The sequence below is a fragment of the Macrotis lagotis genome, chromosome 8 (assembly GCF_037893015.1).
Source record: "Macrotis lagotis isolate mMagLag1 chromosome 8, bilby.v1.9.chrom.fasta, whole genome shotgun sequence".
Lineage (NCBI taxonomy): Eukaryota > Metazoa > Chordata > Mammalia > Peramelemorphia > Peramelidae > Macrotis > Macrotis lagotis.
Genome location: NC_133665.1, coordinates 194,976,858 through 195,121,036, shown reverse-complemented (window position 1 = coordinate 195,121,036; position 144,179 = coordinate 194,976,858). Strand labels below are relative to the sequence as shown.

The window sequence follows — 144,179 nt, the reverse complement described above, 5'->3', positions numbered from 1 at the left end:
CAAGCAGCTTTCCTCACCCTCCTCCAAGTCAGACAATTTGCTTTACTGAATTGGCAGCTCTGGGTGCACTGATGGCTCTAAAAATAGCCTGGGATTTGCAATTAGCATATTTTCAATTAAGGAGCTTCTTGTCGATTATAAAATAAGAAACAAGCACATGCACGACTAATTGTTCTGTGGTGATGAAGGGCATGAAGCAAACAGACAGCAGCAGCGCTAGGATAGCACTTCGGAAGCATCTCCAGTGCCCAAGCACCAGGACCGATGGGATGCTATTACTTTATGGCTACAGGATGACTAAGTAGAGGCAGAAGGCAAAGGTCTGAGTCCCAGAGGCAAAGAACAGAGCACAAAGGAGAAAGAAAAAGACAGAAGACAATAGTTGTAGAAAGTCGGTTTGCAAAATGTTTTACAGACATAATTTCATTTAATTTTAGTGATTTCCCTTTAAGGTCTATGCTTTTACTTTCTTCATTTTACAGCTGAGGAAACTGAGGTTCACATACATTAGGTGACTTGTCCAGGGTCACACAAAACTTGCCATGGTCAGAGTTAGAATTGGAACTCGGGTGTCTCTGATCCTAAGTTCATTTTCTATGGCTCCAACCAAGGAGCACAGCTCTCTTAGGTCAGTGAATTGAATCAGAATAAATCTGAGTTCAAACCTGGTTTGAGACACTGTCTAGCCATGTGACCGCAGGTAAATTCTTTAGCTTCCAGCTACCTCAGTTTTCTGAGGTAATGATTATTAATCTGCTGCCTTTTGGCAAATTTAAAATGTGAATTTTAAGGCATTTTGGGTCATGAAGTGCTGGGCTACCTGTGTACCCTCACTCCTATGCCTAGTAGAATGTCAAGTTCAAGGTCAATCAGCCAAGGAGCAGGATAGAGGTCTCCAGGACTTCTCAGTCACGTGGTGACTAAGAAAAATGAATTCCTTTTTCTGCCCAGTACTTCATTCCTTCTTGCCTAAGGAAATGGCCAATAAATATTTCTAAGTTCCTTGTGCTGGGTGAAGTGTTGGGGAAACAAGGAAAGGCCAGAGCCACAAGGAATCGTCCCCCTCAGAAAAGGACCTGCTCACAGGGATGAGGCAAATGAATTGCCCAAGTGCTTACCTAGCAGAGTTCTTGTCTCTAACATTAGCCAGTTAGCTATTCTCCTGGGGACAGGTTATGGTACTAAGCACAATGATCTTCCAAACAGAATTGAATGGAACCCAGCTCCCAGTGCATCTGGTCATGTTCTCTAGATCTTCTTTGGGCTGAGATTCTTTCTCTCTCCCTAAATCTGATAGATAAGTTATCCCATGCTCTCTTAATTTGCTTGTGGCATTGCCCTTTAGATAGAAATCAGATCCCTTTTTGACTTTATCTTGCTATATGGTGTGAAATGTCATTCTATATACTTAGTTTCTGTCATACCATTTTCAGTTTCCCCAGCTGTTCTTGTCAAAGACTGTTCCAAATATGTTAGATTATTATGGTCATTTATATAATGTAATCCGTGCCTAATGTATTGCAACACTTTATTTCTTAACCAGTACTAGATTGTTCTGATAATTCTCACTTCATAATAGTTTAAGCTCTGGTATCATTAGAGCACCTTCTTTCACATTCCCTGACATCCTGGAGCTTAAGCTTTTAGCTTTAGAAAATGATTTTTTGATACTTTTAATTGGTGTAGCTTTGAATAAATAGTTTAATTTAGGTGAAGATATCATTTTTATTATTTATATTTGGCTCAGTCTACTCATGAGAAATTGATGTTTTTCCAACTGTCTAAATCTGACTTTATTTGTATAAAAAGTATTTTATGATTATGTAAATAGGGTTCCTAGGTTTGTCTTGGCAGGTGGCTCCCAAGTATTTTATCTTATCTACAGTTAGTTTAAATACTATTTCTCTTTCTATCTCTTGCTGCTGAACTTTGTTGGTAAAATCTTGTTTTCTTCGCTCTACTCACATCACTCTGCCTCAATTCATGTACATCTTTTAATGCTTCTCTTTATCACATGTATCATTTCCTACAACAAGGTCATATTCCCATGACATGGAGTCACAATTTGTCTACCTTTTTCCCAATCAAGGGTCATCTAGATAATTCTTAGTTATCATAAGAAAAAAAATGCAGCTAGAAATATTTTGGAATATGTAGGGACTTTTTTGCTATTGATAGCTTCCTTGGTTCATAAACTCAATAATGGAGTTTCTGGCTCAAAGGGTATCACTTATTTGAACTTATTTGAATAATTCCAAATTGCTTTTTTAAATGGTTTATCATTTCACAGTTCTACCAGTAATGTAGTAGTGTGCCTATTCTTTCACACACCCTCCTAAACTGTTGTCATTTTTTGACATTTTACCAATTGGCAGGGTGTGAAATGAAACCTCAAGTTTACTTTAATTTGCATTTTTATTAGGTGGGATTATGAGCATTCTTTTCATATGGTTATGAATACTTTTCTGTATTTTTGAAAACTATTCCTATCCTTTGATAACATATCTTATGGGGATATATATGTATATGTATATGTATATGTATATGTATATGTATATGTATATGTATATGTATATGTATATGTATATGTATATATATATATATATGGCATCTAGCTTATAAACATCTAGTTTATAAAACTCAGGTATGAAATCTTGTCAAAAAATTGGATACAAAGATTTTTCGCAGCCACTTCCCTTCATATTCTAGATGCAGTAATGCTGTCTATATAGAGTGTGCATGTTTTAATAGCAATTCAAGTTCCAAGAATGATTTCTCCCTTTTTTTGAAGTGGAAAACATGCCTAAAGAAGGAAAATTGGTTCCGGATAATTTATGGCTGCTTGTCAGAGGGGAGCAGCAAGCTTGCTACTGAAATAAGTCCAAGGGAGGGAGTAGGCCAGAGCAGACACGTGGAAGATGGCTTCACTGAACACTGGACAATAAGAGTAGAGAGGGGGGAAATCTTCAGCACTGCGCCAAGCATGCTAGTCTTAGAAGCAAGTTATTATTATGCCTTCAAAAAGAATTTTGCTGAGCCAAGAGCGCCTTCCAATAGAGCCTCCCAATGATTTGGTTTCTGTGTCCAGGGGAGTCTCCCACTGTAGTCACAGAATGAAGAAGGGGACCCAGGGCAGTCATTGGCAGGGGAAGAAGCCATCAAGGCTGCTGGCCAGTTAGGGCTAGGTTCCCTAGTATTGGCACAGGGCTCTACACACTGTAACACAACTGCCATGAATGAATGAACGATATGTTGACCAAAGAGAAATGGTCTGAATTTTGCTTCTGTAGAATAAGAGATATTTCTGCTTTGACTTCTCTCTAATTGGTTCTGGAGCTAGGCAGGGATATCCAGAGACCTATATTTTTAGCCAAAATGTACAACCTTTGCTGTCTTTTCTCTCCTTCCTCCTAGCACATTAATCTTGTGGAAAAAAAATCACTTTATCATCTAAACCAGGACTGATCCCTGAAGACCAGTCTCTTGATTAACTTGCTCCCTCCATTCATGCACTTTTGTAAGGAAATACTTAGCATTCCTGGCCATACTGTGGAAGAAGAGATGCTAGGAAATGTACCCAAACAGAGTTCAGCTTGGAATTGGTTATCATGGATTACATAATTGGAGTGGAAATCAATGGACATTTTTTTAATGAGAGAGTGCAAAGGAGAGTGCCAGGAAGAACAGATGGGTGGATAGGAATCATCAGAGACCTACTGTGGCCAGTCTCCCAGAACCATGGAGGAGCGATAGACCAGAGACCCCAGAATGATACAGTTTTCAGAACCAGCCCACAACCACCACAGATTGACCTTGGGACAATTGATTTCAGGGCCTTGAGGTCAGCTTTGGCCCTGTGTTTCCATGATCATCCTCTTTCTAGGTATGACTTCAAAAACTTCAGTGTGGGGGAGGGCTTCCTCTGCTTGAAATGGGTTTGTGCAAGAGCTGGGAGGTCATGTGTCCTGTGTTTTATACAGAGGGCTCTGAATTCTGGGTTCCCTTCCTTCTGGAATGTTCTGAGATTCTGTGAAGGAAGTCATAAGGTCTGGATTGTGCAGCAGGTCTCATGACCCTCACTGGTAGGCTAATGTGATCCACAGGCTGGGAAGAGACCTTCAGATCTGCTTGGCAAATCCCATATGTTCATTTTGCAGATGATAGACCTTCCCCATGTAGGGAAAGGACCCATCTCAATCAAAAAGCCAGTTGGCAGTAGAACCAAGTTGTCACCCACAATGGAGTGCCTTCCCCCACCAAAATTTCCTTCCAATTATTTGGTATTTAATTTCTGTATATATGCTGCCAACCCCCCCAGCCCACTCCCCAAATCTCTACTCTTCCAGGTCAAAGACAGCTTGCTTTTTACTTTGTGTTCTAGCTCCTGGTTCAGTGTTAATTAATTATTAGCATAATAAACATAATAACATTGCATATAATAAGATAATGTCTATAATTAGCATATTTAATGCTTGTTTAAGGAAGCAATGGCTCATTGAATGAATGAATGAATGAGTGAGTGAATGAGTGAATGAATGATTGCACACTCTACTTTCTGGGTTTGAGGAACAGGTTCCCTAGTGCAGAAATATTAATGCTTAAACCAGATCTTGGTTGTCCCAATCTCCCTTGAAGTCAACAACCTCACCATCTGTCAGAGGCTTCAGGAAAGCTGAGAGCCCTGTCTCTAACAGATCTCCTCCCTGCCAGAGCAATAGCTAGGGCAGGAGCACCAGGTCTATATTTCAGGCCCTAACATTTTGGGGGGACAGTAGCAGACAGACATGGCTGAGCTTAGCCTCAAGCTAGCAGAGAATGATGGCTGGGCTTCTCCTTCTGGGTAGCCATGATGGAAAGGGGCCCCACAGAGGAGCTTCATCTTGACCCTCCTGAGATTTGGTGGGGTGGGGGGGAAGAAAGAGGGGTTTCTGTTTCCTTTCCCAAAATACATTAGTTTTTAAAAGTGGGTTCTCTGGGCTTATGCATGGAGCTGGCCACAGAAGGACAAGGGCAAAGTATGTGGGTGCAGGAAAGATAACCAGAGGCCTCTGCATCCTAACTGGACTTGCCCAGTCAACATCTTGGTTAGCCAAGGTCTCTTGAAGGATCTGAGTGAGGAATAAGAACCAGAGATATGAGCAGGTGACTTCTTGCTCTGTGGCCAGCACATGAGAGCCCTGGAAGCTGGCTCCCTGAACTCAGATTTTCCTGGCCTGGCTTAGTTCTGACTCCACCTTATTTCCAGGACATCCTTTAAGTAGAAGCCCTTCACATCGATCATGCAAAATGGTATGCACAACTCGGCTATGTCTTACTTTTTTGTCGGAATTTTTATTCTTTCTTATTTTTCTCTTTAAAAAATGTCATTTGCTGTATGAGATAATTCTCTGGGAGGAGAAGACTGAGGGAAATGTCAATGATAAAAAGAGTTGATATCAATAAACTAAGGCCTGGCTCAAATCTCACCCCTGGCTCCTGCCTACCTGGGTGACCCTGGGGAGTCAGGAAAGGTTTCTTCTCTGGTACCTCTTTCACTAAAATTATGAGTCCAGTCCATAAAAGAGGTACCAAGTGTCAGGTGCCAGGTGCTGAAATACCATTAGACCCAGTCCCTGCCTTCAAGGAGCTTACACTCTTTGGGCTCTGTTTGGCTCCATGTCATCTCGCACTTTGGCAATGAAACAGGGGGATGGGAATCATGTGCCTGAGACCTTCAGATCTGGAGAGAAACTCTGATGTACGATGCCCTTGGACCTAGAAGACCAGGACTCACAAATGAAAGAGACCTAAGGAGCTGGTGAACCCATAAGCTTCATTTGACAGAAGAGGAAACAGAGCCCCAGGGAGGTGATGTGAGGTGGCCACCATTATGAAGGTCCAAGGTAAAATTCAAAGCCTCTGCCTACCTCCAGCTGAGGCCCACTCAATGCCTGTGTCATCTGGGCTCCCTGAAGGCAGCTTCCCGTTCTTTTGTTCAGCATTTCTAATCTCCTCCACTTGGTGATGAATCTGGATCATTAGGAAGAATTTAATAGAAAATTTTTAATGGACATGAGGAGCTCAGCTGCAGGGCAATCAATAAGCTTTACCACCAAATGAGTTCCCAAACAGAGGTTTTGAATGATATGTATCTAAAAATTAATTTCAAAATAATTCCATTTCCCTGGTTTTTATGGCACACCCCACAAAGACCCAGCACTCTGTCAACCCCCTCAGTGGTGAGGATTCAAATTGCTCCTCATGGTCTTAGTTCTGCCTTAGCATTGTTGGGATGGATGGCATTTTTCTTTGTTTCCTCTGTTGTCAGGGGCAAGGATGATGAGAAAGCCCTCAGGAGGGGCTCCATCAGGACAAACCAAATATAGACTCTGGGAGCCCAAACAATCCATATTTTTGTGCAAATGCCTACAGGGAGTTCAACCCAAAGGGAAGACTTTTGTGGGCTTGGCTGGCACCAGTCTGACTCCACTTCTTGCAGGTGGATGAGAGAGTCTGGCACCAGCCAGACCAGGAGGCCAGAAGGCAAAGGAGCTTCTGAAAATAACTCTTCCAGTGCTCTGAGTAACAGCAAGCTGGCTGGGGAGAGCAGAAGATCCCAAAAGTTACTTTCCATAGGGTGGCTGATTTCTTAGCTCCGACTCAGCTACAGATCCAGAGCTTTATCTGCTACAGCATCTCCTTTGGCAGGTGATCCTAAGCCATAGTATTTAGAGAGAGGTCAGAGACGAGGCTTGATTGATGGGGGGGGGTATACCAACTGCCAACCCTCTTGTATGGCTGTGCCATCAGCACCAAAGACAGGATTACCAGGCTATCTCTGTTTTACAAATATGCAGTATATTTCATTTCTTTTTTTTCTGGTCTTTCAACATTTTGATTTAAAGTGATAAATTCCAAATTCTATTTCTCTTCCCTCCCCGCCTCCCTGAGATGGTAGACAATGAGATACAGGCTATGCATGTGCAAAACTTTTCCATGTTAGTCATTTTGTACAAGAAGATTCAACTAAAAGAAAAATGAAAGAAGTAAAGTAAAAAACAGCATATTTCAGGCCATATTCAATCAATATGAATTTTCTCTAGAGGCAGTTAGTCTGCTTCATCATTAGTCCTTTGGGATTGTCTTAGATCACTGTATTGCTGAGAAGAGCTGTCATTCACAGTTCTTTAGAGTACAATAGGGCTGTTACTATGTCCGATGTTCTCCTGGTTCTGTTCACTTCACTTAGCATCAGTTCATGTAAGTCTTTCCAGGTTTTTCTAAAATCACCCTGCTTGTCATTTCTTGCAGCACAGTATTATTCCATGACAATCATGTCACAGCTTATTCAGTCATGCCCCAATAGATGGGCATCCCTTTGATTTCCAATTCTTAGTCACCACAAAAGAGCTGCTAGAAATCTTTTGGTACAAATCAGTCCTTTTCTTCTCTTTTGGATGTTTTTGGAATATGGACTTAGCAGTGATATTGCTGGATCAAAGGGTAGGAGCAGCAGTTTTATAGCCCTCTAGGCAGAGTTCCAGATTGCTCTCCAGAATGGCCTCCTTAATTGTTCGATGATGCTCTCTTTTATTGAGTTGAAGTCAGCCTCATTGCAGTTTAGGATTTCATTTTGTCCCCCTCTATTGGTCTTAGTTCTGCCTTAGCATCAAGTAGAATCAGTCAGAACCCACTTCTGCCCCAAAATCCTTTAAATATTTGAAGATGGTGACCATGTCCCCTCCTCTCAAGTCTCTCTTTTCTAAGCTTAACTTCCCCCAAAACACTAGAAGAAGAGAAGACAAGATCTCTACAGCAGGAAGTGGGAGGGGGGATTTCAGAGACCAGGCAGCCAGTATCTTGGGGACATTTCTGGTACCTGAAGTCCATGTCATTAGGAATGACTCTGGAAGACATCTTTGTAGTCAGTCTTCAGACCCTGAGGAAAGAGAAGGGCCCCTGCAGAAAGTTAAGAGCAGACCATAATGAATTATTTTGAAAGAAACATTGTCAGGCTGGCTCTCTGTAGTTAACGGGATTATGGCAGATGGAAATTAAAATCATTTATCTGTGTAAAGATCGTTGGGGATTAAGGGGAAAGGCTGTAGAGTTAGAAATAACACTTGCATTTGGGGATGAATTGAAATGAGATCAGAAATGATCAATCTTAGATGGGGAAAGTCATATCATTCTGTCAGGTTGGATGATGCCCAGACTTGGCTGGAGATGGGATCCTCTAACACCCCTGGGACCTCCCTGAACACAAAGTCCTCTATTTCTCAGTTCTCAACTCTAGCAGATTCCCCACATTCCTCTTTCTCATCTCTCCTCAAGCTCTGATCAGCCCCCCACAGGCCAACCCCTAAGAGATGACCTCACTTCCCATGATTCAGTACATGGAGATAACTGTGACCTCTGGGCTGCCCTTCTGACTTCTGTAACCCAGAGTTTTTCCAGTCCCCTATACCTTCTCATCTTCATTCTAGTCTTCAGAAATAATGGACCCCTCCCCTTTGTCCAAAACCCTGCTCCTACGAGTCCTGCTTCTGCTCCCACTCCCCTTCTGGATCTCAGCTTGTCCTGTCAATTAAGACTCTCTTATTTTAACTCTCCTTTCCTCCTGGATCCTTCCCTTCTGACTACAAACAAGTTACTCCCTCAAATCATTCTTTCTTTAGCCCTGCGTGGCCATGGAGTAATGGTCCTTTCTCTCCTTTCTTCACTGCTAAATTTCAAGAAAGAGTTCCCCACACCATAGTCTCCACTGTCTTAGCACTTGTTCACATCTCATCTCATTCTAATCTGGTACGCTAACAACTGGTGGCACAATGGATAGAGAGCCAGGACTAGAGTCAGGAAGATATGAAGGCAAATGTGACCTCAGAAACTTACTAGCAGCTCTGTGACTCTAAGCAAGTCATTTTACTTGTTTGCCTCATGTTCCTTATCTGTAAAATGAACTAGCAATGGCAGTGACTTACCTCCTAAGGTTGTTCGGAGGATCAGATGAGGAAGTCCTTGACACCATGCCTAGATGATCATAAGCACTATATAACTGTTAGCCCTGATCATCATGATGATGATAGTGATGTTGATGATGATTTGCTGCCAATCCAAAGGACTGTTCTCAATTCTTTTCATTTATCTATCTTCAGGATTGGCCTGCTCTTTCCTTGGTATTCTCTTTTTCTTTGCCTTCTCTGTCCAGTTGATCTTTCTTGGTGTCCTCAGCTGGTCCATCCTCCTCCTTCTGACCTCCAAGCAATAAAGGAGACAGGGATCTGTCCTTGACCAATTTCTCTTCAGGTTCTGAGTTCATCTTCTCTAGATATCCTTTGTTTCATGGCTACCATATTCACACCTATGATGCCAATTCTCACCCATATATACATGGTTCTTAAATTCTTATCTACAGATGCTGCCTTTCCTTTGACATCTCTACTTCCCTGTTGGACAGCTCTGCTAATCGCTAATCTAACAAACAAAATGGAACTAGTCATTTTTTTTCCTCCAAAACCTATGATGGTATCCTCATCTCTCAGTCAGCCATCTGAAAGTCTTGCACTCATCCTTGAACCTGCTGTGTTCCTCATCCCTTCATTCCCCATCTGATTATGGGCCAAGCATCTTTCAGGTTTCCCATTCCTGCCTTGTATCTGTTTTCTTTTCCCCACTCACTGTTACTGCCTCAGTGGAGAACCTCACTAACTCTTTTTTTTTAGGTCTTTGCAAGGCAATGGGGTTAAGTGACTTGCCCAAGGCCACACAGCTAGGTAATTATTAAGTGTCTGAGACCGGATTTGAACCCAAGTACTCCTGACTCCAGGGCCGGTGCTTTATCCACTGCGCCACCTAACCGCGCCTCCTCACTAACTCTTGACCAAACTATGGGGATGGGTTCCTAATTGACCTCTCAGCTTCCATCCTTCACATGACCACTGAAAGATGCAAAGAACTAATGATAACACTTCCTTGTTCAGAAACTATACAGGCCTCTCCATTTCCTGCAGGATAAACCCAAACTACCATTAGTAATTCAGGAAATGGGCATCCAAGGTCTTTCCCAAGTCAGCTTTGACCTCCCTTTCAAACCCAGTTTGACTACAGGCTGAGCTTCCTGGCTTCTCCCACCTCCATGCTTACGGTTCTTCCCTCTGTCTGATGACTCCCTCCTATTTCAGGAGCCACTTTCTCTACCAGCCTTTCCCCTGACCCTCCCAGATAAAAGAGATCTTTCCTTAGATCTTTTTCTTCATTTTCCTGATAGATTATAAGTTCCTTGGGAAGTGGCACATTATGTTTAAAAAATAATCATTCACATTTACATTTGGAGGTTTATAAAATGTTTCTCCCAACAAACCTTGGGTCAAGTTATTCTCATTTCACCGAAGGGGAAACTTCTCTCTCTCCTTCCTGGGTGAGCAGTGGATAAGAAGGAGGTGCCTTTGTGGCCTGCTGCTTTTCTTCCCTGGGTAAATGGACCAGTGGAAAGCATTTTAGGTCATCTTTTTTGTGGATAGGTATTCAAACATCTTGGATTTAGTACATAGCCTTGTGCCTAAGGAATCCAGACTCATTCAGATGTAATTTATGGCTACCCTCCTTTCATGATTATATGCACCATAGTTGTGGTTGGAGGACTGTTAAGAATTCTCTTACTACCTAACAAAGATTTATGTGTGTTTGGGTTTGTTTGAGCTTTGATGAGGCAGAAATTTTCCCAATATCCCTTGTGCTCAATAAAATTTGCATTTCTATTATTTCTTCTTTAATCTTTCTCTTCCTTCCTTTCTTTTCTTTCTTTTATAAACATTGTTTTTTCCCATAGACTTTGGGACATAAAATGTCTTATTATCTATTGCCCCAAAAGATCACCAGGTGGGGAAAGCACTGACCTTCCTAGTTAAGCTGGTGATCTCATCATCTAGGCCATTCATTTGTTCATATCTTTAAGCAATATGTCTGAGCATCCAGGTCCAGATTAGTTTTCTGAAGCTCTTAGTGGAATGTTAGTATCTTGAAACTAAGAAAATGTTAATGGGAATAGAAAGGAAAGGAGGAACATTCTAATACATCTTCAAAGATCCATGATTACAGTGGTGTGGGTATTTCCACCACTGGATGTCTATCTATCCACACAGCTAGAGTGTCGAGCTATTCGTTTATAGAGATAGATAACAGAGAGAAGTAGATGGATGATAAATAGATCAATAGATGAGGTAGATAGTTGATAAAGAGAGGTAGCCAGAAGATGGCTGAGGAGATTGATGAAATGTAGATGGATAACCAGCTAGCTAGCAGAATCATAAATTTTATATTTAGGAGGAAACTCAGAGTTAATAAAGAGAGATCTCATTCAAGAGGAAATTCCTCAAAGTCTCTAGAGTAGCAAGCTAGAGACTGACCATTCCCTTTTCCTTCAGCCTCCTGAATTTGGATTGGCTTCTTGAATCTTATCCCTTGAAGTTGGAAGTCAATTCAACACTGCACCATCCCAAAGAATCCCTCCTGCTTGAAAGTCACCAAAGGGGGACTGTTCGTCTCCTCCAGTATCTTACTGGAGCTTCACAGCAATGGGATTTGGGATAGGGGTTACCCATTCTCTGGACCATTGGCAGCAGATATTCACTAGGTCTTAGACCACACCTGGCTTTCTTTCTCCTCATCTTCCATACTTACTTAGAGAGACTAAGTTCCTCCTCCAAAGGTTCTGACTACTCCAAAGTTGCCACCATTCTTCCTTCCTTGCCAACTAACTCAGTGAGCTCCATTAGGGCAGGCTCCCTACTGACCCTCCACAAGACAAGCTTAGGTTGGGGAGCTCTGAATGCAGAGCAAAGCATACTTTTTCACTTCATTTTTCTTGTCTTTTTTGCAACATAATAATAATATGAAAATATGTTTTCTACAATTTCTCAGTCTAATGGTTTTCCTATGACTTCCTTCTCATTGGTGAGGGAGGAACTAGAAGGAAGGGGAGAATTTGGAAATCAAAAATTTAAGAATGAATATTAAAAATGTTAAAATAACTGGAAAATATCTAACAAGAGAAATAACAAAACAACTTTTTTTTAAAAGAAAAGGACAGACTCGGGCTGTCTGAGCTCCTCTACCTGCTTGAATGAGAAAGAAGTCCAAGTTCCCTCCCCGCTTCCCTGGTCCACCATCAGTTGACTTTGCCTCTTCCCACCTTGACCTCATTACCTTCCTCTGCTTTCAATTTCCATCCATTCAATAGAGGACCTAGTAAGTGGATACCCTCTTTCTACTGATTGATAGCAGCCCTTCCACAGTCCAGGACACAGTCTTCCAAATTTGCTGTGCTATTACATGATCCATTCTTCAGCAAATTTTCTATAGGGCCTACTATGTGCCAGGCATCTTTCTTTCTATGGAGCCTACTATGCACCAGTCATTTCTCTATCTCTAGGGCCTACTCTGCACCAGGCTCTCTCTGTATAGGGACTACTATATGCTGGCATCTCTTTATAGGACCTACTATGCACAAGGCATTTCTTTCTATGGGGCCATCTCTATAGGGTCTATAGGGTCTACTGTGTACCAGGCATCTCTCTCTATAGGGCCTATTATGTATCAGACACAATGAACAGGGGTCTGAAGATGAGCTTCCCTGACCTCCAGAAGCTCACATTCTAATGGGGGTACACGTGAAGATTCCCCCCGTCAGTGCCAGATAACCTTAGAGGGAAGGGCTTGGCAAACTTAAGGGCCCAGGAAAGGGGACTCTGAACTACCTTCCAAGAAGCAGTGAGGAAGGAATGCCTTCCCAACAGTGGGTACAAAGGTGTGGAGATGGGAGTTGGGGCATCTTCTGTCAGGAACAAGCTCTAAACAAGGAACAACAAAGTCCAGGGAGGGGAGCAAGATGGGATCCTGGAAATCTTGGAAGGGACAAGGGCATGATTCCTGGCTACCAGAGGAGCCTGGAAGGAAACTGGAAGGAAGGAGAAGCTGGTGCCTGGGGGAGGGGGATGGGCAGTGCCAGGTCCCTGAGAGCAAGCAGCTCTGGAGTAGATCCCAATCAGACCTTCCTTGCTGGCATTCTGTCTCTTTCTTTACCAAAATGATTTTCCAGAAAGCGGGTGGCTCCAGTGCTGCCGGTGAAGGCGGCCTCTGGCTCCGACCAGCTGGGCTGGCCCCGGAGAGGTTCTTTCTGGTCCAGACCTCCCACTGCACTAAGTGGAGGCAGCCTGGCTCTCTCTGGACTCTTGCTATTCCTGGCATCATTATTGATTTCTGGGTATCCAAAATGCAGCTCATTTTCCAACCCACTGACTCCCTGGGAAGGCTGCTCTGTAAAAAGATCCAGTTCTGCCCTGCTAATCACCAGGAATATGTCTTCTCAGCAGGCCAGGGTGGCATAATGTCACTGGGAGATGCCAAGGATTGGAGACCTCTTTACTTCCCACCTATGGAGATGGGAGACAGGGGCCCACTTGGCCACATCTGCTCACCATCTTGGAGTCTCTGGACCTCACTGACAAACAGTTCCATCCCTGAGGGCTCTTGGTCTTCCCCTCCCTGTAGCACTGCTGGCCATGGTCCCTTTCAAAATCAGCAAAGTTGCTTTCCCCCAGCCCCTCCCTAGGAAAGGGCTGCCTCATCCCAGTCTCCCCCTACTCCTGGTCTATCCATCAGAAAGGGAAGCTGGGAGGAGCAATGGGTCGGTGCACTTGGCTGCTTTGGCAGCAGAACAACAAAATCCCAGGTTTAAAACTGCAGAGGATCTTCATCAAGTCATTTTACAGATAAAGAAACCAAGGAACAGAGAGGACAAGGGAACTGCCCAGGATCACACAAGTATCTGAAAAAGGGTGTGTCTGGTCTTGCTCCCTCACCTTGAGCCAGCAGTCCTTCTGGTGCCAACAGCACCTTCGGTAATGCAGATTGCAACCCAGGACCTCTGGTCTGCTCATTGAGTCTCAGGGGACCAGGCAGGCAAGCAGGAAGCATTTATTACTTGCCCTCTGGGTGCTTCCCATTCTACTGAACTCTGGGGGTCCAAAAAGGGCCAAAGACAGCCCTACTCTCAAGGAGTTTCCAGTCTAATGGGAGAGACATCATGTAAAGGCATCTCCACAAAGAAGGGAGGTGCTGGGTGAATAGGTGATCAGGAACAGAGGGAAGGCCCTGGACTGAAGAGGGACCAGGGAAGCTTCCTAGAGAAGGGCAATTGGGGGGGTGGGCTAAAGGAAGTCAGGAGTCAGGAGGTGGAGCAGAGAAGGGAGGGCTTCCAGGCAGAGGTGAAGGCCAGAGGAAATCCTCCGCCAAGAGATGGAGGACCTTGTTCATGGGGCAGCCAGGAGGCCAGGGCCACTAGGGTCACTGGAGCAAAAGGGATGTGTAGGAAGCAAGGTGGAAAGTCTGGAGGACGAGGGACCAGTTGGGAAGGTCTTTGAGTACCAAACTGAGCCTTCTGCATTTGCTTCTGGAGGTGACAGGGAACTATCTGGAGCGGGGGGGTGGGTCGTGGAGAAGGAGAGCAATGATTGGACTTATTATTTAGGAACAAGTGGCTAAGTGGAGAATGAACTGGAGTGAGGAAGCAGCAGACCCCCCCCCCAACAGTTATAGCATCAGGAGGGTGGTAGCATAAGGGAAAGAAAAATGTATTTGAGGGAGGCTACAAAGATAAAAATGACCAGGCACCATCTTGGATATAGGGAGGGGGAGATGGAACATGAGAGTATGAGAAGCCTAGAACCACTCCTAGAGTGTGAGTCTGGAGTCCTGGAGAATGGTGGTACCCTAGCCAATAATCATCAGGGTAAGAGATGGTGGAGGGCAGTTGGGGAAAGATGAGAAGTTTAGTTTGGGAAATATTGAGCTTAAGATGTCTAGTTTGGGGCCCCAAAGAGCTAGAGAATGATCAGCACAGAGATGGTTAGGAGACCCATGGGAGTTGATGAGCTCACCCAGGAAAACAGTGTAACAGGAGAAGAGAAGGGGCCTTATGGTTAAAGGACAAGATCTGGAGAAGGTTCCAGCAAAGGAGAAGAGGAGGAACCAGCAAAGGAAGAGAACCAGAACAGAGGAGGGACTGAATGCCGAAATGGTAGAGACTGTGGAGATCTGGAGTGTGGAGCTGGAGTATGAGAGTGGATGAGTGCATGGGCCATTGTTGATAAGAGATCTCAGGGCTACCTGGTGGATGGCCTTGCCTGTGCCCCCAAGCCCCATCCCTTTCAGGTAGACCACAAAGGAAGAACTCCTTCAGTGAGATCTGAGACTTCCTTCTGCCCACAGATCCCCAGTTCCCTCACCAGGACCACCATCTCTACAGCCCTCATGGCAAACCTCTTTTTAAAATGCAGACGCCCCTGAGGAAAGGGGCAGATGTGGCCTAGGGCGTGAAGCCCCAACTGCCTTGGACATGGAAGAAGACAGGGAGGGAATGAAGGAACAAAGGAAGGAAATGAGGGTGAGAGGGAAGGAAGGAAAAGAGGACAATGGGAAGAAAGGAAGAGGAAGGGGAGGTAGAGCCAGAGGCTGTTACCCCACTGTGTAAATACAATGAAAAGGCCATTTGGGCTGAGTTTGGTCATGAACTTGGTTTTAGAAACATTATTTATTATTACAGGTCAGTTATGATAGCATTAAGGTTAGCCAACATTTCTCTAAGATTTGCTGTGGACCAACCCCTGTGACAGATGCAGACTTTCCAGGTAGTATCTCATTAGATCATTACTTAGGAATCCATGGTTTGACAGAAATGATGTAGAAAAGCATATAAGAGAATATGGAGAAAGGCATATTTTATTTTCTGCATTCAAAATCAGGGTTCTGAAAAGGAAGAGGTCTATGCACCAAAAGGGTTAACCCCCTCCCCATTATAAACAAGGAATCCAAAGCAGTGGAAGCTGTCCTTGTTCTCACTCGGTCGGAATCACAAGGTCATGGAAGGGATGCTGGGTACCGGTCATTCCATCTCGTTCCCAAAAAAGACTGGTCTCTGCCATCATGGCCCCCAGCCAATGCTCCAACGCCCACCAAGGAACTGTGCCAGCTCCTGAAGACAGCCCACTCCACACTGGAACAGCACTCCTGAGGAGGCAGTTTCCTACATTGGGCCTTTTGGGAAGTCCCCCCCAGTTCCTGGGCTGATGGGACAGGCCCAGCTCTTTGATGACTCAGCATCCAAGGGTTTGTCCATCTTAAAGTGCTTCCCCAAACCGCAGCAGGACTGAGCCAGCTCCTCTGGGCCGGCTTGCAGCCCATTCAACAGAGTCCCCCCAAATCAGTAGGGTTCCCAAGGCCTCCCTTCAGGTGGGAGAAATGCTCTGAAAATGGAAGGAATGCCTTGCCTGCAGGCACATGAACCCACACCTAGAGTCAGCTCTGGAGAAAGAGGCCCCCCCCTTTCCTCTGCTTAGGAGACAGACTCCCCAAAACTCTGAACCCTGCCCAGGCTTCAACAGGCTGAGGAGGGGGAGGCTGGTTCAGAAGGGACCCTCCCACCTGCCCTGCACACACACTCACACACACTCATACACACACACACACACACACACACTCTCACTCAGGGACAGATGGATGGAACCGGCTCCTGCTGCATCTGTCACCCAGGAGCCTCTCTGCTTAGAGGGCCCCCAGCTCTGCCAGGGAAATTAGCCCCCCACCCTTGGCATGGCCAGGGCCCAGGGCCCTGCTGACGGCCTCAGAGAGCACAGCCAAGTTCTGTTTCTTCAAGGAAGACAGGGGCCAGCCTCCCTCCTCCTCCTCCCCCCAGCCAAGAGCTCTCTCTGGTCTTGATTCTGACCAGGACTGAACTCCCTCCAGCCCCAAAGCCATCAGTCCTAAGGCTGCCCCAGATGGCATCGGCAAGCTAGCAGAGCCTGGCTTTGTGGGAGAGCTGAGGCTGAAAGGGCCAGGCCTGAACTCGAGGGAGGGGGGAGAGGGGGTCATAGAGTGAACCTTTGATGCTGATAATAGAAGCAGATTTTTTCCCACAGGTGGGAGGGAGTCACCACCCAAGGGACAGGGAGGGCCAAAGGGGGCCACCATTCACCCAGCCACAAGCAGGCCCTGGCATCACCCTGGGCTCAGGATGCAAAGACTGGGGACCCAGAGTTCTGCCCTCCTGAAGCTCCCAGGCTCCTACCCTGGGCCTCAGAATCCAGCAGGACTCAGGAAGTGAATGAGCCAGCCACCAAACAAATCTCTTTGTGAGGCCAACCCTGAGAAACTGAGGGTTTTCTGGGAATAGTGCCCCTCCCCCCATGGAGGACAGAGGAATCAAACAGGTGAAGGGGGAAGAGGAGAGGAGAGGAAGGGCATCACAGGGAGAGGAAGCAGCCTGAGCAAAGACTTGGAGGCAAGAGATCCTGGGGAGGTGAGGGGATTGTGTTTGACAGGTCACCACCTAAAAGGGAAAAAACATCAGTTGGGCCTTGAAAGAGAAGAAACTGTCTGGCACAAGAGTTTGAATCCAATAAAGAGGAGGCAGGGAGGCCTTGGAGGTGGCTGTGCTGGGGGAAGCATTGCTCTACCCAGGTGAGATGTATTTCTCTATTTGGCATGAAGCTAAGGGAGAGCCACCTGTGCCTGGCCCTGGTGCCTCTGGCCCTGGCACCTCCAGCCCTGGCTCCCATCTCTGATCTGCCAAAAGGAAGGGATTTCCTCCCAGGAACTCTTGGGTCCAGGGAGCTTGGGTCCAAAACAAAGCTACAAAAGTCAGGAGGCTACATGTCCCTCAGATGGAGAGCAGGACAGACAAGTCCAGGTCTACCACCTGAATGCACTATTATCCCGGAATCTTCCTCAGCCTGAGTCTGAGTATCTGGCATAACCTGGATACTCTGAAAGACAGATAAGCTGAATTGGAGCCCTTGGCAAAGGAGCCAGGGGATGTAGTGAAGTGATCAGAGGGCCTGGGGAGCCTGTTTGACCTCTATCACTGACCTCTTCCCCTGTAATCTCAATAAGGCTTAGTACCTTCCAAGGTGGTGTTGATGATGAAGACTCTGCCAGGAGCAGATATCCACCCCTGCCTAGTCCATGGGAGCAAGGGCCCTCCCCCAGCTGCTTCATCCCTCACTCAGGACTCACACTATCTCAGGAGATGATTAATGTGGAAAGCTTCACAAACCTTAAAATGCTCCATAAAACTGTTAGTATCTGGGTAAGCTGACCACAGTGTGGGTGAACGATGGATGTCTATAACTCAGGGGATGACAGTCTATTATTGGAAGAAGCAACAATCAGTCAACCGAGGGTGTTTGTTTTCAATGAGCACCAATGGCATCCCAAGGTGATGTCATGACTTCTGGGGGAATCAGATTTAAGGGAGGTCAGCTTACACAAAGTCATTGGCCTCATGCTCTCTCAGTGAGGATGTTTGGCAATGGCTCAGGATTTGGCAGATGGCCTTGGAAGCTTCAATGTCTGAGCAAGCTCTATCTGCTCCCCAGACCTGCTTCAGATGCCTTCATGGACTTTGGAACAAATTTTTCTTTTCTATTCATTCCACTGTGGGAAATTTTCACCTGCTTGGGGCATACATCCCCTAACTTACTGATACTTGGAGGCCTGGTGGGTCTCCACCTGGTTTAGTCCATCCACCAGGTGCTTCTCAGGGTGTGGTCACCAGGCAGGCTCCAGCTTCTTGGAGACACCAGTGAGAGCTGGGGGCCAGGTGGGCACCCAAGGTGGATGAGCAGGCCTAAGAAGGGTACAGCCCCCATCACATCAGAGAACTTCTTCCTCCTGAACACCCCTTACACTTCATTCAACCAATAATAAAGAGGCAGTTAACAACTGAAGTACAAAGACAGTGCCTGCCCACTAGGAGGGAGTCAGTGTACAAAGGAACCCTCAACAGGATGAACTGGAGAGGATGACCAGAGTGAAGACTCCAGAATTGAGGAGACTGGCCAAGGTTTCCTATAGGAGATGGAACTTTAGCTGGGACATGGGGAAAGCCAAGAGGTAGTGAAGAAGAGGGAAGAGATTCCAGGTAAGGGGGGGGGGGGGGGACGACAAGACCCTGCAAAGGGAGATGGAGGGTCTTGTCCAAGGTCTGTCAGCAGATGCACCAAGTACTTCTCCGGAAAGGTGGGGTCCACCTTCTTCTGCCTGCCATGTAAAGACCTTCCAACCGATTGTGGCACTCCCTGCTGCTGGTTGTCCAGGGCTGGTCATTCCCTGTTTGTGACTGGGAGGGCTCTCTGGCTCCAGGAGAACACAAAGGCTTGCTCATTTGGGACTTGTCCACCCCTGCAAATGGCAAGTCATGGCAGCCCAGGGTTGCTGCCATCCCCAATCGGAACCGCCACCACCTGAGTGCTCCAAGCCAGACAGAGGCTCCTGTGTACCTCATGGAGCTTCTGACCGGTCATCTGCTGGGTTTGTCCAAATTTGGGTCTGTCCCCAAAAAGCATCCATTTAAAAATGTTTCTGAGCCTCCAGAGGAGCCGTGAAGAACTTAGACCCAAACAGTGTCTCACCCGCCTCATCTTGAGACAAAAAAAAATCAGTAAGAACAGTCTTAGAAGGCAGGTGGCGCTTGGTATCAAGTAGTACTGTGAAGCAATAAAGTTGCCCCTTTTCGACTGACTCACCTTTTAAAATGTTCCTTCTCTTTGTGTGGCCATTAATATAGGCAACAGTAATTCTCAGAAATGAGTTAGTATAAGAATTTGGGACTGTTTCCTTTAAAAAAAGAAAAGAAAAGAAAAGAAAACCATGTCAGCACAAACAGAAAAATAACCTTTTTCCACATCGGGGATGCAGGATTGCCGGATCAAAGAGGAGAGGAAACAGCAGATGATGTGAGAACATGTCCTAATGAAGGTCCTAAGACTCTCACCTTTGACTGAGGATTTGACTGAGCCAGACAATCTCTCCTCAGAATAAAGTGGGCTTTGGACCCTGTGTGAGGGCATAATCACTAACATGTTTATAAACGAGTCACTGCTCCAAGGACGCCATTGGATGGGGCTCCATGATAGGGATGATCAACTGAGGGGTGGAGGGGGAAGAATTCCATTCAGTAAGGATTTCTAAAATCTCTGGAAGTTCAGAAGGTCAAAGAATCTACATTGCTCTGGTTTGGGATTTGGAGATTTCCCATAAACTTTTTGCAAAAATAGAAAATAATCATCTTAACAAACTCTTAAGACACAAATATACCTGAACCTAATGCAGAGGGAAAAGGACTATAGACCAATACTCCCAGTGAATACATAAAATATTCAATAAAATATTAGCAAAGATACTATGAAAACATATTGAAACAGTTAGGCATTCTGCTTTTGGGGAAGAACCACAAAGAAGCACTATGGCTAAAGCTCATTGAACTTCCCTTAGCCATCCATTCCTCAGGATGTTTGATTGCAGATTAGAGACTTGGCATCTGATGAAGGGACACACTCAGCGCCCCCTTCAACCCATAGTGAGTCCTGACTCCAGTGGAAAGTACAGGTTCTCTCACTCTCCTGTCAGCCTGGGGAGCTTCCTTCCTTCTCTTCCAGTTCCAGTAGGGGCAGCTTGCCTGGCCTAGACCCATGCCCTCCCTCACCTGTGGTCTATAGTGGCTCACGGGGAAGCTCTATTTTCCCTGTTGTTGTTAAAAAAAGAAGAAAAAAGTCAGCATTGCCATGACCCCTGAGGCATCAACCTTCTCTGGCCATGGGTTTAGTATCTGCCAGCCTATCAGTGAGCTGAAGTCCACTGGCACTCACTGTGGTAGTTCAAGATATACCAAAGGAAATAGGATTCCTGGGCTGCCCTTCCCATCTCTTTGGGAGATTTCTGAAAGTCCACAAAGTGATCTAAGCCCAGAAATAGGATGACGGAATGCCTCACGATGGGCTCCTCAAGAAGTTATGAGACCATGACATGAAGTGTGATATGGCCGGGAAAGGGGAAGCCTTGGAGATTGCTTCCCAGGAGCTAGGCTGAAGGTGTAATCACTTTGCACTTGATTAGTGGCTCAGGTGAGGGGAGAATAAGGCAAATAAGCAAAGACTGGAAGTGAGCCATAATGACCCCCTTTCACCACAAACTACCTTCCAAAGCAGTGAAATGTCTCTGCTCCTGAAGCCTCATCTTTCATGTGGTTGGGAGATGTGCACACCAGGTGAGCATCCTCAGAGGCTGAGACCATGAGTCTGGCATCAGGCACCAGCCCTCTGGGCTTTACACAATGACCTGTGGGGGAAAAGTTCCAGCCAGGCCCTTTGTTAGGAGGAGCCTGTGAAGGAAGAAGTTAAAGTCTGACCTGCTGCTCACTTTGGACAAGCCACTTTGGTGTCTGCAGAAGCAGCAAAGGTAGCATTATATGGGCACCAGGAGAATGAGCTTACTAAATCAGGTTATCTCTGTGAGGAGAGGGGATGCTATGTGAATCAGCTTGTGTGTGTGTGTGTGTGTGTGTGTGAGAGAGAGAGAGAGAGAGAGAGAGAGAGAGAGAGAGAGAGAGAGAATATGAGCTTTGGCCAAAATTAGGCAAATGTCCCAATTGCTAAAGCAAAGAAGACATGATGGAGTGTGAAAAATATAGGTCAGAGAGTTTGACCTCAATTCCTGCCAAAATTCGAGAATTAACAAAAGAATGGGCTGTGAGAACTTAGAAAAGGAATTGATGACTGAATCTTGAAGAAGGCAGAATCCTTGAAGGATATTAAGTTCAGCCGATACCTACCCCAAATGACCTCTATGACAACCCCAACAAGTGGACTTCCGATTTCAACTTAAATGCCACAAAGAAGCCCCCATACTTCGAGATACCTCTGACATCGTCTTTGAATGAATTTGACCCCCTTGTCCTTCCTCCCCCATTATACGTACTCTGACCCTTTAGGGCCAAACAGAGCAAGCCACACCTTGGCCCCATGTGGTGGCCTTAAAATATTTGAAGACAGACATCATATCTCCTCTTCTTGAGACTCAGCACCCCAGTGGCTCCAACTAATCCTCTACTTCTCTTGGCCCAGTGTTCACCCATTGCTATCTTAATTCAAGCTGGTCTCTACCCTCCCTAATGTCACATGATGCCCAGAAGGTGATGTAATATTCCAAATGTGCCTTATTAGAATGGAGTAGACCCAAACTGCTCCTCCCAGATGCCTGCAGAGAATCTCTCTTCAACACGAGTTAACCATTCTCCATGATGATGGTTACCCTTTTGGTGAGCTGCATCCCCATTTTGTGACAGCCATGACCCTGGAGTCATGACTACAACTCCTTGAAATGATGCCAAACTGTATCAGGCTCACATTGGAGGAAGTTGAGACAGTCTTCTCACCTTGAGGACAAGATGGACAGGGGACACTAAAGAGGAAATGCCCAGCAAGCACTTCAGTATACTTCTGGTTTGAGAACCACTGGAAATCCTAGGATTTGTTGTTAGAAACAAAAGCATTCCCTCTCAGTCTTGAGACTGATTTGTGGTTACTGAGATCTTTAACCTTAATCATACCTAGAAGACGTTTGTGTGTGTGTGTGTGTGTGTGTGTGAGAGAGAGAGAGAGAGAGAGAGAGAGAGAGAAATAGAGACAAAGATATGGAAAGGAGGAGGGAGAGGGGGAAAAAGAGAATCTATAAGACCCTGACTTCCAGGAAGGAGATGGAACTTTAAGAGCTAATAGATAGGAGCAGTTAGGTGGCACAAAGGATAGAGCACTGGCCCTGAAGTCAGAAGGACCTGAGTTCAAATCCAGCCTCAGACACTGAATAATTACCTTGCTGTGTGACCTTGACCAAGTCACTTAACCCATTACCATAAATAAAGAAAAAAAATTTTTAAAGAGCTAATAGTTCCAAATCTGCCCAAACCTCAGTGAACTGAACAAGGATGGGCCAGTGGCACAGGAACAATAGGCAAAAGAAAAAGAAAGTGAAAGGATAAAGTGAAAGGAGGACCAAGCAGTGAAAGAGGAGAGGTCAAATCAGAAAACTTGAATTAGAGCCTCCAGTTGTGCTCACTTCTTCACAGACTGAGGGACAATCCCTAAATAGACTGATCTTTCTCCAATTTCCATTCCCTCTGCCTGTCTAGTAATGGGCGCTATAATTGTATACGTTCATTTCTTTTGCCTAAATGTATTCTACTAGCAATTATAATAAATCCATTCTATTCTAATAATAATACTCCTGTATCCCCAGCATTGACTTTAGATTGAGTGAAAAAGACACCTCAATGGTTTACATGTCTTGGAAAGTCCTTAGATGAATTGGGATTATGTGGCATCGGAGATATGTTTGTATTAGTTGAGAAAATTTGGTCACATCTTCTGTATTTTCCATAAAACAGTGAGCCGACTTAGAATAAAGAGGTTCAAGTTTTCTCCTGGGCAAGCCTTCCAGTCAAACTAACAGAGAGATATTGCTTAGGAAAAAGCACCTTCTGCTTGATCTCAGTCTCTCTCTCTCTCTCTCTCTCTCTCTCTCTCTCTCTCTCCCTCTCCCCTCTTACCATAAAGGGAGCTAATAAACTTAGTAGGACCAAAAGAAGAGGTATGCTGGCATCAACTCAAACTAGCCCATAAAAACAACCAAATGTGCAGTGTGAGCAGGGTTACTTTGGTCTCGGTTTGATCTAATATAAAAAAGGGACTTGATTTATTATTGCCTTAATTTCTGAACCTAAGAAAATCAAGGGAAGATGCTAATATTGCAGATGAACTTCAAAGTGGGTCATGAGTTTCTGAGAGACGGTTGTTAAACGTTGCCCACTGCACTACACTCCTAAACCAGAGGATCTGGACTTTTCATCAGTGATCTAGAAATATCACTGGGAAAACACTGACTTGTGGTAACATCTGGTAAACTGTATCCAGAGTTGACAATAAACTGAATGCAAGGAGTAAAGAAAGATTTTAGGCTCTAGAAGAAATATGAGGGTTCCAGGGTCCACTTGGCATCTCCGAATTATCATTCCAGCCACAGGGTTCCCTAGCAGAACAGATTTGCTGATTGTCTCAGCCATCCAGCTCAATGTCTCCCTTCACAGGTGTGAATCATTTGGGAGCTGGGATGGATAAAGCAGCCCGCTACTCAAGAAGTACGACTCTATTACGAGTTCTCAGTGTGGAGATCTATTGCCCCAGTGGCCTGCAGCTTGGGGTGGCCAAGGCCAAAGTTCCAGGCTCAAACCTTGCTCAGAGGCAAGCCAACCTTTGCCATATCTCTGACTAGATTATGATAGTGCTCAGATTAGTGGCTCCTCACTGGACATAATTTGGTCACAGGAAGCTCAGAGGAAATCTGTCCCTCAATTTAGAAGAGGGATTAAAATGCAACCAAAGTACTGGCACTCAGCCTTATCCTCTTCCCCATTCTATGAAAACCAGCCCAGTTTTAGCCAAGAACAGACTAGCCCCAAGCCTTCCTGGTGACACAGATCTGGAATCCCTCTAAACACCAAGATTCATCTAGGTGGGGCAGCATGTGGGAAATAGAGACTGGCTTCCAAGTTTCAACAAGATGCAGAAATCAGAGCAGTCCCCTACTTCCAGCCCCTCTGAAGCCTTCCTTTTTCTAAAATCCCGTTTCTTTATAGAACACACTGCCCCCACTTCCCTCCTCATCCAATAACATGGGATGATTCTCTCTGGTGAGCAGCCTATTCCAAAGTTCATACAGGTTGCCAAGTCTAAACCACCTGCCGGCACTTTTACCAGGCATCCTTGGTCAATTGAATTGCTCATTCTCCCTCTTTCTCCATCCCTCTTCCCATTACCCTCATTCCTCAACCTCAGTCCAATCCCAGAGGTGGTCACCAGCATAACTTTAAGATATATTCAGCATTCAGTTGGCTTTGACTGGACCTGGCAACCAGCAAACTTGGGAGGGGTTCAAATTTTTATCTTTACCAAGACAGATCTGCCCATAGGCAGGTTTCACCTAGGAATGAGATGCCTGCCCCCCCCCCCCCAGGCAAAGACTAGGCAGCCCCTCAGAAACCTGGTGAGCAACAAAAGGCTTAGGCCTGGACTTAGACCTAATTAGCAAGTTCAGCTTTAAGCAATTAGACTGGATTCCCAGTGACTTCACAACCCTCATGGAATAAAAGAACAATGAAATAAAGCACATTTTAGGAATAAAAATCATCTCATTAAAAGGGCACTGATAATTGAATGGAGCCGAACTTGTTCTCCCTTTTTTTCAAATGTTGGTATAGATGTTGGTTTTGCCCTCCCTCCATAGCAGTGACTGTTGTCCAGTTCCCTTCCAGGTGGGAGTAGAGGCAGGTGCCATCTGCCAGTGGGGTTCAGGTCTACTCTCCTGCAGTGGGACACGTTCAGAATAGCCCTCTCTGTTGTCTGTGTTTAACAAGGGTAACTTGTCTAGGGAAAGCTCTGGAGGTCTGTGGATTGCAAGCAGCCAAGAAAGGGAATTCTCTCCTAAGCAGCTTTGAGAGGCCCCACCTCCAAAAGTGGGCAGGGGATTCAGGCGTCCAAAGGAGGGGGCCCAATTAAAGGATCAGCGTCTGAAGGAAAGACAAAGGGGATTTGAGACCTGGGTTTCAAGGGAAGAGATGGGGCTCCTTCTGTTTGGCCCAAAGTAGCAGGAGATGAGTGGCATCATCCTACTTTAAGGAAAGACAATCCTCAGAAACCTTCGACAAGTCCCAAACATGGGTTCTTATTACCCCCACAGCAAGCTTCTGGCTGACTGGCTTTCTGATAGTCTAGGAATACTCACATGATTTCTGAAGACAGTCTAAGCATCTCTTGGGCCATGTCAAAGCTGGGCAGTTTGACAGTCAGGTGGTAGTGAGGTGGGACAATTGGAACACAGGAATTCAAAGTCACCTACCTGGCAGAGGGCAGCAGGATCCAGGGCAGGGCCCAGAAAACAGCCAGAAGAGGAATTGGAAACAAACACACAATGACGGTTGAGGAAATCCAGGAGCAGCCATTTGGCAAAAGGTCTAAGAGATGAGAAGAGCACCCAGTCCCCAGCCTAGGGTGGAGGGGACTTCCTCCTTGGATGCTGGCCTTCTGCCCTGGATGAGAGCACATCCTCCCTGGAGCCATCACCAATCCAGGCCCCAGTGACCAACACAAACTTGTCTCCAGGCAGCTGTCCTACCTGGGACTCTTCTCAGCATCACTGCCACCCGTCCCCATGATGTATGCTCCTTCTCCTCTCCTTTCACAAGAGGCATTTGGGGGCTCCACAGAACACTGATCCTGGAGTCAGCAAGACCTGAGTTCAAATTCTACCTCAGGTACAACCAAACTGTGTGACTGTGAGCAAGTCACTTCACCTCAGTTTCCTTATCTGCACAATAGTAGCAATGATAGTATCTACTTCCCTGAGGCATCATGAAGATCAAGTGAGATGATATTTATAAAGTGCTCAGCATAGCACTGAGCACGTGGGAAGCACTAGATAAATATTAGCTCTTAATATTATTCTTATTATTACCCTTGCCCAGGCTCTCAATGCCTCTCACCTGTACTGTTGTGCCAGCCTCCTAAATGGCCTCTCGGTTCCCATCCAATCCATCGTGCAGGCAGCTACCAAGGTTCAGGTCAGGGAGGGTTACTCCCCCATGCAAACACCTGCAGTGGCTCCCTGATACCCCTTAGCCTGGGCTTCCAGCCCTCCCCAAAGGCCTCTGCATTTCCTCCCTCTCCATATGCTCTCTGCCAGCCCTACCAGCCATGGTCACTTCCCTGAGGGGAATTCGGCCCAGTCCTCCCCACCCCCCACCCCCACCTCCTACCTAGAGTCCCTAAGCTTCTCTCAGAGCCCAGCTCAGACACTGCCACCTCCTCCAGGAGGTCTCTTCTCATCCCTTCTAAAAATCACTTTGTATATTCAGTATTCTTGCTTATCTGTGTCACATGGTGCTCACCTCCCCCCACACACACACACACACATATACAAACATACACAGAGCCTCTAGAGGCCAGGGACCATCACTTGTGGTCTTCTTTCCCCCAGCACCAAGGATCATGCCTACCACTGGTTCTTAGTAAAAGCTGATTAAATTGAATGAGTGGCACAGCTGAGGACTCTGCCATCAGCTTCTTGTTGCCCTTGGGTGCCGGATGAGATCATCTCTAGGAGTTCTTTTATCACTCTCTCCACAAAGCTCCCAGGAGCCACAAGGAGGGGTGATGGGGACTTTTGCTGCTTTTCTCCTGATTGATGGTGAACCAAAGTCTAATATTGAAAGCACCAAGAGTTGTTAATATTTGGGACTGTGCTAAATAAAGGAAAAACCTGCTCAATTCCTCATACCTGTAATCTCCTCCTGGCTGCCATGGCACTCCCCTCACAGGGCCACCCTCCAAGAGTGACAGCCCTCTGGGGGCTTCATCCAGTTGATAGATCTCCTTTGCCAAAGAACTCCTCAATCAGACCAAGCAGTGGCCTCTGAGCCCCCATCGAGGCTCCCCAGCAAGTTTCCAGGCAGGAATCACAGGACCATGCACATAAGCCTTTCAAAATATGTCTGGTCAAAATAAAGTGCCGTAAATATGGTACAAAGACCAAAGACTCCCAGGGGTAGGAAGACCTTGATACTCTTCTGCAGCAAAGGTCTCATCCCAGTTGGCTGTAATGATCACTCCCAGGAAATATTGCTGTAATATAGTATGACCTATTGAAAACAAGTAAGCTTCCAGCACTCAAGAGATGCCAATACGTCCAGGGCAGTAAGATGCCCTGCAGCAACCATTGGTCTCCAGTTCTGAATATTGGAAGCTCATTTTTGCTAGGATTTGCTAAGTGGCCTCTTTACCCTTAAAGGCACATGGAGTTTGCCCAAAGTCTCGAAGGAGGCTGAGTATTTTTAAGAAGTAAGACTTTCTGATCCTAAAGTAGTGACAAAAAATTTCACCTCCACGTGAAAAATGAAAAACCCATACATCAAATTCAGCAATGACAAAAAGAATTTAGAGGCTCTGGCCATCCAGAGGGCCCACACTAAAAATATGGAAAGTACATTTTCCAATAAGCCAATGATGCCACAGTGTAGAATTGAGATAAAGAAGGGGAGAAAATATTTCTTGGCCACAGATAAAATGTGTCGTCAGTCTTTCCAAATAAAATCACAACTGTCTATTACACTTGGATAGGGGATTTGCTTGAAATTGGATTTTTGTCCAAAAAGGAGGGGGCATGACTGATAGAGCTTGAAATCCAAACTCAGGGTTATAGAGAGGCACCAACCAAATAGCAAACATTTATTAGGCAATTTCTATGGGTCCAGTCCTAGGGATACAGAGACCAAAATGAACAGAAAAGAGGTGGGTCCTGCCCTCAAGCTTGCAATCCATCCATGGAAGAGCCACACTGCTATTGTGTAGGTAAGATACACAATAGAGAGCAATTAGATTGAAGAGGGAGAAGGCACTAGTGACTGCCAGGAGGGGTGGGGGGAGGCCAGGGATGGGGGTCTACCCTGTCCTCTTGAAGTTAGATGACACATGCTGAGCTTTGAAGGAAAGATGGAATCCTAAGAAGACCTGACTCCAAATATAGCCCTGCACACTTGCTAGCTGTTTGACCCTGGGCTAGTCACTTGACCTCTGTTTACTTCGGTTCCCTCGGTAAAATAAGAATAATAGGTAGCACCTACCTCTTTTGTTTATTGTGCCCTCTTGTCAGCATCTCCTCCCAATAATACTTATAAGCACCTTGGTAGTATTTTATTCTGAATTCTCTCTCCCATTTCTAAAACCATGCTCAGAGGTATATAGTGGGTGCCCACCCTATGTGGGCCCTGTTGCATGTGACTGTTGAATGAAGTTTCATTCCACTCCAGTCACGGTGGATGCCTCTCTCTGGATACTTGGGTCTCCGTTCTCACTCAGGTAGCAAACTCATCAGACAATGCTGAGATCCAGGTCAGATTCTTTCCCAAGATTCTTTGGAGAATTCCAGACAGCCCCAACTAGGTCTGTGGTTTCCTCCAGGACTGTTCCCATGCTCTTTAGACTTTTCCTGAAGGAAGGCTCCCTAGTCATGTAGGCTGTTCATGATGTGTCTCCAGCTCTTGTCATTACACTGTGTGTAAAAATACCCATGCCTATGAATGATGCACTGCTCTTTAAATGGCTCCAACTTCACAAAGGCCTGCCCTTTCCTCTGCCACCCTGGATCTATTTAAGTAGTCCAACTCTTCTGTCCCCAGCTCTGATTTCTAGTCTGCGAATGGAACTGTGTGGTCAGGTTGGTTGTTAGTAAAGATGAAAGAATCATTGTATATAATGAGCAACACAGAAGAAAGAGTCAAGATCTGGGTTCAAATTCTTCCAAATCTATTAGTAGTCAAATGACCTTGGTCAAGTCACATCACCTTGATGAGCCTCAATTTTCTCATCTGTAAAATGAGAATAAGAATCTCTGTGGTTCTCTCTCTGAGTTCACAGAACAAAGCCCTTTGCCATCCTTGGAACACCAAATATACACCTGCTGCTGATGGTTCTCCTTCTTAAATTCTTTTCATTTCCTACTGCATTCCATTGACCATGCCCTTCTGAGTTTCGCCCTTTCCACTTTGTTGAGAGGCTGGTCTCAGGGTCTTTTCCTCTTTTCTATGGCTTTCTCTACTGGGTTCATTCTCACTTCTAAATCGTAGCACCACCAGAGCAGCTGTATCTGTCTCCTAGTGACTTAGACAAGCCACTAGTCAGACCTAGATTATGGCCCATTCCAGTATCTAAGACAGTCATTAATTGGCATTCATAGTCACTTGATCAGTGAATACCAACCTTGAGAGAGAGGGAGGGAGACAACTGCAAGTATTATCATCCTGATGTGACCAATGAAGAAGCTGAGGCTCAGAGAGACCCTGATCTACCCACAATGGGACAGACAGACAGACATCACCAGAGAGGCCAAGTGTCCGGGTCTTCCTGATTCCAACTCTAGCCTGCCTTCCAAAGGGGTAGATGATGTAGTGTGGGTAAGGATTGAAGGCATCCAGGGCTGTGCCCACAGCAACCCTACTTTGTTTCATATATTGTCAAGGAGGGAAGAATTCACACTGCTGCACCACTTCTCTGATCCAGGCCTGAGGCATCGTGGTAGTCAGATCTCTGGGCCTGGAGAGAGAGCCCAAAGCCTGGGTGGGGCCCCCAGAGCAAGAAAGGCTTAAAGATGGTGGCAGAGACGAGCTCATCTATGGATTGATGAGCTGCCCAGTCATGGTAGGGGAAGCTCTGCACCACTGATGCCATGTTATTGGGAGAAAATAAGGAACAGCAACTGCCCCAAATTCTGCCTTAGCTCCCTGGAGAGTCCCTCACAGCAAGCAATGATGCTCACCTCCAGTTCCACATTGCATTTTCTCCCTGGATTCAATCATCAACGATATATTTCCAGCACCTCTTGGGGGTAGCTGGTTGATACTTAGAGATACAAGTATTTTGCTTGCTGGCAAAGTGCATTATCTCAAACATGGATGAAGCCAGATGAAAGCTAGCCCAGAAGAAAGCTAGCACTGGGGGCTCTGGTGATACCATGGGCCCTAGAACCCTAAGAGGGAACCATGAATTTGTATCTCAGGCAGTAGGGCCTCTACTGCTATAGAGGCTCAGGAACCCAAAGATAGAGCTATGAGTCTACTTGTCATCCAGGAACTTCCATATGTACAGTGTCTCAGGTCTAATAACTGGGAAGGAAGGTTGTGGGAATGAGCTGAAGGATGTAGAGGGAGAAACGACAGGATCTGGCAGCTGGCAGGATGGATGCACTAAGAGAGTGGAGCTGAAGAATCTTTCCTGGAACCTTGGCCACATTTTCAATGTTTAAGAGATATTTTCTTGCATGATTTCTTGCCATCCTTTTCCCCCAGATTTGAGGAATCTAGTCATTCTTCATTTTTCCTCTCCTGATTTTTCCCTCCAGAAGAAACAATGTCTGCATTTCACCAAGATCATTTTCACTTGTTGGATTTCTAGAAGCTCTCTCCCTTTTTCCTGCAACTGCTGCCATCCTTCCCTGAAGTAAAACCACTTCAATAGGGGGTGGCTAGGTGGCACAATGGATAGAGCACTGGCCCTGGAGTCAAGAGGACCTGAATTCAAATCCAGTCTCAGACACTTCATAATTACCTAGCTGTGTGGCCTTGGGCAAGCCACTTAACCCCTTTGGCCTTGCAAAAACCTAAAAAACAAATCACTTCACCATCCATTGTATGCTGTACCACCTTTATATTCTCCACAGATAGTTCTGACCTGCAGAGTTGCAGTGCCATCTTATCCTAAGGCTTCTTGAGCTCATTTTCCTGCTTTCTATCAGCTTTTTCCTTTTGCTCATTTTATTTTCTCATTATCCCTCCAGCACCATTTCATCCATTCGTTTGTACTTGGTGACAACTCTGGCCTGGTCCCTTATGCGGCTTTCTATTTTTGTTCCACCCTGTTTTTCCCCTAGCATTTTGCCTTTACTTTCTTCCATAATAGTTCACTATAATTTTGGGGTCCTCCTTCTTTTGGTCATTGTTTGCAGGATGTTTTACCCCTTTTGTTAAACAATTCTAGTAGTACTCTTCTTTTCATCCTTTCTCTTATTGTTCTTGAAGGGAGTCTTGGGGCAGGGGTGCTCCCCTTGGAGCCTCTCCTTCTGGCTCCTTTCTGAAAGTTGGTTGGTCTTCCGAGTCATAAGTACATAGGTAAAGACATGATGTCTCATCGCCATGTTCAGTCTTCAAGTATTTGAAAAGTCAGGTATCCAACTGTGTGGGAAAGAGATGAGACCTGATCTATGTGGTCCCAGAGGGCAGGACTCAGAACAAAGGCTGCATGTGGGCCAGTTCTATGCAGGGCAAAACATCTCAATAATGAGAACTGTCCAGAGTCATAATGGGCTGCCTCAATAGATAGCAAGGTAGACTAAGGCATAGAGCACCAGTCCTATAGTCAGGAAAATCTGAGTTCAAATCCAGCCTCCATACTAGCTGTGTAACTCTGGTCAAGCCAGTTCACCTCTGTCTACCCTAGTTTCCTCATCTGCAAAATGGAGACAAGACTAGCCCCCACCTCCCCAAGTTGTTGGGAGAATCAAATGAAATAATAATTCTAAAGCATTTTTTTAAAGCCAACCTACTGTCCTAAAGAGGTAGTGGGCTTGTCTGCAGCAGAGCAAGCTTTTAGGGGAGTAAGGGTTGGATCCCATGGGGCCTCCAAGGATCATCCAATCCTAAGCTTCAGTGACTTTGCTGCTGCCTCTTGTCTCTGAGTTCTGTGCTTCCAGGCAATGGGTGCCTATGAGAGGAAGTTCCAGGAGGTCATGGCCAAGCCTACAAGCTGCTCTTTGTTCTGTGCCTGGTGGCAGCAGAGACAAACATAGGCAGATTTTATTGGAAGGGAGGAAAAGATGAAAGGATTGGAAAATCAGAACATATGAATAAATCCTCCTGTTCTTACCACATTTATCTCATACACATCCAATCCTTTTCCTCTGATAACATCTTCAATTTTATGACCATTCATTTGTAAAAATAAATACAGAGCAAAAGATATTTATAACATATCCCTTATCAAATATCATCTGAACACAACTTGTGCAAATAAAAATCTACACTGATATGTACAGAGATGGACAACTGAGGGGAGAGGGGGATGTCTGGGTACAGCCCGGGTACGTCTTCTCCTATTTTGGAAGATCTGTTTTTAAAATGAATGCTGCTTGAAGAATGCATTGGCCTACTCACAAACAAATCCAGGGCTTCTGAGTAAAGGGAGAACACCGGTCATGAGTAACTGCTCAACCACCTTTTTATAGTAAACCATCTATTATTTATTCTAATAATGTAATTCTTTCTGCTTTTGCCAATATCCTGAAAGTTGAGCCCAACATGTTTTAAAAATCCTTTCCCCTCCATCCCTTCGGGGCAGAGTTATATCAATCATCAGAATAGATTGCTGTGGTGGCAGATGTGGTCCTTACATCGATTTGTTTCTCTTCAGATTCATCTTTAACTGCTCTTAAGACGAACCAGTCAGGTCTGGGTCTCCACGTTTAATAGATTCTCTAGTGTTGCCTTGTATCCCATATGGAGACTTGGTACTGATGACAGTATGGCAAGGTATCCAAAATTTTTTGAAGGGTTAGACTCAAAGATTAGTCATTGTGTGAACCTGGAAGTAAATGTCCAGTGTCACAGTATTACACACCCGAGTTGGGAGTTAAAAAAGGTCTTAATAGGGTCCAATCTTGTGCTGAATGAACTAGGCCAATGAAAGTTGAAAAGAGGAAAATATAGGCCCAATAGAAGGAGAATGTTGTCCACTGGGGAAACAAATTGTGACATGGGATTGTGATGGGATACTGTTGTGCCATATATGAAATGATGAGCAAGATGGTAAACCTTGAAAGACATATATGACCTCTTGTAAAATTAAGTGAGTAGAACCAGAAGAATATCATATATAGTAAAAACAATATTGGGAATCAATTGGGAAATATTGGGAAACCAACTGGGAAAGAATTTACTCTGAACAATACAATGATCCAAGACAATTCCAAAGGATTTATAATAAAAAAAAGTTATCCATCTCCAGGTCCAGATGGGACGTCATGAATTCTGAGAGAAGAGTGAACTATCCTTTTTTCTATTTTTTTTTATTTTTCTTGTTTTCAAGTGAGTATATGTGAGTGTTTTTCCCTTTGCCGCATGGCTAAAATGTGACTTCATGTGTATAAGCCATATCATATCGCCTGCCTTCTCACGGGGTAGGAGAGGGTTAAGAGGAAGGGAGAGAATTTAGATCTCAAATTTTAAAAAAAAAAATGAATGTTGAGGTGGCTAGGTGGCGTAGTGGATAAAGCACCGGCCCTGGAGTCAGGAGTACCTGGGTTCAAATCCGGTCTCAGACACTTAATAATTACCTAGCTGTGTGGTCTTGGGCAAGCCACTTAACCCCATTTGCCTTGCAAAAAAAAAAAAAAAAACCTAAAAAATGAATGTTAAAACTTTACATGTAATTAGGGAAACATATAATGAAATGAATAAAAATACATGTTTTTAAAATAAAAGGAAAATCTTCCTGATAGAATTCTCCTAAGATAAAATGGACTAGCCCCTTGGGCCACAATGATTTCCTGATTCCTGGGTGGTTTTTGACAGAAGACGAATGACCCTTCATCAGGTAGAGGCAAGCTGGACTCAATGCTACTGGTAATTTCCAGTTGTATGACACAGTATGTGAACTTCCCATTTTATGGAGGACATACTGCAGGCAGCATGTAGTCAAAAATTCTACAACCCCCAAAATGTTTAGGGTTTGAGATTCCTGTTTATTCATGTGTTTTCTAATAAGAGTTTCTTTTGACACCATCTTTTCCCCATCAAGGCTAAAAACCTAGTACTAGTCATTCTTGTCTAGCCTTGTCATCAAAGAACCTTCAAGCCTGGAGACCTTCAGCATCAAAGTCAAATCATCAGGAATAAAATAGAATCTATTAGTGAACCTGCTGATGTCATTATGTGATTAAACCTATTTTAAAAGATGCATTAGCTGAGGTTTTTTGTAACCTGCACAAAGCATTCATTGAGGTACCTGTCTTATTTTAGCATTGTTATTGGGTACAATTTTTTTCATAGGATCTTCAAGTTAGAAAAGTAAAGGATTTCAGGGGTCAACTAGTTCAACTCCATCATTGACAGATAGGGCAACTGAGGCCCAGAGAGTAGACAGAAGAGTTAAAGTTTGAATCTAGCCCCTTTAACTGCAAATCTGGCCCTAGCATCAATACTCCATGCTGCCTTTCCAACAAAGGAATCAAAGATTAGTCCCCATGCCTTTTTATTCTCTGATTCCTGTTTGTGCCTTCCCATAAGGCGTAGGTATAATTAGATTTGTGTTTTAGGCGGATGATTTTAGCAGGGATCTATAAGAAAGGAAGGGGAAAACTCGAGAGCAGGAAGTCAAATAGGATGGAGCAAGATAAAGGTAAAAAAGACCTTAATCTTGGGACAATAAATTGGGTCAAGAGAAGAAACACAAGTTTGCCTCTGAGGGGGGATCCTGGATGACTTGGAAGGAGGGTGGAGGTCGCAACAGAAAGGGGAAGTTTAGGTGAGGGGAAAGTTGAAGGCAAAAGACTGAGCTCTATTTTGGACATGTTGAGTTTAGTTTCCTGTGGGACATCCAGGTGGAAATGCCAACAAGTAGTTGGTGATGTGGGACAGGAACAGGAGAAAGATTAGGATGAGATACAGAAAACTAGGAATCTTCCACAAAGAGACATTTAGTGAACCCATGAGAGCTGTCAGTACCACCAAGAAAGAAGATAGAAAGAAAGAAGAAAAGAGGGTCAGTCAGTCGCTCCCAAAGCACTGACTGAGAACTTGTGTACAAAGTGAGTGAGTGTACAAAGAGAGGCATTCACATGCCAAGGGGAAAGGCAATATGTAAATACCCATTCATTCGAAGTAGGTGAAGATGATCTGAGAGAGGAAGGCACTAGCAGTTGGGAGGAGAAGAAGAAAGGCAGGGACCAGGAATCATTTCCTGTAGAAGGGGAGTTTTGGCCTGAGACTTAAAAGAAGTCAGTGAAGGTAAGAGGGAAAGGTAAGGGAGGAGGATGTGCCTGGCATAGATCAGCCAGGGCAAAGACACAGAGACAGGACCCAGTCACTTGTAAGGGGAAGAATATGAATGGTGACCTAGCAAGGAAAACAGAAGGAGAAATCATCCCAAGGAAGAGATTTGTATTATCTGTCCAAGAAACATTTAAGGAAGAAATAAATATACTCTCTCTAAGACATCTCATCCTGGCTGTCCCAGAGACATCTAAACTCAACATGTCCAAAACTGAACTAATAATCTTTACTGCCCAAGTCTTCCCCTCCTCTTAATTAATCTGTTTCCTGTCAAAGTTACCACCATCCTCCTAGGCACTTGGGCTCATAACCTGTGTTATCCTAGGTTGGATGGATATATTGATAGAGATAAACAGATAGACAGATGCAGATACACATACACACACATACACACATCTACATTTTTTGTGTGTGATTGTAACTCTACAGAGAGACAACAGAATTATACTTCATCAACCAGTCTTCGAAAGCCATGACTGACTCTCCTGCAGATGAGATCTCTAAAGTCATTCTAAATTGTCTTCCTTCTATTGTCCTCTTGGTTCTTCCCATTTTCCTCTGTCTCAACTCCTACTCTGTAACTATCACTGTGCTAAGTATGGGATAATGCAGATACTTAAAAGAAGGGCAGTTCCTGCTTTCAAGGACAGAAAGAGAGCTGAAGAGAGTGAGGGGTGGTGGGAGCAGGAAACATGGTGGAGAAGCCAAAGAAAATCAAAATGCATGCAGTCAGGTGGGAGTGAAAAATGAAGAGATTTCTAAATCCATTGTATATTTTTCTTAATAATCAAAAATATTCATCGCAATGTGATCTACATCTTGCTGTCAGTTGTGGAATGGAAAAGATGCAACTGCAGCATGACTTGTGAAAGCCCTTACAGGGTCCTCATCAAGGATGCCCTCAATGCATGTATACAATTTTCTCGTAAAAATTTTATGTGGATGGGAAAGGAGACCTGCCCCCTGTGCCAAGAATTCCTCCATGACTAGCTTCTCTGAGTGAATGCAGACCAGGCATTCCCTTTTAAAATGCTAATAATCCTGAGATGATTAACACATTGCACTCTAATCTGCCATGGAGACCTCAGAGAGAATCCGTTTATTGGAGATTCACTCAGACAAACTTGACCTAATTCCAAAATGTTGCTTAGTGAGGTCTCTTGTAAGGGCAAACAAGAAAAACTGGGTCATTGGAGAATGGGACTCATGTCTTTGTGGAAGAAAAAAATATTTGTCCTCTGGATTCTCTAGTACAAAGATATTTCAGGCTGCTGACTGGCCAAAGACCCTGTGACCTCCCTTTGTACATCTCACTTTGAAAAAGTGCATGGTCTTCTTTTCTGCCATACTGACACTAAGTCCTCACTGTATCTGTCCTATAAAGATAAAAACTACCAACCCAGCAAATGCTCAAAGAAGATGGAGGGTGCCAGAAGAAAGAGTTCTTTTCCAAAAATATCAAGTGATAAATTAATTCTAGATGTGGTGTTCTCCCTAAACAGTGTAGGACTCACAAGGAGAAGCTCCTTGGTTTTTACTTCCTGAACTTGTAAGAAAGTCCCAAAGTTAATTTTCTGTGAACTTTAGGTGCAGCTCAGAATGGTGTCCTTGCATGCTTCATCTTCTACCTCGCCTTCCACACTCCTTGTTATGGGCTGGTCCCTCCACCTTTGCTTTCCAAGGTATCAGATACTCCTTGATCTTCCTTGATTGTACCATATCCCTGCATCCCCCAGTCCTCCAGAGGACCAAGAATTAAGTGCTTCTTAAAACTGGAGAACAAGAGTTTTATGGAAAATAAAAGAGTAAAAAGAATCAGAAGATGCAGAGGAGAAACCAGTGCAGTTTTAGTGAAGCTTGAGGAAAGATGGTGGTGATATGAAGAGAACTAAATAAGGATGATGGAAGACTTGGTCCTAAGTAAGGGACATGAAGCCCTTTCCAAAAGAGATGAAGGGAGAAGCAATAGCTTCTTAAGCAAGGAAAGATGATATGAATGCAAAGGTAATGATGGTCAGAAAAGAAATCCTCCAATCATGGTCAGTCAAAGAGGAAAATTGTAGTTGTGGTTGTTGATTTCCAACCAAAGAATGCTGAGACAGGTGTTTGGATGTTGAGAACCACATCAGAAAGGCCAATATTATTACTGGGGCATGTGACCTAGAGGAATAAGAGAGTCTTCTGAGATTTAAAATGAATAGAAGACTTCTTCCAATTTTTTTGATTTATGTAGGTAGAAATAATAGTGCTGGAAGGTATCAAGAAAGCATGAGTGGGGGCAGCTAGGTGGTGCAGTGGATAGAGCACTGGCCCTGGAGTCAGTAGGACCTGAGTTAAATCCAGCCTTAGACACTGAATAATTACCTAGTTGTGTGCCCTTGAGCAAGTCACTTAAACCCATTACCTTAAATAAATTTAAAAAAATTTTAAGCAAGCATGAGTAAAGATTAGGATCTCTTGGAACAAAAAAGTAAAAAACTTTGAAAAACAAATGATAATTTTATCACTGCTCCAAATCAAAGGACAGAAAATCAGAAGAGTTTGGAAAAAGGAACTTTTTAGTTAGGACGATGGTGCTGGACAATAGGTCCTGGATTGCTGGAGCATAGCTTATAATGTATTTCTGATAGGATCTTGCCCAGGGATGGAGCATACCTAAGAAGATACTATTGAGAATTACTTTGGATTGGAATCAAAATGGTGGAATAGAAGGAGAAAGTATACTGAGCCCATACTCATACATCTGCAATTCCTCCAAACAAATCTGGAAAACAACACTATAAATCCTAATGGAAAAATCTAAGATGTCCTGATGAGTCATTTATCTCTCCCAGGTTGGCATGGAAAAAGAGCAAAATCTGTGAACACTAGAAATGGGATTTAGCTGGAGCATCAATTGGAAAGCATTCCAGCACAGGGAGAGGCTATTCCCCAGAGCAAGCAGAGGCTCCAGGCCCTTACTAGGGCATTTCCAAACCTATGCCAGGACATCTCTAGGAACAGGTGCCAAATACTATTCAGTACTGGGTAACAGATCTGAGGTAGAAAATTAGGAGAATTGCACTGAAGGTTGGTGTTCCTGAGGAGAAAGGCACTGGGTGATGTATCCAGAAATAAGAGAGTTCCAAAGCAAACTGCATCAGTGTTACTGAAACCTGCAGAGAAAATAACCAGAGGAAGAATTCCAGACCAAAGGGGAATCTACAATTATGTCACTCTCAATCAGCACAGCTTTTAGTTGACTTATAAAGGCTGAACCCCACAGCGGTTTCCTAATGCTCAGATTCAAATCCAGGTCAGAAGTTGCACAGCTGAGTCCAGGAAATCAGTGATCAGCCGTTGCTCTGGAACAAATTAGTTTGGGCACACTGGAATTTTCAGGTCTTCAGACTTAGTTATCCCTGAGATTCAAGGAAATAAATGCATTTAGAAAGCAGAGCGCAAACCTAGAATGTAGAAAGGAGTAATACTAACAATAGAGAAGTACAATTATTTTGTCATCTGTTTTTCTCCTCTCTCTGTCTCTCTCTCTCTCTCTCTCTCTCTCTCTCTCTCTCTCTCTCTCAACCTCACTGTCTCTTCAGTCCTCAAGACTGAAACTCTAGCAGCAAAGCAAATGGAAAAGTAAAAGCAGGGTTTCACCCAACTTCTCACAAATTCCCCCTAATCAACTTGAAAATAATATCTCAAAATCAATGTTGAAGAACAAAATCAACAAAAAAAAAATGGACTGAAACAATATTTCAGTCCACGATGACTTAGGTTGTCAGACAAAAATCTGTCTCCCTAAGGTAAGAAGGGAGCACAGTTCAGTGCATGCCACTCCAAGAAAGACAACAGTGAAGTCTTGAGCTCCTTCTCAAGCCAATAGCCAAGGTCCAAAGTCCAAAACACACCATCAAGGACCCAAGCCTCAGTACCAAGCAACCAACAGAGGACCATGCACTGGAAAAACCAAAAGCAGGTTTTGGGGGCAACTGAATCTCTGGCAGTGACTTTCTCAGTCCACTGATAACTGATCAGAAGGAAAATGAAAGAGGTCTTTTACTGGCCCTGAGTGCAGGCCTCAGAAGCATTGCTCCTATGAGATTCCAAATCTTAGTTCCAGGTCAAGAAGAAGTACAAGTATACTAGAGCTCCAGGTCAGAGGAGAGTGGGGACACTGGTCTCAGTTTCGAGATACAAAATATATTTGTGATTGTTCACAAACCAAAGTATAGGCCAGGAGAGTAATGACTACAGCTTGATCCCTTCAAAACTTACTCTAAAAAAGAACAGAACAAAAAAGCCTGAAATTTGGATTATCTTAAGAGAACACAACTTTAACATGAAGTTACAAGTCAAAAAAGAAAGGAACTGGAAAAATAAGCAAGCAACAACACAAATAATCTGACCATAAAAAACAGTGGTGAAAGGAAAAGTCAACACACAAACTCAGAAGGGGGCACTGTCAAAATGACTACAGGCAAAATTTCAAAGAAAAATAACAATTGGTTTCAAGTCCAAAAAAAATTCATTGAAGAGTTCAAAAAAGGATTTTTTTTAAATCACATAAGTGAGGTAGAGGAAAAATTGAAAGAAAATGAGTGATGAAGGAAAATAAAAAAAGAGTCAATAGTTTGGTAAAGGAAGCACAAAACATACTGAAGAAAATATCACTTTAAAAAAACAGAAAAAGCTAAATGGAAAAAGAGACACAAAAAAAAATCTTTAAAAAACAGAAGTGGCAGGGCAGCTAGGTGGTGCCATGGATAGAGCACTGGCCCTGGAGTCAGGGCACCTGAGTTCAAATCTGACCTCAGACACTTAATAATTACCTAGTTGTGTGACCTTGAGCAAGTCACTTAACCCCTTTGCCTTGCCAAAAAAAAAATAGAAGTGGCTAAATGCAAAAGGATATAGAAAAAGTCACTGAAGAAAAGTAAACTCCTTAAAAAAGTAGAATTAGAAAAATGGAAAAGGAGATACAAAAACTCACTGAAGAAAATAATTCCTTAAAAATTAGAATTGGACAAGAGAAAATTAATGACTCCCATAAGACAACAAGAAACAATAAAACAAAATTAAGAGGGGGAAAAAATGTAAAATATCTCATTGGAAAAACAACTGACCTGGAAAATAGATCAAGTAGAGATAATTTTTAAATTATTGGACTACTTGAAAACCATGACCAAAAAAAAGAGCTTCATCTTTCAAGAAGTTATGAAGAAAAACTGTCTAGAACCAGAGGATATCATAGAAATTGATAGACTCCACTGATCACCTGCTGAAAGATATGCCAAAATTAAAACTCTCAGGAATATTATAGTCAAATCTCAAAGTTCCCAGGTCAAGATAAAAATATTGCAAGCAACCAGAAAAGAAACAATTCAAATAACATGGAACCATATCAGGATAACACAAAATTTAGCAGTATCCACATTAAAGGATCAGAGAGCTTGAAATGATACTCTAAATGGCAAAGGAAATAGAATAACAATCGTGAATCACCTACCCAGCAAAACTGCATATAATTTTTCAGGGGAAAACACATACTTAATGAAATTAAGAATTTTTCACCAGCATTCCCTATGAAAAGGCCAGAACTGAATAGAAAATTTGACTTTCAATTACAAACCTCAAGAAAAGTATCAACAGATAAACACAAAAGAGAAAACATAAGGGTTTCAATCATGTTAAACTGCATACATCCCTATGTGGGAAGATGATACATGTAACTCCTAAGAACTTTCTCATTATAGGGAAGTTAGAAGGAGTATTAGATAGACAGAGGTCAGGTGTCAATTGACCATGATGGGATGATATACAAAAGCAAGAATCAAAACAAAATTAAGGGATGTGAAAGAAGGATGCACTGAAAGAAGAAGGAAAGAAGAAGTAGAATGGGGCAAATTGTCTCACATAAAAGTGATGCAAAGGAGCGTTAACAATGGAGGGAAATATGGGGGACAAGTAAGTATGCTTGACTCCTATTCTCATCGGAATTAACTGAAAGAAGGAATAACATGCACCCCCAGTTGGACATAGGATGCTATATTACCCCACAGGGAACTAAGAGACTAGGGAAAGAAGAGAAAGTAAAGAGATAGAAGGGAGGCAAAGAACAAATCATGAAAACAATCAATAATTTCATTAAAGAGAAGAGCAACAATGATCCAACATGCCAAGATTTATGGCATGCAATCAAACTAGTTCTTATACAGGGAAAGTATATCTCTAAACAATTACAGCAATTAATAGGAAAAAAGAGCAGATAAATGAACTGGGCATACAACTAAAAAAACCCAGAAAAAGAAAATATTTAAAAATACCAATTAAACACCAAAGTAAAAATCTTGAAAAGAAAAGAAAATATTAATAAAATTTAAAATAAGAAAATATTAAATTAAGAAACAAAACTAGGAACTAGTTTAAATGATCTATTCCAATAAATTAGAGAAATTATTGGTTAATTGGTTTTTAAAAGAAAGAAAACCAAATTACTAATACCAAAAGTGAAAAGCATGAATTCATGACCAATGAAGATGAAATTAAAGTAATTATTAAAAGTTATTTTGCCTAATGATATGCCAAAAATCTGACAATATAAGTGAAATGGATCATATTTGCAAATAAATGTTACTCAGATTAATAGAACAAACCATCAATGAGTTCCCAAAGATCCAGAGGGATTCACAAGTGAATTCTATCAAACATTTAAAGAACAACTAATTTCAATACTATATAAATTATTTGGGAAAATAGGCAAAGAAAGAGTCCTATCAAATTATTCTTTCAATACAAATATATGTTGATAAATAAGGAAGAAAAATATCTAAATTATAGGTATTTCTCTAATGAATATTTATGGAAAATTTTTTTAAAAAACTAGCAAGGAGAATACAGCAAAATATCACAAAGATTTATACCAGAAATGCAGAGTTCATTGAATATTAAGAAAAGCATCCACATAATTGGCAATATCAATCACAAATTCCAAAAAAGCATATGATTATATGAATAGATGCATAAATTTTTTTTACAAAATACAAAATTCATGGCTATTAAAAACTCTATAAAGCATGGTTTTCTTTAGAATGATAAATAATAATTATCTAAAACCATCATCAAGTATTATGTATAATGGGGATAAGCTAGGTTTCCCAATATGATCAGAGTGATGCAAGGATGCCCATTATCATTGCTATTATTCAATTTTTTACTAAAATTATATATATATATATATATACCAGTTATAGCATATATATATATATATATATATATATATATAGAATGTGCTATAGCATATAGTTATAGCAATAGAAGCAGAAAAAGAAATTAAAGGAATTAGACTAGACGATGAGGAAACAAAACTACCACTTCTTGCAGGCATAATAGATTAGAATGACACTTGAAGAATCTCAGAGAATCAACTAAAAAACTACTTGAAATAATTAACTCCTCTAGCAAAATCATCAGCACTTCTATACATGGCCAACAAAGCAGAGCAACAAGAGATAGAAAGTAAAATTCCATTTAAAATACCATAAATATTATAAAATAATTAGGAGTAGGCCTGCCAAGATGCAGCCAGGAAATATATGAATACAATTACAAAACACTTGTTCATACAACTAAAGTCAGGTCTAAATAATTGGAAAAGTATCAATTGCTCGTGAGTAGGCTAAGCCAAAATCATGAAAATGACCATTCTACTTAAATTAATTTGCTTCTTCAATACCATATCAATCAAGCTACCAAAGATTATTTGATAGACCTAGGAAACAATAACAACAAAATTCATCTGGAAGGAAAAACAAGGCCAGAGTATCAAAGGAATTAATTAAAATTTTGCAAAGGAAGGTGACCTAGCAATACCAGATCTCAAACTATATTATAAAGTATTAATCATCATTTGGTCCTAGTCCTAGTGACTAAGAAACAGAGTGAAGGATCAGTGGAATAGATTAGAATCTAAAATAGTAGTTAATGACCACAGTAATCTAGTGTTTGGCAAACCTAAAGATCCCAGGATCTGGGATAAGAACTCATTATTTGACAAAAACTGCTGGGAAAACTGCAAAACAATATGGCAATTACTATGTGTAGGCTAATATCTTACATACCAAGTTAAGGTCAAAGGATGATGCTATAAGGAAACCAGAAGAACAAGGTATAGTTTGCTGTTATATTTGGGGAGAAGGTAACAATTCACGAGCAAACAAGTGATAGGGAGCTTTAAAAAATGTAAAATAGATAATTTTATTATATTAAATTAAAAATGGTTTGCAGAAACAAAAGCAAGATTAAAGGGAAAGCAGAAATCAGGGAAACCATCTTAAAGCAAGTGTCTCTGATCAAGGCCTCATTTCTCAAACAGATAGAAAACTGAGTCAAGTTTATAAGAATACAAGTCATTTCCCAATTGAAACAAAGAGTTTTCAGAAGAAGAAATCAAGGCTTTCTATAATCATATAGAAATGCTATAACTCACTTTTAAATAGAGAAGTGCAAATTAAAATAACTTTGAGGTACCACCTCACACCTATCAGATTGGCTAATATGACAAAAAAAAAAAGGAAAATTATAAATGTGGGAGAGTATGTAGGAAAAATGAAACATTAGTGCATTTTTGGTGGAGTTGTGAACTGATTCAACCATTCTGAAGAGCAATTTGGAGCTGTCCAAAGGGTGATAAAACTGCATGTCCTTCGATCCAGCAATACCACTAATAGTTCTGCATCCCAAAGAGATTATAAAAAGGGGAAAGTATCCACCTCCACAAAACTATTTATGGCAGTCTTTGTTGTGGTGGCAAAATATCAAAAACTGAGGGAATACCTAACAATTGAGGAATGACTGAACAAGCTGTGGTATACAGAATGTAATGGAACACAATTGTAGAGTAAGAAATGGTAAATAGGTAAATTTCAGAAATACCTGAAAAGATTTGCACAAACTGAAGCAAAGTGAAAATGAGTAAAACCAAGAAAACGTTGTATAGAATTTCAGCAATATTGTGTGATGATCAACTGTGAGTGACTTAGCTATTCTCAGTAATACAAAGACTCAAGATAATTCCCAAGGACTCATAAGGGAAAATGTTATACAAATTCAGAGAAAGAGCTGATGGAATCTGAATCTAGATTAAAGCTTACTATTTTTTTACTTTGTGTTTCTTGGGTTGGTTTTTTGTTTGTTGGTTTTACTGTGTTTTCTTTTACAATGTGATCGATGTGGAAAATTGCATTTGAATTGTCTTGGGAAGATTCTGAAGATCACCTGGCAAGATAAGGTACTGGACACTAAGATCTTTTCTCAAGTTGAACCGCCAAGCATTCAAACTCTGCTGCAGAGAGTATCCTTCTGAAGGGCTGACCACATTGTTCAAATACAAAATATACATTTGCTTAAAATACTATCCTATAGAGAACTGACCCAAGATAATAGTCACATGGAGGTCAGAAGAAACACCATTTCAGAGGTTCTCTCTAGAGAACTTTAGAATCAATTGTGAAACATGAAGGATACTGGCAGAGGACCCAGCAAGGAGAATTCACATCAAAAAAGACACTGCACTCGTTGGGTAATGAGAAGAAGCTCAAAGGAAACATGCACAAATTTAGAGACATTTGCACTCTAAATCCACCTCTAGACTATTTATGCTTGCCCTGTGGTAGAACCTTGGGGTTTATGTTGGCCTGGCCAATCACAGTCAGACACTCTCCATCATAGGGACATAATATTGGTCCTCTTCGAGAATGAAGGACTCCAACATGATGGTATATCTATCACCTTTATCAGTCACCTGCTTTCTCCATGTGGAGGAGGTGAGAGAGTGAGAGAGAGAATTTGCAATTCAAAATTCTTTTTTTAAAAACGTTAAAAATTGTTTTGAAAAATAAAAGAGATATATTTTTTCAGCAAAAAATAAATAACTAAAGAGATTCAATACTTCTGAGAGAAGGCAAGGGAAGGTTTTTAGAAGAGGCCAGTGCATATACATAGAGAACTCATCCACTAACTCAGAATTGTAAAAGGCATGTCCAGAAGGTGGAAGCAAAGGAAATTGAGAGAAAAGCAATAGAAAAGCATAGCACAGTCCTTGAAAAACAATTTCAGGAGGTTAAAGCTTGCATTGAGTTGAGGCTGACAAAAGCAACAAAGAGTGGAAATTCATAAACTATTATGAAAAAAAAAAAAGATGAACCAGAAAGGAATGGGACCACAGCTCAATATAGCAGGAAGGAAGACTAACAAAGGAAGAAAGGTAGAGCTGGTTCAACTTCTATTTTATTTCTGGTTTTTTGATCAAAGAAAGGGACTTTTAAAAAGGACAGAGTAGAACAAGCACGGTTAACAAGGAATTAATATGCCAGATAAGAAAGTAGATAAAATGCATTTAACACTTTAATGAATCCCAGTTCCAAAATTTAGATGGACTACTGCTTAGGGCACCACAAAGTCTAAGCAAACTAACTCCTGAGCTGCCTAAATTATTTCTGAAAGATCACAGAGATTAGAAAGTTTCTTCAAGGTTAGAGAAGGGAAAATGACCTATTATTAAAATGATCAGAGGTGAGATTGCAGTTTGACCAAATGCCCACACCATTCAAAAGATGGCCCTTTCTGGTCTAACAGTCATTGCTCCCTTATACAAACAGTATAGTACAGTCAAACTGTCCCTACTGTTTACTGTCCTATATTGTTGTACATATACATTCTTTCCCCCTTTTTGAGTTCTTTAGGATACAGACTTAGCAGTGGTATTGCTGGGTCAAAAGGGTAGACACCGTTTTATAGCTCTTTGGGCATAGTTCTGATTTGGATCGGTTGGATCAGTCCACAACTTCACCAACAGTGCATTAGTGTCCCAGTTTTCCCACATACATTCCACCATTTGTCATTTTCTTTTTCTCCATATTAGCCAATCTGATGGGTGTGAGGTGGTACCCCAAAGTTGTTTTAATTTGCCTTTCTCTAATCCATAGTTATTTAGAGCATTTTTAATATTACTATAGATAGTTTTGATTTCTTTGTCTGAAAATTCCATGTTTCTATAAGTTGACCATTTATCATTTGAGGAGTGATGTATTCTTATAAATTTGACCTAGTTCTCTATATATTTGAGAAGGCTTTATTAGAGATACTTGATGTAAAAATTTTCCCCAATTTTCTGCTTCCCTTCTAATTTGGTTGCATTACTTCTGTTTCCACAAACACTTTTTAATTTAAAGAAATAGAAATTATTCATTTTACATCTTGTAATTCTCCCTTGCCCATAGACCTGACCAAGTAAACTATTCCATACTATGCTAATTTTCTTATGGTATAGCCTCCAAAGGACCTTCTTAAAATATAGAGCTGATCATATCAATCTACTGCCCAAAAATATTCAACAACTTTCTATTGTCTCTAGTTTAAATAGAAATTCCTTTAAAAAGCACCACCTACATCACTCTCCTATCCCAGAAATTCCAGTGGCTCTCAAACTTCTATGCTTTGCATTTGGATTCTTTCCCCTCTGGGTTCTGGCCTCAATCTTTCCAGGATCATAACACTAAATTACTCCCTTCACTTGTTCTCCCTTATAGCCATTCTCACCTACACACATTTATGCATACATGATGCCCTCTGTGACCCTGAAGCTAAAAAGGGACCAAGCCAGAATGTAAAGAAACCAAGCTTTGCCCACCAATGATACTAGGAGATACATGGATAGCATAACTCTGATGAGCCCAAGCAACCCCACATACAGTTCCCTTCCAAGAAAGCCTCAATCATAGGCAAATGCTATAAATCTGAAACACCATATGTCTCCAGAAGATCCAAACTCCCCAGCTAGGGGAGTCCTATGAACTGTATGGACTCAGTAATATTGTCCATTTTCTTTGGGGATAAAATTAAAATTATCTTATATTTAGTTGGTATTGTTAGCCTGAGAGTTTGTGATAACGAGAACCTGTTCATGGCATTTTGGGTAGAGACCTAGACATGATCCAAATTCTGCGGTTTCCAGGGGGAGACAAAGTGGGAACCTGAGTAAAAAAGTATTTATGGAAAACCCCTGAGATTCAACTCAGTTCAGTATATGAAGAGCTTGTGGTTCTGGATTGGATTTCCTCTGCAGAACTGGACCAAGATCCCTCGGGATTCTGGGGGCATAGGGAAGAAGTTGTTAGAACTCTTAGCAAAACCAGGGTGTTTCCCTTTGAGAGGGGAACAAAGACTGGAAATGCAAATTAAAAAGAAAAGTCACTGCCCTTGTTAAGTTGGCCTGGCTGCTTCTGATTATATCTCCTTGTTAATAATAGCAGTAACAATAATAGCCCAGATCCAAATGAAAATTCCTTGATATGACACGTACCCACCATCTCAGAGAGGGTGAGCAACTTCCATGCTGGCTTTACTATAGAAGGACAGATGCACTCAGCGAGCGCTAATTGAGCTATTCATTGGTTCTACCATTTTGGAAAATAAGCTGGAATTTTAAAAGTTATGAAAATGTTAATACCCTTTGACCCACTAATTCCACTACTAGTATGAGGCCCTAAGGAATTTATAGACGGGGGAAAAAAGACCTATCTGTACAAAAATAATTCTAGCAGCACTATTTATAATAACAAAAAAGTGGAAACAAACTGTTTCCAATGATTAGGGAATAACTGAACAATTTCTGGGATGTGGGTGTAATGGAATGTTCTTGCACCATAAGAAATAACTATTATGAAGAATTCAAAGAAATGTGGGAAGATTTACATTGAAGTGAAGAAAGCACAAGTGAAGGAAGGATCTCTGCCAAAATGACGACTCTGTAAATAATCCCAGCAGCAGCAGCAGCCCCCAAATCAAGGAGCCCCATATTTGATGCTCCCTTGACCCCAGATGATTATGGTTAACTTGCACATTTTTGTCTCCTCTCTTTTGCTCCATTTTGCAACAGTCCACAAGTTCTCTTTACTTTGGGGTTAGTTTGTTTATCTCGGGTTTTTCCTTTTTTGGGTGTTGTTTTTGTCCTATTTACCCACTGGAATGAGACCCGGTGTAGCCCTGTGAATAACGGATTTGTTCAATGAGGCTCTGGAGCCAGCAATGTTTGGGATTGAACCCTGCCATTTCTACACCCTTGCTGTCTGATGTGGGCCGAGTCCTTCACCTCTCTCAGGATGCCTTCGCATTCTCCAGGGTCACAAGTGGCAAGTATGGCCTCTTTTACATAGGTTGCTCTTCATCTCTTTCTTACCTGCCTTAATCACTGAATGAGCATTGCCTCAGTCAAACTGAGACCTGTTAAATACCCTGGACTAAAAAAGCCAAAGTCTCCCTCTATATCCAGGCCCGTCTCTGGCCACTGGACCCAGATGGCTCTAGAGGAGAGAGTGAGGCTGGTGACTTTGCACAGGTTACCCCTCCCCACTTAAATCCAGTTATCTTGCAGGTCATGTCATCACCTCCCTGGTGTTATGATCCTCTTAAAAAGGAAGGACAAACAAGAGGCAGAGTCAGGGCTGATCCGGCCTGGTGGAGAGGGCTTCCTCATGAGGAGTTTCCAGAACAGGTGCAGACTAAAAATAACCCCCACACCTATGTGATTACTGATGATGATGGCAGCAGTCAGCCTTCATCCAAAGCTTTAAGGTTTGCAAAGCACTGTCCTCACAACCACCTGGGAGACAGGCTGCTGTGAGGAGCAAGTGAGAGCATATTTGTAAAGCACTTTACAAATCCTACAATGCTATAGAAATACCTATGGCTGCAGCTATTATGAGCCAGACCTGCATGGATATACCAAAAGGTGATTCTCTCCCTCCTCCCACTCTTTCTGCTATCTTCAAAGGGCAAGGGCAATTCTCTGAGATGTCCCAAGGGTCAAGAATTCTCTTACCCCCAGAAAGACATGATCCCAGAATCAGGAAGTCAGCCACATGGTAGTCCTGGGAAAGAATATTTCAGGGATAATGACTTAGAACGACCCTAGAATGAGCAGAGATCTAATTTGTCTCTGAAGAGAGGCTGTAATTCCTTGAGTTGAACTGGCCACCAGTGAAAAGGCTTCCTGAAGAGCCTCCTCCCAAGAGCAGCCCAACCCACCTGGGAACCAAGTGTTCTCCAAAGTCCCCTTCTTGACATGCTTTGCCCAGGTGCCCCCTAGAATCCATCAGTACCATCCCTTTAGCTACAGAGGTTCATTTCAGAGACCAAGAAGCCAAAATGCCCATGAGGCAAGTGCCTTTGGCTGGGCTCCAAGGACCTCTTGGGTGACAAAGAGAAGTGGACAAAACATAGTGGAGTTCACAATTGATCTAAATCATCACAACAAAGTGTGTGACTTCTTTTCTGTGATTCCAGGTAGAGAAAGGGAGCCTCTGATCCACTCCTGGCCCCAGAAAAATTGTGGGAGAATAAAGAAATAAGCAAAAGTGAGGTCTCATGGGAAGTGCTCTGGGGAGGCTGGAGACCCTAATGGGCATCTCAGTCAACCAGCTCTGGATGATAAATCAGTGGAACACCCTTAGGAAATTCACTGAACCAAAAGGTTCAACCAATGCCTTAGAGTGCTATGAAGGTGCTCCTGTGTTCCCATATCCCATGCCAATAGAGTACACCAGGTTCTATCTTTCTGTAATGTTTACTGATAAGATTCTATAAACTCTGAGGATCTGTGGTCCATTTCCTACTCTCAAATGATTCATTTCTCCAAACAAGGAAACATCTCCCCCCTCAAGGTCCTCAGAAGAAGGGTAAATAGTCATTTTCATGCTATCTATCCCATTAGGTTGGTAGCTCCTTGAGAGCAAGTTGTGTCTTTTGTCTTTCTTGATCTCCTTCATACTTAGCACAATGTCTGACAAGAGTAGATACTTAAGAAATACTCCCATTCCAAAGCTCTTATTTCTCTCCTGGCTCCTCCACCATTCCCCATATCAGGACTTCATCCTCTTTTCATATTCCTTCAGTGACTTTTCTTCTCCCATTCAATTTTCAGGGCAGGGACTTGCTTTTTTTTTTCATGTGTATATATCCCCAATGCTTAGCACTCATCAGGTCCATATTAGGCATTTAACAAATATCTTTTTGATGATTGAGTATTTGTTAATATTAAATGACAATGATCTGTACCCATTTAGTCAATTAATGTCAGTGAACTTTAGGAAAGAAGGGTTTATTGAGAATTGGCAGAGAATTTCTCTTTTAGATGTAAGTCAGATGAAATGACTATTCAGGTGTTTTCCATTTCTGATGTGTGATTCTACAGCAAATTGTTGTCTAGAGAATACCACCATCCAGAGGGGATAAAAGCATAAGAACGTTAAGATGAAGAACATTGATAAACCCACTTGGGGACCTGTGGGATGGGTTGACCAAAGAGGAAGGGCTCAGTCCTCAATTTTTCTGGAATGTTTCCAAATCAAAGAAGCCAGAGACACTGAGCAGAGCTGAGCAGCAAGCAACACACACTGTTGGCAGCAGCTCCTTTCCCAGTCTAAGGCTACCTGTGGATAGTAGATATAAGCAAGAAAAGGCAAAATCTGCTTGTCCCATGTGCGAGGATGGTTCAGATACAGCAGCTGCAGAGCCAAGATAGTCTTGGAAGATTGGAAGCTGAGAAAGAAAGCCAAGGAAGATGCTACTAAGCAGAGCATGCCACTCTAGATACTGATATTCTTGGGGCCCTGTCTTGGCATGTCTCTATATGTAAAGATAGATATAGAGAAATATATATATATATATATATGTATATATATATACATATATATATATATATGTGTGTGTGTGTATATATATATATATATATATATATGTAATTATGTATATCTCCCTGGGTAAGTCTTATGTGACTAATCCATGTCCCAGTTGAGACAGCCAGGTCCTGGACAGCATCGTAGGAGCCCTTGGCCCTTCTTCCAGAATTCCCTATCTAAAGTCATAGACCTTGACAGTTGGAGATCGCCTAAACCTAATCAAAAGGGTTTGGAATTATTAGACATAGATAAATGGTAACGATGTGCCAGGTGTTTTGTGCTAACCTTTACATCAGCCTTCAACAGGATTTGGAGACATGTTCAGCCTTCAGAGTCGCATCACAGGCTATGCTCTTCCCTTCATCTGCTAGCCTAGACATGCCATCCATAAAAGGAAAGGAGGTTAGTCTGTATGACCTAATCTTGAGAATGCCATGCTGGTTCTTTATAATGATTACTTCCTCTCTGGATGTTCATCACCAGGTGGTGAATGATCCATAGTAGAATTTGCCCAGGACAAGGTAAGTGGATATTGAACAGGACAGAAGCCCATTTGTCAATATGTGTAAATAAAGGAATTTCGTTGGCCCCATAAAAACTTCTTCCTCCCTTCTCATTTTTATCCCTGGCAAAATAAAGAGTCTCAGTATTGGAAAGGTCTTCAGAGATTATAGAGGTCTATGTCTACTGACTAATAATGCCATTTACTTTCATAAAAGATGATGTTACAGCCTTTCCTAAAGACTTCCAATTAGGGAAAACCCACGGCCTAGCTTTTTTGTATAATCCAAACCATTTTGGTCCTCAGATCAAGCAAATGGAAATGACACCCAAGATTGTGGTTAGGATCAGCATTCAAATAAAATTTGGTGGGACTTCAAATCAACTATGGTGGAGGAGAAACCAATGAAGATCTGTGTTGGTAGTAGAAGGGGGTTTATATTCCTGTCCTCTTGGGAACATCCAGAGAAACTTGAATGTAAAACCTCATGGAGAAGACCCAAGGACTTCCACAGGCCTGTGCCAAGAAGAAACGGACTGAAAATGTGCCAGGGAAGAACTCACTTGTTTTGTGGACACAGGAGGGACAAAGTATATTTGCCCACAAGGAGACTAGAATAATTTCCTAACTTAACTGATCATTCTGGCTAGTTAGTTTCTTCATTGTTGAGGGAAAAAATAAAAGATAAGTCAAGGCAATAAGCATTTATTAGGCCCCTGCTGTGTGTCAGACACTGTGCTAAATGCTGGGGATTCAAAGAAAGACAGAGCTCACAGCATAGTGGAGTTCACAATTGAATTGTATGTGAAAACAGAAATTTTGTCATTTTAAAATACTATAATCTTGAAAAATTATTATCTAGGATTATTTAACTTTTGGTGTGTTGAAGTAAAGCTTCATTCTCCTTGAAGGAATGTGTGGGAAATCAAAGGATTGGTGGACAAAGGCTTTTTAAAATAGATGAACAATAAGCATTAGCTGGATAGGTTTTAGAGAGAAATGTTATGTTCTTTAGCTCTCTCTATGAGTTGAACATCCTCAAAGGTGTCATTTGTGGTAGAAATAATGTCTTTGAGCCTCCTTGTTCCCATTACATGTTATCAACAAAGAGGCCTTTGATGTGCAAATAGATCATTTGCAAGAAGATTGTGGAAAGAAAGCAAGCATACTGCTTGGAAGTTGTAACCTATGCAGTGGACAAAAAGACAAGTAACTGTACATTTATTAAAATGTAATGATAATGGTTTATAATTAGGTGGATACACCAAGAAGCAAATTGAAAGCCCTTTGTTCATTTATTGATCCAGTCACATTTAGCAAATACATGGAGCTGTATCTTTTCTCATGTGTTTTCAGGGTTTTGACCACTTCTTAGATTCTTTTTCTTAAATCTTATTTATTTAAGGCAATGGGGTAAGTGACTTGCCCAAGGTTAGATAGCTAGGCTATTATTAAGTAACTGAGAACAGATTTGAACTCAGGTCCTCCTGGCTCCAGGGCTGGTGCTCTATCTACGGTGCCACCTAGCTGCCCCCATTTCTTAAATTCTTAAAAATTGCTTTTCCACTGATTCTCCTTCTGGAAGAGATGAAGACACACAGCTGAGTCCAAGTAGGCAGACAGACAGACAGACAAAGACTCCACAATAGTTTTGATGCATTTGGAATTGCAGTGATATGGGTCAACTCAGAGCCAGGGGAGAGTTAGAGACTGGTGCTCCAGGGAAGTTCCCAGATCATCTGCCTAAGTGTTGGTAAGGGCAGTCATGTCTCACTTGGCTGCATTTCTCTGGATTCTATCAGGCCCTCATGACTACTTGTACACACACACACACACACACACACACACACACACACACACACACTCTCTTCAGTTTTGTGTGTATGGGTGTGGTTCCTCGCATTAGATTCTGACCTCCTTGAGGGTAAAGAAAGGTTTTTGACTTTTTTTTTATCTCCAGGACTTAACACAGTTTCTGGTACATAGTAGGTGCTTAATACATGTTGATGTTGGCTGAACTTTTTCAGGAAATTGTTAGATTAAGGTCCATTTTTGGCCATTCCTTACTGTTTGATCACAGGGGTTCTTTTGAATATCTCAAACGCTTAATCTTGCAAACCTTCTTTCCACACCTAGTTTTTAATTTAATGCCAATTTTGGTCTTTGTTCCAAGAAGTTGGTTGACAGTCTATGGAGAGCCAGCTGAGGTAGAAAGAACGGCTCTGTAGTCAGCCAGTCATTCCCCATTTGGTGAGATCGAACCATTAGAGGGGATGTATTGTAATGTTTCTGATAAGTATTTTCAAAGCAAAATATCCTAGAAGAATCAGCACAGCTTATATTCTACTGCAGAAGATTAAAAAAAAAAAAGAAATTCCATAAGAAACTTGATGACTCTCCAAATTAAATCAATTTATGCCAAAGCTTGGCATAAATACCCTGGTACTCAGGGCAAAGACGAGCAGAGATACAGTAGGGAGAAGCAGATGGGCAAGCAAAGTTGGACAATATGGAGGACAGCAGGCCGGTCGGGGACGGCTGGGGTATACCTATGCTGGAGGTACAGAACATGGTGAGCACCATGGTGAGCACCCACGGATATCACCGAAATCACAAAATGTCTTTTATTCTGATTGATAGACAATGGCTCTTCACTGATAAGGGAGCCATTGGGGAATCATTTGTCTGTGTGAAGGCCAACCAGGAAGGATAATCCCAGGAAATAACAGTGACTAGTCATAAATTTTCTGATCCTGAAGGAAGAAAGAGACAAGAATTTCGATCAAAGAGGATGAAAGAACCATGGATTTTTTTTTTTTAACACAACTGAGGAATGGCTGGGCCAATAGCATTGTATGAACATGATGGAATTTGGTCATGCTGGGAGAAATCAAGAAAGAGGCAATTTCAGAGAATCTTAGGTAGGGATGAAAGAGTAAAATGAGCAGAGCCAGAAGCACAATTTCCACATTGCAGAAAACTGTAAATAAAAGGAACTTGGGAAAACTTCAAAACTCTGATCAAAACAACCACTAAGCAAATCTTCACGTAACCTATATTCACCCCTTGTTGGATAGCAGTTGCAGAAGCAGATACAGTTTTTATTTTTAGGTTTTTGCAAGACAAATGGAGTTAAGTGACTAGCCCAAGGCCACACAGCTAGGTCATTATTAAGTGTCTGAGATCGGATTTGAACCCAGGTACTCCTGACTCCAGGGCCGGTGCTCTAGCCACTGTGCCACCTAGCTGCCCCGAACGATACAGTTGTGACATGACCACTTTGTGAATTCATTTTCCTTGACTGTGCTTATTTGTTGTGTGGGTTTCCCCCCCTTGTTCTTTCTCTTGGTTAGTGGGGGAGGGAGGAAGAAGAGGGAAGCAATGAAGGATGAATGAAGGGGAAGTTTGCAATAATGATGTCCCCCAAAAGGTCATCATAGCACTTTTTAACAAAAGGAAGTTTGTGAGGGGCGGGAGGGGGGAACGGGACACAAAATGCTCAGTATGGAAAGTAAGTTATAGGAGCAACTAGGTGGTACAGTGGATAGAGCACTGGCCCTGGAGTCAGGAGGATCTGAGTTCAAATTCTGCTTCAGACACTTAATCATTGTCTGCTGTGTGACCTTGGGCAAGTCATTTAACCCCATTGCCTTAAACAAATAAAATTTTTAAAAACAAAGTGATAGGAAATGGATATTCATGGTTTCCTAGAGAATCCTCTATCAGAGTTCCTCTGTGTGTAGAAATGCTCCTTTCTGTTGGTAAAGTTCAGAATTAAAAACATATAAGAAGGGGTGGCCAGGTGGTGTAGTGGATAAAGCACCAGCCCTGGAGGCAGGAGTACCGGGGTTCAAATCCGGTCTCAGACACATAATAATGACCTATTTGTGTGACCTTGGGCAAGCCACTTAACCCCATTTGCCTTGCAAAAACCTAAAAAAAAATATAAGAAACCTGCCTCTTTATTCACTGCAAAATGATGTTGACACAACATCTGCAACTATTTTCATAGGGATACATTCATCATATAAGAGAACACAACCAAGTATTTTGTGAAATGATTTCCTTGTTGCCTTTGAGGGTGCTGTGAAGTCAGGCTGGTAAACTTTATTGCCTACCTCTTCAAGAGAAATTTGTGAGCCCTCCATCTATTTAGCTCCGAATTTCTTTTGTCTTCTGGCTTGTGGTGTATAAAAAGTTTGAGAGATGTAATTTCTGGGTTATTAATCATTTTATTAATTATACTAGTAGATTATTAATAAGGAGAGTTAGTGACACACTTGAATGCTTATATGCCCTTGGAAGAGTAAGTGTTCCTGAGTGAGGCAATCAATTTTGATGGGTCAACAATGAATGAAAGGGTGACTATTACAGGGAGAGATGAATCCATTATAATGAGGGGCTGAGGGGACTTGACTTTGATCACCCTTGCTCCCAGACCACCCCCAGCTTCCAGAAATCTAGACAAAGGATCTACAGGGGGCCCCACCCAAGCCTGAATAGAACACAATGGGCTTCTCCACTTGGGGGGGGGGGGAGTCTGAACAAGATTGAGGAGAAAGTTAATCCAATCTCATTATCAGTAATGTCCTTCAGATGCTGACTTGATAGAAAATGAGTAAATAATGAAGAGACTGGAAGGGAAAAACCTTGAATCTCCCCAATATTTAATAATCATTTCTCTCAGGTTTTGCTTCTCATGAGATATTCTGAGGAATATATGGGTGTGTTTGGGTTCCACAAGAATGAGAAAGGAGATTGTTTGTTGATATTACAAAGACTGGAGTCTGCCTGTATTGGTGCCTATAGGTAGATATGTGAGTATAAGACAAAAGACAGCCTCTGCCTGAGCAAAACCTGAGATTAGATCAGATCTGCTCCCATCTAGTTCTGAGTTAACCTAGAGTTTGTCCTTCTCCTTTGCGTATGCTCAAGATTACTGTCCCCTACCCTGTGTGAGGAATGTAATAATTAGGTTGTAACCCCAGCCAATGATTGGCATGAAGGGGACGGAGCAAGCCTTTCAAAGTGCATATAATATCTAACATTTCCCAGGATTCAGGGTCCCTCTCTCCTTGAGAGTGGTGGTTCTTTCATTAAACTATCTTAATAAAAGCCATTTTAATCACTCTGGACTAAGTATTTACAAGCCATTAATAACAGATATTGACATTGATATGATTTAGTTTTAATATGATGTCCATCTCTTTGATACATAGACATTTTATTTTATATCTATATATACTGTTGTTTAATCATTTTCAGTCATGCCATTTCCTTCTCTAGCTCATTTTATAGATGGAGATGATGAGTCTTCCTGAGCAGTTTTAGAACTCTATTTACTATAGCACCCAGTTACTCTACATATACCAATAAAAATCTGTAGATATGTATAGTACTGTCTGCATTTATATCATATCCATCATCCATTTATTCATGTGTGGAAACATGTGTGTTATACCCATATGCACGTCTGCACACACCTATGGAGAGAGAAAGGACCTCTAATGAAGTTAATAGTCATCGATTATTTTTCAAAACTCTGTAGCACACTTTGACTCCCTTCTTCCTTCCTTCACCATCACAATCACTGTGAAGGTAGAAAAAAACTAGTGTAAGCCTGGGGGTCAATTTTTTTTAAATTTCTCAGTTGTCATGATCATGTAATGCCTCAGCCACCAACATGATCCTTTTATGGCCCTATGAAATATAAAATATCATCATGGTTTTATCAAAAAGAATGATCCTAAAAAAATTGCATGGCCATCTTCCTTACTGATCCACCCTAAATATTATGGGACTTTTCCATCTGTTTTCTGCTAAAGTTTTCTCCCTATTTCCTCTCTCTCTCTCTCTCTCTCTCTCTCTCTCTCTCTCTCTCTCCCTCTCTGACAAAATGATATTTGTTAGGCACTTTGAAAACCTTATGGCATTAAGTAAATTTTAGTTAAACTCATTATTAAATTATTTGAGTTGGCTTAAGTTCATGATTCTTTTCCCAAATGCTCGATTTTCCTTCCTGAGTTTCTTTTTTAGCCCTTTCAGAGGACTGTCCCTTAAGTGAATAGGACCCTTAGTGCCATCCATCAGAGGGGTATGTCCCCTATTTCCTAGAACTAGTATCATGTCTGTTTGCTTGTGAATGATAAGGCAAGGCCTGAATGACAAGACTCTTCAGCTTTGCAGAATAGCCTAATTTGACAATAAAGGGCTTCTACTTTTGGTTAATGACTTTTATTGAAAGAAATACCCCTTATAAAACTCCAGGGTGTTCCTGGGAAATGGCTTTTATTGAATGAGAGTAGCCTAGAAACCCCTTTTGGTTGCCCAGCCCCATGTGGGGGAGAGCAATGAGGATCTAAAGGAAATTAACCTTTGCTTTTGACCCCTGTTTTTTTTTCATAATTAAGAGTTATTTTTCCTGCAATATTTTATAACCATGAATATCCCAATTTCTATTCTTCAGAAGAACAGATAGATTATTAAAACATGAAGAGGTGATAAGTCTACTGCAGGCTCATTTTGCAGGAAATGCCCTCAGACTCGTATCATAAATGACCTCTAATCAAGACTAATCTCCTTCTGAAAGGAAGTCATTGTCACTGATTACTGTGGCAGGCCCTGGCTTTGTGGAGTCCTTTCAGAATTATTTATTAAGACAATTGTGAGTAGGAGGAAAGAAGTTAAAGCTTTGGCATGACTGTGAAGATGCGAAAAAATGCTGGGGAGACTTTAAGGAATTTTCCAGTATTAGCTTGGAACAAAGTTAACTGATGTAAACAACCAGGTACTGGCTAAAGGGTTAACATGTGGCCATAAGGTGGGATTATAAGAAGGAAAAAAGGAAAGAGAAGTGAACAGTATTTATAAAGAATCCACTCTGTGCTTAGGCACAGAGATATGATCTTCCTTAATCTGTGTAGCAGCCATGGGAGGGAAGGATTATTATTATAATTCCCAGTTTATATATGAGGAAACTGAGACACATGCTGGTGAAATGGCTTCCCCAGGGTCCCATCACTAGGAAATATTTGAAGTTGGATTTGAACTCAGATCTTTCTGTCTCCAGGCTGAATGTCCTATCCACTGTACCACTAGCTACCATCAAGTGGTCTGAAAGATGCTCAGGTTGTGTGACCCTGTGACATGCCCTTACAGTTCAGAGAGTGTCTGAGAGCTAGGCAAGCATGAGCAGTGTATCAATAGAGGTGGGGTAGAGAGAACAGAGAAGAGGATCTGGGCAGAACTTTAGGTTAGGTAAACACATCCATAGGGGATTCACAAAAAGAGACCAGGAAGAATTGTATGGACAGGTTGGAGGAAAAAACAGAAGACAGAAGTGCTCTGAAAACACAGAGAAAAGAGTGAGATCAATGGTGCTGGAGATGTTGAGGGGGGGGCACTGGATTTGGCAATTAAGAGTTTGAGATAAAACAGTTTCAGGTGAATGAAGGATGGGTAAGGTTGGAAGTCAGATTACAAGGAGTAAGGTTTAGAGTGGTAATGGAGACAGTCAGTTTGCAGATAGTTTCTTCTAAGGACATGATTGGGAAAGGGAAGGAGCTAGAGATTGCTAGCTTAAGGAGACAGAAGCAAGAGAGCATTTGCAGTAGACTCCCTGAACACCAATCCTTGATCCAGGTGAGGATCTTCTCAGATGCTGAAAGAATTGGCAGTTGGGATTCCTGAACCCCTCTCAATGATGTTTAATGGCCCCCTGTGGGCAAGGAATGGGGTATGTCCCAGGGATATGCTCGTGCATGTTCACACACATCACACATGCCCCATAAACATGTGTCTGAATGTATGTATATATTAATTTAGAGTCATTTCCAAAGAGTAAGTGAAAGAGTTATTACCCTAGTAGCTGTGATGAGGGAAAGACACAATTGGGCTAGTTTCAGAGGAGGCATTTGAGCTGAGTTTTGAAGAGTGCTAACAATTCTCTGAGGCTAAGATCAGAAGGGAGAGTATTCAGATTTCAATAATTGGAAAAATTTTAATTGATCCTAGTAAGGCAGGATCTATATATTGAAAACAATTTTACTTAAACTATTTTATATACTCAATGCTATCTCAGCTAAATTACTAAAAAAGTATTTTAACTGAATTAGAAAAAATAATAAAATTCATTTGAAAAGCAAAATATCAAGAAAATCAAAAGAATTAATGAAAAGATGTAAAGGAAGGATATATAGCAGTACAAGATCTTAAAATTTAGGATAAGACAGTGATAATCTGGTACTAGCTAAGAAATAGAAAGGCAGGTCAATAGAACAGAGTAGATATGCAATTTACAGCCCCAAATAAAGAGAGTAACCTTGCATTTGACAAGTGTAAAGAATTAAGATTTTTGAATAAAAATTCATTATTTGGTTAAAAAAATTGTTGGGAAAACTGGAAACAGTATGGCAAAAACTGAGCAAACTCTTACATCATATACCAAGATAAGGTCAAAATGGATACATGACCTAGTTATAGAGAGATTACAAGAAAATTTGAAGAACACAGAATGTATTGCTTATCAAACTTATGGATATTGAACAATTTATGAATAAAGATGAGAGAGAGCAGAGGGAGGTATAAGATGAATAACTTCCATTGCATTATATTAAAAAGGGGGTTGTTCAAATACAACAAATGTCACCAAGGTGAGAAAGAAAGCAGAAAATTGGGTGAGGAGTGGCGGGGGGGCTGGAATTTATAGTCAATTTCCCAGATAAAGATCTCATATTTCTAATTTATATAAAGTCATTTTCCAATTGATGAATAGTCTAAGGATATGAACAAGCCATTTTGAGATAAAGAAATTAAAACAATTTATGGCATATTATGGTAATCTATCATTATTGATCAAAAATACAGACTAGAACAACCTTGAAAAATCATTCTACACCTATCAGACTGACTAAAATAATTGAAGGAGAAAGTGACAAATGTTGAAGGGGATGTAGAAAAATTGGAACACAAATTCATTGTGGGTGGAATTATGAACTGATGCAACCATTTTGGAGAACCATCTGGAATTGTGCCCAGAATTATTAAACAATCTCACTATTCAGTCTGTAACCCAAAAAAAGATTTTTTTTTAAAAAAAGGAAAGGACATAAATGTGTACAAAAATGTTTCCAGCAGCTCTTTGTGCTGGCAAAGAATTGAAAATTGTGGGGATACCATCTACTGGGGAATGACTAGACAAGCTATGGTATATGATTGTGCTGGGAGGAAATGATGAGCTCAATGATCTTAGAAAAACATGATAGACATGCAAAGTAATGAAGACCAAAATGCACAGAAGCAAGAGAACACTGAAGAGTAACAGCAATAGTGTTTTAAGAACAACTTTGAGCAAATTAGTCATTTTGACTATGATAAATACCCAAATCAATTATAGAGAACATATGAAGGAAGATGCTATCTGCACCCAGAAAAAGAACTGCTAAATTGAAGTATGTATAGGATGGTTTGACACATATATGTTTGTGTCTAATGGTAGCCATGTCTAGGGTGAGGCAGGGGGAAGAAGAAATGTACAAGATAACTTTATATAGCAATTTGTATTTAAGAGGCCTCTAGTTTCATGTGCAATCAAATTTTGTATTGTTTTATTATAGTGATGCTTTAGTCCATAAATTACAAATATTTTTTAAAGTCTTCTTTTGTTATCATCTACAAGCAATGCCATGCTAATGTGTCACCATCCATCTTCATGTTCTGACTTGAAGCACAAGCTCTTTTTTGGGAAATCCCCATTTGAATGGAACCACAGATTGCTGCTGGGACACTCCCCAAATTCAGAGACATGGGCATCCTGAGACACTCAGGCAATCTGGCCCAACATCAGAAAGGGAGCTCCCAGGATCTTAGTTCTTCCAACTTGCCTGCCCACTGCCTTAGCCTAGAAATTCAGGGCACTTGGATGACTCAGTCAGATGCCCTGCTGAGTGAGGTTGGCAGGCCCCTGCCACCCAGGGCTCCTGTTCCAGTTCTAGATTAGTTGTGTACAGGTCATTTTGTAGGAACTGGTAGGGGCAGAGAACTCTGATACCATAAAGAGAATTGTCCTAATGGTGTTCAGCCCCTTAGAGACCTAGCCTGAAAAGGCACAGGAAGAAAAAAAATCCTTCCATCCTGAAACTTGTTTTAAACTTTCATCTTTTCTGGTACTTTTTAATTGCCCTCAATTTACCTATTGATGCTGTTAGTACTCAATTATCTGAGAACTCATAGAAACAAAACATTAGGGTGATGGACCTGGAGTCAGGAAAAGTCAGATCTAAATCTCATTTCCAAGAGCTTATGACCTATGTGATCATGTACAAGTCATTTATTCCTCTCTAAGACTCAGTTTCTTCCTTTGTTTTTAGTCTTTATACATTCTGAGGTCTTAATTCCAACTCTCATTTGCAATGAATTGCATTCCCCAGAGCAAGACTGGATGGAACTCTCCTCTCAGGGTTCTAGTGTTAGCCCTGAAGGCTTCAGTGTATCTTCCTCCTTGAGCCCCAACTCTAATGTATTCCCATCTACTCTTAGCAAACCAGTCCTTAGAACCCTAGTATTGCTTAACCAATAATCAGTCAGAGAGACATTTACTAAGTCAGAGTTAAGACCAGAAGTCTCAACATTTCCCCCAACACTCGCATCACCTTCTCACCTATACCGCCTTGCTCTCCAAGGAGAATGGACTTAAACTTAGTTTCCCCATAGCACTTACCTGAGTGGATTTCCTTCTAAAGATAGCCCAACCCACAGATAATTAATTTTCTGTTATCCCCTCTTGGTGGTTGTCCATTTGCTTCCAAGATGAATCAAACAGGTTGCTTAAATATCATTCCTCCCCAAATTTAAGTAATCACAAAAGTCCAGTATGGCCTCTACCTCCAAAGCCTCTAGAACTAGGCAAGGTTTTGAAGTTGGCAAGGTTGAAGTCCAAAATTCCTTCACCTAGGTGAGGGCAGAACAAATGCCAAGAGGCAAAGAACAGAAGTCCGTAAACATGGCCCTGGGTAAGGGAGATAAGGGCTCAAGGTGCTACTTTAAGCATCTTTTCCTTCCCTCAAAGCCAGGCAGGAAAGGCTTAGGGACCTTTGCAAATAGCCTCAGTCCCAGTTCACCAGAGAGCCCTGTCTTCATGTTGCAGCTGACCAGAACCAATTCGAACACTTACTCCACAGCTCACAAGGAGACTATGTCTTCAGAGCTCTCTACTTGCTAATAAAAACTGGGCTCTCATTGGCCAATCCGAGTCCCTAGTTCCATGTGAAATGTGGATAATAATGCTTACATCACGTGGGTCAGATGAAATAATATATGTAAAGTGCTTCATAATGGTTGTCCTTCATTCTCTAAGAAGGCCATGACATCAGGGAGGTGAGGCCATGACGGGCACATGAATTGGATTTGAGCGGGGTGGGGGGGGGGCAGGACTGTGCTGTCACCAGACTCACTTTCTCCTCCAGAACCATCTGGATCCAATGGCTAGATAGGAATCAGGATGACTGGAGATGGCCCTGGGTGTAAGGTAATCATGGTGAAGTAACTTGCCCAAGGTCACACAGCTAGTAAATGTCTGAAGCTAGATTCGCACCCCCATCCTCCTGACTCCAAGACCAGTGCTCTCTCTGTTATGCCACTTTGGTGCTTGGTAAATTTTAAAGGAGTTTAGAACCATCCAGTAGCTTTTAGGACTAGGGAGGTTCAGCCTGGGGGAGGGGTGGTCATGAAAGCTTCAGGAAGAAGAGATTTGGCTTGTTCTGCTTGGGCACAGTGGGTACGACCAGGAAGCATAGATGGAAACTATCAAGAGACAGCTTGAGGCTGAGGGGGAAACAATCGTGGAAATGACCCTAGAATGAGAGGCTTTCCCTCATTTGAGATTTTCCAGTGGAGATCATATATTCATTGCATTTTAACAAACCTTTATCAGGTGTGACTAGGTGCTTGGCACTGTCAGCTCATTATCTGTACCAACTTGGCAGGAATATTGTCATCCAGCTACTGCCCTCATCACTAACCAGAAACTGATCTCTCTAAAGATGTCATTGATCTCTTAATTGTCAAATTAATGGACTTGAATCAGACTGGCTTCCTTCTTGTCCTCCTGCAGCCTCTATCACCTGGTCACCACCTTCTCTGGATGCTGACTGCTCTCTCCTGGCTCTCCTTTTCACTGTCTTCTTTGACAGATCTCCATTCACAGCCTAGGGGTCTGACCTGACTCCCTTCTCTTTTGCCTCTCAAGCTCTAGGTGATGGCATCGAAATTGGGTTCCATGATGATATCCAAACCCTCCCAGTCAAGCTTCATTGACTCCCATTGCCTGGTAAAGCCAATACAACCTTGGGTTTGGTGCATGAAGCCCCTCAGGGTAGCTCTAGTCAATTTGGCAGTACTACACTTTTTCACTCTAGAATCCAACCAAATGGTGTCCCTTATACAAGCCTCACCATCATCTCTTTTCCCAGAGGCTCATCCCCCAGCCAGGACCTCTTAGAGTCCCTAGTACCCTGCAGAGAACTGAGTTCAGTCTTTAGAGAGACCACAAGAATCCCCAGTCTGAAAGTGACTACCTGCTATGCCATTGCCCAGTGCTGTTTGCATGGATTTTACATTCATTGACATATGTGAATGTGATTTCCTTCCATGGGATACAAGTTGTTTGACATGGATCCTTCTTTTTTTTTTTAGTTTTTTTTTGTAAGGCAAACAGGGTTAAGTGGCTTGCCTAAGGCCACACGGGTAGGTAATTAGTAAGTGTCTGAGACCAGATTTGAACCCAGGTACTGCTGACTCCAGGGCCGGTGCTTTATCCACTATGCCACCTAGCCGCCCCCTGACATGGATCCTTCTTAATCCCAATTATCTAGTGGAGAGAAGAATCCATATGACTCTTGTTTTTGTGAGCCCAGTCCTCAGCACATTGTCTGAAACATACTGGACACTTAACAATATTTATGGAGAGACATACTGCTTTGACAATATAGAGGCAACAAGGTGATGCAGTGTAGAGAGGGCTAAACATGATCTGAGTTCAAATCCTCCTTCAAACACTCCCTAACTCTGCTCAGAGGTCTGTAAAGCCATCCATAGCCTTTGACCCAGCAATATCACTGATAGATCTGAATCCCAAAGAGATCAAAGAAAATAGAAAAAGGACCTATTTGTGCAAATAGATTTATAGCCATTCTTTTGTGGTGGCTAAGAGTTGGAAATCAGGAAGTTGTCCATCAATAGGGAATTGCTAAATACCTTGTGGTATCTGATTATGATGAAATACTATTGAGCTATCAGAAATGACAAGCAGAATGATTTCAGAAAAATCTGGAAAGACTTACATGAACGGATGCAAAGTGAAGTGAACAGAGCCAGGAGAACACTGTACCCAATGTAACAACAACATTGGCTGATGAACTCTGAATGACTTAGCTAATCTCAGCAATTCTATGATTCATAAAAATCTCAAAGGAATAATGAAGAATGGCCAGTTACTAATTTTGACTCAATATAGGCTGAAGCATCCTATTTTTTCACTTTTTTCTTTGACTCAAGTCTTTTTTGTACAAAAGATACAAAATAGGGAAATGTTTACGTAATTGCATATGTGTGACCTATGATTGCTCACCATCTCAGGGAGGGGGAGGAGAGGGAAGTATAGAATCTGGAACTCAAAACTCAAACAAAAATGTGAGCACTTCCTAGAGGAATAACACTGAGCAACAATTTCATCTGTAAAATGGACAGAATGATAGCATTTACTTCCCAGGAGAGATAAAATAAGATTCTGTTTGTAAATCACTTGACAAATCTTAAAGCACCACATAGTGCTGGCTGTTATCATCATCATCATCATCATCTTCCAAAATTGCTTTTCACTCTCCAGTGTTGTGTCTATGAACTTTCATTTTGTTTTATTGAAAACCATATTTCAATATAATTGGTTTCTTTTGTTCTCTGTCTTTTGTTTTCTGCATTACAAACATGATTCTGAGAAGGGGGCCACAGGCTTCACCAGCAATATGGCTCAAAGGGTCTGTGAGGGATCCTCTTCTTTTCCTATTCCCAACCCTGTTCTTAAGAATTCAGCAGGGGGTCTGTAGTCTGCATCTAAGCAGTGGGCTGTGTGCGGATCTGTCTATAAATGACCTAACCACTGATGAAGGGAACAAAACAAGAGTTCTAGGAAGCTTGAGTCATCTTTTCCAGGCTATTTGTCAAGAGGATGATGGATCACTCAGGACTACTAAATGAGTAAATGGGTGACCAGAATGAGGTCAGTTGAATTTAGGCTTATTTGGGGCTTAGACTGCCTCCTCCAAACCAGAACCAAGAATATTGGGAGCCATGCGGGCTCATAGGGAGCTACCTCTAGCTTGGTAGGGATTTTACAATGAAAAAAGCAGACATTGCCCTTCACAGGCTCCTGGAGATGTTTCTGTTTTGAAAGATGACCCTCCTGTTCACTCCTCTGAACATTGTTTAAGATTCATAGCCATTAACATGATATAACTTAAACATTCATAACCCGTTACAGATGATAGATGGAGAAGTTTCTTATGTGTTGGTCTCTTGATGCTCCATATATGGAAAGAGGATTCTTGTTTAAGGGGAGTAACCCCAGCTTAGCAGGTTCCATTTGGAAGAGGGAGCTGCAGAGGTCACCTCTTGGATCTGGAACTTAGCTGCTTCAAATGGGTTGGTACCGTCTGCCATCAAATGAAGTTTACAAAATGCTTCAAAATTCTCAAAGATGAATGCCAAAACAATTAGAAATTAATAGAGCACAGCTATTTATTCCTGCCAACACCATGATTTCCATCATTCATCGTGTATGCTATCCCTCGGATAAATGATGCCCAGATGTTCCAGTGGCACCCAATGGCACATCCATTTCATCAAATATTTTCAATTTCTGGATAAAATGTGTGCTCCCTGGTGGCCTGTTGCCAACATGCCTGGCATTGAAGCACTCTGCCTAGCTTCCTCTTTGCTCAAGGATACTCCCTTCCTCAAAGACAAGTGTCTGCCTTGGGTTATTGCTTCTTTGAATGGGGGTGAGGTGGCAGGAGGTATCCTTGTCACTCTCAAATGAAATATTATGACTGGGTGGAGCAAGGACTTTAGAATTGGAGGGACCTTTAGAGTCATCAGTTCCAATTTTTTTGGTTTCCAGAAAGGGAAACAGACCCAGGGAGAAAAAGTGACTTATCTAAGGTCACACAGGAAAGTCAAAATTCAAATCCAGGTTTTTCTACTACGGATCTTTTGGTCTTCCTACGTAACAGAATCTATGTATATCTGAAAAATAATAATGCCTAGGTGAGGGAGACGTAATGTTTATTCACCCTAGAGAGGGTTTATTTGCTTATTTCTCATACTGGCTTTAGAGACTATTTAGCTGAAATTAAATAAAAATGAAAATGTCAGAAGGCTGGTGTGCATATGGGGTAGAGGACCACTCTTGCAACAATGTGGAAACCATTGCAATGCCTCAGTGAGTGAGAATGAAAGGAGGGGGGACCAGAAATAGGTAGACTTGGGAGCACATTGCCAACTCTGCCCAGAGGAAAAAAGAGAGCCAAGGAATGCAGGAGAGAGATGGGCCAGCCCTGTGCCTGAGGAGGGAACTGGGGACTCCAGCAGGCCAAGCAGAGCTCCCAGGGCCTTGAGGGCCCTACAGAGTCCAACCAAATGGTGCCTGCTGTCCTCATACGTGCTTCACCACTATCTCTCTTCCCAGAGGCTCATTCATCCCCAAACCAGAATTTCTTAGAATCCCTAGCTTCCTACAGAACTGAAATCACATGCCACATCCTTCCTAGGGACCTGCCAGAATTTGTGATACATAGGAGATTATTAAGAAATGATTAGTGGAAGAAGGATTGAATCATTTCACTCTTTCAAATATTAAAGAAGCAATAAGAAAATAGGCCTGTGTGGTCCCAATTCTGACTAGAAAAGGAGAAACTCATCTCTGGAGGAGATAAGCCAGGAATCCTGAGAGCAGGTCTGCCTGCTCCCACCATCTATCTCAAAATGAAGAAAAGAAGGGGCCACCAGAACGGGACTTCCTTGATACTAAAGCTTAGATACCAGAATCTCAGTGTTCAGCACAAGGATAGGTAAGGGCCCATGGCTAAAGCTCTGAGAGCAAAGTCCACCTAGAGGAATGAGAAACTCTCATTCTGATCATACCTACACAAATGTTTCTGAGGAGGGAGGCCAGGGAGAGAGAAGATGGAGCTGATATGACCATTCCAAACCATGTCATCAAAGACTTCCTCCTTGGCTCAGAGACAATCTGCGTGACCCACTTCAGGACCCTCATGACAGGTGATACAGGCAGAGTTCAAATCCACATGACTTGACTCAAAACACTTAAAGCTGGTAGAAGATATCAACATGGGCTCCCTGGGAGTCTGTCAGCCAAGTGGTCTTCTGAAAACACCCCTATGAAATCTAGACACCCCCCCCCCCCCTCACTAGGCAAACATCTCAGGATGAATAGGAAGGCACAGATAGGTGCTGAGTGTAGAAGCACCTGAACCTGGAGAATGGAGACTGGAAATGAAGGTTGGCAGCCTCCAAAAGAGAGCAATAGGAAAACTGAAGAGGAAGACAGAGAAAAGGGAATGCGCTTAGAGATGGTAGAGAAAAGGCAGAGCCATGGGCCAGATAGGATGAGGGAACAAGAGGACAAATGGTCCAGAAGGAGACAGTCCCTCCCTTCTAGGAGATCACCACCTATTGAGGGAGTCAATATGCAAACAAATATATACAAAACAAGCTAATTCTGGATGAATAGGAAATGAGAGAGAAGGCACTAGAATTAAGTGATTGGGAAAGACTTCCCATAGACTTGTAGAAGGTGAGATTTTAGTGAGGACTTAACAAAATCTAGGGAAGGCTGCAGGAAGTAGTGATGAGGAGGCCAAGTCACTGACTCAAAGAGTACCTGTCAGGGAAGAAACTAGAAAAAGACTTGAAAATGGACTTTGATACTCAATAGAATTTTTATTTGATTTTGGAAGTGATAGGGAGCCACTGGAGGTTATGAAGGGGGAAGGAGAGAGGAAGGGAAAGGAATAAGTATTTATAAAATAATTACACTGCGCTGTGTTTTTTTACAAACATCATCTTATTTGATCTTCTCAACAAATCTGAAGTAGGTACTATTATTACCACATACCATTTTACAGTTGATGAAACCAAGGCAAAGAAAGATTAAGTGACTTTCTCAAGGTCACACGGGGAGTAAGTGTCTGAGGTTGGATTTGAACTTGGGTCTTCCTGATTCCAGAAACTTGGCTCTATCCATTGTGCCACCAGCTACTCTGAGTAAATGAGTATAGGCTAATATGATTGAATCTGGGCTTTAGGAAAATCACTTTCTGGCTGAATGGAAGATGGTCTAGAATGAGACAAGTGTAGACCCACCAATAAGCTACTGCAATAATCCAGGTGTGAGGTGGTGAGGGCCTGTAGCAGAGTGGTGGAAGCATATCTGAGAGCTGCTGCAGAGAGGAAATCAGCAGGGCCTTGCCAGGAGAGATTGGATGATGGTGGGAAGGAAAGATAAATCATAGTGAGTGCTTTCAGAGGACACCAAGGTTGGAGAAGCTGGGGGAGCGTGATGGTGAGCCCTTAGCAGTAATAGGGAAGTCTGAAAGAGGGGAAGATTTAGGAGAAAGAAAATGAATCCATCTGGTCTCGTTGTCTTTCTGATGTCTGAGGCACATCCAGTCCTAGATCTCTGAGAGGTCATTGGAGATGCAAGTCTGGAGGCCAGGAGACTTTTGCTAAGGTCTATCGCCTGACAGATGCCCCTCTTGGGGGATCACCCGTTAGTCAATGTAGTTTTCTACCCTTAGTGCCTAGCACTCAGTGGAAACTTAATAAATGTTTCCTGGCTAGGACCAGAGTGCAAAGATGACCATCCATCCAAGCTCTCAGGGTTTATGTGCCAGTTACCACATTCCCTTCATAGTCTGGGTAGAACTGGTAAGAACAGCCATGTCCTGGGCAAGAACAGAAACTTCTCTTCAGTGATGGAGCATCAGATTACATGAGGGCCTTGATTCTCCTCCCTCTCCTGAGAACCCCAAGTGCTCATTAAGGTTGCTGGGCTGAATGTGCCCACACACATCTCCCAGGGAGATTAGTGATTGGTCTAAGTGGAAGGCACCTTTTCTTAAGGGCTGGTGACGGGAAGGACAGTGACAGTTGCCACCAAAATGCACTTGGTATTCTTGTTTCTGTAAACCTGGGGGGAGAGGAAAGATGTCATTAAATATTTCCCAATTAAATCTGAAAAAGTTTGAACATCCCTTTTTCCAAAATTCTCTCCTTCCTTCCCACACGCCTTGAGAATACAAGCAGAAAGATATCGACTATACAGATAAGGTCGTGCATGTCATATAATAACAATAACGTATATGTTTAAAAAAACAGACAAACCCAAAGCCCCAGGCTGCCCATGCTTTAGAGCCTGTCCAGATACACCCCATGTGATCTGCCATGCCTTCTAGCTGTCATCTTTTCTGGTCCTTCATTTCCAAACCAGGGGAGTGAATAACACCTTCTAAATACAACTGGGTTTCTGATCCTTTATCTCCATTTTCAACACTGTGCCTTCAAAGGTCACCAAAAGCCTCTTTATCATCAAATCCAATAGTCTGACCTTCTTTCTGACATCTTCCCCCTTGCCCCTACTGCATCAGCCAGGGAGGGAGGAAAGGATGAAAAGGAAGGGAGGGAGGGAAGGAGGAAATGGAGGAAAGAAGGAAAATGCTTCCTGGACAAATGGGCCCATTTGGATGATGACCTCTAGGGAGAGCACCACAGAGTTGGCTGCCCTCAAGAAAATGATAGTGTAATAGGAGAGTTGACTTGCCAGCAACTATGAAAAAGGCCAAGGTCTCCCACTGCATGCAAACCCATCTCTGGTTGTCCTGATCTATATCTTTCCACTGGACTCAAAAGGCTTTTTCAGAAGAGAAAACAAGACCATTTCTCTATCCATCTGACCTCTGGACCATCTAGCCTACATCTCATCTTGTCCACAGAGAAATGACATGGTACAAATACTTCAGGAATCCAGCAACTGTGACATTCCTTTGGTCTCTCAAGCTAGTCACCCCATCATCAAAAAACCAAAAACAAAACCCGACCAGCATGCCTTAATCCTGACGGAGCTGGCCCGTCTCCAGAAAAGTGTTGGAAGCATATTCTGTGCTTATTTCCAAGGGTCATATTTTATTTCCCACAATAGAAACTGGGTTTCTGGTTCATCTCTACTCCCAGCACCTAGTACAGTGTCTGAAACCTAGCCATGAGGATTTAGTCAGTGTTTGCAGAGTTGAGTTGAATTGAACAGTGCTTATCTCTTCATCTGCCAATACACTGGCACACTGGAATACAGTTTACCCAGTCCTGATGTTACTTCACTGAAGACAGCTTTATCATTCCTGAAACTCTTCTGATAAAAAGTGTACCCCCTTCATTGTTGTTTCCAGTTAGTCGTCTGCTCTTTCTCTAACCTTCCCCCATCTCTGTTTCTTTTTTGTCTCTCCTTCTCTCCTTACCCCCTTCCTCCTCCCTTCCCTGTTCTTCTCCTCCTCCTGCTTCCCCCACTCTATTCTAGTGCAACCTCAATGAAGGTGGTGCTCCTGCAACTATCTCAAGGCAGACAGGAGGGAAGGAAGGCCCAGGGAATTCTTTTCTAGAGATAGGAGATGGCAGTGTCAGTTGGCACCAGTGAAAGAAGGCCCCGCCGGTAAAGACAGAAGCTAGGAGGTGGAAGTGCCTCTGAAGAATTAGGGAGCCCTAACAGCCTCTCTAGCTTTTCTTGGATGCTCTGATATATTTGCCTCGATTTCCTTCAAAGTTCAGTTTACCTGCTCCCTCCAATGTGTGGTCTTCCTTAATGCTCCCAGCTGTTAGTGCTTCTCCCCACTCAAATGATCGTATAGCTTAATTCTGGATTATGTGTGTGACTCTGTTTCCGCTGATGGAATATCACTCTTCAGAGCAGAGACCATCACTTTGGCCTTGGCAATACCAACAATCATTCCGGTCCTTTGCACAAAGTGGCTCTTAATAAATACTCATCCATTAAATGACCTAGTCCCCCCAAATCAAAAAGGAAAGTGAGACTCTGCCAATTTTTCCTCTTCTATCTGCAACAAACTCTAAGATTCAGTGACTTGAATAAAAGTATAGAAGTCATGCGTGTTAGCTGTGTGGTTAATATATTAGAAAAGGCCACAGACACACTGGCTGACAAACTAGGAAGGAAGGAGCAGCTCTGAATATTATTGGGACAATTGGATTCAGAAACACAACTTCCCAAATCCAAGCTGGGGCAGGTGTGGCTCTGCCACGGTTGCTGTGCCAAAGACCAAGGTAGGGCTGCTAATTCAATAGAGGTCAGCGGTGTAGCTGCAGGGACAATAAACAGTTGGACTTCGGGGCTGTGCTAAGAGATGCTTCCCAAGTTGTGAGAATGGAGGAGGGTCCAGTCCCGCCACACTCTGCCCTGGTCAGGGTGCACTTCAAGTCTTACATTCAGGCCTGAGAGCTCCATTTTAGGAGGAACACAGCCAGGCTAAAGCATGCCCAGAATGGTGTGCCCTGGCTCTGGTCCCCGAAGAGTCTCGGCTGAAGAGAATGGATGTGTTTGACTTGGAGGAGAGAAGACTGGGGGGGAAGGGGGAGGGGATGAGGAGCAGTCTTCAGGTCTTTGAAGGGATACCCCATGGCTTGACCTCAGAAGCAATGAGAATGCCAAAGATTCTGGCGAGAAGGAAACAAAGATGTTCTAAGAGGTGTGTCCCAGTGTGAGGAGCAGCTTTGGGAGGGAGGGAGTCCTCCCCTTCACTAGAGATTTTCATGTAAAAACTAGATGGCCTCCTCAGGAATGTTGCACGGCAGTTGTCAGACTGAGAAATGGGTCCACCTAAGAGAGACCATGTTTTCATGGAGGGTGGATAAAGGTGGAGAGCAAAAGTACCCATGAAGAGAAAGCATGAGGTCCTAAAGGGATTATATTATTGTTTAACCAATTACATTATACGAGCAATAGGTCGAATTTCCTGTCACTATCGGCAGTTGTATTCTGATTTTGTGTTCTAATTCTCTAGCGTGGGATTCTACACTGTGTGACCGGATATCAGCTCAACAACATAACGCCATGAACAGATGCGATTTGAACCTAAACTTTCAGATCTTCAGTTATAAGGGGGAGAGTCCGGCCCTGCCCAGCAAGTCTGAGCGGGACATCTCCCACCAAGACACCTGCGCGTGGGATAGAGCGGGTGTGGAATAGAAAAGCTGCCTAGACGTTAAGCCTTGGGGGTGCAGGAGGCTGGGATCTGCAGAATGGCTGGAACAGATCCAGAAATTCCCACCTGGCTTTGTCTCCAGAGGACGAGGACTGGGGATCGCTGGTTCCCAGGGGCTTTAGCTTATGGGGCCATTCCGTATATTAACTCGGGAAAGCCCCAAGACAGATGTGGTTTCCCGCCCCATTTTCTGGGGGTGCCGGGGCAGCCACCTGTTAGGCCCCTCCACAGCCGGTGCTAACACTGAAGTCTTTCTTGGAGAATGGCACAGCTGCCCCGACCCGCCTTGGTCACCCATCCCTAAGCCTCGTGGCAAGCAAGGAGCCCCCCGACAGGAAAACCTGACTCAGCTCCCCCAGGCTCGGCGGCCCATTTTCCTCCAATGACCCAACGCTTCCGTGCGCCCCCAGGGCATGGGAGAGAGACTGGCCTATGCGGGGAGGCGGGGGCATCATTTCAGGTCGCAGCTCCAGCCCCACGAGCCTCAGTTTCTTCCTCTGGGAGATGAGGGACTGGGGTGGGCTGGTCCGGCCAGCTCTGAGGCACAGCCCTAGGCCCAGGGGTGCGGCTCTAGTAAGCGCAGGCCTTGCACTTGATCTGGCTCAACCTGGGCGCCCGGCCGGGGCCCCCCGAAAGCCCCGGTGAGCCGGCTCTTCCTGCGGCTGGGCCGGCCGGCCCGGGCCTAGGGGCAGACTGGGCTTCTGGCCTGGCCGAGCGGCGCCTGTTTACAGCAATGCTTCACGGACGCGGAGCTTGACGAAAGGCAGAATGGAAAAAGGGAAAAGAAAAGAGGGCTGACCCGGGGAGCGGGCGCTGGTGCCCATCTGCGAACTGGCATCACGGCCCGGGGTGCCGCCGCCTCCCGGCGTCTGGGCCTGCCCGGCAGCTCCCCTCCTCCCCCCACCCTTTCACCGCCTCCTCAGGGCAGCCGGGGGATGGGGGGCACAGGGGCCCCCAAGCACGCGCCCCCCCCCCCGGCGCAAGCTGCCAGTCACGGCCAGAGCCCCCCCCCCCGCCCCGGCTCCTTCCGAGCCTGGGGGGCGCCCGCAGCAGCCGGGATGGAGGGCACGAGCGGGGGCCCCGGGGAGCCGGCGGGGAGCTGAGCCGGGGTCGGAGCCGCCGCCCCCCGCGCCCCGGGGCCGCGGCCAGGCAGCAGAAGGGGGGCCGGGGGGAGGAGGGAGAGAGCGGGGAGAAGCGTGAGTGGAGGAGCGGGCGGGGGGGGCCGGGGCCCCGACGTCACAGCCGCCCAGCCCTGCGCCCGCATTCAAACTGGGAGCAGACTTTCTGGGCTTCGGCGAGCGCGCAAGCCCCGGCCCCGCCGGGGACAGGGCCGTCGCCCCTGGCCCGGGAGCCCCGCACCCCCAGCTAGGATGCTCCCCCCGAGCACTGAGCGGGAGGACCTGGGCCGCGGGCTGCGGGGAGAGACCCCGGGGGGCGGCGGGGCAGAGCGGCCCCCGTCCCCAGCCTCGGCCCACAGCCAGGAGTCCAAGGTACGGCCCCTCCCGCCCCTTCGGCCGCCGCCTCCCCCTCCTCCCCGGCTCGCGCTCGCTCTGTCTCTCTCTGTCTCTCTCTCTCTGTCTCTCTCTCTGTCTTTCTCTCTTTCTCTCTGTCTCTCTCTCTCTCTGTCTCTCTCTCTGTCTCTCTCTCTCTGTCTCTCTCTCTCTCTGTCTCTCTCTCTCTCTCTTTCTCTCTCCCTCCCTCTCCCTCCTCTGTGTGTGTGTGTGTGTCTCTCTCTGTGTCTTTCTGTCTCTCTCTTTCTGTCTGTCTCTCTGTGTCTTTCTCTCTGTCTCTGTCTCTGTCTCTCTGTCTCTCCCTCTCTCTGTCTCTCTCTTTCTTTCTCTCTCCCTCCCTCTCCCTCCTCTCTCTCTCTCTATGTCTTTCTGTGTCTTTCTCTCTGTCTCTGTCTCTCTGTGTCTTTCTGTCTCTGTCTGTCTGTCTGTCTCTCTCCCTCCTCTCTCTCTCTGTCTCTCTCTTTCTGTGTCTCTCTGTGTCTTTCTCTCTGTCTCTGTCTCTGTCTCTCTGTCTCTCCCTCCTCTCTGTCTCTCTCTCTCTCTGTCTCTCTCTCTCCCTCCTCTCTGTCTCTCTCTCTCTGTGTCTTTCCGTCTCTGTCTGTCTCTCTCTCTCTCTCTCTCTCTCTCTCTCTCTCTCTCTCTCTCTCTCTCCTCTCCCCCCCTTCGGCCTCTCTCCACCTCACTCTTCTCTTCATCCCTCGCTTCTCTTCTCTTCCCTTCTTTTCTCTCCCTCCCTCTCCTAGCTCATCCTTTTCTCTCCTGTCTTCCCTTGTGCTGTCCCGTCCCTCCGTCTCCCCGCTTTCCTCCGGCTACATCCGCACATCTCAGCCAAGGAGTGGGGAGAGCTCCCGGCCCCCCGGCCCCATTTCTGGGGGACCGGCTGGGGCGGGGGTGGGAACAGAAGAGCCAGTGGGGCTCTCCTCACCCGGGCTTCCACACCACCGCTCTCCGGGTCCGGAAATTAACCCCCACTTTCCCAAATGGTGGGTGGCTGGGTGGGGCACAGGAGCCCAAGGAGGAAGCCCTGGGTTCACCTGGGCCGAGCCCAGTTCCAGACCTCACTCTCACTCTGACTCGCCTCCCGCCCAGCCCAACTAGGGTTTCTAGCCATTGCCCTGGCCTTTCTCTTCCCTACTTTAATAAGCACAAAAGGACACTGGTTGGAATGGGAATTCCCACTCCCACCCCGCCCCAGGGTGTCTGCTAGCCCTCTGCAGGTGTGCTGAGAGCACCAGGGAGGGTGGCAGTGGTTTCCTTCCAAGACCTGTGTCACAGTGGGCTGGGCAGGCAAGAGACTGTGAAAGTGGGGCTGGGGGAGAGAAGGGGGAGAAGAGCTCTAAGCCAGGTGGTCAGGCCCAAGCAGGTCTCTGTCCCAGAGGGTGCCAATGGCCATCTTCCATGAAGCATGCCTCATTCATTAGGTTGGTATGGGGCAGTTGTAGCCTGCGAGAGCTGGGGTAGGGCAGATTTGGTGAAAGTTTGGGTAAAATGGGTGCCAGTGAAGAAGCTTCCAACTTTAGGCACCAACCCTGGGGCATTGGAGGAAGGCAGCGAGGCACCTCGTGGTGGTCCTCTTTCCGGGGAGATGCTCCGGTCTTTCCTGTACTTTACATTGTTGCCTTCCTCCTTATGGGCCAGCTCCAATGTCGCACTAGGGCCAGTGGCAGTCTTACTTGCATTGTTAGACCCTGATCACACTCACTAGTCACAACTTAGGGGTACTGCCTTGGAAAGCCTCCGAGTGAAGCCACAAGGCAAAAGGTTTGCCCGGAGACCAAATCCCACCTGCCTCTGTGGGTGTAATTTCCTTTTCCTCTATGGGCCTCAGTCTTGTCATTTGTGAAAGGAGCAGGGTGGAAACTGTGGCATCCCTCAGCTCAGAATTCATTTGGAGGGATCAGCCAGGTTGCTAGGGGAGGTCGTGGGTGAAGAACTCACACCATTTGCCACACAAGCCCATACTACACAGAGGAGGGAGCCAAAGGCAAAAGCTAGCGTGGGGTCTTTGCTAGGTCATTAGCACATCACGATGATGAGAAGCCACTTAGAAAGTCAGAACACAGGATGCTCCGATTGAAGGGTCCTTTCCAGAGTCTCCTGTCTAAGGGCAGAAGTTAGTGATAGGGTCTGGAGGAAAGAGCAGGTTGTCTGTGCCAGCCTAGGCTCAGGGCAGTGCGCCCCCAAGAAGCAGAATTGTGGTTGGTCCCCTCCTTGAGAGGAACAGAGGGAAGTGGGTAGCGGATGAAATTCCATCCCGCTGGCTATCTGCAGCTTAAGATAAGGAATATTGACAAAACTAAGAACTAGGTTTTAAAGCCAACAAAGGTAGAGCATTTCTCCTGGAGCTTATCTGGGTCTCACAATAAACTTGCAGGACAGACACTCCAGTATTGGCAGCAGCACGTCCATTTGTGGGAAAGGACAACCGAAGTCCAAAAGCGCTGTGTCCGTGGTCACACAGCTGGAGTAAACCTTTCTTTTCCTCCATGAAACATCCTGCAGCAGACCCCCCCCACACGCACACACCCCAGAACCCATCTTTGGGGGCCCCTCCCCCACCTCTCATTTGTCTTTGATGGCTTCTTGTTAAGATCTATCCATTGCCTAAGTAGGGTGGCTTGTTGACTGTTCCACACACTTGCCTCAGTTCTTTACCACAATAAAAAGTCCAAAGTGAGGTTTTTGCCTGCTACCAGGCCACCATTCAGTTTACCAGCTACAGGTGTGCCTCTGGTTACAGTGAAAATGTTCCAGAAAAGCAAATTCAAAGTGTGCCTCCTCTTTTAAATGAACCAGAGACTTGTAACTCAAGGGGGTTCCCACAGGAAATCATTCTGCAAAACAGAGAATCCATTGGTAACCTGAACAGATGAGCCCAGACTTGGCTGAGGTGGCCTTCCGAATGTGTCTGAATTTGGGGGTCTCTAAAAACAGACATCATGGCTCTGCTAACATCTGCAAGGCTTGAACCTTGAGAGGTTCCTTGGGATTTCCTGGACAGTGTCAGCAAAGCTCATGATCTAACTGACTGGTCACACAGAGGAGGAGGCTTTCTTAGGGTAGATTCAAAGTAAAATCTTTAAAGGAGACTTTTTACCCATGCTCATAATGTGGACACAAAAATGTTGAGCCACATTTGCCTAGGGCTCTCTAGTTTGGGCCGTCTGAAAGGTGGCACAGAAGCCCCTGGAGGCTTTTGGTAGGGCGTAGTGATTAAATCACTCCTTGAACCCAAATCCTTCCACAATTCCCCATGGCCTGGAGGTTAAAATCCAAGTTCCTTGGGCCGAGATTTCAAGCCCCACACTGTCACCAGGCCACCTTTTCAACCTTAATGCTTGCCTTTGAATACTCTGTACTTGATAAGCAGCTAGAGTTTTCCAGCTGTTTGGGGAACCCCACCCACACCCCCTCTTATCTCTCACCAGCCCCTACCCAGAGGTGGGGAACCTTTTTCTACCCAGGGCCATTTGGGTATTTATAACCTCACTCACCTGCTTCATTAGAGCAAATATTGAATTAACCCCTAAAAAGCTCCCAGATTGAATGACTTTTGAGTCGTTCCACCCCCCCCCCTTGATTGCCTTGGCAACACTAGACCAATATGGCCTTCAGACCAGAGCTTTCCCGCCCCAGATCTCCTCCTTCTTTCTGCCTTTCAGAAACTTTGTCTTTGTGGTTCAGTTTACCTACCAGCCCCTCCAGGAACCCTGTCCTGTTTCCCCTACTGATCCTGTTTTCTCTCTTTGTAATTATCTTGAGCTTTTCATCTATCCCTACCTTGTGTCATGTTTAGAAGAATAAATGTCATACACACACACACACACATACACACACACACACACACACACACACACACACACACACACACACACACACACGGAAAGACTTCTCAAGGCAAATTCATATGCAGGGGCAGCTAGGTGGCGCAGTGGATAAAGCACCGGCCCTGGAGTCAGGAGTACCTGGGTTCAAATCTGGTCTCAGACACTTAATAATGACCTAGCTGTGTGGCCTTGGGCAAACCACTTAACCCCATTGCCTTGCAAAAAAAAAAAAAATTCCTATGCAAACCAAATCATTTGAATGAAATTCTTTGCACTCTTATTTTTCAATTGAGGCTGACCTAAGGAGGTCAAAGAATCACAGAACAAAAGGGAGAGACCACCAAGACATTACCTAGTTTAGAGTATCCTTTAGACATGGGAATCTCTTAAGGGCTCCATGGACTTCTCCAAAACCAGACCCAGCCAAGGGTGTGTGCAGGAGTGTATGTGTGTGTAGGAGTGTGTGGTGTGTGTGTGTGTGTGTGTGTGACACACTTACATTGTGTTCTGTATACACTGTGCATTCATGCCATCAGACATGTGGAGGTGCACATGTGTGTCATTGGCATGAGTGCATGTGAGTGCACATTTTACTACAGTTTCATTTTTCATACGTATCTACATTCCAAAGCATAGTTTTTGACCTTCCATCTCAATAAGTCACTTTCCTATAAGAACTGTAAAAAGGGGAGGTGGTGGGTGGAGCACTCAATAGAGGTAGAGTGCCTTCCCTAGCAGAGATATGATGTGTAGTGCGCAGGAACCAGGAGGAGCTGAATTCCAATCCTACTTTGGACACCCATTAGCTTTGTGACTCTTGGCAAATACTGACTTTCTTTCCTCATCTGTCAAATAAGGGATGTGGACTTCATGTCGCTGCACATCCCTCCTACCTCTAAGGCTAGAATTCTGGATGGAGAGATGAATGTAAGGTCCCTAAGATCTGGGGCTATTTGCCTTTTAGCTTTGTATTCTGCCTCTTGCACAATGTGAGGAATGCAATTGGAAGGGATGGCTGTGACGATGGGGTGGAAACAGAGCCCTAGATCTTGCTCACAGATTGGCTTTGGGGTTGAGGGAGAGGAGAAGAAGCAAAAGTGACTAGAGGTAGAGGTCTGGTGGTCATCTGAACTCCTGGGAACCAGAGGACAGAGCCTCGAGATACATCCATGGTGAAAGGGTCTGTAATGGATGAGAATTAGACAAAGGCACCTACAAAGCAAGGAAGAGATCCCAGAGAGCAATTTCTCAGAAGCCCAGAGATGAGAGTGTCTCCAAGAAAGGGTGATCAATGGTGTCAGAAGCTGCAGAGAGAGCAGTGTGGGCCACTAAGATCTTTGAGAACCTTGGAGAGAGCCCTGCCGTTACATGATGAAGCTAGAGAGCAGCGGGAGGAGGGAACAGTGTAACTCCCAACAGAAAACCCTGCTTTCTTTCCTTCCTTTTCCCCTCACTTGTATGCTCTCTCTCCTGCTTCCTTGGGTTTAGATATGTGACTACAATGGAGGAATGGAGGGGTGAAGGCGGCGGTGAGGTAGAGGAGTGTGTCTATGTGTGAATGTGGCCACTTTGCTGCCTTGTTCTCATCAAACAGTCCCTTTGAATGAGGTAAACCTCTCCGGTCTAGTGTCCTGTCATACCAAGTCTCAGCATTGCTAAGGAGATCGGATGTACCCCCTTGCATAGACCTGACTCAGTTTATTATTCACACTGCACAATGGCACAGAAATATTCAAGGCTAGAAGCATCATCTCTGCCCCCCCCCCCCCGCCTTTTCAGTCATTCTCTCCTGTAAATTGCTAAATTTTTGCAATGATTTCCCCAATGGGTTTTCCTTATTGCTGCCTTTGGTAGCTGATTTGGCTGTTGGATTTGGGTCCCTTTCTCCCTCCTCTTTTTACTCCATAACTCTTATGATCACATTAGCAAACCTCCAAGCAAATACTTCTAGGTCATTGGCCGACGGACTCCATCTCTGGACCCAACACCCATAATTTCTGCACATTAAGTCACCATCTCAAACACAAATCTATTCTCTACCTCCATTTTTTCAGTCATAGCTTGACTTCTTAGGTCTTCATTTGTCTCCTGATAGTTCTACTTTCAGCTGCCAAAAATGACAGACACACCACATCCTTTACATATGGCAGGTGCCTTCCCAGGACTTCCTGCTCACATGAATTGCTTTCTGGGTCCTTATATACCACTACCCCCCATCTATGGCATCAGAAATGAAGAAGAGTTATCAGGTTTCCCAGATCTCCAGACCCTCATTATCACATCATGGGCACATGGGTCTGAAGACAACTCACTTCTCTTCAATCATGCTAATTCTTAGTAACTTGTTAGTATGAGGCCTCCTCTATAAGCTGTCAGCAGGGACAGGCAACCATCTTCTCAATAAGAGGCCAATAATGGTCATTCTGACTATGGAGGGCATATCTGGGGCTCTGGAAAGCTGCTTCTTCCCACAGGAGGTCCAGATCCCACCCCACCCAAGGACTTTATTCCAGGACAGGAATAGAGCTCCAAAAGTTTGGAGGACTTCCTTCTTCCCTTCACCCTCTGTGTTACCTCCTTGTACTCTCCAGAGTCTTCTTGGCTTCCTTGAAATCCTCTTATTTATTTTTTCAGTTCTTTCCAAGAACATTTCCCTATCCCTAATGAGTCAGAATTGAGGAGAATGCCATTTGCCCTTTCACTTTCTCCACAAGGAAAACAGCGGCCACTTTATCCTCATTTTTTTTCCCCTCAGTAAGCTTTTGGTCCTTACCAGGAAGAAGTCAGAGGGTTTGCTTCCAGCCCCTAGGGATTTCCCCCTGCCCTTCCCCACCCCATTCTGTTGCCTCCTCAGCCAGTGAAATCCTTGGCGCTTTGCCCTGACTAATTGACTCTGCTGCCAGCAGGGGCTGTCCCTAGGGACCTCTGAGCCACTCCCTGGACTAGAGCATTGCCCCTTCTCACCTTCTGGACTCCTGCTAATCACCAAATACTGCCCATCTGTGAGCAGGACAGACTTCCTGGGGGCTCCCTACTTTCCCTCTTGGGGTTTGGGTGGTATCTTTGGGGCAGTAGAAATCTAGATTTCTATCTTTGAAGACAGGCTCTAGATTTTACTCCTTTATATCCACATTAGCACCTTGAATAAAGGGCAGTGTGGTGCAATGGAGAGGGCACTAGATTTGGAATCAAGAGGTCCTGGGTTCACACCTCACCTTACATTTAATCCCCATATGACCTTGGGTTAAGTCACTTCCCCTCTCTAGGTCTCAGTTTCCTCATCTATAAAATGAGTGACCTCAAAGGTCCCTTTTAGCTCTCCATTTCTGATTGAATGAATGAACTAGGCTAATCTCACTGCCTCCACACAACATTTGGTCAGCTATAAAGACCATGACTTGCCCTTAGTACAGGCTGTCACAGATGGGAAGACAACAGAAAGTGCCAAGGTAGAGACCAGCTCCTCTCTGCTGGCCACAACTCCATTGGAGTCCCTTTGGACAGTGGTTCATGGACCCCGTGTCCTCTGCCATTCTTACTCTCAACTGGGATTTGGTGGCCAACAGAATCACATGATTTTCTGTTCCTCGCTCTGCTCTTTGGAACAAGAGCCATCCCCAAGTGTATCATGTGAAGAGCAAGCCCAAAATGCCATTCTGACCCTACCTGAGCCATTGCCAAGGTGGGCTGCCATCAGCTGCCCATGGCAGCCCACCTCAGAACCACTCATAGCTAGCAGGGGCTAAAAAAAATAAAATATGCTCATGTCTTCCTTCCCTCCTCTGTCCAACCTCACCAGAGCTGGTCTGTCTTGTATGGTTTTCCAAGTCCTCTGTTATTTAGATCTAGCTTTCCTAACCAATCTTATTTCCCTATACATCTCAGTATGGATCTCTACTGCCACTGCCACCCAACTGACCCCAATTAAGGCCCTGACCCAATTAGAATCTTCTCTTCCCCATCTCCAGTAGTATCAGGGACATTTTCATAACTTTAAAATATCCTTAGACTAGTTTGATCCAGGGCAGAGCCACTCAGGAGGGCTGGGGTGACCACTCTATCATCCTCATATAAAGTCTTGGGGTGCTAGGGAGCCCATTGCTTAGCTCTGGCTATCAAACCATTAATCAACCAGAACCACACACCCCCATCCCACCCTTGGGTCTGTTTTCAGCCCTCCTCAGTTGTAATACTTTCCTTTCTTTCCCTTAAAAGATAGCTCAGTTTTTAAACTAATAACCATAGTGAGCATTTGGTTTACACATAAAGGTTTGCCAAGGGCAAAATATCTCACTTTAAAAACATTATCTCATTTGATATCTTGTCAGATGGATATTTTATAATAGCTTTAATACTATTTTACACACAAGGAAACTGAGACAGGCAGAGGCAAAATGACTTGCCCAGGATCACACAGCTAGAGTCTGATGCCAGTTTTTAACTCAGATCTTCCTGGCTTGAGGTCCAGCACTCTATCCACAGGGCCAACTTGCTTCCTTTTCTAAAATATTCTGTGGCCAAATTTTCCCTGGACCAATAATCAATTCAAATTTGAACTCCCAGCATCTGCTTGAAGGAAGAAGAATTAACCTGATTTTGCTCCAATCATCTGAGACTCCCAGTGACAGGAGGCCCTGCCTATCTTGAGAACTGGCTGGCTCCCCTTCCTGTAGAATTTCAAATGAGGGCTACAGGATACTTGGGAGCTATGGCAGAATAAGGAATCCTTTCAAGTGTGTGTGTCTTGACTACCTGACCTATGAGATCCTTTTGTGTGCTTCTGGATCCTGTTTAGGACTGGTGGTCCCAGAATGAAGCTGTTTGTCCAATGCTACATGGGGCTGTGGAAATTATTTTCTCCAACCATGGAGACTTTGAGCATCATCTGAATGACTAGCCAACCTCTCTGACCAAGTTTTGGGTAGAACCCAACTTCCCTATTGGGCCTCCTCTATAAACATCAGTCAATTGGTCAGGAGTAGTGATAAAGACTATTGGGAGAGGGGGTCCTCAGAAAGTGGGAGGGGGCACTAGGTGTTATTTATTTAATCAAAGATTTCCTTAGTAAAGACTTGACATCCAAGCCAGGTCATTGCATGGTGCAGCCAGTATATACTCCAGTGGCATCTACACAGAACCATTCTATAATAAATTTCTCATAATTGGACATTTTCTTCTTGACTTACAAAATTAAAAATGCATCTCTATTGAAGGAATTGGCCTGGAGATTAAATAAAAATCACATTGAAGAAGCAGCAAACCATTTAAAAAAAAATCAACAGAAAGGACAGCTGCTCATTTTCTGATAAAAAAACATCACTCCTTCTCACCAAGAAGAAATATTGTGGTAGCAATAGCTCCCTCTGGGCACCCATACTGTGGGGAGAAGAAGGACTCTTTCTGGCCTGATTAATTATTCCTATTTAAAATGCCAATCTATCAGATGGAAAGCTAAAAGCTAATGAGCTCGTGCTGACTGATGTTCCCATGGTCTGTTTGCTTAATTACTGAGATTCGGTATCTTAGAGAAGGTTTGCTGTGTAGTCCAGTTGGTTTGGGCCCCCCAGGGCCCAAGTCTGATCATTCATCATTGGAGCCAGAGTTCGCTAATTTATTATTTCAGTTGGTAGAGATTTGGCTGGCATGATGGTAGATGGGAATTTTGTCACCTTTGGGGGAGGTCTGAGACTGGTCTCTGGTTGAAAGTTCCTAAAATGAATGAACTTGAGTATTGTTGTATGAAGCAGAGTGGGCTAGGAGCCCAGCATGGAGCTCTCAGATGCTACATAGGGGCGATGCGCTCTGTGAAGAAAGACAGCCGATAGATGTGAAGGGCAGTCTCATGCCTCAAGGATGCCCAAAAGGGTGCCCAAACAGCAGAAATGTGGTGATTGTACACGGGTCAAAGTGCAAGCAGTGCATTTGCCTTCTTGGAAGAATAACTCATGTCCAAGCCTGGCTAACCAAGTTCTACTTCAGTGGATTTTATGGTCTTGCTTAGGAAAAAACATCAAAGAAAAATCCAGAGTTTACATCTCAATTATTTTGAGTTGTGAGAGCTAGCATTTTAAATTGGGCTGGATGGGGCAGTGAGAACATGTTTCCTTATTTTTGCTATTTTTTTTTCATGGCAAATGATCAAGGGTATATTCCCCAATGGCTTCCAGGGTGGGTTTGGGTGCTTATGTCAGGAAACAAATCCTCTGATCCTGCCAGGAAATAAACCCCTAGTCCCGGTTAGGGCGGATTTCCCACATGCAGGCACAGAACAAATCAATCTGGCTTCACTAAGTTATTCTGCCCACGGTTGCCCTGTAGACACCAACGACCTCCCAGGGTTATTTTGAGGACCAAATGAGACCACGCTAATAGAACAGTTAGCCTGTACACAGCAGGCACTAGATCAATGTCAGCTGCTGTTGTTGTTTTGTTCATCAGTTCAGGGCACATCCAGTCCTTGGGGACAGTGCTGATGGAAGAGCTGGAAACCAACCACCTGTGCCCAGCCCTCAGGCAGTGGTGCCCATGAGCAGGGCAAGGGCCATCTGAAAAGCTGTGAAGCAAAACCTAGCTAGAGCTGCCTTGATGCTCCAGAGTGCAACTGTGGGTTTGTGCTGTAAAAAGGTGGCAGCCACCAGGGCAGCCAAGATCACTCTGGCTCCTCTCCAGATCCTCATTCGTTGGGTAGAGAACTTGGAAAATATTCTTCCTAACCATTTAAATGTTCGACTAAAAGGGTTCTCCTCCAAATGTGGACTTACATCTAATGATGCATTCGGAGTTAAAAGTGACCTTAATAGTCACCTAGTTAAAGAGTCTCAGTTTACAGATGAGGCTCAGAGAAGGGAAATGACTTTCCCAGGGTCCCTCAAGGGCTAAGAAGCTGGGCCAAAGTTCAAGTCCAACCTTTCCAACTCTGTCAAGTGTTCTGCTCTCTACTCTCAGGGTGGGAAGTTGGTTTGTTCTTACCAATGACCATGAGAAATTTCTCCTGAGACAGGGGGAAGTTCCCCTGAGTCAATCCAACATAAAAATACTTCTTTGGGGGCACAGCTACTCAGACTCCTGGGAAAGTATTTCATTCAAGGCTAAATAACCATTGACTCCAAGGATTTGGTTGCAGTTATGGTAGAATAGCTACCCTGACTCCTTAGTTTGGGCTGCTGGGTCAAATCCCTAGAATCTACCTCCACCCTAATAGCTCTCCATTGAGCAGAGGGCTCCTATGCTCCCCAGGATCATGGCATCAGGCCCAGTGATCATGGGCTGTGGCCTGTTTAGAGCTGCTAGGCAGAGATCCCTCGGCAGCCTTTTGATGACCCACAACCCTCATTCTTGGAAGATCATGGTGTTCCATGACTCAGCCAGACAGCATGCCCAGGAACATGATGGGGTTTGGTTTCACAGAGCAGCTAGGGGTTGAGGACAATGTTGCACAATTTCCCAAATACTTTCCTGTTCTTCCTGCTCAATTCTGGCTTCAGATCATTGTCCATTTGAAGGTCCATTCAAACATCTAGCTCAAATGCCCATTCTTGGGCAATCTATCAGGATGCTCCTATTCAAAAGAACCACCATTTAGATGGTGTATTAAGATTTACAACATGATTTTTTAATATTCTCTTATTCTATTCTATTTAATTCTATTCTGGGAGAAAGGTACTATTATTATCTCCATCTTACACACAAAGAAACTGAGGCAGACAGAGGTGAAGTGACTTGCCCAGTTATTGAGCGTCTCAGCCGGATTTCAGTGCAGATAGTCCTATATCTATACCCAGTGTCTGCTCCACTATAGCGCCACCTAGCGTCCCAGGCTCAGAAGAGCTCTCAGGCCCTTCAGTCAAACAACACTGATGCTCCCAAATCAAAGCAATTTGTCCCTCCTTCCCACTGACAGATGACATCCCAGAAATGTCCACATCATTGACAAAGATCCTACAACAAAGTAATCTAGATGCGCACTGCAGACACCTTTGATAAAAACATGAGCTGGAACAAGAGAGTGGGCTTTGCACATGAACTTCTCTAGTCCACCACCTCTCCGTGGGGATACAAGCAGATAGGGAGGGGTGGAAAAGAAGAGTTCTCTGAGTCTCTTGTTCATTGACCTTCTGGATGAATTAGGATGAGTAGAGTCCTCCAGCAATGTGCCATCCTGGGTGGGTTCTGGGATATTCCAGTCTGAGAGATGGAGAAGGTGAAGGGGTTTGGGTGTCCTCTCTGATGGCAGCTCTTCCTCTTACCCGGCTGCCCTAGCTGGGTCCTGAGAATGTAACCAAATGGTAGTTGTTGATGTATTTTCTTCTTTGTTTCTGTTTTTGCAAGGCAATGGGGTTAAGTGACCTGCCCAAGGTCACACAGCTAGGTAATCATTAAGTATCTGAGGTTGAATTTGAACTCAGGTCCTCCTGATTCTAGTGCCTGTGCTCTATCCACTGTGCCACCTAGCTGCCCCTGTTGATGTCTTTTCAATTGCTTTTTTTTTCTGAAAGCTCCTTCTGGAATTTTTTTTTGTTCTTATAAAATCTTTATCTCTCTGATAAGTCTCGATTATTGATTAAAATTGTGTCTTCCCCAGGTCAGATTCTTTCCACAACTGATCAGGGCCAATCATTCTTCCTACCTTCTCTGTCATTTCTTCATGGAGTATATTTGACAGTTGGGTAGTAAAATTCCAATGTGATCATTTTGTTATGATCATAAATAGTTCATGAAAAAAGTAGAAACCAAAACCAGACAATCCATTTTCTCTTCCATAGGTTTTCCTGGTTTCATGTTTTTGTAAGCACACTTCCTCTAAAGTCTAGGGCAGGTTCTCTGAGGGTCCCTGGAAAGTACCACTGTATCTGTGTCTCCTGATTGGATGAGAGATCCCCAAGTCACTATGTGAATGAAGTAGGGACTGACTTTAGGTTCTATTAGACAAACTTGAGAGAGATGTATATCAAGACAAAAGTGAAGCATGAACTTTTGAATAGTGGGCTAGCGGCAAAGATATGTAGGGGAATCCAGGGCCCTTCATTATCCCTTGACCTTCAGTGTCTAAAGACCTAGAGACTGCTGAAAATGAACTCTTGATTCCATATTCTTTGGAATATTCTAGCCCATTTAGCTTCTCTGATTTGTTTCCTTCTTTCTTTGATAAAGAAGGGGCAGATAAGTGGTGCAGTGGTAGAGCACAAGCCCCAGAGTCAGGAGTACCTGAATTCAAATCTGACCTCAGACCCTTGACAATTACTAAGTCACTTATCCGTGACTTCCTCGCATCCAGGGTCATCCCAGTCCATATCTGGTCACTGGACTCAGATGGCTCTGGAGGACAAAGAGAGGCTGGTGACTTAGCACACCCTCACCCCCACACTCAAATGTGATTCATGTGTTTGTTATGGTATCATCTCCCTGATGTCATGTTCATCTTTGAGAACAGACAAACAACAAGAAAGATGTGGGCCTCTGTCCCTAGACTGAGCAAGCAAAGAAAGAACATTTTTGGTCCTCTGATCTCTAGAAGTCAATAATACCATCTCCCTTTTAAAGGCCTTCATAGCCTGACTCTTCCCTACCTTGCCAGTCTTATTAGAGCTTCTTCCCTTCCAGATCTTGTATAATCTAATGATACTGAACTCCCTGGCTCTTGACCATAACATCTCATCGCTCAGTGCCAGATATTCTCACTGGCCTAGAGAGCTCCAAACCCAGAGCTCTTTCCCTCTTCATCTCTTAACTCCTGATTTCCCTGGCTTCCTTCAAATCTAAGTAAGAGAAGTAAGAAGCCTTTACCGAATCATCTTTCCCTCTGAGATCATCTCCAGTGCATCCTTTCCATCATGTTTGTGCAGAGTAGTTTGCACACTGTCTCCTCTCTTAGATTGTAAACTTCTTGAAGGCTTGCATTGGTTGTCCTTCTTTAGCATCCCAGTATTTAGCACATAAAATGAGCTTGATAAATGTTTGTTGTTTCCCAAAGGTTGCTGTGATACAGCCAGAAAAGTGAACATGATTCTTCTTCATAGATGATTGAGACTATTCTAGATATTTGGAAGAAAGTTTCCACTGATAAGTTTTCATTTTTTTCCATCTACTTGATTTTAATGGCTTATAATATTCCAATTCATTCCTTAAGCTTGTGAATCTTTGTGCTTGTAAGGGGAGCTGACTGGCAACCATAAGTTAGGTGGAGGAAAGGCGGTTTCAGTTGCTGAAGATTTAAGGTGGTCTAGGGAGAACAAATAAGTCCTAGAAGTAGAAGCCCCCACTACAGAACTGTTATATATGTAAGATATATGTATGGATTCTAGGTATATAAGATGTAATTTTGGAGATACATGAATAGATGTGATCTGGAAACTGTCCTACATTGGCGGAACACAAAGGAGTACTCTGTTGCCAGTGGCAGCAGCCTGGTTGGAGGGAAGGGCAAATAGGATCCTGGAATGCCTAGGCTTTCCTGTGTTCAGAGTTATTAGAACAGAATGATATTGATCCACCAAAAATGTCTAGTCTACAGATCTAATTCTGAGTAGTTTCAAATGGGGGAGGGGGACATCTCCAGTGGTCCTGATCTATACCTTGCCTCTGAAACAGATGTCTCTGGAGGAAAGAATAAGCTAGTAATTTTATACAGGGAAGGAGAGAAGAGAGAAAGAGAGGGAATGGGAGGAGAGGAAAGGAGAGGTCATCCCAAACTTTAGGACATTCCCCAGAGACAACCAATGTAATGAGTTTTAGCCTCACCATCTCATTTCAAGTCAGGGTGGGTAAGGGATTAGTTTTGATCAACAGCAAGTTATATTGTGAAACAGAAAATCTGATTTAGATTCTGTAATTATTGATTGATCTTTGTTTTCAACTCAAAAGCCTTTCCCAGTCCAAGAAACTCTCATGGATACATGTGAGCTCTCTGTAGGCTAGTGGAATCACATTCCTTAAGACATATTGGCTGCCAAGTGGGGCCTGTAATCTCTGACTTATTTTGATACAGAGAGAAAAGATCCCACCCTTCCAATATGAATGACTGTGATAGGGTGGAGGGACAGAAATGGCATTATCATATTCACATCTCTAGATGGTGACCCTTGGAAAGAAGAAAAAGGAAGGGGAAACCTGGCAGTTTCTCTCACAATGGCAGACCACACTCATCCTCCCAATGAGCAGTGACTCCAAGTACACAGGATGACTGTGTGACCTTGGGGAAGTTCTTCCTCTTGCCAGGCCTCAGTCCTCCAGTCATTTGCTCAGTGAATGAAGGGAGGATGTTTTTGACTTCTTTTATTAAATTTCCTGGCAGTGCCATCAGATTGTTGTGACTGATTCTTCTCTCCTAAATGACAGAATCCACCACCATTCTCAAGGGAGATATTGCCTACATAGGGATCTCCAACTTTGGAGTCACCTTCATCTCTTGCCCCCTCTTGGAGTTGGTCCCAGAGCCTTACAGGGAACTATTTAGGTGCAGTGTCTTGTCAGACCCAATTGAATGAACTTAGTCTTGGTCTCTGGCAGCCTCAGGTTGTCTCTCTGTATCACAGTTTAAACCCCACTCTTGCCCTAGGAGAAGGAAGAAGCTCTCCATCTAGGATCTGCCTACTGTTACTTTGCATTTAACTAAGGAAAGATGACTACAAATCCACACACACGTACAGAAAGATATTGATCTCAGAAATATGTTTATCATTGGCCCTAAACTTTCACAGAGCTAGCACTCCCTAACCGGCGAGTTCTCAACACTAAGTAGCTTTGTGATCCTTGACAAATCATTGTGGGGCACAGCTAGGTGGAGCAGAGGATAGAGCATTTGCCCTGGAGTTAGGAGGACCTGAGTTCAAATCCAATCTCAGACATTTGATTCTTATTAGTTTGCGACCTGGGCAAGTCAATTACCCCCACTGCCTGGAAAAATAAATAATAAATAAATGCTTCACCTATTTACCTGTCATCTAAAAAGTGGCCTGGGGACAGCTACATGCTATAGTGGATAGAGCACTAGTCCTGGAGTCAGGAGTACCTGAGTTCAAATGTGACCTCAGAGACTTGCTAGCTGTGTGACCCTAGGCAAGTTCATTTAACGTCATTTGACACCAAAAACATTTTTAAAGGATTTCAACATGCCTTGCATTCTTCCAACCACCCAGGTGATATAATGGGGTACAGAAAAGAGAACATTGAACTGGGAGTCAGAAGGTCCACGTTCTGCTAGTTCCTAGTCCTGTGAACTAGGGCAAGTCACTTTGGTTCTTGGCATCCTCCTCAATGAGATGAAGGAAATGGTCTAAATAACTCCTCAGTTCATTTCAGCTCTAGACTCCATGATGCTGGGATCCATCGCTGAGAATGCCAAAATCCAAACCCCAATGAACAGCCCTCTATGAAAGCCCCTACTAACTGGGATGAGAAATCTTGCTGCTAGCCCATTCTTTCCTCTCTGTTCTTCCTCAGATCACCTCTTTCCCTGTCTCCCTCCCTTCCCCTCTCTGTCTCTCTCTACCCCTCCCTCTGTCTCCCTCCATCCTCTCTCTCTCTGTCTCTCTCTCTCTCTCCACACACACAGACACACACACACACACACACACACACACACACACACACACACCAGCATACGCCCTCCTTGTTTTTAACCAGACAACTGCAGGTGCTTAGTTAAATGCCGTGTAGAGAACATCTATGGTGCTAGGTTGGGAGCTACCAACAGAATCTCACATTCTTCCCCATCCCATGAAGCTCTTATCAGAATTGGTGGGGCCTTGGCCAGCACCTAGACCAGCTCAGTCAGACCCAGGTAAGGCTCCCATCACAGCCCCTCCCCTACTCCCAGGGTTATCCAGCCTTGACCTGAGATTCTCTGGGAAGCACAGTCTGATGCCTCCTGAGATGCCCCCTCCACTCCAGCTAATTGTGAAAGTTTCCACTTGAATCAAGTCTAAATGTATGTCCTGGCTTCTCCTCCCACTCCCCTCTTCCCCCCTTCCACCTTCTCCTTTGGGAGGACTGGGAGAAGAAAGCCTATCAGCTACCCAAGGACAACAGCCAGGCTCATCCTCCAGCTTTTCTACTGCAATTCCTTCAACTGGTCATATAGCATGAGTTCCAGATCTTCACTATACACTGTCTTAAATCTACTGTCCAAAGCACTGTGTCCTTACAATAGATTTAGAGCCTGAAGGGACTTTAGAGACCATCCAGTCTGGCACTTCATTTTTCAAATGAGGAAACTAAGGCCCTGAGAAAAGTTAAGTGACTTTCCCAGAATCACACATCTAGTCAATATCCGAGATTTGGATTCAGATCGTCCTGACTCCAAGGTTAGTGTTCTCTCCCCATACTGTGCTATCCTCCCTGAACTGAGTCCAATTGTCCAGAGGTGATCTGACCAGGGCAGAGGGCAGAGGGACTAAGTTTTCTCTTGTTTCTTTGAATATAGAGCTCCTGTGCCTTTTCTATCCTTAGCTTTCAGCCCAATGTTACCTCCCCATCTTCACACGGCTGGGAAGTCATAATTCCCCAAAAAAGACACTTGAAAAGGCCATTTTTAGCCTAAGGATGATGTTCCATTTATCTCAATTGCTTTCCATCTTCTTTGTAGATTCCGCTCAGTCTGTCTCAATCCTTCATGATGCTGCCTCCGTCTCCTAGCATGTTAGCCATCTTTTTCAGCTTAAAGGTAGCTGAAAATGGTTATTGATGCCTTCATTCATGTCACTGATAAAAATGTTGCCCAGCATCGCCTGGCCCAGTCACAGATCCCTGAGCCATTGCCCTGGAGACTCCCTTGCAAGCTGATAAAAAATCATCAGTGACCTTTCTTTGGTTCTGTCCAAATAAGCACTTATGACAATGTTTCCTATACAGTCATCTATACGGTATCTCTCCACCCCACCCGCAAGAAGAGCAAGAGATGCTGGATCCAACACTTGGCTAAAATATAGGTAAACTGAAGCTCTACCATTAAGGAGTCATTCCAAAAGGGTTCTGGGTTTAACTATCAAAACCTTTTCTTAGATTCATTTTTTTTTTCAGATCTACATTCTCTCTTGGCCCACCTCCCCCTCCCCAAATGAAGAAAAACAAAGTCTGGGTTACAAACTTGCCGAAACATGACTTGTTCTTAATCTAACTAGATCTAATTTAGGGATCCTTTCCTAGGGGTTCATTAGACACTTCTTTGATAAACCCTTATTCAATTTCACTAAGGACTCAGCTTGACTTAGAATTCACAGACTCCATTCCCTTCCTTAAAAAAAAAAAAAACAAACAACAAAACAAAAGAAAAATCCTGGATTTCAAAGGGGGAACCAGGTGCCTGCCCCTCCCAGCTTAAACTCCTTCCAGCTAATTTCCCATCATGCTATTAACTCCTTGACCAACCCCACCCTCAGCTTCCTCTGTCTTCTGATTAGGGTGGAGGACCAAGCTCCTCCCAAGGTCTCCTTTCTAGGGGGTCGGTCCCCACTGCATCAGATCCTCTGCCCAGTTTCAACTGCAAGAACAAGATGCTCCTGCACCAGACATCCCTTGGGCCTGCTTCTCTGGCTCCTTTTGTATCTTATCTCCCCCCCCCACCACCATTAGATTGTAAGCCCCTTGAAGGTAGGGGCTGGCTTTTATTTTATCTATTTATTTATTTTATTAAATGTACCAGCACCTTGCATCTGGCAATAAATGCTGATTGGAATGGCTTGGAATCTCCAGGTTTGCACTATCCCTTCTGCCCTCGCTAATGTTTTGGGATTCACTGACAGGGGCTCAGCCAACACATCTGCCCATTCTTTGGGTATGTAAGAACGAAGTTCTGTAGTTTGCCCAGAGCTGGTCATTTGAGCTCCTTGGGGGCAGCCAGGGACTCTCTTACTGTCTGACTCCTTACAATCTTGTTCAGTCCTTGGCAGAGGAAAAGAAGGAAAAATCTAAGTGAGCAGCTCTGCCCCATCTCTGACATTTCTGAGCCTCTTCTTTTGCCCAATACAGCTTGGGGGGGGGGGGTAAGGAGAAGGGCCAGAGGAGTATACCTCTAGCTTGTTCATTAGAAACTGGAACCGTCCCAGTTCTCATATCCATTACAGCTTTGTAGCCATTCTAATACCTGGATATTCTGGATCAGGGAGTGATCTATAAAGAGCAACGTGGTAACCAGAAGAGGGATAAATGGTTTCCATCAGTGTCTGGAGAGATGCCACATGACCTTCCAGTCAGTTGTCTAGAAAAATTACACATTTAAAACATGCCAGAAAAATGCAAGGTTTTTATTATTATCAACCAGGATTTATTTATTGCTTACTATGCTGCCATCAGGTAGTTTACATTCCACCATAGAAATCAAACATGTTCCCAGGAAGATAAATTAAGGATCCATACAGATGATGTTTGATGAGGTCATGGGAGGTGATGCCATGACAAGCACATGAACTGGATTGGAGTGGGGGGATGGTGCTGTGCTTTCACCAGTCTCGATTACTTCTCCAGAGTCATACAGATCCAGGGGTCACATAGGAATCAGGATGACTAGAGATGGCCTTGGATGCAAGGCCGTCAGAGTGACTTGCCCAAAGTGACACCACTAATAAGTGTCAAGTGTCTGAGACTGGATTTGAACTCCAGCCCTCCTGACTCCAAGGCCAGTGATTTAGCCACTACACCACCTAACTGCCCAAGGATCTATACAGAATAAATATAAAACAATGGGGGCAGTGCAAGTGAGAGAAACTGAGGACCAGGACAGTTATGGTGTCAATAGAGAAATGGGAGTGGTGTGGAGGAAGTGAGATTGGTCCAACCTGGTAATTGATTTAAAATGTTGAATGAGAGAGCATGAGGAGTCATGGATGACACTAAGATGGTGAACATGAGAGATGAGGAGGATTGAGGGTGCCTTCAACAGGAACAGAGAAGTCAGAAAGAGCAGTGGCTGGGAGGGGGCAGTTGGAGGTACAGGAAGGAGCTCAGGAGAGAAGCAAAAGCTGCAGAGAGATGCTAACTAAACCTATGGGAATTGATGAGATCAAGCAAGGAATCATGGGGAGAAGAGAGTCAAGGAAAGAGTCAAGGGGACACGGACTATGGTCAGTCTGACAGCTTGGATGGATAACTCAAGAAAACATAATCTTCTTTCCTACCCCAAGAGACTTTTCTGTCTCGTGGAATCCTCAAATCCACTCTGGGAAGTGGGCAGGACAAATGTCATTATTCCCATCATAAAGATGAAAAGATAGGGTCAGAATTGAAACATCCTGCCCAAGGTCACAAACTCCAGGACTGTGGATGGACCCAGGATGCTTTATTCAAAATAATAGAATTTTGGATCTGGAAAGGACCTTCAAGATTGCTTCCTGTCCCAAAAAAATCAGGGTCCAGGAAAAAGCAGTTTGTCCAAGGTCTCATGGGTAGCCAGGCTGAGATTTGAATGGAGGTCCTCTGTCCCAACTGAGTGTTCTGAAAGTGTACCAAATATGCCATGGTACCTCCAAAATGAGGCAAGTTCTCTTCGCGTGTGCTGCTGATTGTTTTCAATAGAATTGTCCAGATATTTGTCTCATCAACTTTGCTCTCCAGTCATCAACTTTGCTTTCCAATGTGGGCCTGGTCACTCAGTGGCACCCAAAATTGAACCCCTTTTAGTGGAATTATTTTTTTTAATTATAGGAGCATTAAACTATATGTAAAACACTCCCTTCTCATCTGAGCCATTTGACAGTAGCTGGAGAGGCAGTGGCTGGTCACTTGTTATTTCTGGGGCTGACAAACTCCTTTCTCAGATTGGGCTGGGCCAAATGACCCTGAGACCCATTCTAGCTCCGAAATTCTGTGGATTTCAACATCCCAGTCAACATCCCAGTCTCTGGAGGTTTGTGGGGAGGCTGGGAGACAGAGGAGGAGCAGACTGATATAGGCTATTTCTCCAGTCTGCTGAGATTTTTCCATTGGATCACTGTTGTGTGGTTGTACCCAGAGGCCTGGGTTCCTTTCACTGTGCCCACACATCACTCCCAACAATGAAGCGATGAGGCTGGTTCCTCCTTGGGGCTATCAGTGATGCCAGTAAGACCAGGCAGGGGCCAAAAGCACAGCCCGCTGCCCCCAAGGGTGCAAAGGATGGCAAATAAGAGGAATTGTCCTGTCATTCTATTGCAGCTGCAGAAGCTGAAACGGTCGCTTTCCTTCAAAACCAAAAGTTTGCGGAGTAAAAGTGCCGACAACTTCTTCCAAGGGACCTGTGGTGATGGAAAGCTTCAGGCAGACACACTGCCCGAGGTCCCCGCAAGCAGTGGAAGCCAGCCGGGCTTTGGAACGGGCAGCCTGGGTGCCACTCCCACCAGGGGGCGGCTGCAGCCCCCAGCCCACAGTGGCGCCCACGCCTTCCAGGAGCATGTCTTCAAGAAACCTACCTTCTGTGATGTCTGCAGCCACATGATCGTAGGTAAGTCCTTGGCCTCCTCCCCTCTCCCGAGTTCTGGGGCCATCGGGGGAGCCCACGAGGCAGGTTGTGCTGGACTGGCAGGAATGGCCATGGCTGGCCCAGTGACATGCCACTGTAAGTGAATGGCAGTGGGGTTAGAAACTTGGCAAACTCTGCCAAGTAATGGAAGGAAGCAGGGGCTGCCCTGGGCTGCCAGGCTCAAGCAGGGATTTAGTCAATGACTCAGCATACAAACTCCATTTGTCTGTTAAAAGGGAAATATGGCAGGGACTCCTGTAGAAGTGGTAACTTAACTTGAATCTGTGACCCACCTTTCCACCCTCCTCGGGCTTCTGTGGCTAAGGTGCTAACCTGAGAACTAAAAGTATGGATAGATGGAGACAGACACAGAGACAGAGAGATAGAGATAGGCACACACACACACACACACACTCTCTCTCTCTCTCTCTCTCTCTCTCTCTCTCTCTCTCTCATCTTCGTTAATAGAGATGGGCTTGAGGACCAGAACCTGTGAGTCTGCATGGCAGGCTCCCTCCTCATTAGAATGTGGCCTCCTTGAAGACAAGGCTCATTTTTGAGTTTACCTCCCATAAAGTACTTTGAGAACCTTGCAGGACTCTGGGGAAGCCAGCTGTCAGCCGGCTACTTTTGTTTTTCTTTGGATCCTAAAGCTTCCCTCCAACCTGGCAGATCGGAAGGGCGCAAATCATTCTTGTTTGGCTAGATTTGATACTACCTTTTCTAATCAGAGGTTTACCCTGTCTAAGACACTCATTGAAAATGATGAATAAGCATTAAGTAATGAGGCTGGGGTGGCTAGGTGGCGCAGTGGATAGAGCACCGGCCCTGGAGTCAGGAGGACCTGGGTTCAAATCTGGTCTCAGACACTTAATAATTACCTAGCTGCGTGGCCTTGGGAAAGCCACTTAACCCCATTGCCTTGCAAAAAAACAAACAAACAAAAAAAAGTAATGAGGCTAAAAGAGACCAGAAATTTTATGCTGAGATGAAAATTATTAACATAAATCTGCCCACAATGTCAAAGAGTGAGTTAGAGAAGCCCCAGTGTCTCTTGAGCCCAGGCTTGCAGAATTACCCACGTGCCAGAGTGAGGAAAGATCTCAGAGATCATCTAGTTCAGCCTGTATCCCCACTACAGTAGTCATGCCCTGGGTTCATTCAGCCTTTGTCAGACTGTTCATCACCCCCTAAGAAGTCCCTTCCATATCTCAATGGGGCATACATCCATGGTGACTTGATGCCCCTCCTTTTCCTTTACACACACACACACACACACACACACACACACACCCTTCATGACAAAGAAGAGAGGCCTCAGAATCCAGCCTCCCATAAAATAGACTGTATCTAGAAGTGCCCAAACTTGGGGTGGCTCTCCTGGAGACAAGCCAAAAGGGAAGGAATGCAAGTTTGACTGACATAGTAACAGTCAACAGGCATCAAAGGATCAGAGGATGCAGGGGCTGAGAGTATTGTGATGGTCAAAAGGGAAAAACAGAGGCAAAATATTGAGGAAAAACCATGAGTTCTATGTGGATTCAGCAGCAGCGTCTAGAGGAAACTGTCTACCCTCTCTTGGGGAGCCAGAGTCCCTGGAGATGTGTAAAAATAGATGGCACAAAGCCCTAGAAACAGGAGAAAGAGGGGCAACCAACCATTCTGGAACAGAGGGGACTTCCAATCTGCCAGCCCAATATGGAACAGAGCTGTGATTCCTCTGCCCCGTGTCCCCTGCAGTGAGCCTCTGCCAGCCTCCCTCAAACTGCCCTTCAGCCTATGTGTGTAGAACCCCCGGCCTCCTGTTTTAGTTTCCTCTTCACTCCTATGGGGAACAAAGCCCCTTCTGTGAGCCTGAGGACAGGGACTGAAAATTCAGCTAAAAGAATGAATTATTTCTATCTTAAAATGGAGCCACTAGGATGGCTTCCCAGCATACTCTTTTGCCCACCAGATGTCACTGTTGACCCCAACTAGATACAGCCCAGGGTACTCCATCAGAGGAGAAAATCGGAGTAGAGAGTCTCCTGCTCCAATCACCAAGAGAACTAGCTTCTGGAGAGTCATGTTCACCCATCGGTCCACACCAGTCAAGAATTCAAACTCTCTGGCCCTCAGAGAACTGGTGACAACTCCACCCCTCTCTCTCTCTTAATCTAAAGGGCACAGTCCTGTACAACTTTATCCAAACCCCAACATGACAATGCTGTATCCTTGCGGTCCAGTGGATTTCATTAAGCCCTGGTCATGTGAGGAAGGCATAATGGAGTCCACCTCACTACAATCAGAAGTCTATTTTCACAACTACCACACTGGCCAAGTGTGTGAAGCTTCTCCAAGTCTTCAACTCGTAGATTAGACATAGTCTAAACTCTGGCATTCTAGGGCAGTTCAAGTCTAGATGTAGATAGCTACCACACCAGGAGGTATAACCAATTCCAAAGGGAATCAACAAAGCTCCCTGGTGCAGAATTAGTAAATCTCTCTAGTGCTGCAACTGGCCCTCTGGACTCAGCCACAGATTCTTTCAGAGGTCCAATCAGAATATCTGGGTACTCTCCAGGTCTTGACAGTTTGGGAATCAGTCTTTCCTTTTTGCTATCCCATCACTGATAGGGACCTCTGGCTATATAACAGGTTTATCACTCACAGAGTTGGACAATGGACCCTAAGGCAGGCTCCAGCATGAAAACTACATTCTTCCCTCTCCTCTGTTCTGTTCTATCTACCTACCTGTATGTGCTATGTATTTTTCTATGTATCTATCCATGTACCTGTCTATGTGTCTATGTATGTATGTATGATTCTGTCTGTCTATCTCTCTCTCTCCCTCCAGTTAGCTAGCTATCCATCCATTCATTCATCCTCTTAGTCCTTGGACTAGGACCTCAGCTAGAGTAGTCTAAGCAGGCCTATATTCTTTTGATGAGCAAGATCCATGACTTATCATCAAAACCACCATTATCCTGGCTGCATGTTGGCCCTGGTACACTGGAATATCAGATTCAGACAAGTTGTTCATTGACTCTGCAGCCAAATGACTTTGTCTGTTAACAGGGAATTGTGGTCAGGGATTGTTGAGCCCCTTTCTGGACTCCCTTACCTTTCCCCAGGCTAGCATTGAGGGGGCAGGAGACAAGGAAGATAAGTTCTCCCTTTGTATAACAAGGTCTCTGTTTATTTACCAAAATACAGGTGCTTAAATATCCCCTCCAGTCCCTAATCCTCTTCCACTCCGGTGGTTCTGGTGCTCAAGGGCATCAGGTGATGGAGATTTACAATATTACACACACAACAGTCTCTAACAAGGGACTTCGGTAAAAAAGGCAAAACTTGACTTGAATCAGTGACCTAACCCTCCCTTCTTTCTCCTGAACCCTCCCCAGTCTACTCTGGCTGAGATGCTAATCTGAGAGCTATGGAGATAGATGGATGGATAGGAAGATAAATAGATAACAATGGGCTGGGGGTTGAGCTTTCCTGAACAGGGAAGGGTCCTCTTTTCCTGCGTGGCTCCCAGTGCACCCTCATGACACAAACAATGGACCTCCTGCAACATAAGGATAGGGGGAACTGCAAGTTCAAGTCTGTGTGTTCTTTACCAGGACACACTGAAAAAATGCACAAATAAAAGTAGGGTGGAGGTAGGGCTTACTCATGGTTCCCCTCTCCTCCTTCCACCTTGTTTCTCTCTCATTTGTGCTTCTAGTACACAGGTACCCATGATAAAATATATGTGGCCATTCAGGTGAAAAGTATCTCTCTCATGGCCATACAGAAAGGAACTGCTGAGGCCAGAACCTGCTGCTGTTCCAGTCTCCTGGGCTGTCGTGGGATGACCACCATGTCTTTGTTCTGTTCTCTTTCTCTCAGTCTCTATTGATCTCTGTCTCTGTCTCTCTCTCCATATTTCTCTTTGTCTATTTTCTTTTGCCTTCTCTGTCTCTATCTTTCTCTGTCCGTCTCTGCTTCTCTGTCTCTCTCTGTTTCTCTGTCTCTCTCTCTCTCTCCCCACAATGACTCTCATGTAGAATTCCAGAGCTGTAACCCATACCCAGAAGAGTGGGAAGGGAGTATAAGACATGAATGAATGTACTTGAAGCCATTTCATGGGACATATTCTGCTTCCTGTTCCCTCCCATGTACCCCACCAAAGCCAGAGGTGGAGAAGCTTCCCCGCCTTTCACCACAGATCTTGCATCAGTTTCCTCTCTTCCCATTCTGGAAAGAACCAAGTCCCATGGGATTGGGAGAATCACCCAGCCCTTTGCCAGGGATCACTACTTAACTCTAAATACAAGCAAGCAACAATCCTTTCTCTGAAGGAGCTTCCAGTCTAATGAAGGGAAGCTGGGAAATGGGAAGAGAGGAGGATGTGTGTGCAGCAGCTGCTCTGGGCCTTGCATTGTCTCCTGCCCATTAGCCTAGTTAGGGGCCATCCTGACCTAGTCCAGCCTGGATGCTCTGGGAGGGCCACTCTGCCTTGAATGTTAAGAAATCTGGAAAGCTAGCCCAGCCTCTTCCTCCTCCTTCCTGAAAATGCTTTGAGTGAGGGGCCCCAGAACAAGCACTGAGACCAGTCATCCTCAGGCTAGCAGGTTGCCTCTGAGGAACAGTCGGGAGGACTGTGTTAATTGAGTCAAGCATATTGAATGTCACTCTCCTCCTCAAGCAAACAGAAGGAAGTTTTCCATGTCAACTGACCCTTGAAGGTCCCTGGCTGCCACTTCAGACATTCCTTTCTCTTTTTCTGAGTCAACATTTTCCCTTAAGAGATAGGATTCTTAGGACCCTAGGAGCAGAACTCACAGGACCCTAGGAGCAGAATAATATTTCTGGCCTGACTCGTCTGTTGTTACCTAACAGCCTAACCTCCTGTCCCCATGTCACCCTGGAACTCTGTATCCATGTTACCTTGTCCTCATGCCACCCTGGTACCTGGTTTCCATGTCACTTGGTTGCTATGTCCCTAGTTCCCATGTTGCTCTCTCCCAATATTACCTGGTCCCTATGTCACCCGGTCCCATGTTGATCTACCCCCATCTCACTCTTTTCCCATGCCACCCTGGTATCTAGTCCCCATGTCACCTGGTCCCTATGTCACCCAGACCCCACATTGCTCTTTCCCTGACTCCATGTTACCAATTTAGCTGAATTTAATGGAATACGTACAAAAATAAAATAAAGGATAGAACTGAAGAATGCTCAGTTTTGGATCCCAAATAATCGAGTAGTGTTGGGTAAAGGTTCAAGATGAACAGCACAGCTGATAAAGAGTCGCTTCAACCCAAATTTAAATATCTTGTATTGTCTGGAGTTCAGGATTCAGTGTTTGTCCCAATCAAAGAAGCAGCTGGCATTAAGTTCTTAAAGTGTTTTTGATAAGGGTGATCACAGACTAAATCAGAAATGAAGTCTGAAGACAAGGAGATCTCCTCCCTCTCAACAGCAACTTTCTCATTTGAATTCCAGAGTCTTGGCACACCTCTAGAAGACAAAGGGAGTGGGAAGGGATGATGAGACATAAAGATACTTGAGGTCTTCATCTGCGGAGTGTCACCTTTCCTGAGGGTCTTCTATCAGAGATTGGGCAGTCAGCTGACTGGGAGAGTAGAGAAGAAATCCTTGGCAGGGACATTCAGGCTCAGTGCCCTTGAAGGGCCTATACAGGGGCACTAAAGAGGCTGATTCTGTGACCTAAGGTCCTGTATCACAGTTCTGTGATACTCCCCAGATCCTTCCCCTGACTCAGCCTGGAGTAGCATTGAAGAAAGCAGATAGTCTTGCTTTTCCAGGGCTGGAAATGGGCAAAATAGGAGGAATGGCAGGCCAAGAGAAAAGGGAATTATGGGAAGACATAGGAAGATGTGTCAAAGGCATTGATTTGAAGGTGGAGAACCCGGGTCTGGATCTTGTTACCTGTGTGAGGCCAACCATTCCCCCTCTTCTGGGTCTCAGTTTCCTCATTCATAAACTAAGGGAATAAGATTAGATGATCACTCATTTCCCTTTCTAGATTTAAACTCAGTGGTTCTCTCATCAAAGCAAGAGAACCCAAGAGCTCACAATTCCCAGGATGGTCATGAGGAAAAGAGGAAGAGATGGGAGAGGATGTTCTCATGTGCATCTCATAGTCTGGAATTTGGGTGAGGTGGAAATGATAGTAAGGAGGACTGGAGAGGAGACCAGAGGAACTTGGGAAGCAGAGGATCCAAGAGGGTCATCCCATTAGAAGGGTGATCAGCACTGATTTAAAAGTCACTGAGGATGTGGGAGAAGGAAGTCTGTGAGCCAAGAACTTGTTTGTTCTTTGTTCTTGAAGAGGACAATGATATCAGGGAGGTGATGTCATGCCATGCAAATGAAGTAAGTGAGGTAAAGACGTGCAAAGTCACCAGCTTCACTCTCTCCTGGAGAGCCATCTGGTTCCAGAGGCCAGATAGTAGGTCAAGACGACCCCAATGCAGTGGGAGACCTTGACCTTTTTAAGTTAAGGTCTTTAACAGGTCTCAGTCTGACTGAGACAAAAACTATGCAGTGATTAAGGCTAGGGTAAAAATGAGGCAAAGAATGGTCTTTTTAACCAAGTCTTAAAAAAATTCATTGTGAGAGAAGATTCTTAGGGTTTCTGGTCAAAACAGAAATGATTGCTTTTTAGCCAATCAGGACCAAAAACTGACCAAGTGGGGCTTGTCCTGGGGCCTACTGTTGGTCAATCAGTGACAGCCAGAATGAGGTTTAAGGTATAATCCTTAAGGAAGAAATCAAGCAGAAAGCTGGAGCCAGCTCAGAAAGGCTCTCCAGCCCTCGTTGTTAAATTTTCAGTGGGGCCATTTTACACTTTAGAAACTGGCAAATGCTCCAGATAAGGGCTCATTCTATTTTGTTGCTGTTGATTTAAGAAAGTGGCAGTAAAAATGTTAATGGAGCACATTATACTTAAAAATTTGCTGGATGGACATGTTTAGGAAAGTCAGTTGGTAAACTTAGAGAACCAAGTTGGTGGGAGAACTATAGCTGAGCTAAAGCAATGACAGAGGCACACAAGGGTCAAGGGAGTCACTGGGATTGGAATCAGACCCCAAGAATAAGGGCTTGGGAAGAGCCTAGGGAGAGAACTGAACAGCTGTGTTCAGTTCAGCTCACCACTGTTTCCACCTCCAAGATTCAATGATTCTGTGAAATATGTGAGTCTGCCCTACTGCCATTTTCATCCCCATTGGTATTCTTCCTAAGTACAATGGGCCTTTAGTGTTACTGCAGAATTCGTGCATCATTGTTTGGTGTGGCAACCTGCTTGTTCCCTAGTTTCTTTACTAGACTGTGTGACCTTGGGTAAATGCATTCCCTTCTCTGCACCTCAGTACCGTCCCCTGTAAAATGAGGGGATTGACCTTAATAACTCCCATGATCCCTTGTGACTCTGAAAGTCCAGGATTTGGACTTTGCCCAGAGATGCTCCTGAGGGACTGAGACATGGTTCATGTCTTCATTACTGAAAATGAGGAGCAACCATCACCCAAGGAAGGACTCCTGGGCCACCAAGAAAGGGGCATGTGGGAGGCCACCAGCAACAAATCCCAGAGCCCAGAGTCAGGAGGAGAGGGAAGTCTCCTCATCTATGGCTGCTGAAGAAAAAAGGCAAGGCACGCTTGGACAACCATGTGGCTGGGGGCCCCTGGCTCATGACCTCAGAAGCAGCTACTCTTAGCCTTTTCTAGCCACACAAGCCATTTTCTAGAAAACTTCAGATTTAGCCATAGATCAACTTTTTCTCCTTGGACAAGACAGCACCTACGGGAACTTCCCCAAAGGTCTGAGCCTGAAGGTGAGCCTGGTAAATCTCCCCTTTCTGAAGGCTGCCTGGGTCTTCCTTCCACTCTCCCTACCAATCAGCTCTTCCTCTCCCCCCTTGGTCCTTGATGGATGTTCCTTCTCGCCCTCTCTTCTCCTGGTCACCTTGACTTGAGGTTTTCCTTACAGGAAATCTGAGAAATGGAGAGTTATTTGTTTTGTTTTGGGTTTGGGGTTTTTCCACTATTTTTTCCACCTTGCCTTCTGCAACTCCAAACCTATGACCCGCTACCAGTGACAGTCGTTGCCTTCACATCTGATGAATAAATGAATAGAAGTTACAGGGAGATGGATTTGGACTCAGCAGAAGGGAAAACTTTCTGCCCACACAAACCTGCCTTGGAAGACAATGAGTGAGATCCCCTCTCAGGACTGTGGACAGGGAAGCCTTCAACGGCATCTTCATATAATGTCAGCACGGGTCAGATTATCTATGGGCACTTCACATGTGTTGAGTCCTAAAGATAAACAAAACAAAAACCCTCCTGTGAGGCAGACTTTCTTTCCATTTATGGATCTAGAGAGGTCAGGTGGTATGCCCATTATTTTCAGGATTTGAACGCAAATCAACTGATTCTTGTCCTCTTGTTTACTTCACTAGAGTAATAAGAGTAGAAGTATGTGGGGAGAAGGCCACCAAAGAGCTATTTTTTTTCACAGTCCATGATGAGATTGCCCAAATCTCAAATAAAACTAGAAAAATCAGTTGGGAGGGAGGACTCAGAATCAAATCCCTGTGATCAGGCTTGAGGGATCAGACAAGCAGCATAACCAGGCATCAGAGGGCCTGTCATACTCCTGACTTGGTGATTCACAACCCAGATCAGTCACAGGCTTGAGCTGCTGAGAGGCAGGGGACGCTTGTCTGTGCTGAGAGGTTGGCCTCGTTCATCATGCAAATAGAGGAAAGGGAATGGAGACACGATGGGGGCCATGGCACCAACCCAAAGCAGATCCCAGGAGTCTTTGTAGAGAACCAAGTTGGTGGGAGAACTATAGCTGAGCTAAAGGAATGACAGAGGCAGTTCACAAGGGTCAAGGGAGTCATTGGGATTGGAACCAGACTCCAAGAAAAAGGACTTGGGAAGAGCCCAGGGAGAGAACTGAGCAGCTGTGCTCAGTCCAGACCTTAGGGTCTTAGGGTAGGCTCCAAAATCCACTCACCTGAACCCGAGTACTCCCAGCCTTGTCTTCTTTAAGACTCCCGCTTGTCAACAGGTGAGAGGTGGACTCTGAGCATGGAGGACCTGCTCAAGGACAGGAAGAGACAGGGAAAGCAACCTGAAATGCAGTTGCCTTCCAAACAGGGTAGCCACCTAGTCTTATTGAGGGATGTCACCAAGTGGCACTCTCTCCTCTGGAGTCCATAACACACAAATCCCACAGTCAACAAAGAGCGAGATTGGAACCAGTGGCCTCAAGGTGAAAGGCTATGGACTCCAAATAATAGCCTGAGCCAGTCAGTCTCCTGCTATTTTTAAAAGCCAATGAGGTTGAGGGATGGAAGAAAGCAGAGCAAATTTTTCCACTAGCAGTCAGGACCCGAAATAGGAAAGACTAACAGAGGCTTTTATAAACAAGGAATACCATTAATGTTTTTAAGGGAGGCAGGGGCTGGAGAAGTGATCATGAAAGTAGGGATGCTTGGGTTCCAGGGGGCTTCACTTTTTTAATGGCTCCTTGGGGTATCCTTCATGATCTCAGCAAAGCTGATGATACTAACCAACACCCTGAGCTTCCACTTTCCCAGAAAGCCTGGAGTCGTGCCAGGGATCCCAGAGCCATTCTAATGTGACCTGGGGAAGGAGGGGGCTCAAAAGGGTTATTTTTAATCAATCTTCCATGACAAGGAGCTGGTATGATGGAAAATATGTTCCCTTTTTTCCTTTCACAGAAATCCCTAGAAACGTTGACCCTGTGTCTTCTGCAGGGGTATAATCTCTCTTGTCATCTGTCCAGGCCACATAGAGAACTGGAGTGTTGGGGGTGGGGGTGACATCATGGTGTGCTGGAGGAAAACCATGAATGGAGATTCTGGGAACCTCTGTCTGAACCCCAGCTCAGTTACTTAAGGGTTGCTCAGTGATCATGGGCAGGTCATTTCCCTTCCCTAGATCATGAAGTCTCATGTGTAAAGTGAGGAACCAGATGATCTCTCAGGTCCTTTCTATTCCTGAATTCTACAATTCCAGAATCAGGGTTGGCCCCAGTTTGAGGAAGAGTCACAGAATGAGGCCAGTTCCTGCCTTCTGCTTCAATGATGATGGTGTAGAGTCAAATTTAAGAGAGAGTCTTTCAGAGCAAGGAGAAAGAAATGGGAAGAGTGAACTTAAGGATGGGGAAGGCTCTTGGGAGAAACATTTGGAGACCTCCACTCCATAAAGTCACAGGCTCAGTTAAGGTGAGACCTTAGGATGGTTTTAGAAATGTGAGTTGAAAGGAAGGAGGAAGAAGACCTTTTTTGAAGTTCTCACTATGTGCTCACTCTGCACTGGACAAAGTGTTTGCCAATACTATCTCACTCGACCCTCACAAAAACCCTGGGAAGAAGGGGCTGAGGAAACTGAGGTAGACAGGGTGGTTAACCATACAGCTAATGAGTGACTATCAGAATTTGAACTCAGATCTTCCTGGTTCAGTGCGGTTTTCACTATGGCACCACCTAGTGCAGTGCTTGAAATGTGGTCTCAAGGAGAGTGAAGAAAGCTATAGGCAGCCTCACCAGGATGTCACTTCCAGTTTTACTTCTCCCTGGTACTCAGCTTGAGGAATTCAGGTTAGCCTTCACTGTGATGAATCATGAGAATATTGAACTTACTGCAGCCACAATGACCTGGGCAAGGCATTTAACCTCAGTGTGTCTCTGTTTCCCTATCTGTTGGGGAGTTGAATTCACTGGCATTTGAGATCCCTGCCAGATCTAAGGGGCACCTAAGTGCAAGCCCTTACATCAGAAAGACATGAGTTCAAATCCATACTCAGACACTCCCTAGCTGTGTAACCCTGGACAAATCACTTCATCCCTGATTGCCTCAATTTCCTCATCTGTAAAATGGGAATAATAATAGCATGTACTTCCCAGAAGTGTTGTAAGGTTGAAATTAGATCATAACTGTAAAGTGCTGAGCACATGGCCTAATGGACAGTAGGTTAGCTGCTATTATTAGTATCATTATTATTAGTGTAGAGGGAGCTGAGGTCAGGCTGGGGGAGCTTTTTTAAAAATTTAATTTAATTTAATTATTTCTTTTACTTTTCCAAATGCCATACAAAGGTAGTTGCCAAGATTCATCCATTTACAAGACTTTGAGCTCCACATTTTTCTCCCTCTGTCCTCCCCATGACAGTGAGCAATCTGCTAGAGGCTGTGCATGTATAATGGTGTTTAGCATATTTCCCTATCGGTCATGTTGTGTAAGAGGAATCAGAACTAAGAAGGAAAAAAAAAAGAGAAAGAAAAATATAAAAGAAGTTTTCAAACGTGCCCATAGTCAGCTTTGCTCTGCATTCCGACTCCATGGTTTTTTCTCTGGATGTGGATGGCATTGTCCTTAGCAGTTCTTTCAGGATCGGCCTTGATCACTGACCTGCTGTGAAGAGCTGTGGCCTTCAGAGTTGGTCAACTGACTATGGTGTTGTTACTGTGTACAATGTTCTCTTGGTTCTGCTTACTTCACTTAGCATCAGTTCATGCAAATCTTTCCGGGCTTCTCTAAAGTCCAGCTGCTCACACATGGTTTCTTACAGAATGATAGTATTCCATCACATTCTTTTACCACAATTTGTTCAGTCATTGGTAGGAATTTTAACAGCAGACAAGGAAGGATGTCTTAGATCCTCAAGGGACCAGGGAACTCCTGGATCTTTCAGCAGAGCCAGGACATAGGGCTCCAAGAACCTTGTGCAGGAAATCTGCCTGGCCTGGCCTGGCTTGTGGGGGACCCTGTGGACTCTTTGCTTCCTTTTGTAGCCCCTATGGAAGACAACCCTGATGACTCTGACCTTAGAGATCCATTGATCTAGAAACAAAGTGAAGGATTTGTTCTTCCTCTGTGAGAGATTCTGGGGGAAGGATTGAAATAGAGCTTTCCGCCCAACCCACAACTGAGCCTGGGAGGCAGGTGGGGAGTAGCCCCCTGGCCTCAGACTATGAAGAAGCATTCTGGGGGTCATATATCCCTGTACAGGCTAGACCCCAGGCCTGCATCACCCCCATGAACTGGCCCCATCACCAATGCTGGAGCCTCTTCTGTGGTTGTGTACAGAAGATAGACTCTCCACTGCAGGGACATAGTCAAGAGCTCTGCCCCCACTGTGAGACCCTGCACATCCACCTACTCACAGCTCAGCCTCAGGGGTCCCAGAGTCATCCAAACCAGCTCCAGCTCCTCCTTCTACCTCCCAAGAGCACAGCAGGGCTTGCCACCTGAGGCCCCCAGCTTAGAGGCCACACAGAAACTGCAAGGGTTCTTTACTGACAAGGAGCCTTCACCTTCAGGCTGGACCCAGAAAGATCCTTCCCCACCCTGATCTGGACTCCATCAAACCACCCATTTCACTTGGGCCATCAGGAGGACTCATTAAAAAATGTCCTCCCTGGGCCCTGCGATCTGGGATAATTCACGACTGCACTCTGGCCCAGGCTTGCCTTGCTTCATTTGCCTGTTATTATTATCTGCTGAGCCCCAATGGAACATTTACAAGGAGGTGTAAGGGAGGCTTTGGCCCAGACCTGGGGTGGAGGGAAAGACTGAGAGGGCCATGGTGGCGGGGCGGGGTGGGGGGGGAGATTGTATACAGTCAGCAAGGAGCTTGGACATCCACAGGGCATCCTTCGGATAGAGGTCCTTCCCTACCCCCTAGACACAGGCCTCTCTGGTGGCACCACAGCCTAGACAGAGGGAGGCTTGGGTTATGGACCAGATCCAACATAGGCACCAAATATTTTCTCGATGAGGACCCTGGGGCTCCCTCTGAAGTTCTAGAGATGACACAATTTGCCCAAATCCAAGGTGCTCAAGCCTAGATTCCAGGCCAGCTTCCTGCCTCCCAAGCTCTTTCTACTTGGGTTGAAAATGAATATTTGGGGTGACTGGAAAATAGGCGGCCCTTTCCTAGGAAGAATCTGTCATGGATGCAGCTCTCCAAGGGGGATCTCAGGGGGCAAGAAATCAGGCCCAGGGGTTCTAGGGATGCAAAGGCAAGACACAAATCACCTACTTTCTTGCTGATGAGAACTAATAGGTGTTCCTTGGATGCTAAGGAATTGGGAGGGAGCCCCTCCAAAAGAACTCACCTCAAAAATCTGTTGTGGAGGGGAGGGAAGGTATAAAGCATTCCCATTCTCTGTGCTACCTTGGGGTGAGCCACTACAAAGACACTGACCTACCAGTCATCTTCCATCTCACCAAGACTCTGCTTTAGTCCTAACCACTCTACCTGTGAGGTCCTGCTAAGGCACCTTGCTTTGGGTCCCAGATGTGGGCTGAGAGAGACTGGCCCCCAATCCTGCCTCAGGCCCACCCCTCCCCCTCTGTACCAGAAGGGGACTCAGATAAGGAGCCTCCCACCAGCCCTTTGCAGCTCAGAGCTGGGAGGACATATTCATTTTTCAGAAGTTCCCTGAATTAAACACCACTGGCTTCATTTGGCCTCACAGCTTGGGGGAGAGCAAAGATCTGGATTCAAGGATTTATAGGAAATTGGAACTCGGAAAGCTGATACAAGAGCTTTATTCCTCTGCTGCACAACCACCAAGGTGTGTGTATACATATGCTTGCACTCACACACACACACTCACGTAAACACACACATACACTCTCACTCATGTAAATACACGCACAAACACACACATGCACATTCATGCTCATGTAAACACACACAGGAACTCACACACACACACACACACACACACACACACACACATACACACGGCCAGCATCATTCAATTGAGGGAAGGCAAGGTGGACAGTGACCCCAGTCTTTGCAGGAGGACATTCTCAGAGGGTCTGAGCCAGGAAGCTTTATGTCTCAGAGACAAGCCTGGCTGAGGTCAGATTTGAAAGGAGAATTCCCAATCCAACCCAAACAAAATGGGGAAATTCACAACCCCCTTTATCACTACCAGATTCGGGTAGGGGGAGTTTCCTAATCAGGACCAGAAATGGGGGAGGGAGGGCTTGAGTTAATGCCGGGGACCTGAGGAATGGGTGCAGGACCCCAGCCTCTACCGTCAGCCAGCAGCCTTGTCCTAGGAGGAGTCAAGGTCATTCACAGAAGGTCTCAGGCCAGTTGGAGTCCAGGCTCTGGATGGACATTAGAACACTTACCCTGAGAAACCCCAAATAGGAGTCCTCTCACTTAGAACTATGACCTCAACCAATAGATCTTTCTTCTTTTTTTTGGAGGCAGTCAGGGTTAAGTGATTTGCCCAGGGTTCACACTGCTAGTGTCTGAGGCAGGATTTGAACTTGAGACCCCCTGTCTTCAGGGCCTGGGGTCTATCTTCTTCCCCACCTAGGTCTACCCATTGAACAACAGATTTCAAAAATCATCTCCCCCAAGAGTTTCCAATGTCAGACCTCTCCTTCCCACCCGAGTCTTGCTTCTAACCCCAGCTCAAATGACAAACATTGGCTCCCAGAGACAGACAACTGACTCACTCCTAGCACAGGCTGCATGTTGACACAAGCCCGGGTGAAAATGGAGGATGACTCTTCCATGATGCTTCCAGCTTGAGAGCTTGAATTGAACCCAAGACTATAAAGAGTTGGCTGAGGTTTGAGACTCCAGAGTCTCCGATGTCACCAAAGCCCGAGGCTCAGGAGATGAGAAGTTCTCACCCCAACCCTACATTGATCAAGCTGGAGGGGATAGGGTACAGTGGACACAGTCAACCAGAATCTGGGCCTTGACAGGAGGGAGAGCTGGGGCTCCAACTGATGGCAGGAGTGAATCTGAAGCCTGGACCCTAATTCCAACCTCCTGAGCCCAGGCTGCCCTCCAAGGGAAAAGGGTGGGCAACAATTGAGTTGAGGAGCTAAGGAAACCTTTGAACTCAAAATCTGGATGTCTTAGAGGAGTGAGAGCGCCCTCCCCAGAAATCATGGAGGAGCCATGCTCAAAATGCTCTCCTCATCACCGGTCTCCTTGCAGGGAGATGGAGTCTTGATGGAAACCTGCCTTCTCCCATGCCTAGGGGAGTCTGGGGAGGGGGATTGAGAAAGACTTGACTCAGGGTCCAGAGAAGGAAGTGCTACAGCTTCATGGGGGCTACTCCCTGCCTTCTAGCAGCCCCAAGGTCTAGATCTTCAGTGTGCTTGCCACCCCACCAGCCCCATAGTGCTCTCCTGTATGTAAGGAATAGACCACATGGCAAGAGCACACATGGGCATCATGGAATACTATCTGCATCTGTTTGTTTCCCTGTCTCTTTGCCAGGCACCCTGGCAGCAAAGGTGGTGCTCCTTCTGTCTCAAGAGCTATGCCAATAAGGGTGGGAGACCAGACAGGTTTTGAGAAGAGGCCCTGGCCTCTGACTGTGCCCAAAGGCTCATGCCCAGGAGGCTGGCTTACCCATAGCAGAGGTGGGCTTGGATGAGGGGTGGGTAATGGAGGAGAATTCCTGCTGAGCAACTTCTTGCAGAGGTACAGCTGGGGGGCCCCCACTCTGTGAGTGTCCTATCCTATAGGTGCCCACCTTGGGGAGGGCCGCCTCATGGGTTCTGGCAGAAGCAGTAGCTCACTGGGTCACAGTGCAAGATGGCCCACCAAGGAGCCCTTCATCCACCACCAACTTCTCCCACTGTCTTTGGCAGGGGGCAATGCCAAGCAGGGGCTACGCTGCAAAGCCTGCAAGATGAGCCTCCACCACAAGTGCACAGCCAGTCTCGGACCCCAGCACTGCATGGGCAAACTGGTAAGCTAGCCCCCTGTCTGGAGGACCCGGCATTCACAGAGCCCAAAAAAAACAGGCTCAACCCTTCACAGGCATCATCTCATCTGCCTCTCCCAACAGTCCTAGGATCTAATTGCAGATGTTATCCCCATTTTACAGATGGAGAAGCTGAGGTGAGGTGCCTGGCCCATTAGTGAGAGTCAGTGCCAGGATTGTAAATCTAATCTTTCTTTGTCCACCAGGCCCTTCTGTAGCCTCAGATGCACAAGCTTGAGGGATGGCCCTCTGGTCCTTTGGAAATGTCTCCAGGGCAGCCAAGCTGATCTCACAACATGAGAGCAGGGCTGCTTGGTGTGGCTGGGAGGGAAGGGGAGGATCGTTGACCTTCCCTACGCCCCCCTCCAAGCTCCAGGATGTGAGGAGAAGAAGGTGCTCTCTTCTAATTCAACTTGGTCAAATGACTCCTGTGGTTAGAAGAGAGTCAAAGGCTAATGGAGCTAGGGGTGGGGTGGTAGCACAGAGCAGAGCCAGGTGAGGTTGGATATCTGGGGTGTCTATTGGTCTTGCCAGAACCATGGTGACATGAATATCTTTTCTGTCTCTCTAGCCCAAAGGGTTCCGACGCTACTACAGCTCCCCGTTACTCATCCAGGAGCAATTTGGGTGCATCAGAGAAGTCATGCCTATTGGTGAGTGGGGAACAGCTACAGGCTGCTGGGTGGGCCTCTTGCTGCTCCTACCTCATCCAGGCACAGCATGCCCATACCCTGAATAGTGCGATCCCCCAAATCAAGTCTTTCATTGGCCAAGAGATAGAGAAGTGCCTTCACTGAAGCCTCCATTATCCCTCACCCTCTTCCTTGGAGAAATAACCCTGAACAGACCATGCTTCCTCCTAACTGTCCCAAAGCCTCAGCATCACTTTTTTAAAATCCCAAATCCAGGAGACCTAGTAGGACTCACTTCTTCTCACCCATGTGAGTACTTGGGAAAGGATGGATGCTTCTCTTTAAGTCTTTCTCAGGAAGAACACACTTTCCATTCCAGAAGAGAAGTGAAAATTGCTTTGAGGAAGAGAGAATAAAAAACATGATAGCAAAAAAGGATTGTCCCCCTAAACTGGGGTTTAGGAAGGGCCCAGAATAAAAGGTTGAGTGAGGGAAGTCCTGGTGCCCACCAGAGTTCCAAGGACATACCCAACCATACCTGCCAGATGACAGGGCAAGGTCTGGGCTGGGGAGAGGGGAGGGAAGGAACCCTTCTGGGATGGACCACAAGCCCACATTTCTACCCCACTTCCCAATGGGAAGATTGGTGAGACCCCTGATAGTGCAGGTTTTTGGCAATGCTCCTCTCATGGCTTCCTGTCTTCTGTTACAGCCTGTGGCAACAAGGTGGACCCTGTCTATGAGACTCTCCGATTCGGTACATCATTGGCACAGAAAACCAGGAAGGGAAACTCAGGAAGTGGATCCAGTTCTCCCAACCGGAACTCTGTAATCCTCTTCTTTTTCTCTTTAATTTTGCCTCATATGATATTTGCTGTCAGTGCAACAAGAATTTATTAGGCCCCTACCATTTATTACCCAGCCATTAAGGCTAGGTGGCACGGCTGCAGAGACCAGGCTTAGTAAGCCACATTCATGTAGCCGGTGATGACAGTCCAATTTTCTGGGGTACATCTTCAGTTACCTCCCACCATAAAGCCTGGGGGAGGCTGTGGCAAGGGATCCACTGTTCAGGTCTGTGGGTCCTCACTGTTTCCCACCAGAAGCAAAGCACAATCCAGGACAGGCTCTAGGGCTCCTTAGGCAGATTCTGTGCCACAGCCAAGTAGATGAAAAAGTCCCTGTAAGATTACAGCCCCTGCTCCTGCCCCTCTGTGACCTGTCCTTCCTGACTGGGCCTCTTCTAAGTAGGCTGCCAGCTTCAGTCTTCCCTCTCTTCCTCACCAGTTGGGCTTTCTGTCTCTCCTCAAACCAAAGCTGAAGTGATGATTTTCAGTTGCCTGGGCCACTGGAGAAGCCAAGTCCTTTCTGATTGTGCCTTTAATCCCTTGGGACCTACTTGGAATCTGTTCTCCCAGTATTCAGCCTAACCCAACTCACAGCCCAACCAATAAACATATATAAATATGTTTAGGATGGCAAAGGGGCCTGGTTTGTGGGAGGTCTCCCCCTGGTTGATAGTTTGGCACAGAGATTGAGATGCTTTGTTGTCATTCCCTTTATTGACTGAACATTAGCTCAGGGTGGGTGCAGGCAGCCAAAGAGCACAGCAGTCAAAGCCAGAGGAGAGTGTGCTCACTGCAGTGCTCACGCCCATATCGCTAAGCTCCTTCTGCCCAGATCACACCCAAACATAGTTAAGTCAAAGGTGACTGGGTAGAAAGACTTAGGAAATACTGAAGAGGGGGCAATGAGGAGGCAACTAGCATGGCAGCCAGAGACTCAGGCATCTCAGCACCCAACAAAAGAGGCTCTACCCTAGTCTCTTAAAATATTCTAGCATTCTGGAGCTTGGATGAGAGCCCAAGGGAAGCTATCAGCTGCTTAGTATCTCCTGATCACATGGTGATGAGGCATCAACGTCAAACTTACCCAGTGAAGGTCAGCAGCAAGAAGGGGAAGAGGGAAGACAGTGTGATCTGGAGATGATGTGAGCTGGAGATAAATCCTGGAGATGCTATGATCAGGAGATGGTGTGATCAGGAGATAGTATGAGTAAGAGAGAGGATCTGAAGATCATAGGATGATGTGAGCTGGAGGAGATATGATCTGGAGATAGTGTGAGCTGATTGGGAGATGGTGTGAACTGGCGAGCGTGTAATCAAGAGATGGTACAAGCTTTAGATAAATATAAGTTGGAGATATTATGATCAGGAGATGGTATGAGTATGAGATAGGATCTGAAGATCATAGGATGGTGTGAGCTGGAGATGGTGTGAGCTGGAGATGGTGTGAGCTGGAGGAGATATGTTCTGAAAATGGTGTGAGCAGAAGATAGTGTGATCAACAGATGGTGTAATCCAAAGATGGTATAAATTGGCGATGGGGTGATCAAAAGAAGGTGTGATCAGGAGATTATCAGATTTGGGACTGTGTGATCTGAAGACCAACTGAATCTACAAGATGTCCTTTGAATGAATCATGGCTCCTCGTTAAATACCGGCAGTCTTTTCAGACCAGCAGAATGGTCCTCTGAAACATGTTAGCATAGACATCTGACTGGCTCAATCTCTAGGCCTCCCAGTTTGGGAACTCAGAAACTATAGGGATGCCAAAAGCCCAGTGTGGAAGGTCTAGGATCAGAAGTTAGAGCATCACCACTTCCTTACTCAATAGTTCAGTGACTAACCACAGGATTTCTGGACTCTCTTGAGTCTGGGTAAGGAAGGCTGCCTGGCATCATGCAGTAACTGAGCCAACCCACTCTTATTCAATACTCTAAAGCTTCACAAGAGATCTTTAAGCCAGAAACCAGCTACTCAACATGGTTAAACAGTCTGAAGAGCAGTCAGACAGAGCTCTAAAGGAGTCTGCAATTCAATTTAATTTAATTCGGCAAATATTTATTTTGTAGCAGGCACTTTGCAAGTGCACAAATCCAAGGCAGGAGCAGAGGATTCCATCCCCTCCAAGAGCTTCCATTCCAAATCAACATTAGCACTGAGAAGGAAATAAATCAAGGAAATCAGAGGAGAAAAATCATAAAAGCTACCTCACCCCCCTCCCCCATAAGAGGCAGTAACTGAATGGAAATAAGAATTCCAAGTGGCAAAAAGAACACAGGAAGGAGCCCTTCTCCAGTGGGAGAGAGTGTGTGAGAAGGTGGATGTGATAATAAACTAGAAAGGGAACTCAAATGACTTTCAATGCCAATTCAAGGTGTCCATAGTTTATTCTCCAAGCATAGGAGTCATTAAAGCTTTGAAACATCCCCAAATTTTGCCTTATAAAGATGATTTGGATCATTGAGTGGGAGAGAAAGAAGTGAATTGAAGGAGAACAATTAAGAGGTTTGGCCATAATTCATCTGTAACATGTTGGAGACCTGGATTAGATTGGTGTGAAGAGACTACCTTGATTAGAGACATCAAGTTCAATCACCAAGACTTCACAAGTGATTGAATGGGATGGGAGAGGACATGCAAAGAGAGGAGGGGCAGTTAAGGTTGCTCTAAGCTCACCAACTGGAGTGCTTGGAAATCTTCCCAGATGATACCCTTGACATAGACTGGGAAGCATGTCTTCCTCCATAGCTACAAATAGTCCTGAAATTTCAGATAGACTGGATATTGTTTATTTGCATTTAACAAAAGATCAATTTGAAATTAAAGTTTCAATGATGTCAGTCACTTTTGTACAATTATTTCCCGTTTTATATCCTCTCTAACCATTTCTTCTTATCCAAAAACCAACCAACATATTCTGTTCCCATAGACTCCCAGCTCTCTATAGAAAGAAGGAAAAATGTAGTTCATCATCCATCTTCCTGAACCAGCTCTGGTCATCATGATAATTATTCAGAATTTGGCTGCCTTTTTGTGGTCTTTTCATGTACATTATTGTAGTCTCTGTCTATACCATTCTCCTGGCTTGGCTTACTTTACTCTGCATCAGTATATGTAATTCTTCTCATGTTTCTCAGAATTCTTCATCTTCATTTCTTCCTGCACAATAATATATCATTACATTTATGCACAGTAACAGGTTTGTCGGTACACACACACACACACACACACACACACACACACACACAGACACTGCCTTACAGTTTCCATAAACAAAGTTACTGAGTACATATGGGAACTGTCTGTCTTTGACCTTCTTGGATATATGCTTAACAGTGGGAAGGATAAAAAGCAAGAGGGAAGGGGAGAAAGCAGGAAGGATGAAGAAGTAAAGGAAGGATGGAAGGAAAGATAAAGAGAGAGGGAAGACCCACCAGAATGAGATGACTGTATGAGATGGACGTCAGTGGGCAGCATTTGGTTCCCCTGTGATCTGCCTAGGGTGTTATCTTTGCACCCTTCTATTCCCCCATTGGCTCCTTCCCTATCAATTATGGGAGGGTGGACATGAGCACCAGATCACACAAAGCAGGAACAACACAGGAATGTCCTTCCCTTGGGTGCAGAGAGGATGAGAACACAACAGGATGTTTGGTCACCTTGGGTGTCTGCCATGTGGGTGGACCATGGCAGAGGGTCATCTCCACTCAGCACCCAGATCTGTTGAGCCAAGGCAGGAGTCCAGGTTTAGTGGAAGCTAAGAGCCAGGGCTCCCAGCCTCAGGCCACCATTTAAAATTCCTTATCAGGTTTCTCTGATTGATTGGATAAGTATCATAGCCAAAAAGAGGCCAAGGGTGAGAGACTTGTGGTCAACATCAGGAATGGTGAGGAGATTGCTTGTGATTAAATAAAAGTGGAAAAGAAAATGTTCCCATTCCATTATAGGGGAAAGAGGAGGACAAAGAGCCAAGCCTCCCTTTGGTCCAATTTGGCAGGGCCAGTTAGGTAGAGTGGGCTCCTGCCCATGGGCTGCTGCTGCTGAGGCCTAGGGAAACAACAGCCCCCATTTCAAGCAAATTCTTCTAGGCAACCCATAAGCTGAGAAGGGAATTGTTTGGTCTCAGGCCTCTCTCTCCACACCTACAGGACTGGGGACTCTGGGAGATTTTCCCCCAAAATGTATGTGAATCTATAGACCCCACTCTTTACCAGGGGCGACTCCCTTCCTTGGAGTCAGGTTAACTAAATACCAGACTTGGGTTTCTTGGAGCAGCCCTGCAGGCCCAGAACTATCTAGAGGCATGTTCGTGTTCATGTTGGTGAAATACCATCACCAGCCAGCAACAAGCCTTGGGGTCTCTGCCCTGGTCTAGGACATGGTCCAGGCCCCCAGATCACCCCCCCCTTTCTCTTCTCATAGATCTCAGACCTTGGAGAGGTCCCAGAAGAAATGCCAGGTGTATTTTTTGAGCCAAGCAGGAGGCGCAGCAACAGTGGTGAGTAGAGAAAAGGGCATGGGGTGAGTCTGAAAACATCTCTGTACTGCTTAGATCACCAGCCTGGGAGCCAGGCCTGTCCTTCATCAGTCCCCTGGCCACACTGTATGGGCAGGTTTTCAATGGATCCATTGATCATGAGAAAGATGCCGATCTAGTGTGGCTCTAGGGGACAAAGTGAGCCGGTAACTGCACGGCGCTTTCCCTCACATAAATCTAATTCACTTGCTTGTCATGGCATCACCTCCCTGATGTCACGGTCCTCTTCAAGAATGGAGACAACAGGGGCAGCTAGGTGCTATAGTGGATAGAGCACTGACCCTTGAGTCAGGAGGACCTGAGTTCAAATTGGGCCTCGGACACTTATTACCTAGCTATTGGGCAAGTCACTTAACCCCATTGCCTTAAATAAATTTTTTTAAAAAAGAAAGAATGAAGACAACAACAACCCCCCAAAATTCTTTGGGTATAATTCTGATTTCCCAAATCTGCTTCAGAGCCTGCTGAGCTCTGTCATCCAAGGGATCAACTTACTCTCACTGTTTTCCTTGGAACTAGGCTAAATGGTGAAAGCTACCCAGAAACTGGTTCTTCCCAAGCATGGGAAATGAAGAATGTGTGAGGAAAAGCAAACAGGCTAGTTGGGTTGGGCAAGGGCTGACCCATAGAGGACATGGAAGGGAGCAAGATCCAATGGCCTTGGAAGATGGGCTGCAGCCAGACTGTATTTTATGTTTGATCCTATGGGCCCTAGGGAGCCAGTGAGGCTTCATGAGCAGGAGAGTGACATGGCAGACCTGTTTTTAGAAGAATTACTGAACAACCATGTAGAGGGTGAGCAGGAGAGAGGAGAAACAAGGCAGGGAAATCAATTTGCTATTGCAATAGTCCAGGTGGAGGTGAAGAGGAGAAGGTGGATGTGGCCATGCTGCAACTTTCATGCTCATTGAATACAAACTCTAACCTAAATCTCTAAGTACAAAATGAGTGAAAATCAAGCCAGGTGGGGTGAGGATGGAAGAGGAGATTGTGGTGTGTGTGATCCCTTTCCTTCAGATTAGGAGATTCAAGAAACTGGCTTAGAGACTAAACCTTGAATTCAGAGCCAGACTGTTCCCCAGGAGCCCACACCACCATCTCCACAGGGACTTGGGAGATCAACCCAGTCACCTTGAAAGTGGGCTGAAGTGCTAGTTGTGGTTAGGTGATCTGAGGACTTGCTATGTGTCATCTCTCTCCTCCACAGTGTTTACATATTCAGAAAATGGCTCCGATGACATCAGAGAAGACTTGAAGACCACAAATGGCCCAGCATTTACCAAAGTAAGGGGAAAGTGCATTCCTCTGCTGCTTCTAGGGGAAAATTCTTGGGAGAATAGAGAGATTTTGATGTTCTAGAAAGGAGACTACACATTGTGAAGGGACACCTCTGTCTGGGGTCCTGTCCCCCACCAGGTTGCTCTCGGGAAGGCTGTCACTTGGGAGCATCCCTGGAAGCACCTGACCTTTATTGTGCCCATCCAAGCTCAGGCATGTGTACGAGAGGGTGTCAGCCCAAAACCTGGGGCTGAGGGTGGAGGCTGAGTGAAGGCCAGAAGGCCAAGGCTTGACTCCACAGGGGTCCTCACCCAGAAAACCTGATTTCTTCAGTGCTGAGGGGCAGGGTCCCTGGGCATGGTCTACCTCTAGGCAGTTAGTCTGGCTCACCGGGCCCTTTCAGGCTGAGCATTCAAGGTCTGAGCAGTCAGTCCACGCTGATTAAAGACCTGCTGTGTACCAGTCACTCAGCTCGGGACCAGGGACACAAAGTACAAAAAAAGACACATTCTCTGCCCTCAGGAAAACGAGGACATGGAGACCTGGGGGCCAGGGCCCAGCCCTGCCTAGGATTTCACTGACATTAAGAATCCTGATGACTGAGGACTCTCCCTTGCCAGGGCAGACCTGCACCTGTTCTGCCTCTCACAAAAGACCATGTGCAAACTAGATACAGGGGCTGTAGAAGGGACAGGTCAGGGCACCAGTGGCCATCTTCTGGAGAAGTATACTTGAGCTAAGCTCCAGGGCATCCCAAGAGGGAAGAGAAATCATGGGGACCAGCCTGGGCAAGCGCAGGGGGATTCGCTGCAACAGGCCATCCTGGCTAGACCAGAGTGCTCAAAGGGAAATGAGATGGGAAGCCTAAGACAGACCCAGATGGGGAGGGGCCCTAGATGGCAAGTGAATTGGTTAATCTCATTCTCCTGAGTGGGGAAGCTAGTGTCTGCAGCATCCTGTAACTCCTCAAGGCCAGGGACCCCTCCTTAGTCCAGGGTGTGTCACCCCTCAGCTCCCTTACTAGGCCTCATGTGCCCAGGCATGAGAGTGAGAGTTGGACCAGGATCTTAGAGGCATATGAAACTCTTAGTTGAGGAAAACTGAAGAGTTCTAGAAAGGATCTTGAGTGACTTGCCCAGGATCATACAGGCAGTGGGCCAGAGGTAGAGTCTGAACCCAGAGCTTTCTGGCTCTCCACTATCCATCAGTGATTCTCCTTGGATATAGGAGGCACTCACTGTTTGCTGACTGTATGGATGGGTGGGTGGATGGATGGATGGATGGATATGGATGGATAGATGGGTAAATGGCAAAGTAAGTGGGTGAGTGAATGTAGGAAAGAGGGAAATGCCAGTTCCTCTTTGGGTCCTGCCAAACTTTGGGCAAAAAGCAACCCAGCCAAGGGTTATTCTCTTGAAAAGACTGGAGACTCTTCACTCCTCCTCTTGGCCCCAGCTCCTACTACCCCTTGAGCCCCAGACATCCTGCCCTACCAAATAGCTGCTTTCCATAGTCTGTGTACCCTGCCTGCCTAGGCAGAAGACAGGTCCGCATGACATCCTTTCTTTACCCACCAGATGCCCATTTGGGGACTCTTGTCCAGGGGTCAAAGAAGAAAGAGCTGCCCTGATTACTGAACACTCAGAGGAGTTTCCTTCCTTGGAACCCCTTCTCCAAGCCAGGCAGGCTGCAGGAAGGTGGCTTTGGGAAAGGTTCACATTCTGGGGTGAGCACCTTAGAAGGAAGGGGTGCTCCCCTTCCTCCCACACACCTCATCCTTTCCCTCTCTTCTCTCCCTTCTCTCAGGGGTCTCTACACAAAGACATCTCACAGACCAGCACCTACGTTGCCTTGTACAAATTTGTCCCCCAGGAGAATGAAGACTTGGAAATGAGGTAAGAGAGGTCAGGGCTTTCCTGGGAAGAAGGAAAAATAACCTTGCTGGCTTTCACCCACAGTCTGGGTTGAAAATAGCTCATTCAAGCCTCTCCTAAATCACTGGCAGGCTCGGATCAAAACTGGAAAACTGGAAAACCCAAGAGCCTAGCCTTCTGACCTACTGAAGGGACCCCACTCAGCAGAGAACTCTGGTCAGTTTTCAGACCCACCAAAGCCCAGGGGCCTGTGGGAGGGTCAGCACTGGCCACAGAGTCTCGGGGAAGCAGGAAGGTCAGGGATGTGATCATCTATCTGTGACAAATGAAAACCTCTTCTTCATTGTTTCCCATCAAGACTAGGATATGAGTAAGTCTCATGAGAAGGTTTATGGGTTTTCCAACCTTGTTTCTACAGGAAAGGGGTGATTCTTCCAGGCTCAATAGGCCCTTTGGGGTTTGGTCTTTCTTCCTCTGAAGATAATGAGAAGTTAATTAGCAATTAAAGCTACTGAAATGCTTTGCTGTACTGGCTTCTGGAAAAGTGGGCCATGGGAAACTTCACTCCCATGCTGGTTAAGCTCCACCACCCTCAGCCATGAGGCCCAGTGTGAAGCATCGTGAATAATTCACAATCCCACCCCCACACACCCCCGTGTCTTGGCCAGGACTTCTCTCTGATTCTTGAGATGGAGCAATGTTCCTACCATCCTCATTATTCACCCCAATCTCTCCGTTCTTTCTCTTCCTTCTCTGTCTTTCCATCCCTCAGCCTCTTACTCTTTCTCTCCCCTCTCTCCCTTCTCCTCCACTCCCCTCATACATTTCTTCTCCTGACTGCCTCTCCTGGTTGTGACTTCACCCCGGCTTCTCTGAAGGAAGGAGTCCTGGTTGACAGGGCCACTTTGGGGATTCCTGAGCTCCCAAGATCTCTTGTCACCAACCTGTAAAGGTTGAACTCTCCTTGGGGTAAGGAAAGGAAATCTAGCAGTTGTTCTCTGAAATCAGGCTCATTGGCGTTGTTGTTGGGCCAGGATCAGGACAGCTAGACATGGACGTGGCAGTGTTGTTGCTGGGGTACAGAGGCCTCCGAGGCATGGCACTGAATGGCCCAGGAGATAGGTTGTGTGACCTGAGTTCTCTGCTCCAATGTGCAATTTGAGATGAAGAGGAAACCCTTAGGAGGCAATGTCGTCCTGGCTGGAGGAGTTCTCCTCTCCTTTGGGCCCCACTCGAAGCCCAGGCACACTTAGAGACCTCTGAGACTTTGGCCACATCCTACTACCCCCGGTCTAAGCATTCATTCCAGGTATGGGAGGAGATGAGCGTGGCAGAACTCAAGGGGACAGAAGAGACACCACCTGAAACCAATGGGCATCCCAGCAAGACCCAAGTTACCCCTGGTACCCGTGTCTTTGAGCATCCCCCACAGGGCAGAGCCTAGGATACAAACCAAAGCCAAGGACAATTCACTGGAGTTAGAACAAAAGAAAGATCCCACAAAGTCTAGAAGTTTTGCTGCAGAATTACATTAAATTGGGGGAAGGGGTAGCTCTCCTTTATGGCCCAACCCTGCCCAGGGCTGTGCACCCACCAATAAAACAAAAAAGCTGCTCTGCGTCTCCCTCTGGTTGGGGAGGATTAGAATTTCCCCTGCTTTTGTATTTGGAAGATCTTTTCTATTCCACATTAGCTCTCCTAGAGGCTCACCTGAAGGGACTCTGGATTTTGATCCAATTTCTGTCACTTGGGGAACCTTGGCCAGCCCAGGTCACATCACTTTGCCCTCAGCCAACAGATTTTTCATCTGTAAAATGAGAAGGTTGGTCCAGGTAGGCTCCATGCTTCTTCCAGCTCCAAGTATCAACTCTTCTCCATGCAGGATTCTGAAAGACAGAGTCAGGATTGGAATTCAGACCTTCAGGTGCCAACCCTAGAACATCCAATGGGCATCTCTGTGTCCATTCAACCACATCATGTTCCCCATCTGTGGAGGGAGCAAAGAGTCAGCTTCATCCTGTCCAGGAGAGGCAGCTGATACAGTGCACAGAACCTAAACACTGCTCTTGGAGTCAGGAGCACCAAGTTCAAATCCAGTTGCCACCTTGGGGAAGGCCCCATCGTCTCAAACCCAGACCAATCCAATTGCTGCCCTAGGCTTCCCTTCTCTTCAATCTAACCTCCACTTAATTGAGAAAGGAATTTTCCTAAAACACAGAACTGACCATGTCTACCCCCTCCTCATTGAACTCCAGTGGCCCTCTATTCTCCTCCAATAAATATTAAATCTTCTATCTGACATTCAAAGCCCTCTCCTGCCCTCCCAGCTGCCTCACACCCTGCTCGACTCTCCACACCCTGTGAACCAGAGATGCTGGCCCACTGGCCAGACATCTCCCACCTCTGCCCTTTTCACTGGCTGTTCCCTGGCCCTTCCCCCTCTGCTCTGTGTCTTAGTTCCCCTGGCTTCTTTCAAGATACAGTTCAAATCCCACTTTTAGCAGGGCCTTCCTGACCCCCCCCAAGCCTCTGGGGGTCTCTTCCATCTAGTCCGCACGGAGCTTGAAGAGTCCTGTACATGGCCATGTTCCTCCCATTAGAAGGTTCACTCTTGGAGGGTGGGGACTGGATTTGGGGTGAGGGATGGTAGCCTTTCTTTGGATTCTCATTGCTCAGCACAGAGACCTCAAGGAATGCTGTGACCTGATTGGCTGGTGGCTTGATGCCTGACTGTCAGGCCAGACCTTGGCTCACTGTATGATACAACATTTTAGCCAGTAGTCCCTGGGAATATGGGTTGCTACCTACACACACACACACACACACACACTCACATGTATTCACATACATACACATACAGCCATATACACACACTCACATACACACACACACACACCCATGTTCCATCCTGTGCTCATCATGAATCATGGTGGTGGTGGCCATTGGAGCAGATTTAACAGGAGACAACAGCTTCCATGTCAACCACATCTTAAGTCCACCCTTCACCTGGGGCTCTTTCCCTTTGCAGAAGGGTAGGTTCAGCCTAGATAGGCCTGCCCAAGTGTCTAGGCAACTTTCCTCTTGGAGCCACATAGAGTTGTAGAGGACATGGAAAATACTGAAGTCAGAACAGAAGAGCAGATGAAGAAGGCAAAGCATAAGAGCAAGAAAGCAAATTAATGTCTAGGATGTACAGAGAACCTTAAGGTCCACCAGATACTTTGCAGGCATCCTCTCATTTAATCCTGATGGCAGCCCTAGTATATAAGTGCAAGTATTTTTAGGGCTGAGAGGAGTTAAGACTTGTTTAAGGTCACATGGAAATTTAGTAAGTCAGGATTCAAACTCAAGTCTTCCTGCCTCTGAGTCCAGCATGCTTTGTACTGAGCCACCTATTGGCACTGCATCAGTCAATCTTCCTGGGCTCACAAAAGCTAGCAGAGGCTACAAGGGAGAGCGCTGACACCACCTTAGAAACCCCTCTTTGGGATAGCTCTCTCCAAGGATCTCAAAATGCATCATCAATAACATTCAAACATCACCTCGGTTACTTAATTATCAGCTCATGAGACAGAGCTCATGAGATTGAAAGAGATTTGGCCATCTGGAAGGAGCACTGGCCCATCCATGTCCTGAGAGTAAATGCCCAGGGCCAGAGCTAAAGATCACCTCTTGCGGGGCTTCCCATTCCCATCATTGTTTAACCCAAGTCCTCCTGTAAGGTGCTGCATTCCGCAGCCAGGTGACAGCGCCAAAACATGGAGCTCCCTGGTCATCCCAAAGTGCACTGCTCCGTGATGGGTCCGTGAGTCCAGAGTACTGGGGATCTGTTGTTACAGAGGCTGTTACTGAAAAGGACACCACGCTGGGGGTTGGGGGGTCAGGCGCATTGGCTGTCGATCTGTCATCAGAGTCTTCTTGCAGACAGCAGGCAGATCTGGTCATTTTTCTGAGTCCCCTTGGAGAGCCTGAAAGTTCTTTTGTCCCTAAGCCAAAGCGTCTTTCTCTCTTTCCTTCCAGGCCAGGGGATGTGGTGACTCTCCTCGAGGACTCCAATGAAGACTGGTGGAAGGTGGCGTATTTCCGTTCCATCCTCTTGTGAGTCATTTCCCTCTAGCTCTCAGCCGCCTGAAGGAGATGGCTTCATGCTCCTCCTCTTCTTGCAGGGGAAAATTCAAGACCGAACTGGATTTTTTCCTGCCAACTTTGTGCAGCGCGTGCAGCCAGAGGAGAAGATTTTCAAGTGTGTGCAGACCTTCATTGGCTGCAAAGAACAGGGACAGATCACCCTGAAGGAGAACCAGGTGGGTGAGTGGGTGGCACACACTCCCAGGTGGGAGACCAGACAGCAGATGATGATGACAATAATAATGATGGTTGATTTTCCACAGTCTTAAGGCTCACAAAGACTTCACAAACATTCATTTAATCCCCACAATAACCCTGGCAAGGAAGTAATGTTATTATCCCCACTTTACATATGAAGAAACTGAGGCAGACAGTGATCAGGTAAATGACTTGCCCAGGGTCTCACAGCTAGTCACGAGCTAAGGGCTCTCCTGACCCCAGTCCAGCTCTCAACCTCCTGTGCTCCCCAGCTGCTTCTCTAGATGTCCAGAACAATGGTTTTGCCTTCAATGCAATCCTTTGCGGGGGTTAGATTTTTAGAGGTGAGGAAGGTGGAGTGATGTCCTGGGGCTGGTGTTGGACAGGAGTCAGGAAGACCTGGGTTTGAACCCCTCCCCCCAGCTTCAATGAGGCTTCTTAGATTTAGAGATATCACCCCCACCCCAGCTCCTGTCACCTTTAGCATTTCTGCCAGTTTTGCCCCATACAGCTCCCAGCAGCCTTGGGCCTGAGACCTCCAGTGAGGCAGCTCATGGGGTCACAAAATCTAAGTACCAGACTCTCTGGGGAATCAGGGCCCTGCTGCCCGGCTCACCCACCCAGCCCTCTTGCCAAACTTGGCTCTAAATGACAGGGTTTGCTTCAAAAAAGACACAGGCCTCAGGTGGGGAAACCCTGAGGGCATCCTGGCCTGGTTGGTGCACCATCAAACCAGACCAGGGACCCAAGAGCCCTTGGAAAGGAAAGGCCGGAGACAGAGCTCTGCTTTCCCGTCTTCTCCTTCTTTAACCCTGAGTTCAGGACTCTCATCTCCTCAAGCCTTCCACCTCCTGGCACCCAGCAGACTTTCTGGCCATGGACAGACTTAACCAGCTGCAAATGAGGCACATTGTGCAGACTTCCGATCTGCTTGGGGCCACCATGAGGCTCTTTCCTCTCCCCAGGACAGCAGAGATGGAAGCATGAACCCAAAAACTGTAAAAAACAAACTTTAGATATATAAAGTTAAAACAAATTTGACAGAAAATCTAGGTTGGGCATTTTAAGTTTTATTCTCTTTATTCTCTACTTCTAAGCCATTAGTGGGGGCCATCAAGGTAATGAATGACCACACCCAAACTGGCAAAGAGGGAATCGTTTATTCGAGAGCAGTGAATGGGGAAGACTGCTAAGCTCTGTTGTGGTCTGACCATGAAGGTTATACAATATCAAGCTGTCCAAATGCCCCTCAAAGACTGTCGTCCTTGTCCAATGCTATCTGACCTCTGGTTGGCTCCTCCTGGCAGGGCCAGCCTCCCAGCATCCTGCCCACTGTCCTCCTGCATTTGGAGTTAACATAGGGAGAGATGCCCAGGAGTCTTAATGTCCTACAGAGGTGGCAAGGTGACTGAGATGAAGACTGAGAATGCTAAAGAAATCAATCGTTTTACCAGAATTAGTTTGGAGAATTTTATTTTACTTTGACAGAAGGCAATGGGACCCAGGAGTCCCCTGCTCTGACTGTTTCTGCTTTAAGTCCATTCTTTTTCCCTTGAAGCTTGCAGCTTCACATACCACGTTTTCTTCTCAGATTGACCCCCCACCCCCCACCCCAGCTGAGCTCAGCCATGGAGAGCAGGTGGTCATCTGCTCCAGAACATCGATTCCAGGCAGACCTGGTTCTCCCAGATTCATCCCTTTGCCCAGCCACAAGTCATAGATCAATCGGACCATGCTCCCTGAGGCTGGAACTGGCAGAGAAAGGAGCAGGCCATGCAAGAGAGTGGTCCATGGAAGACGGTCAAAGGGCAAAAGGAGATGAAGCAGAGAGAGAGAGAGTCAGGCATGAGGGTCATGGTGTCCCAAAGGGAACAGGCATCTGAAGCAAGGGATCCAGAGACAAACTGGGAGGCTCCCTGCTCTTGGAAGCCAGCCTCTGGGGGACTAGACAGATGCAGAGTTGGTCATCCTAGCCAATTCCAGGATCAACCCTCCCTAGGGAGCCCACCTCCCTGCAGGCAGAATCCCATCTGTCCCCTCTGTTCTAGGGCAAGTTGCCAGGCCCGAGTCTCAGAGCCTGCTTTAGGGAAGATATGAAAAGAGAGAGGGTCCACTAGGGCTTGCTGCGGCCTTGGGGATATGAAGGTCCAACAGGAGTTGCTGTGGCCTTGGGGAGATGGGAGGTAGAGCAGAAGCTGATGTGGCTTTGGGAAGCAGCCAACCAATTCCGATCCCAGCTCCACCTCTTTGGTTCTGATGGACCCAGGACTGCTCATGTCCTCCAGAGATTCCAAGTCATTTCCTCTAAGTGGTTGCTATAGAAACATATTAAACTTTGATGAGAAAAGGAGTGTTTCATCACAAAAGATCCAGAAGATTCAGGTTTTCCCACATCGCTCCCCTCATGAAATAAGCAGCAAAAACCCTTTGGGGTGGCTGGAGTCTCTCTCCAGTGCAAAGCCCCCTTTGAACATCCTCAGTTTTTCTCAGAGAATCCCCAGCTCCCTCATTTAGCTGCTGGTGCTCAGGAGTTTAATCAAATCCAACACTTATTCAACACCTTCTCTCTACAAGACACAGGGCTTGGTGCTGGAGAATGAAATAGCCCAGCCTTTCAGGGGGCTGCCCTGCTGGGGGGAGGAGGGAAGGAAGATGGGAGAATGGTGGCCCCCAGGTGACATCCCCATAGAGGACTCTGGGCAAACAGAAGGCAGGAGCATTCCTGTGCCCCCGGAGGGCTGAGGGGAAGTCTCCCGGAGAAGATGGCAGCCTAACTGTACCTTGGAGGAAGGGAGGCTTGGGGTGGGCATGAAGAGGAGAAGCAGAGGAGCCTATCTGGAATGCAAATGGGAATTCCCCAGAGGGGGTCTGGGCATGCCTCAATTCTTCAGCTTCCCAAGACCAACCTCTTGTGTGAAGGAGCTTTGGGGGCTCAGATTTAGAGCTGGTCACCTCATCCAAGTCTTGGAACCGAGAGTTGAGGGGAAGGTCACTTGTCCAAGGTCACCCTGGAAGGACAGAAGGGAGTCAGATGCTCTCATGATCCCATCATTCCTTGGCCTCTCCATCCCAAGGAGACTCCCAGACTGTCCGAGTGAATAGAGAGAGAGTTGCCCTCAAGCACTGAGAAAACCTGGTTCAAGGGTGGCCTATTTGGGTGGGTGACCTTGGGTGAGTCACTTAACTTCTCAGTCACCCTGGTGACTCTAAGGCTGCAAGGTTTCCTCTACATTGGCCCAGGACATTGCCTCATTGGACAGGCCCCGCACCCCTTGAACCAGAGATCCAGACCAAACAGCCAAAACTTTCTTGTTCCATCGGAGGAAATGTCAGGGTCCAGCTCAATATTAATTGGTAGCAGGATGTGTCCACTGAGACCTAGGGCCCAGCCCTCCCCCCTTTTCCTATTCCAGTCTAAGTTGTGGTTTTTCTACCCCCTTCTACCCCAACCCCCTCAGGAAGGGCCCAGTCCCCATACCAGGGCTTTCTGGTGTCCTCTTGTCCAAAAGACTATGCCAGCTGCCCTGAGCTGTCCCTGACCCTAGGCATGTGAACTGCCCCCTCCTTCTCCAGGCCTGCAACTCTGGGCAGCTTCACTGGTACAATTCTTGGGGTTAACTTGCTGCCCCGTCCCCATCTCTCCACTGCCCTTTGGGCGCCTGGGGATCTGTGACTTTCACAGTGCAACCTCACCAGAAAGGCCTTTTGGTCATTAAAAGCACCAGGTACTTTGCCCAAGGCCACTCAACCCACCTTCCTCCTCCTGATACACTTTAGACCCAGACCTGTCCCCACTGGCCCAAAGTCTAGGCACCATCTACTCATTCACAGCTTCATAAATGAAACATTTTCCAATAGGCCACTGATGCACTTTCACAATTTTTTAAAAAAAGATTTCAACCACTTAGGAGAAAATTTGCATTTATCAACTCATAATTAAGAGCAATTTTGAGGGGAGCTGTCCTTTGGTGCCTCCAACACTGTTGGGCAGCCCTCTGCAGTTGAAAGAGATGACGCTTAGCCATACCCTCTCATTATGAGTAGCTCTCCCCCTCCAGTCTCTAGAGAAAGGTGTTCTGAGGAACTTTCTCCAGAGCTAGGAATATTCCATGGGTCCTAGGTGGCCTGCACCCCTTGGAAGATACCTTTTCTTGCCCCAGATCAGCAGAGGTGAGAGGCTGCCATTTGCAGATCCCCATCACCCCATAGTTGGCCCATAATTTGAACCCTTCAATGAGTGTGCCAGCCCCTGGTTTCCAGCCTTTCACTGTCACCACAAGGGAATGTCATGGGAGGCACGATGCTTCTAGATCCTGAGCCTTGACAGAATCAGCATCTGGATGTGAGAAGGGACAAGGCTCCCTCTCTCTGCCATGGTCAGTGCCCATCTGGAGTGCTGGGCACAGATGGGTAGAAGGTTAGGAACAACCTGTTGTACCTCGATATTCAGTTGAATTCTTGTGAACTCAGTTCAGCTCCCACACCACCTAAAAGTCAAGACCAAGTACCGTTGGCTCCTTGGCCAAATCTTCTGGGCTCCTCTTCCACCCCATGCAACAAGGCTGTTGGCAATCACTGAACTGGCCTTCTTCCTCTTTCCCTTTGAATTCAGATCTGCGTGACCTCCGAAGAAGGACGGGATGGCTTCGTCAAGGTCTGCAGTGGCAGAAAGAAAGGCCTGGTGCCTCTGGACATCCTAGAAAACATCTGAGTTCTGTACCCCACATTGTGCAGTGGAAATCTTGACTGGCCATGGCCAACAGCCTCTTCCTATGGACACTGTCGGTTTTGATGAGCCCAAGGGACAGTGAGAATGTGAATGCACACACACACACACACACACACACACACACACACACACACACACACACCAGGCTGCTGAGCAACAAGGAAAATGGCAGCAAAAGTGAGGGCTTGCTGAGGAGATGTACTCACTTTACCACTGGATGTGAACAGAGACTGGAGGCAATGCCCTTCCTAGGGAGAAGATTGGGGAGGGGGCCTGGCAGCAGTTGGAATTGAAACATACTTGTCCAAAAGATGTCTTTTGTCTGAAGGAACCCATTGGGACCTGAGGGAACCCTGCATTACCTGGGACCCAGACCTTCTGTGGCTTAAGTCCAGGCTGATGCTGTTGGCATGGCTGATGCGAGCCCCAGCTTTCTGTCCACAGTATTAGACAAACAGTGTGGCATTTTAAACTGTGGCCTGCCTCACCTGGAAGCTGTTGGGAGCCCACCAATGTGAGAGCTGGCTAGGACTAGAATCCCATTATGTTATCAGAGAGTCAGGAAATACAGTGGTCTGAACTCTTATCTCTGTCTCACTCTGACTGTCTCTGTCTCTCTGTCTCTATCTCTCTGCTTCCTCATAGTGTATGACAAGGCTATGACGCCCCGTCTCTCACACCCATCTAACCCAGAGGAGACACCTGGCCCGGCGGGTCTCTCCTTCCTTCCTTTCTTTCCCCACAAGTGAAGAGAATTACACAAGAGAGTTGGTGTGAAGGGGACGTGTATTTACTATCTCAAAACAATCCATTTTTTTATTCTTTCTCCTTGAGGTCAAAGCCAGGCTGCTTCCTAAGGGCCATGAAGTGAGTGGTCAGGGTAAGTGATGAAATCCACTTTAATTTCCATTTTGTAGAGAATCTGGGGTTCCTGGTCCTGTCAGAGCCAGGGATCAGATTCAGGGCTTAGAAGAAGCCCATATCTGGGGTGGCCAAATCAAAATCCCTATTTACCCAGGACCATTTACTAGAACCTTCCAGGTGGGAAAAGGAGCCGCTCACATCTCTCTTCCCTCTGAAGCCAGTGGGTTCAAAGGTAGACCATTTACTCCTAGGGGAAAAAAGACCTGGCTTCTCTTCCCTCCCCTCACCCCACACAGGCCCTAGTTCACATGACTGCCCCGTCCAGAATGTCTCCGGCCTTCAGTCTTCTCCTCCTCTTTGTACTCCAGGTCAGCTTGTAGCATCTGGGTCAGAGAAGGAGCGGGTGAATTCTAACCCACAATGGCCTTGAAATCAATGTCAGTTTGATTTATTTTGATACAAAGCAATACAGCAATTAACGTTATTGCCGGGCGCCTTTTATCCTGTCCACTGAAATGTCGCTTTTCAGAACCAAAGTCTGGCTGTCTCCAGTGATTCCTCCTCTTCATTGTGGCCTGGGATTGATTAGGGGATGGGGAGCGGGTGGGAGGCTTCTTGTCCCCCTTTTTGGATGCCTTACCCACAATTCTGAGGCAGCCCCCAAGTTCCCTCCCTGCCTAAGATTTGGGGTGCAGGGAACACATGGACCCTCTCAAGGTAGGAGGGGATGCGTTTGCCTGAAAAACTGAATGTCTGAAGACCAATGCTGTTTGCCTCTAACTCAGTGTTCTATTTAATAATAAAAAATACCCAATTGGTATGAGAATATCCTATGTCCTGGCTTTTTCTTGAATGGTGGTGGGAAATTCTTTGGGTGGGGGCCAAGAGAAAAGCAGATGCATGTACTTTATCCTCCTCTTTGTCTTTCACCAGATGAGACCCCCCCCCCCGCCCCAGACTATAAAGTCCCTCAGCCAGGTGGGACATGACAGAGGCAGGATTTGACTCTGGGTCCAGGGCTCTTTCCACATATTTCCAGGAGTACCCCATCAGCTACAGGCTCTACTGGGGAAGGGTGGGGGGAAAATGGGAGATGTAGCCAACCTGCTCAATCTAGGAGGGATTGGGAAGGGACATGGCCATCCTCCCCACCTCAACTGCCTCCACTCTTCACCCATAGCCCCCTAGGGCTTCCAGGATGCATGAGCTGCATCCAGAAGCATCTGTCACAGCCTATCTCCACCTCTGCATCTTTGTAGCTGCCTTCCCTTGGATCCTTCCCCTTTCCTTCTGAGCACTACATGAGTACCAGAAAAGCCCTCAAGCTGTCCATCTAGGGTCCCACTTCTTGCCACATGATCAGCCCCCCTCCTTTGCTAATCCTGCCTGTCCCTGAAATTCTCTGCTTCCTTTTTATGTCCAAGTCAGAAGATGGCGAGAAGCTGGACCAAGTAGATACTGAGAGAGAACATGAGTCAAGGACTCCTTTGATGTCCAGGGTCATCAAAAGCCTGGTGATTTTGGCCTTGGCATTCCCACCTAGCACCATGAGAACACTAGAGTCTCCAGTCCTGAAGAGAATGTAGGCCAACTACATGGAGGATGGCAAGCTTTGGGGGCAGTGCCTCTCTTGAGTAAGCTGGACTCATCCTTGGAGACCCAGTCTAATACTGGACCTTCCCATCATTCTTGACAAATTTATGTGTGTCCTCAGTTTCTCTCCCCTTAGGATACATGATCCAAGAGAATAGGGATCACTAATTCTTTTTTGCCCTCATAGCTTCCCCCCAGTATCTAGAACTCAGCAGACACTTAAAGAATGCTGATTGGGGTTTCTTTTTTTTTTTTTTGGTTTTTTTGCAAGGCAAACGGGGTTAAGTGGTTTGCCCAAGGCCACACAGCTAGGTAATTATTAAGTGTCTGAGACTGGATTTGAACCCAGGTACTCCTGACTCCAAGGTCGGTGCTTTATCCACTATGCCACCTAGCCTCCCCTGCTGATTGGTTTTTAATAGCTTATGGTACAGCTTCTAAGGTTGCTACAGGGAGGCACCAGAGAAGGCAGGACTTGCCCAGCTACTGATTGATTGGTGTCCACTGTTGTTTCCTCTGGGTGTCCTCCATCTCAGATGCTCTCATAGAACCAGGAACTTATGAGAACCTGGCATCAGCCATAAAGACAATGCCACACTTCCTGGACCAGGTTAGCTGAAACTGAAATCTAGTTTATTGAATAAACAGCGGTGGGGCCGCATCCTCTGCTCCTTTCAGTCAACTGCATCAGTCTGAAGATGGGGTCCAGTGGCAGAATCAGTGAATCTGGAAGCAAAAGACCTGCACTCCAATTCTGCTGCTGACATAACCTCTGAGATTTTATACAAGTCTATTCCTCTGTCTTTGAAAAATGAGGGGCTTGGATTCTGTGACCCCTGAGAATTCTGCTCCTCTGTTAAATGTCATCTGTAAAAAAACCCTGGCTCTTTCTCTCATTTCCTTAAGGACACTTTCCATCATATGTGGCACAGATGCTATTGACAAGGCCGCCTAGCTTGCCAACATGGGAGAGACACAGCCAAGCTCCTGAAAGAGATGGACGCTGGCCAGTTTGTTGTGAGTTTGACTTCAGCAGATCCCAAAGCAGCCTTTTTGTGTCAACCTCATACTGTTCCTGAGCCATCTCTACAGTGGGCATGACACAGCAGATCAGAGACAGAGTGCCAGCAATCGAGTAGTGGTTTCAGTAATTGGAAGGAACTGATTTGCCAATCATGGGATTTCTCCTGTTAGGAACTCTACCTGGTGATAATAGAGGCAGATGTTATATACAGGATCATAAATGGGAAGCGGGGAGGAGACAGATCATAAACAATCAGTTTTGAGGCTTGAGTGTGCTTGGCCATCTAAGTAGGACAACACAAATGTCCTCAAGTCCTGTGGGAATGACTCAGTTGGTTGTTTAGTCTTGGGAGTGTATATTGTTTTTGCTTGGACTCCTAACACAGGCAAGTGCAGGGCAGGGCAAGAATTCAGCCATGTCATGATTTAATGAATTACTCTGTTTTGTCGTGCCTAATGCTCAAGCCAGTCTGCCTATGAAAAGGATCTCTGGAAATGAACTTATTATTCAATTCATTACATATAACAGAGCACTTTGACAACTCCATTTCTATAACTAGTCCATGTCCCATTGACACATACCTGCCACATGCCTTCTGGCTCCAATTCAGGACTAAGGAGAGTGACCAAAAAAATCATCATACCAGCTCACAGGGAGACTGTGACCTACAAATTCATTAGGAGAGAGAGAGAGAGAGAGAGAGAGAGAGACAGAGACAGAGACAGAGACAGAGACAGAGAAAGACAGAGAGAGACAGAGAGAGACATAGAAAAGAGACAGATAGCCAGACACAGATAGAGAAGGATTCACCTCTGAGGCTCTAAGTCCCTAAGTTAGTGGTAGGGAAGAAAGCAGCATTGGTAGAGAATTCCTGTGCCAATAAGATTACAGGTCCAGCCCCCCCAAAATAAAATTCTCTCTACTCTCATTGCTGAACTTGCTAAAAGCAGAGAAAGGAGGGATGAAACGATGTAAACAAGGAACAATTTAATCAAATGTGGCTACAGAGCATCAGGCTTCTTTCTTTCTTCCCTCCCTCCCTCCTTCCTTCCTTCCTTCCTTCCTTATTTTTTCTGGCTCTCCCTTCTTTTCTTGCTTCTTTCCTTGTCCTGTTTCATTCTGTTCTTTCTCTGGCCCAGTTTCTCTCCAAGTTTCCACATATAAATCTCAAATACCAGAAAGTCCCATCAGCAACCAGAGGGATGGTGTTCCTGGGATAGAGTAGGTGCTTCATCAATGTTTCTGGGATGAACGTTAGGTTCTGTGTCATTCATCTCTAAGCTTCCTGATGACCACCCCGAAGCCTAGTTCTCCTCACTCCCCTCCAACCAAATGTGTACGTGCTAAGTGTAAGGCAGGGAGCCAGCTGACCAGGAGGACCGCAGGGATGTTTGGAGAGCAGGACTTTATCACATTACTGGCCCTGCATGATGGGTGTGCTACCTGACCACCCCCTCTATGCTGCCCTGCCCAGATGATAGCCCCAGGGATCTGGAAAGGCTGCCCCAGGAGAGGGACATGAAAAGGAACAGCTGACCTGGGCCCTGGGAAGTCAGGATCAGTGGAGAATGTCACAGAAAAGCAGGCATAGACCCAAACCAGATTAGATAACAAGGAACGCTGCCTTAAAAGGCACTGGGTCCCTCCTTCTTGGAAGTCTTTAAGCATACACTAGGCAGTTGGGGAGATGAATCTTAAAGCACCCCCAAAATGCCTTCTGGTCCAAGGATCATAGATCTAAATCTGAAGAGGACCTCAGAGATCTCTGAATTTACCAGCTTCATTTTCCAGATGAGCCAATGAAGTCCAAGGTTGCACAAGTGGAATGAGGGTGACCAGCATAAACTGGTAGAAACTAAAATGGAGGACCATGAGTCAGAAGCCAAGAGAAGGCCAGTTTTGATGGAATTGTTTGACCCTGACTCCTTGGTGAGGAGCCTCCTTACTGGCAGAAAGGGAGTGAGGAGAAAGAATAAAGGAAGGAGGGAGGAGGTCAAAGAGTTGGAGATAAGGAGAAGGAGAAGGTCCTAATTACCAGCAGGCAGTCAGCAAGCATTGAAGTGCTTCCCATGGTCCAGCCTTGATACCAAGGGCCAGTCTTGATACCCGGGGCCAGTCTTATATCAGGCACTGGGACACTTTCTCTGTCCTAAAGATGTTTATCTTCATTGGAGAAATTAGCCTTGTATTGTAGCTGTTGGTGTTGCTGCTGTTTGGTGGTTACTTTTTCTGCCAATGTTGCTGTAGGCTTTGCTCTTCTTGCTGGTGGTGTTGCTGGTGGTATTCATACTGTTGCTGGTGCTGCTCCTTCAGTATAGGCCTGTCACTTGGTTGTTTTTCCAGTAGAACCCTGTGGAAAAAGACCTTTTGTTCTGGGTAGGATCTCTTCACCAACCTCCAGTCCAGTATGATCCAGCCCACCAATCAATGGGGGCACAGCAAACACACTAACTCGATGGATGAGTTTGCTTCTATTCTGAGCCAGGACACTCAGAGGGTAGGGAAACAGGACAGGGAGTGCCAAGAATTCACCACTGACCAATAAGAGATCAGCCCGTCTCTGGAAAAGAATATGGTCAACCTGATCCCAGGCCACCCCAGAGATTAATACAGATCAAAAGTGGAAATCCATGGGATAGCAGCTCAATCCCAAACAATCCAGTAAGCTTTTATTCGGCACCAACTATAAGCTAGGCAGTGTTAGATCTTGGGACTCCAAATTCAAGAGTGAAGCAGCCCCTGCCCCAGAGGTACTTACAGTCTCTGTGGAGGAGAATAATGGCCATGACATCTAGAGGTCCAGGCAGAAGAATGAGGTTGGTCCAAAGCCTTCCCATCCTTGGATACTAGAGATAGCCCATGGGCTCTGAGAATGTCAAAGCTGTAGGCACTTTAGAGTTTCCCAGCTGACCTCATTTTATAGAAACTCAAGGGAGGCAGCGACTTACCAAAGGCCATAGCAAGCCAGGAGAGAGGACACCAAGAGTAGGTCTCTGACCTCCAGCCTAGGGGAGGGTCCTAGGGAGTTCTTTCCTAGTTACTTAGCCACCACACTAAGGCAGGGGGGGCTTGGGTGAGTTTTCCTTCAACAGTTGGTCCAAAAAGCTAAATTCTGTGGCCAATGAACTCATAGCTTCTCTCTTTCCCAGTACATTCTTTCCCCATGAAAATCAGGACTAGAGCAATATCCATTTCAAAGGAATCTGCCTAGGAACAAATTGACTTTCACCTATGGATGAGGGAGGCAGGGAGGACACTGGCCTCTAGAAAGACCTGGATGCTGATCTGAGGATCCTCGGGCACATTCTCAGCTTTTGGCAAGATGCTCTTGAACTCTCTATTCTAATGTAGGGAGGGATCCCCCCCCCCGACTGCTTGAGCAAGCTCAGTTCAGTTCCCTGTACCCCCTAAGGCCAGTTATCTTTCTCTGAAATATCTCTGGCCTCTTGATATTTGCACCACTTGCCCCACCCCCACCCCACTGGCCCACGGTGGATAAGGAGCCAAAGAATAACAATTTTCAGACATCACACTATTAATGGCCATGTGAAAGAAGCTCCAAGGCTCTCATATTGGAAGAAATGTCCATTAAAACAACTCGGGGCTTTCCCTCCATGCCCCAAAGCGCCAAACATAAAGAGTTAGAGAAGCTGGAAAACAATTCAGTCATCCTGGAGAGTTATGGGAATGATGTCAACCCTGGACTTGAGCACAGCCTCAAGAAGGTCAAAGGCAAGAAGAAAGTCCCTGAGTAAATGGAGCCATTGAGAGTATCAGAAACAGATCAAGCACCCATTGGTTGGGGACCTGGTGAACACACTGTGGTGGGTAATGAGGATCATTGGACATGACCATCCCACTTAAGAAAGGATAGATAAGAAAGGGAAGACACAGATGAGAGGCCCTAGAGGCAGAATGGGAGGAGGTCAGAGTCACACAGGGAGATGCTGGGAGGCAGCCAGACCAGGGGGACTGCAGGGGCCAGTGTCCAAGGGTAGTGAAGAGGACTAAGGGGCACTCCTCCCCTTGGTTGGCATCTTTTCTATTTTTCTTAGTTACCAGGGCAGATTCAGAAGGAAGAGTAAGAAGCATCCTCCAGCTTTCCAAGAACAATGTTTGTGCTGCTTCCTCACTGGGGTTAGGAAGGGTGAAGCCTGTTGTCCTCAGAGGCCGATTGAAGTTAAAAGAAAGAACAAGGATTTTAACCCAGATCCTATGCTTTCTGAGTGATTCACTTTCCACTGAAACTCAGAGCTGGAGACAGTTCAAGTCAGAGGACATTCCTCAAGAAAAAGACTCCAAATTGAAAGTCTGACACAAAAGGTCAAAGGAGGAGTCAAGTATAGCCCACCTCTCAAAGACCAGTACTGACTGGCTGTGTGATCCTGGGTAAGTCACTTCATACTGTTTGCCTCAATTTCCTCATCAGTAAAATAAGCAAGAGAAGGAAATAGCAAACCACTCCAGCATCTCTGACAAGAAAACCCCAGTGGAAGTACAGAGTTAGACCTGACTAAAATGTCTCAACACTACTTTGCCTTAGAGGCCTCAGGAGAGGGGACTTTTTCCATGGGTGACATTCCCCAGAGCTGCCAGAAAGGCCCAAGTTTCTGTTCCACACATAATTTATAAGTGCTGAAATCCCAGATCCAGCTGTCCTAGGCCAGGGCCCTGGGCTCCATCAGCACCAGACTGAAAGTCCTGGACTTGGCAACAGCATCGCTTTGGGGTCCACATGTTTTGTCCTCTCACTGTCCCAGGCCTTCAGGACTCCTAGTCTTTTCTGCTCATTGCCTTATCTGCAGAAACCCAGACTCAAAATTCAGAGGTAGAAAGAGCATAGCTGTCTGCTAGCAGAAACCCCCCACTGCCCCCAACCCAGCACCTTCCCTGAGGCCCAAGAGTCTGCCCCCATGCAGGGCTACATGGCCTTCTGATGCATGGTCACGTTTCCTACTGACACCACAGCACGCTCAGAAATATTGTATTGTATTGTATGTAGACACTATGTAAATGGTCATCCTCCCAGTGGCTAGCCCCTGGTAGGTGCTACCTAAATGGTCATTTTCCCAGTGGCTGACCCTAGTGGGTGCTAACTAAATGGTCATTCTCTTCCCTCTCTAAAGTTATCTCACTTCCTGTTCAGTGGAGTTCAGAGAGCAGTAGAGAAGCGAGGGAGCCTCCTGGGTAGGGCAGGCTGCTCTTGTCTCTCTATACATCTGGCCCCAAAGGGGACACCACTTGGGGGCCCAGCCTAGCCTCCTCCTAGTCCTCTGGCATAGGCCAGGCCAGCCAGGAACTGGAGCCTTAAACTCCCTGAACAGGGTCTGGCTATTGGGACAAGTTCAGAGGCAGGAAACCCTTTCACCATCTAAGGTAGCAACTCTTAGAGGCAGCAGGCCCTGGGAGAGAAGAGAAGGGAAAGGCTTCTGCAGGGACCTCAGAGCAAGGGGGGCTGAAAGGCTCCTGCATTAGTCTTAGACTCCCTAGAAAGAAAAAAACACCTACATGTGAAATAAAAAAAATTTCCTGTCTTCAGCTTCCATGGTCATCCTGTAGCCCTTCCTGAGGCCAGGCCTGGAGCTTCCAAACTTCCCAAAATAAATATTGAAACTCTGAACTTGTATTCATTGGAGATAAGAGGGAGGGAAAAGAGTATGCCTTCCCTTCAGATGTGTCCTACACAAACCACCAGATTGCTTGCTGATTGTCTCAAAGGCACTTGTTGTGGCAAAGTCGACAGAGCCTGGACCCAGAAGCAGGAAGCCCCGGGTGCCAACCTGCCCTCAGGTGCTTGCTAGTGAGGAGACCCTGGGCAAGTCACTTCACTCTTGTCTGCTTCAGATTTTTCAACTTTGAAATGGAATAGATAATAGCAGCTCCTTCCTAGGGTCGTGGCTCATGGCAGGTGCTTAATAAATGCTTATTCCCTAGGGCCTGACACAGGACAGGTGCCTAATAAATGCCTATTCCTTCTCCCTCCCGCATTCTGCTCCATCTGGTCCTTTCCAGTCAGTCTTTACATCATGGGGCTCCATGCAGCTGGGCTCCCCCTTGTCCTCATTCCTGGGCTTGGGGAGGTTTCAGTATTTCTGGCCAGAGCCACTCTCCAGGGGTTCAGATAAAATCCCTTAATTTTGCTCCATCTCAGTTTCTCTCCCAGAGACTGTCAATGACAACGTGAGCCATTTCCTGGCCTGAGGGGGGGGGTGCTTTGTCTCTGAAGACCACAGTCATGACTTTGAAACATTAGACCAGAGATCCAGGCCCAAGTCCTGAGTCTCCTCAGTCTAGACTCTCTCTTTTCCAGGATCAGAGGAGCAAGCACAAATCTCTGCCATCTTGTGCCTTGGGAAATGCTGCGACATGGAAATGTTTCATGGTTGAGCAGCCCTAGACAGCTGGCCTAACTGCATCTCGCCAAACTCCATTTGGCCTCAGATCACGAATCTAGGAAAGAGGAGAAGCTTCCCTCCTCCCCAGCCCAGGAGAACTTTCCCAGGATGGGATGGGCTTCAGGAGAGGTAGTGAGCTCCCTGTCCTTGGAGGGCTCCAACCGTAGACAGAATAGCCCTTGGGGGATATTCTAGTGAGCCTCTGCCAACTCCAGGCTGGGCTCGATCAATTGTAATGTCCTTTGTGATTCTGTGAAATCCCTATGGACATCAACTTGTTCATTTTAAGAGTACCAGAGTTAGATTTGTCCAGGAATGGCGGTTTCAAAATAAAGAACGAAAAGATCCATCCAGGATGGATAAGGAGACATAGCGATCAGTCAGCAGTAGGGGCTGAAGATGCAATGACAAAAGATCAGTTCCAGAGCTGTGGAAATTCTGCAGAAAATTCACAAAACTCACTTTAGTTAGAATTCGGGCTTGGCATTCAGTATCCTTGGAGCCTTGAAAGGAGCCGTTCTTGCCCATGATGGTAGAAGGCCTCAGGAGCAGTCACTTTAGGCCCAACAAAACCATAAATTTGGTGTTTTTGCTCCTGATATGGGTTGGCGAGAGTTCATCCCAAGTGCTGCCTAAGAGCAGGAACTGAGAGGGCCAGGCTTGTGTATGGGTGCTAGGCTGCCTTGGCCTCTGTGCTTCCTTCCTTTGCCCTGACTTTGTGGTCCTGGATGGGCTGTGACTCTGTCTAGCAGCAACCATGGAGAGCTGTGGGCACAGCATCAATGAGAGCAGTCTGGTGATAACGGAAGTCAGCACCTGAGAGAAAGAGGTCACTGAGAAGAGAGACCCCTGACTCCCTCACTGCCACTGCAACATTAGCCTCACCAAGAGGCTGCTTGGGTCCTCTATCAAAGAGGTTGGGTTGTCCTAGTCATGATAAGCTTCTTTGCTGCTTAGCATGCCCTTTTCTGGTGAAGAAACCACCAGTTCCAGACCTGGCTTATGGCCTGTAATAGGCATTTCCTTTACCTCCCTCTTTGAGAGATGGGGGAAACCAAAAGGGCGATGATTTGTCAGGAATCCAAGGAGGATGTGGAATGGAGTACTGGAGAGTTGGATTGCTCAGGAAGAAATCAGGCTCCCTCGGGGTAGCAAACCCAGGCCAGAGAAAGGATATTAGCTAGCCATCAATGGCTAAGGGTAGTATCTCCGTATGAATGCCAGATGCTAAGGCCTGCAATTAGATAAAAAGTCCATGGCTGCACTGGAAGATAATCCACTGCAGCCCTTCCTGGAAAGCAACTTTGGATGTTTAAAAAGATCATGTCACATTCCATTGACTGTGAAAGGAACGTGGGTTCTGGAGTGCAGGTTCTGAAGTTTCAGTCCCTTCCTGCCAATAGGACCTCACACCAAATGGCCTATGGGGCTAGAACTTTTAGAGTAATTTGTATGATCATCTCATTTGATCTTCACCATAACTCTAGAGGGAGCTGTTCCATTATCCCCATTTTACAGATGAAGGATCAGAAAAGTTGAGTTAAGGCTCATGAGGCAGGTAAGTGTCTGAGGCAGGATTGAACCAAGGTCTTTCTGCCTCCAAATCCAGCACTCTGCCCTCTGTGCCACCTTCAAACCCTTGCTCCCCCCATAAATCAAGCTGCTGTGGAACCAGATTATGTCAATCAGGGTTCTTTTATGTCCCTGATCAAACTCTGAAAATATTGACCCTGCTGTCTCTGAAAGGGGCAAATGGCATAGCACACAGAGAGGCTGGCATCCCCTTCAGCACCCAGGACAGCTCAGGACTCACTCCTAAAGAATCATTCATTAACCGGTCCATCTCCAAGCAAAGGAGCTGGGCTCACAAGCCAAGTTTGGAAACCAGAGATTGACAGAAATGAAAGGCCTGCTGCCTCAGGTTAGTTCTTTCTTTCAAAAAGAGACAGTTTTTCTTCCTCCCAAGATTAGGCCTGCCCTTCCCATTATCCATCTTCAGATTATATCAAAGCTTGACTACTTGGCCACCACTGAATAATATAAGTGGGGCTAAATTGATGCTCCCTGGTCACCGCTGCTTCCCTTCTGCTAATGAACAGAGTTCTGGGAGTTTTCCATAAAATTAGGGCATCTGAGGAAGGCCTAAGGGGCCTGACACCACCCAGAGAATGCTCCATCCTGGTACTACACAGAAAGTAGAGTCAAGTACCTCTGAACAGCTCAGGCTGCTTCCTTCTTTACCCAACAGCCAAAGAAGGAGTAGAAGACAGAAGGAAATCAAAAATGTCAGTCACTGAAAGAATTATAAGGAGTGTAAGGAATGAGGGGATGTTTGGCTCCCACAGAATGTAAGTTTTATGTAGAGATAGAGATGATAGAGATAGAGATAGAGACAGAGATAGAGATAGAGATAGAGATAGAGACAGAGATAGAGACAGAGATAGAGATAGAGATAGAGACAGAGATAGAGACAGAGAGAGATAGAGATAGAGATAGAGACAGAGATAGAGAGAGATAGAGACAGAGATAGAGAGAGATAGAGATAGAGACAGAGATAGAGAGAGATAGAGACAGAGATAGAGAGAGATAGAGATAGAGACAGAGATAGAGATAGAGATAGAGACAGAGATAGAGAGAGATAGAGATAGAGACAGAGATAGAGAGAGATAGAGACAGAGATAGATAGAGATAGAGACAGAGATAGAGACAGAGATAGATAGAGATAGAGACAGAGATAGAGAGAGATAGAGACAGATAGAGATAGAGACAGATACAGAGACAGAGACAGAGACAGAGACAGAGACAGAGACAGAGACAGAGACAGAGACAGAGACAGAGACAGAGACAGAGACAGAGACAGAGATAGAGAGATAGAGACAGAGACAGAGATAGAGACAGAGACAGAGACAGAGACAGAGACAGAGATAGAGACAGAGACAGAGACAGAGACAGAGATAGAGACAGAGATAGAGACAGAGACAGAGACAGAGACAGAGACAGAGACAGAGACAGAGACAGAGACAGAGACAGAGACAGAGACAGAGATAGAGATAGAGACAGAGACAGAGACAGAGACAGAGACAGAGACAGAGACAGAGATAGAGACAGAGACAGAGATAGAGATAGAGACAGAGACAGAGATAGAGACAGAGACAGAGATAGAGACAGAGACAGAGATAGAGATAGATAGAGATAGAGAGATAGAGATAGATATATGTAGATATATATGTACACACACACACACACATTACAAAGACTAGGGTCTGCCAATAATTGTGCCTTTGGGCAGGTATGTGAGTGTAAGACAAAAGAAATGATCCTGACCAATCATTGAGCTGAGTGAAGTCTCCTCATCCTCCCTATCCAGGGAGAGGCCAAAAATTAGCTTCAACTGGTCAAGGGTTGACCTAGGGTCTGAATCCTTGTCCTTTACAAGTGTGCCTGCTCAAGAAGGTTCATACACATTACTGTTCATTCCCCTGTGCTCACTAGTATAATGACCTGGGCAGGGAAAACATTATTGGAGAATAGTATGGAGTGAGAGTTAGTAATTAATTTGTAACCCTGGCCAATGATTGGCACAAAGGGAAGAAACAAGCCTCTCAGACTGCATATAAGACCGGACAGTGTTGTAATTAAGGGTCTTCACTCTTTAGGAAAGAGGGCCCTTCTTTGCAAAGAAGAATTAGTAAAAGCCACTTTAATCACTCTGGACTAAGTACTTGTAATGATGAGCCATTGATAACAGGGAGAAAGTTCTGGTGAAGCTGATGGCAGCAAAGGGTAGAACAAAGGACAAGTTTCCCTCAAGTATTCCAAAATGATTTACACAGTGCATCAGACCAAATGAGAAGAGAGAAATCCAAAAAGAACCAACAGCACATTCTCCTTCATCTAGGCCAGACATTGCAAAAAAGCCTTCAATGTTGCAGGCACAGAACAAGATATGCCAAGTGAGCCAAGTGAACAAGGCTGCAGTGCTCTACCCAGGGAAGCCTGGCTGGAAACAGCAAGGGCCCCTGCTGACTAGGGACAGGAGGTGGCAGAGCCAAACCCATCACAAATTTCCAAATCATGAACTGATGTTGGAGATGAATAATCAGAAGAACAAAACAAAAACTATAAAGAAATAGTATGGGTTAAAAGACACCCAAGACAAACCCCGGAATAGAGACAATCCCTCAATAAATACCAGACCAGCCTCTGGGGGAGAGTATTAAGTCCCACGAACAACAAGAACACTTGGAGGACATTTTTTAAAATGAAAGAGCTCAAAGAGAACAATGGGAGGAAAGATAAATACTGTAAAAGAAGGAAAACTTTCCCCACACAGTGGAGGTCTCAAAATTAAAACATAACTTGATCCCATGAAACCACAAGAAATATTAGAATAAAATCAAAAGACAAGGTTGGAATGAATGTTAGACGAGAGAGAGAAAGAGAGAGAGA

General features: G+C 45.3%; 1 protein-coding gene across 1 annotated transcript; it reads left to right on the top strand.

The window, feature by feature from the left end:
- Window positions 1-74,450: 74,450 nt before the first annotated feature.
- On the top strand, window positions 74,451-131,563 carry STAC (SH3 and cysteine rich domain). The gene is made up of 11 exons (XM_074199316.1): window positions 74,451-74,570; window positions 95,543-95,828; window positions 111,518-111,618; window positions 112,205-112,286; window positions 112,978-113,093; window positions 117,533-117,608; window positions 118,855-118,931; window positions 120,732-120,820; window positions 124,820-124,871; window positions 124,966-125,103; window positions 129,738-131,563. The coding sequence occupies exons 1-11, from the start codon at window positions 74,451-74,453 to the stop codon at window positions 129,834-129,836; spliced, it is 1,236 nt and encodes a 411-aa protein (XP_074055417.1). The 3' UTR covers window positions 129,837-131,563.
- The last annotated feature ends 12,616 nt before the right edge of the window (window positions 131,564-144,179 follow it).

Excerpts from the sequence above, each read along its gene's own strand:
- STAC (XM_074199316.1), top strand. The coding sequence starts at position 74,451 with ATGCTCCCCCCGAGCACTGAGCGGGAGGACCTGGGCCGCGGGCTGCGG. Across the intron at positions 74,571-95,542 it reads CCCACAGCCAGGAGTCCAAG|CTGCAGAAGCTGAAACGGTC; the intron begins GTACGGCCCCTC and ends ATTCTATTGCAG. Across the intron at positions 117,609-118,854 it reads CAGGAGGCGCAGCAACAGTG|TGTTTACATATTCAGAAAAT; the intron begins GTGAGTAGAGAA and ends TCTCCTCCACAG.